This window comes from Chelon labrosus (assembly GCF_963514085.1).
Source record: "Chelon labrosus genome assembly, chromosome: 16".
In the NCBI taxonomy this organism is placed as follows: Eukaryota; Metazoa; Chordata; class Actinopteri; order Mugiliformes; family Mugilidae; genus Chelon; species Chelon labrosus.
The window spans coordinates 9,745,135-9,885,852 of record NC_140349.1 but is presented as its reverse complement, the minus strand read 5'-3'; the positions used below and the strand labels follow the sequence as shown (position 1 = coordinate 9,885,852).

Sequence of the window (140,718 nt, the reverse complement as noted above, 5' to 3'; positions counted from 1 at the left end):
TATATTGCCACAGTTTGTTGCTGTTGTCCAGCCTTGTGCAGTAAATAAGAGCACTTTGGAGGTTATGTGCATAAACGCGCGGTAACTCACCCGGTGATTTTTTATTTTATTTATTTATCTTCATTTATTTTTCCCCGTGTCCCCTCGCTAGATAAAAATCGCCGCCGCAAATGTGCTGAGAGAGACTTGGCTCATCTACAAGCACACTAAGCTGTCAAGAGAAAGAGATCACACCAGAGTCCGCATGCACCAGCGGAAGCTCCTCCTGGCCATCCACCAGTAAGACACTCCCCCCCAATAACAACAATCAATGCATTAAATTATTACTTTTATTTACATTTCATTAATCTTTACATATGCTTACCTGAGACAGAATTGATCTATTAAAAGTTGAATCCACTACATTTTTCACATCACTTCACTTTTGAAGAGATTGAAGTCCTCTGGGTTCAGAGATCTGTGCTTCTGAATGTTCAAGTAAGACTTATGGAATAAAAAAATTTAAAAATGAAATGCTGAACCCCTAATGTGGCTCAGCTCAGGCCTTTCTGGAGGTTTGCCGTTACTCTTCAGGTAGATGGACCTCTATAAGGGGCTATTATTTTATACTTGATGACCACTACAGCATTTACTATTATCCTGCAGGTTGGGTTTGCTTTAATTGCACCTCTTTCTTAGTTTTATTTGATCTGCTTTCACCCCATAAACTCTTGATGGCGTTGCATGTAAAGGTTTAACTGCCCTTTAAATATTTCTTCTGTTAAACTGTAATACTAATGAAACTGCTAAATCTCCAGGCTGCGGAGAGTGAAGATGGAAAAGAGGATTCTTGCAGATCAGGCGAGCACACTCGTTGACCTCTGCAAGGTGAGAGAGGCAAGTGAAGGCGCCGCTTTACATTACCCCCCTCTTGTCAAACACCCGAACAAAGTAGGGTCCGATTCCCTGACACCCTTTTCCCTTTCTCTTTGTGGACGTTAACCTTCGGACGCCAACGCAGATGCAGAGCCTGATGTACGACGTGCTGTCGGAGGTGCAGGGCTGCAGGGGGGAGCTGGACACGCACATCCACAGCCTGGAGAAGCACGTGGTGGAGCTGAGGGAGGGCTTCAGGAGCCTGATGCCGCTCCTCTCCAGCACCCTGTCCACGCAGAACTCCTCCATCCGCCACCTGCTCCGGGAGAGGGAGGGGAAGACGGAGGCCGCCGGCGTGAGCGGGGCAGACAGATAAAAGAGACTTAAGGGAGATGGTTTCTGCACGTAATGCTGTGGGACTCTTTTTCTTACACAAGGGGAAAGACGGGCCATTGTAGTGAGATGAAGATTGTACAGATCTGTGTAAAAATGTTTTCTAGTAGCAGAAATAATCATAAAACATGTAGAATTGAGTCATAACCAATTTACAAAGCTCCTGGAGTGACGGTGAAATAACAACCCATCAAGAATCATTTATGATTCATTAATCAATAGGTTGATATAAGTTCATGAATTGATTGAACATTAAACGAAATAAATGAGCCTGGAAAGTTCAAGGGAGGTTTTATAACAGCAGTCAGTGAGTAGTTTTATCTCTAATCACTACTAAAAACTGCCTACATCTAGTTTGGGATGGTACAAAAAAAAAAAAACATTAAATCTTAACCTGTAATACTTTGTAATAAAGCTGATAAGACAAACATCTATGCATTTAATGTGTCTTAACTGCAGGAGGTGCATGTGGTTATCGTGCTGCTGTTACTAAAGTCATCATTTTCCATCACTGTTGACTGATGGACCCACATCTCCTACACTGAGTGACTAGCAGCATCCAACCTGTGCTATACATTTGTTCTCAGCCTTCGAAAGGGGGGATCCAGTGGTCTAGATCAACCCTTCTGCAAACCGAGGTTGATCTGGCACTGGAATGAGATTGGAAGACCACGAAAGAGGAAGTCCAGTCACTTGGCAGTGCGGCCGACAACTTAAAAACAGACCTTGCTTTAAATGTGTCTTAAAAAAAAAAAAGTCCTTAAAGCAGTTAAGTAAACACACACAAACATTTCCTTTAGCCAAAACAAAATTTTATTTAGAGAGACAGGGTTGGAGGGTGGAGTTACAGCAACAACCGATCTGTCGACGTGAACAGAGGAATCCATCTGCTGTCCAGTCAAGTCTTCAGGTCTCGTTCCAGATCAGACCGCCATCTCCGGAGGCAGAAGACGCTGATATCAACCGGTCCATCCCCTCCTCTCCCCTTCAGCTCCGGGGAGAACAGCTAGTGCTGCTTCCTCCTGAATGAGCACCCTGCAAGAAGAGACAATGACAGTCAGTCCGCCGCTGACAAAAGAGAGGCCTTACGGTACGGAAACGCTGCAGGCGGTGCACGTGGCTATTGTGCTGCCGATGCAAGAGTCATCGCTTTCCATCGCTGTGACTGATGAGGTCAACATCACTAACGCTAAATGAGCGACCAGCAGCATCCGACCTGTGCCGTACGTTTGTTCTCAGCCTTCGAAAGGGGGGAGCCAGTGGTCTAGCTCAACCCTTCTGCAAACTGAGGTTGATCTGGCACTGGAATGAGATTGGAAGACCACGAAAGAGGAAGTCCAGTCACTTGGCAGTGCGTCCGGTGTATTGTTTTCCCAAAGATGGCATCTTAAGAGTCACTTCTACACAACCGGAGTCAATCCTCCTGATCATTTCACATTGACAAAGCTCTAGCATCTAGAAGCTGCTTTGTTAGTTATATTTGTCTGGTAGTGGTTGATATCAGTGCAAAATTGTTCTGTTTTTAAAATGCACGTAATAAAATCATCACAAATAGAGCAATAAAAAGAAAAGACAAAAATATTTAAGCTTTAGAGCGTCGGTGGGTACTAGTAAAACGAAAAAAGTCTAGATTAGGCAACCAAAAAAAGTGCTTCAACAGATGATTTGCAATTTCAGTTTAGCCGAGACATTCCTCACACTATTCCTGCCATAAATCTAGGATAATTATCTAATAAATACATCAAGTAGATTTGCTCATTCTCAGAAACACAGGCTTTGTGCCGCAGGATTGCAAAACTGAATTCAAGGACGATTTAGCTCCGAATGTTGTGGATGAACTGATGAATACTGACCCTCTGTGAGGCGGGCTTTGCCTCCAGTGGGCTGACAGAGGACTGTCGAACAGCCCACACACAGCACGACTGTCTGAGCGTGGCTGAACACCGTGGTGATCTTGTAGCATCCTGGAAAACAAAACACAAACGCGCCACATTTAAGACCCCTGGGCTGAGGTGAACAAACTTAAATCGACCGAGCCAAAAACGAGAGAACCGATCCGTACCTGGACACTTCACATCCATAAAGTAAGAGTTAGGACTCTGGACTAGACGCTTCTTCTTGTGCCTCCTCTTCTCCTCCTCAGGGGATGGGTGCAACAAGTCTTTTGCGAGCTGCAATGTGGAAGAAAAGGTGGGGGGAAAAAAGAAAAACGTTGAACTAATCAGGTATAAAGATCACTATTGACTCACCACACACAACACGGAATATATAAAATTACTAGATTACAGTCACTTAAATGTCATTATTTGGACTAAACTACATCAGGTCTTTTTTGTTCGGATACAGGGCTGCTCCGTTTCTTGAGGCTTCTCGGTTGGCCTACATTGCTAGGATTAGGTAACGCAGGGTGCGCATTTTCCCCCAACGCAGCTGATTCTTTAAATGTTGTGTTTTAGCGGTAAAGCAACGAGGCAGTTGAGCCAAAGACACAAACGCAGATTAAACTGCAACGGTTAACCTTTGGTTTTCGGGGTTATAGTTTCCTCCGTATAACTGGCTCCATGTTTGCGGCGTGCGCGCAGCCATCTTGTGTCACAATGAGCTCGCAACGCGCTCCAAAGTGAACAGTTATTGTGGAAAAACTGGGACCGAGCCCCGACGAAACCGTCTAAAACCGGAACCAGTCGAATCGCTAATGTCTTATGTACGTGTTAAGCCGCGCGGCGACTCTCCAACATTTGGTTTAATAGTCAAAATATCATTCTGCCACGGCCTGAGGATACTCACTGGCATGTTGGCGAGGAAATAGCCGCTGCCGAAAAGGAGGCTTTACCGGAAGCGAGGGGTTGATATTGGTGGCTCGTTTGAGCACGAGCCGGAAGTGACGAAGTTGGCGGCCATCTTGGTGAGGGCTTCGTTCTTCATCTTCTTTTCTTTTTAAGCAGCTTACAGGGGCATCACCGCCATCAACTGGACTGGAGTGTGGAAGATTAAATAAAACAGGAAAAAAAGAACTACAATATTTTATATAAATTTGACTATGATGATATAACTTCTTGCTCTGTCATTTGTCTTGTTTAAGATCCTACCCAGTGACTGAAATACTTGGTGCAATGAAGAATGACATGTTCAACGGTTCAACACTTTCCTGACCTCTATGACCAACTCTCAGGCGTGTGGTGACATTTACTTCTTTTCAATTCCAGTGTACTTTTCTCCAAACTCCAACTTGTTTTTGTATATTGGGTGTCTTCCTGTTTTATTATTATCCCAGTGCTCCTACCAGACTGAAACTGAATATGATGTGATTAGTGACTTAGCTTCATTTTTGCTTATAACAATCTGAAAGAAGCAAATATACATACCCTTTCTTTCCATGCAATTTTTATGTGAAATATTTCAGTTATCAGATCTGTTCTAACTTGCTGACCTTCCAGATTTAAAGCTTGCGAGTGCAGATAAACCATCAGATGCAGTAACAGTGTTTATTGTCTGATTTTCCTCAACCCACTGCAGTGCTAACATTATTGCTAAAAGTCCTGTGGCATAAACAGATACGTTTCTTTATGAATATTTCTTTATCTGATAAAGAAACTATTCTTAATGTTTCTGTAGTTAGTAGTATCACAACATAAATATCACAACATACATTTTTAGTTTCTGGAAAAAATAAACACTAAACAGTGTCACTTGTTTGGTAAATGTAAAAAACACAAAAGTACAAAAAAGTAAAAAGTACAGATTCAGATTCTTATATTTCCTGTTTACAGTATATGATCTTTAAAAGTGTAAATTTATACAATGAAACCTAAAATAGTTCATTTTTTTCCCTAAGAAGGCCTCCTGGTGGCACTTCAAGGTCCCAAGGAGCTGACACACTCAGTGTCACTTATTTAAAAAAAAAAAATTAAGAATAAAAAAATAACCCTTATTGCTATAAAACAGAGGACATCGGAAAATGAACTGTGCCTCCTCTCCCTTCACCTCTGCACGTTCAGAGCTGCTTTCTAAGTAGATCTCTGTGCTCCATCAGTTTCTGTATCGTCACGTAACTCTCACACTCCGGTGGGAAGCGGTTTCTCTGTGGCGGAGAGATCAGAAATCATGACACAAACCAGCGACTGTAAACACAGCTGAATTTATTTAAAGTTTGTTTATGGTAACTCACAAACAAAACAGAGTACAAGGTGGGACATAATAAACTTGAGATGAATAAAATGACAGTACCACACGAAAGCATTTTAACTGAAAAAGTTTAAAATGTACTTTGTACCAAGGTTAAAGTTAATTGTGTACACACATCCAAACACAGGGTCAGCTGAGTCCACTGTAAATAAAATCCTACCTGCAGATAGAGACGCGGCAGTAGTTTTTTCTCATGCTGCATCTCCAGTGATGTCAGGATCAGAGGTAATGACTTCTCTGTGATTCTGTTTCCTAGACAAACAAACATGTGACACAGCCATTCAATTCTTTAAAAACTTCTTTAGGGTTCTTTTAATGGTTAACCAGCTCCTGCAAAATAATGATTAATAATTTCATTAACCTAGTGTGACTTGTATACACATTAAATCAAATCAAATAATGAAAGTATGACTGTGTGAAGTAAGACCCAAAAACAACATCTATGCTGTAGGAAACCTTTCCACAATAATTGTAATGGATTTGTAAATATTTCTGCCGTCACATTTAATTGTAGATGTGATTTGATTTTCAGTCAGAGTTGAATAAACTGCTGTTGCTGACCTGCCAGACAGAGAGTGGTGAGAGTCGTGTTCCCAGGAAGACAGAGCAGTCCGTCCCTGTAATTCACCAACTCGTCCAGGAGGGGGTTCACTTTCTCCACCAACTCGGGCTGCTGATGGACGAGGAAACAAAATGTGTTCAAATCAGATTCATCAAGACCATTTTTATTGCATAAAACCGTGTTAACCTAATGGGTTTCAGGTCAGTACTTGATTTGTTTTGCAGAAAAAGTAAAGCTAATTAAGTAATATCCTGTTCTGTGTACATTTACATCCATAGTGAATGGAGTTGATTCAGAAAACATGTTTCCGGTACCTCCGGTTCAGACGGTTCTACCTCTTTCCCCCCAGGCTTCCCATCTTTACCCTGAGATGCCTTTTTATCGGAAGCTGGGAGAGATTTAAAAAGACAGCGATGAAAAGACAAAGCCCCTGCTGTCAGAGGATAAGAGAATAAATGTTTATCTGTGACACAAGCCATTACGGGTCTTGCTGATCTTCTGGTTTTCTTTGTCAGCAGCTGGTTTCTTGTCTTTTTTGGACGCTTCCTGTAATTTAACAGACACCTTTAAGCTTCGGCTCTTGCATATTCACTTTTTGCTGTCAATTTTACACTATTGGCATGTTACCTTTTTTTTGGAGTGGACTTCGTTCTCTCCTTTGCTGCCACTCAGTGAAGAGCTGCTGAGCACTGAAGCAACGTGTTCATCAGATGATTCTTCAGCCTTAAGAGCAGACTGAAGAACAGATCAGTCAATTTAAATGTGTACCAACATATCAAAGTGAGAGTAATGCTACTTAGCACTTTTTCTACAGTACACACTGGTGTTTAGGGTGAGGGGTAGTTTTAAGGTAGACTGGGTATTAACTTTAGAAAACAGTCCCACTTACAGACTGCGCTCTTTCCAGCAGGAGCTTCCTCCTCTCAACTACTTCTTCATGAGTTAGAGCAAACTCACAAAGTATCTGAAAATGGAAGCGGTGTGCATTGGACGCTTATTAAATTACACAATATAATTCAATAAGCAGAATATGATTTAAAGAAACTCAACCACTAATTTTAACAGCATTATCTGTCAGTTAAAATCTTTGGTGAAAACGGATACCCCTGCCAGATGAGCAGCTCCTGAGTCTCCAATGTGGTTGTTGGTCAGCGCGAGAAAACGCAAAGTACGATTGAACCGTAGGCCCTGAGAGGCAAAACAAGAAGAAGGAGTCATGTGGGGGACATCCACGGGGGAATATGGAGACAGTTCTGGGTTATACCTGTGCAATGTACTTAGCTCCTGCATCACCAATTGAGTTGAATGCCAGGTTGAGTGACGTAAGGTTCTTGTTAGCGGATCGGGTCGTTGAGAGAGCCAAACCAATGAGACGAGCGCCTTCATCTCCAATCCGATTATTTCGCAGGGACAACTGAGTGAGACTTGAGCAAAGAAACACCTCAGAAGAATGTACGTGCAGGAGTGTGTGAATGGAGATCAAGGTTTCTTTGAAGATGTTCTGTACAACACATGACACGTGCAGATGACGGTGACTCACACGCTGTCCTCAGAGAGAAGAAGGTGGTAGCTCTGCTCTGGGAGAGTGTTGCCCTCCAGTGCCACAATCCTGAGATAATACAAAGTATTGTTTAGACAAAGTTAGAGTAAATTTATCTGCAACGTTTAGAACTTACACATCAATTTTGCATTTAGATACGTGGTGATGCAGGGAGCTCCAAAACAAAGACTCCCAGTTTGAATGGCAGTAAAAAATCTACTCACCTGAGGCCGGAGCACAGAGATACCGTGTTCATGAGGGAGATCACCATCTGATCTGTCAGTCCCGCCTGCCAAAACCTGCAACGCAGACGACAAGATTACACAAACAAACAAGAACAAAGCAGTGACAGCTCGAACCATGTTCACCATGTAACAAGAGTGTCTCACGGTCTCTCTCCAGCAGCTCATTACTCACAGAATCCTCCGTAGATCTCTCATGGAGGGAATCATCTTCAACAGCACTCGGAAAAACTGCTCATTCAATTTCCATCCTGCGTTTCCATTACAAATTTGATTAGGTTCTTGCCAAACATTTCAAAGACACACTGCATTTTTTTTTCTGTCTCTGACATGAGACAGCATTTGTATTAAACCATGGCATGAATATAAAAACAGTGTTAGCTGCCGACTTAAACTACCAGTCAAATGGTTATGGTTATGGAAGATTTCCTTGTGTTGTCATGTTCTTACCAGAAACCTTCAATATGTTGGCGGTGAGGGGGTCTTCCTTATACAGCTCAACGTGTAGACATGGTTTATACCAAAAAGGTTCACATTTTTCCTCTGGATGGTTGTCTTTTGGAGGTGAAACTATGATAATTAAAACTTGACAAAGGCTGAGATAATAAAAAGAGCAATAACAATATATTTACTCTTTTTCAACATAGTGATCTGTACTGTGGCACTGTTCCCAGATCTTTAATATTCTTTGGTTCACAGTTTCAAACTGAAATAATTACCAGTGTGGCCTCCTTTAGGTCCAGTGGTGGACAAACTTGGGATCCTGGTCTTTACAGCTGGAATGTACTTTATGTCCAGGAGAGCACAAAGCCGAGGGAAGTCGATCTCCACGTTTCCGCAGCACTGATATTCATCTGTACAGCACATGGTGTTCAGGCACTGACCATGCAAACTGTTACCACATCCAAACTAGAGGACAAACAGCAAGATCGTTTTACTTACTGAAGGTCTGCGCAGACGTTGTTGGAGTCAGTCCTGGAGAACAACAGGAGGGCGGATGGTTGAAAAGCACAAAGAGGGCGTGAATTCCTGAACTAAATGTCACAAAGCCAGGTCTTTATATAATAATAATAATAATAATAAATAAATAAATAAAAACAGTGACTGGGTGTGGAAATCCAGCACCAGATTGAATGTATTAACCAGTTTCCCCTGCTGAGCATCCCTTTTCCAGTCTAATGCTAGGTTATGTCTCTAAAACTTCATCCAACGTAAACAATTTCAAATCACTTCATGATTAGGATACATGCACTGGCTTAAGCTTACTTTATTTTGCTGATATACCTGTCAAAATTTAATTATTTGTATTTAATGGTAATGTGGTATGCAGTATTTCCATATATGATAAATATTCCAGGGAGAAATGGATACTTACTTTTCACATAAACATACTGAACTATATCACGCTCACAAAACACCTAGTGCTGTGTCATAGAACTAAAAACTATATAAATTAACATTTAAACCGTTGTGCCACTGCATTGTTTCCACACCCATTATGTTCCCAGATAGGTAAATAACGGTAATAAACGGCCCAGAACGGCAGTTGGTGCTCGTTTGTTAACGTGAACCAACTCAAGCTAACCTTCATTTTTCGAGCCTTCATCCTGAGCGTTTGCTCTCTTCGTTTCTCTTCTCTCGTCAGACATTGTTGTGTCTTAGCTGAAAAGCAGTTAGACAGCTAAATCATTAAGTAGAGGATAGAATTCAGCACAAGTAAGGCAACACCGCTTTATCGTTCAGTTAACCGAGCCGCCTGATCGTTTGTGTTACCATGGTAACTGACTCTCAGCTCAGCCTGTGAGTTATCGCGAGACTTCCACTGCCACTGGTCTACCTTAAGATGATCAGTAATAAAGATTTGATTTTTTTATTTCTTTGGAAACATGTGAAATTTACGTATGGTCTACGTTATAATACTAACGAGAATGTCTACATTCATATGTGTACGTATTTCATTTACGATATCAACAGCTAAATGCAGTAGTATCGCGAGAGTTTGCACTGCGAACAAACTATTTCCTGTATATATTTTGCAGGAGAAATTGATGTGAACTTACACTGAATGAGAAACTGAGGTAACATTTATAAAGTGACTCTGAAACTATGATTTTCAAATTTTAATTTGATCTGATATTAAATGTATTAAATCTAATTTTCACTGTTAAATTGAATTTTTGCACTCGTGTGAAGTATATTAGGAGTTTTGAAAGCAGGACAACGTCAAGTATACTCACAATAATGTAGTGCTTTTTATTAAAAAAACAAACAAAAAAACAAAAAACAAAACAAAAACAAATATAAAACAAAAAGTAAAAACCAACAGCATTTTTTTTCCATGACTTAAGAATCATAATTACAAACTTTCAACGAGTGGAAGAAGTTTTTTTTTTTTGACAAACTGTACACATCACAAAATGTCCGCCAGTCTGCCATTTACAATGCTTGCATCTTATTTTGTGATTGTCTAAAAATAACTAAACGAATCACACAAAACACACAAATACAAGTACAAGCATCATACAATGACCGCTATCACAAAACGGAACCGCTTCCTATCTGAAAGAAAAACAAAAATAATAACATGATATTGGGCTGACAGATTTGACTTTTGTGTCTGTCACCGTTTAAAAATATCATTAACATTTTTATGTTGGTTTGTTTTTTTAGTGTTCAACACTTTGCAGCAAAAAACAAGGAGTACATTTCTCCTTAAAAAGTAATATTATTAACAATATTCAGCGACAAAGGTGTCGTTGCTGAGTCACTGTCATGTCCAAATGCCTTCTGTGTCCGTTTCTGACATTCTTCTCGCTCATGCAGTACATAGATGAATTTTATTTATAGGCAACGAAAACCCAGCTTAAGTTTTTATGTCATCAGGACAGTTACGGTGAGATATTCTGGACATTAAAAAAATCATTTTCCTCCAAGCTTAAGTGTCTTCATTATAGTAATACAAACGGAAGAAATTATAATATTATTATAATAATAATCATAATACATTTAGGGCTGTACAGTACAATAATAAACAAAATCCATTTTTCAAGATATTGCTTTTAGAGACACTCCTCAATGTAAAGTGTGTATATTTACATAACTTGGCACTGTTGGCCTTCAGCTGTTCCCTCTCTCTCTCTCTCTCTCTCTGTCAGTGTCTCATTCTCGTCACTTCTCTGTCAGTTTACCACACGGGGACATTGCAGGCCGTCCCTTTTTAGCAGAGGCATTTTGGGGGGGAAAAGAAATCTCATCAAATATCACAATTTCTTTCTTCTTTCTTTTTTTTTTTTTTTTAAAACATTCTCCATGGCAACCAGGAACATAGTCAGAAGACAAAAAGAGATCTTGAGTCCCTCCCATTCCCAATATACAGTTACACCGCCCCACCCATCACAGAATATAAGAAAATATGACCATCACGATACATTTCATGTTAAGTATTGTTTTCCATAGTTTTCTTAAAACTGTTAATTGCCATCGAGCCCTTAATGTTTTGTCAGTTTTGTTGTTTTTTTTAAAAAGGTACATTTTCATGAAATCTGGCAGAGTACAGACACACACTGCGTGTGTATGCACGCACACACTCGCACACAAGGCAGTCGGAGCACGGCTGTGTAAGGCGTTACAGTTGGAGCCGGTATCCCCCGTCCCTGCCTGATTTAGTTAAGCTGGTGAATCATGTTACTTCAAAAACCAGGGGCGAAGCTGACTGCCTCACGTGAAAATAAAAAAATAATAACAAAATCCTTTGACTGACAAAAGCGCACACTCAACCTTCCCTCCCTTTCCTTTCCTCTAAAAACACCACAGGCCTCTTCTGTTCCTAAATGAGTTACTACAGTATAACAGGAAAAAGATAATAGACTTTTAAACTCACTTTTTTTTTTGTCAAACTGCATCATCCAATACTGAGAGTGTTAGTGTGTTTTATTATAGATACATTACACAGAGCTTCACAATAGCCATGGTACCAAAAGTGCAGTTCACCACCCTAGTTCTCTCTTTCTCAAGAGCAGCATCTGAGCACACTGCTCATCTTAACTTTTCTCCTATGACATTTTCCCCCCACGGTCCTGGCGCAGATCTCCTCTCATCCATTTCTTTTTTTCTTTTTTCCATTGCAGCTAGGTCCCACTAGGGGGAACAATTCTCCAGCATTCACATCCCCACTGACTGAAACAAGCCATCCCTCCGCTCTATCCATCCCTATTCAGTACCACTTGTTTCATTTCTGATGCTAGCTAGTGGAATTCATCGACCCATGTTTGTAATGTTCAATGCATTTAAGTGCATGGGTTTTTCTCCTATGTTTTTTTTTTTTCTTTTAAACATGTTTTGCATGATACTACTTAAATAAGCCAGAAGTCTGCGTCAGCTTTCTTCGTGCTCCTTGAGAACTCCTGAAAAGCTGAAATTGCCATGGAGTCAGCGCTTCCAAACCCCCTCCACCCTCTCAGAGTTGAGGTGACAGTCTTGGAAGAGGTAAACTGGAAGAGGCCCCCAGGGATGCATTGTGGTCCTTAATGGCAGGATAACCAACAATGCTCGTTTCCCTTCTTGCTGTCTCTCCGTTTTCTGCCCGTTGCTCACTATAGTGAAAGGCAGTGTGCTTGACAGGCACGTAGAAACGTCATTTTCTGCCAACGAAATCACCAAATCCGAGTGTCCGCCGCCGTAGCCTCCTCCCTGCACCTTCCTCAAGGAGATAAGTGACATCGATGGCTACAGACACAGAGAGAGGAGGGGAATTAGGAGCTTGCACACATATAAGACGTATTGTATTGTATTAAAGAATCACCAAAGGTAATGTGTATTTTATCATACTGATGCACTTAAGACTTTTGACAGGCGTGTTAAGAAAGACTAGTCATTAAATTCTTTCCTAATACAGGTTCTTCCTTTAGCCTTGTTTTTACTGTTAATCCAGATTCTATTCTGATCTATTTTGTCATTGTTTATCATCAAACACTTCCTGAGATTGCTTTAAGCATGAAAACAGGTCATGGTGGTGCTTTAGGAAGGACTTACTGTGACACAGGTGAGGTATAAAACTGGGAAAACTCTATATTCATGTTACTGCCAACAAGCTCAATGAAAAAAAACAACGTATTAGTCTCTTCTGACTTTTGTGTGTGGCACTCCCCAGCCCATTTTATTCCTCATAAAGAAAAAAAGTGCTGTACTTTTCGCTGCTGTATGGTTTGAGATCAACTCCAAATAAGAGGTTTACTCTAGCGAAGCAACGCAAAGCTTTTTATAATGGTTTTTAGACAACCACAGAGCTTTACAGCACACAGGAATAAAAACTGAGATTATCCATTAAGAACTTTACTAGATTAATATAATATTAGGTAACAATACCTACATAAATTTCATTTTTACAACTCCCTCGGTCCAACAACCAGTCACTCTCAAATCTGATTTCTGAAAGAACACGCATAACTATGGGCAAACTTCAACTGCCAGTCCTAGCTAGCGCATGCTTTAAATGGCACATCATAGGTTAATTATTTATTAGACAGACTATTCTATCAGCAAATTTAATTTTCATTATTCCAAACCTTATTGATTCAGAAATCATAAGCAGTAACAATGTGCCTAATTTCACATGTTTGAATGATGTGTAACAAAAACCCTCATTCATCTGTTGACCTACCCCCCTGCTTTGTTCCCGGTCCCTCACCGTTCTTGCTGGGTGTTCTGTGCAGCAGATCCAGCAGAATCTTATTGAGTCGTTCCCTCTGAGCCTCCCTCCTGCCCAGCGCTGGGTGGTGCAGAGGCGATGAAGCGGAGGACGACGGCAGCTCAAGCATCTCTCCTATCCTCTCAGTGGACGCTTCCTCCAGCTCCTTGCGCTGCTCCTCAGCCTCCTGTCCTTCCTCCTCTTCCTCCTCTTCGTCTTCGTCCTCATCTCCCTCCCTTTCCCGCTCCGTTCTTCTGGACTTGGCTGAAAGAAGTTCTGAATCCTCTGGAGCCACGTCCATGTCGTCCTCCGCTCCCCGTCCGTCTTCCACCTCAGGGGGAAAGTCCTCGCCGCGGTCGCAGGAGGAGCCGTCATCCTCGCAGCCTCCAGATTCTTTGGGTCGTTCGCTTTTCCAGGCCGATCGGCCACCGTTCCTCTTGTAGTTGTCGGGAACATAATGAGGCTGCAAGAGACAGACCCGGATCAGATAGTATTAGTTTCATGTAGCTCACTAAGGTTTCAGATAAGTGAAGGTTTGCAAAGGTGCGGCAAAATCAGTTATGGATCATCTCACTGTCCATAAAGGGTAAAAACAGAGAACTTATCAAAGCGTTAAGCTAAAAACTAAGCACTTAGGAGGAATTTTTTATTCTTATTCGCTTTAAACTTAACAATCATCTCTGGGTTTTTTTTTTTAAATAGAAATCATCGCCTTAAAAATTTAATTGAATTGTTTTAATCTAATTAAAATTTAATGCAGTTAATTTGCAGTGGAGCAGTAACGCTGCGGAAAGCAAGCAGTCATGCTGCCTTAGTAAATAATTTAACCCTGAGGAGGACAGTAATATGCCCTGTAGAGTCAAAATTGCCAAAAAAGTACAAACGGATAAAGAAACTACAAGTACAGCTTCCTGTAATTCCTGTCCAAGTCCTGCCAGAAGGTTCAAGTTATCAGCATTTACTGGTGATGTGAGCGGAGTTATGAACTGAGCGGGGAGTTGAGATGTTCGTGAGATTAATACAAACTTTAAATATATCCCCTTCAGGAACATTTAAATCAGCTATATTAAAAAAGAAAAAAAAAAAGTACGAATAAATTCCGTTAACACGTGTTGTGTACTGTGGGAATCATGAATTTAGTCGCGATTAAATATTTTAATCTACTGCCCGAGAAATAAACTTGCTAACACAAATGACAAAATTACAAAGCAGGTACTTTGATGTGGTTTTCTGTGGGTAACATTACACCTCCACCTGAGATTAAGCTGCAGGCTGCCTATACACTGTGAGCGAGATGAGGTGGAGAGGCAAAATACGCCCTGGCCTGTAATATTAACTCCACTCTTAAAATATCTTTCAGTGTTTATAAATCAGTAACAGATCCCACCCCAGCAGCCCCGACCTGTCAGGACCCCCAAATCACTCTCACCGAGAAGTCTCTTTTGGGCGTGAGCCGCTTGGGGAAGTGGTTGAAGGCATATGGCTTGGTGCAGACTGGGTAGCGGTTCCGATGGATCTTGTAGAAAAGGTGGGCCGACTTGTCCAAGCGGTAATCGCAAATGTACACATCCTGCTCTTTCACACCCTTCGGCCGTCCTGTAGGAAGAATGTATTGAGTATTAGAAAGGAACTGCTGTAATTAAGTCACATTAAAAGAGCAAATGCTTGTTTATTTTATGCGGTGCGTGTCGGTCGAGTTTGGAAACAAGCCATAAGGCAATATTAACCTTTGTCTTTCAGAACTGTACTGCTTCATGTACACACATTCAGAACATTTGCCACAAGGATATCGATGAATTATTCTTTCACAAAGGTTAAATCAGCATACGTGGGTAAAATTGTGTATTTTTCTTCTCACCCTTGCAGTAAGTGTAGAGATCGAGGACACAGCAGGTTCCCACCACCGCCTCTAGGGGGATGATCTCATACAGCGGCATGCGGAACAACTCATTCTGGTAGAAACGGCGTGATGGCGAGTGGTGCGTCTCATGAGGACGGAAGTAGTGATGTCCAAAGGCAAACCGCTCACCCCTTTGGAGATTAAGCGGAAACATAAAGGCCGTCAAATCAAACAATGTAATTCATTATTCTCGCTGGCAGGTTAACTACGGAGCATCACGCCGCCCGTTCACAGGTGGTTTGTGTGATAAACTTACTTTTCGTTCTTCCATAGTTTCTCGATTCGGAAGATGTCAAGCTTGTCTCGGTTGATGTGAGACAAGAGACGGTAAGACTGCCTGACGGGCTGTCCTTCAGGTGTGCGTCTGCTGTCTCTCATCAGATACACACAATCACCTGCACAAAACACACACACACGCTTTCAGGTTATTTTTGTACAACAGTGAAGTCACCTGGAGGAGTGAAACATTAAGACAACATTGGTGGATGAACTTATTTACTATTAATGAGTAGTAAAAAGATATAATTTACAGAAATTTCTTTGACTTAACTGTTAAAAACTGCTTAAAGAATCAATGTTTCTGTTTCTGTTTCTGCCTGATTAACAGTGTCACGCCTGTTTCATTTCTATCCGCGCCCAATATCTCTGATAGGCGTACCTGGGTGTGGTCATAAGTGTGCCCTGTTCCACTTATAACCACAGCAACAGTCATGTCAAGTTGTCCCGGAGTGCTCTGCACATCACTGCAGCGACTAAAACTACTCAAGGTCAGCAAAAACAAAACACTCAAGGGCTATTAAATTGCTCTCAAGGTGCAGAGGGTAGAGCACAAGTGAGCACATGATTGCTGGTTTCTGTTGTCTTCGTACCTTGGTGCAGCAGCAGGTCATCTCTAAGGAGACAGATGTAGTAAATAGAGCCAGCCTGGGCGTAACTGGGCTGGGGTAACATGGGCACTTCCTGTCATGACAACAACACATACAAGGGAGATCAGAAGAGGGTGGTGACAAATTTGTGACTAGGAAGAGGCGATAATAACGTCTGCATTCATTCATTTATTTTTCTTTGCTGGTATAGACGTACCCTGTCCACTGGCCGAGGGTCACACTGCTCACACAGGTAGTGCTCCACCTCAGTCTCCAACCGCATACAGTCAAAGTGCTGCCACACCTGTTATGACAAAAACGATTGTTAGAGGACTTGGACAAAAACGAAATTACATTCTAGTTAGTATCGTTAGACGCTTAAAAGAGTCAACGCTCCACAGTATAAATCTATTCTGTGCTGATGAGTCACAACCTAACCTCCATAAATATTTGTTATCCTCCATCTAAAAATAACTGATAATAAAACACAAAGGACTGACGGCGTACTCTAATTGGAAAATCTCCTTGACAAAGTAGATAGGTGCAGTCTCAAGAGGAATGCACACACTTAAACAGGTGTAACCTATCATGGGTGAAAGGAAATTATGGAAAATGGATTTCTTTCTTTGCCAGTCCAAGTAAAACTCCGTTACAACAGCTTTTTTCAATTACTGTTATTCCATTACCATGCACTTTTCGCACTGGATCATCAGGCCTTCGTCCTTGTACATTCCACATATGCAACGGATGACGTCGTCGTCCTTGTCGTGGGAGCCCGGTCCTCCTCCTCCGTGATGGTGGTGGCCATGGTCGCGCTCCAGCGAATCGGAGCTGTCCGCTTCACTCGCAGTCTCGCCCACAATCTCATCAATCTGGACCGCAGCTTCATGGCGAGCGCTGTAGTAGGCTTTCCGCAGCCGACACACGTCCCTGCCTACCGATGACTTCCTGCCGTAATATTTCTAGAGGAAAGGAACAAGACACAGGCATTTTTTAGGAAATCGCTTAAGCGTCACTGATTTCTTCTGACACACAGCACAGGGACTACAAGACCTCCCAAATGGCAGAAAATAAGGCAGAAGAGTACACATTTGACCCCAGAACTTCACGCTCATCATTCAGTCACCTAGACTTTGAATAGATGTGCCTGCAGGGCAATTCCCTGCAGGACAAAGGTCATTGACACAGAAAGCTGCATTCAAAACTGCCATCATTTGGAAGACAAGGCTACACCCCACAGCTCAATAATCCACATTCCACTCATGCTTCTTTCAGTCCGCCAAAAAGGGCCTTGGGGGGGGAAAGGGTGATTCTAATTTATACATCCACTTCAAACTTCTCAGACTGGAAGAGTAAGCTACCCTGAGAGCTTTCAAGTGGCACTTGTTTAAACTGCTAAGCTATACAGATGTAAATCAAAAGGGCCTGCAACGTGTGTGCAGAGCATCAGCAGTCGTGAAGTTATATCCCATTTGGGAGGTGTTTGTGAGCGAGGCAGGAAGAGGGAAAAGCAATGACTGAGTGGGAGGAAGAATGTGTTGGAGTTGCGCAGTAACAGCTTAAATGAGCATTTTAATTACGCTTTCTGGTATTGATTGAGCTCTGGGATCATACTCGAGAGACTCACAAGTGTTATTCTTATCAGCGATGAAAACAGGATGTTGCAACAGCCTCGGTCTTCCTGCAATTTGAGTTTCTCGCGATTGTTGATAGAAATTAACTGACAGATGATTAAACGTTCAGTTTGCAATTAAATATTTTCAAATTTGACTAATGTAATGGAAGTTGGCACAAATTAGTTCAGGACCAGATTTAATTCTCTTGGCTGTGGGTTTATCATTTACTCCAGGTAACTGTTACCACTGCAGGAACTCTTGTTTTTTTAAGTTAAAATTTGAGTTTCTATACATTAACTGTAGCTGTAAATCTAGCTGTATTCTGGGCGAACACCCCTACAAGACTAGAAGCCTTTCTGAACTTCCCCCACCCACTACATTTTTGTGGGGGAAAGTTGGTCTGGAGTCGTTCCTTTGGGAACAGATTATGCCTCGGGAAAAATCTGCCGGCCAATCAAATCATATTGGCGGATGGACAGAAGAGCAACAGCGACATAGTCATACAAGTCATGCTGTGTTCTCTGTTCTGGTTGAAGCCTCATAATGAAATGCGTGTGACGTGTTACCAGACTTGTAATCTGATAAGGGCTGAGTCTATCTACGCCGGTCCCACATCCCTGCTGAAAGAGTAGTACTTTCTAAACATTCAGTCACTATTAAGGTGACGCTTGCGAGGCTTAATGTAATGCTGCAGCAACAATGTGAACCTCATTCACAGACCCAGGAAGAGAGGTGGACACATTGTTGTTTATCAGCATTAAAAGTAACTGAGGGAGAGAGTATAAGAACAAATTGAGTTATTTTAAGTAACAATTGAGATCCAACGAATAGACTGGAGTGATGCCATGACAGACACAAAGAACAACATTAGTCTATGTTGTTGTTTCTTTGTGTTTAAAGTTAGATTGAAATTGTTGCCACCATTTTTTTTAATCCTCACAGGACTGATTTGTCTCTGCGGTTCTACAGATATGGTCAAAATGCTCATGGGACAGCACAAAGAGATTTTCAGTTAGTTATTAATTCCTGAGTTTAGTTCCTCCAGTAGTATGGTTCCTTTTCTCGACTGAGAAGAGCGAAGATTGTAAATCTTTCCACCAGCAATCTGTGACGTTAAACTAAAAATGTGTGTCTGCAACATAAAATGAGAACATTTGTGTCTGTAAAGTATCATGAAGTGCCTACCTCAGCATTGCGAAACACTTTGAGCATGTCAGTGTCAAATGCTTCAACGGTTTTATAATGGCCGGTGAGGATTTGCTTCTCGATGGTGCTCAGATCCAGAGGGTCAGGCACCTTCTCATAGTACTGGCTGTTCCTGTTGGCACGCAAACACGGTAGGATTAGTTTCTCACAATCTGGCTTGTCAAAATTAAAAAAATAAATCTCAACTCATTACGTCTGATTATAGCTAAATCAATGTTAAAGCCATGAGTTTACATGGGCGCCAAATCTGTGATTTAGACAGCTTTAGTACCACATAGCTGAAGAAGAATAACGAGCTGTTATTGTTTTGACTGTGACTGATTACTATCAATACTGGACAAGAATCAACACACAGGCTGTCACGGCTCAAATGTGCAGTGAGATAAAACTGTTACACTATGTGGGTGCTGTACACTGACACTTCAGAGAACTGGAAAACAGTCAAACATTATGAAGTCGACATGCGGGTTTGCACTCTTACCTCTTCCTGGACGGGAGGTTCACAAGTGGAGCAGCAAGAGTCTGGCCAGCGGAGTCTAAGGAATGAATGAATGAATGAATGAATGAATAAATAAATAAATAAATGCTTTTTCATTTGTGAATGGCTGGATATTAACATGGAAGCTCTGATAGATGTGTTGTAGAGACCTGTTAGAGCTCAACTCAAACTATACGTCATAGTAATATCTAGTAGGATAGTGGATTACATGTTCTGCTGTTGCCTACATATGTGCATTTGTCTCAACGTGGACACGAACCTTTGTAGCTGGTGATCATGTCACAGATCTCCTTGAAGATGTGTGCGAGGCGAGCAGTGCGTGTGACCTCTGTGTTTTCCTCAGCAGCAGCGAGTCTCCGTGTGCGTACCGACCGCGACGTCTGCAGAGCTGAGAACTGCGTCAGGAACACGTCTGGAAACAGGTGGGGAGCATTACGCATCAAGTCACGTATTCAGAAAATAGTTTTCAGCTATTTGATTGTACCTGAGCTAACACATTTAAACTGAAGCTGCTAAAACTGCCTTTGACACCTTTATTCTTGTTTTCTGAAATTACTTTCTCTTCAAATGATTACGATCGCACACTCACCTGACTTGATGTTGCCGTCGTCACGGATGACTCCTCCCCAGCGCGTATAAATGGAGAGGCTGCTGGCGTCCCGCTCCCTCTCACCCTCTCTCTTCTGCATCTCCTGTTTCTCCCTCATCTTCTCCCAGTTCCTCAGGAGAAACACTCGGTGCTTCAGCACAAAGTTTCTGTTGATTGGGGGACAGACGACCGGGAGTGTGAAGAAAGTATGTCAGCGTGCTAAATATAAACTCACACCTTAATTCTGATGTGTCAAAAGCTCAGATGGAAGATGTAGTTTTAAATGAGGAAATATCTTTAAATTCGGTTGCTTCTGGGCACATCTGAGCAGGAAGATTCAGAGGATTCATTCGTACAAGGCTTAGAGGAATAAAGAGCATGCGTATAAAATATGATTTATCAACTGCTCTAGTGTATATATATCTGCTGTGGCTCTGATGTAAAGCTTGTTTGTCAATTTGTGTGTTTACCTCTCTCTGTTGGACATGGGCTTCATGAGATGAGGGTAAAACTTGTTGCTGTCACTTGACTCTTCCTCCTGAAGTTAAAGAAATTTGCATTAAAGCATGCTTTTGTTTTTAAATGAATGACACACTGAATTGTTATCTTAACAGGAGGATACACATGTTTGTTTTTTATCAAGTTTGAGATGTGAGTTTGAGAACTGATTTTAAAAATTCTAACTTTATGTAAAACGTAATATTATGGAAATTTTAGGTCACAGGACTAATTCAAATGTGTAGCCTTTGAGGTATTCTGAGTTATTTTTTTAGAAACCTTGTGGCCCACTAAGAGTACCTCTGAGACACGGAAACATTTGTGTCCTACATATTTCCTACACCTGATATTTAACAAGACAGTGCCAGACCTGGACACATCTTTCACCGACCGGGCAGCGAACAACAGGACAGAGCTTTCACTCATAAGAAATTTAAAACTAGGTAGGACAACATAAACAAGTTCCTGAAGTTTCCTGAACTTTGCTATGAAATATCGCTTTTCTCTAACAAAAGTATTATCCAGTTTAAACTACAAGTGAACCTACGCCAATGCAAACTCCTTGCGCTTCTATTTAAATTAATCACTCACTCGTTTCTTGAGCTGGTGTTTGGATTTCCTCTTCTCCTTGAGTCGACCCAGCCGCCGGGTGCCTCCCGTTTTCCCTGGCAAGCCGTTAATACGCTGGCTCTTCCCTCCAATGATGCCCCGGCAGCTCTCTGAGCCACACTTACACACTTGCTGTAGAGTTACGAGAGAAAAACAAGCCAAAATAATGAGTATGTGAAAGAAAAGGGGTTTTGCACAAATCCACAAAGACACCTAAGAAAAAGGTGCTGGTGCTTCACCTGCTCCTCTATATTGAAGGAATGGAAGTTGTAGTCGTAGGTGAGCTCAGTGCCGCTGGTGATGTCCTTGAGAGCAAAGAGACCAATTCGGTACACCCCATTCACAGACCTGCAAAACAGAAGGACAATAAAAACTTAATGTGACAAACAATGCTGCTGAATGTGGTCGTAGTTGTTTTGACAGGAACTGTTGCTAAGATGTAATTACCTAAAAGGTTGTGTCTATTATGTAACAGACATGCTATTTGAGCTGAAAATAAGATCTATAAGAAACTGTTATCTTCAATTTAGGTTTTCTGATCAACAGTCAAACCGTTTGACAATAATCAGCTTATGCTATGTTTTAGGTAGTCTACTGTTTTGCCATTCTGGGCTAGGGACTTAAAATTACTATCTACTGTACATCTAAAGGAGATTATGCGAAAGGGACTTAAAGTTTAAATGTTGATTCTAGAACGGAAGCAACGTTAAGCGCATTTCAAACACGGGACAAAAAGGGAACCGGTGTGGCAAACGCTCAACACGTTGTAAACCCCATTCTCTCTTCCCCAAATGAAACAGTGCTCCAGCTTCTGGCCATTCTTCTAAGAATAAAGCGCACTATTCCACTTGCCAGCTTCCTGATAATTTATTCCTTCTATAGGGGTAAAAAGCTGGTTCAGCGCATTGTCTTCAGGCACTACAGCTGTATCTAAGGCCCGGCTGCAAGCAATCTCTCTTCTGTGACAAGATGGATGACTCGTCAGGCATTGTGCTGAAAATCCTCCATCCTCGTGGAGTCTTTTATTTCAGTCCAGCCACTCTACATTACACACACACACATCCACAGACCAGTGCCCCAGATTATGAGCTGGTCTATGTTGGAGGGCAGAGGGTACGGTACAGATAACTCTCTGAGGTCATTAGCTGTCCACAACTGAATCTCCCCCGAGAGCTGAAATGTGGTGACGCGTCTCGTAGATTCACCATGACAACTAAAGATAAACCAAGCAGGTTTCACTGATGGAAGTCAGGCAGAGAGAGGCCTGCTCTGCCAGGTCTCCAATTGCTGTGGATTTAACCACGCTGTGAGAACAACCCCTCAGGAAACCAGTGAATTGTCTTGGCAGGGTGCGAGGGCTTTAAGCCATTTAGGCCTCTGAACACTGGCAGCGAAGGAGAAAGGTGATCTCATCAGATTACAACCACATGAATAAGGCTGGGGTTTCAAGGTAGAGCCTTCTCACTTACAGTGAAGTGCACCTGCTACACGTGTCCCTCTAAGAGCTATCATGCAAGTTACATAAACAAGGACAACAAATATTGCCTAACATAAACTGTGATTACACGTCCAAGACTTGGGCTAAACTAGTCTAAATGCGGAGCAATTAATCTCCAGAAAATCGTTACCATATAAGAAAATCAAACACAAGCATTAAAAGACACACTTTCACTAAAGGTGCGGGTACTTTAACTGTAACTTCTGACTCTGATAATAAGTGAAGAATCAAGAACACAACAGCTGTGGGTGGACTTTTTGTGGCTTGGTTAGCCATGTCTCTGTTTATTTGTCTAAATATATTTCTGTGCAAAGTATTTTCTGTCCCTTTCTGGTATTTTCAAAATAGTCTCCAGCTCGTCTCTTGCAGAGAGAATAAAGGAATTCCACAGCTCACTCGAATCATCAGGCACAAACAGACAGCCATTTAAACAAGTTAAACCATTTAGGTAATAGGCTGGTCTATTTTCCAGTTCGTTAACCTGAAGAGACAGAAGCATTTAGCAAACAAAACGCTGAGTTATCGAGCTGGAACGCTTTCTAATCAGCAGCTCTAATATTGCACTCACTTGTTTAACATCATGCCTTAATTTCCTCTGTGACCAAATGGCCATGAGAACATCTAACTGTCTTAATATGGTAAACTATACTGATGTGGACTATTACAGCTACAAAGTGAGAGGGAAAGCAGTACTCTGTATTTGTCATCGCGGGACTAACAAACAAAGTTTACGCCAGGTCTGGCTCGTTCACCCCATCCACAACAACTTGTGGCAACTGCTCATGCTCAGTCCTGAAAAGGCTTAGCCAAATCTGTTTTTTGGTAAGAACCCAAAAAGCACCACAAGGGCATTGATGGGGGAATGGTTTAAAGCTGCCACGACACCCACCACTTCTGCATCTCACAGTTGGGTTCACAGCTGTGGTTTATGAAGCGCGCCTCATTGCCCATTCGGTAGCTGTCGATCACCATGCCGCTATCCAGATTCAGACAGTAGTGTCCACTGTTGGAGAAGTACTGCTCCATCATACGGTTCCTAACAAATGGAAGGTATGAAGCAGAGGGAAATAAAAAGAGAAGTTTCCATTAATCTTTCATTAAAGGTAAACAGTGTCCTAAACTCAGGCGCAAAGAGGGAAGTAAAAACAGACAGAGAATATGATAAATGTATTGACATCTACGTGGCATTCACTAACAAGATTTTCTGCACAGTAGGTGATCTGTCTGCTGTCTCACCTGAACTCGTGTTCGCTGACTACTTCTCCCAGGTACTCGATGATAAACTGCCCAGAACGGAGAGGCTCCTTGGTGCGTATGCCCCAACCTTTGCCCTCAGCACGGAATCGCTCCAAACACTGGACCCAGTCATGTCTCTGGATGTGCTGGTTGTCACAATGATCACCGCATGGACAGGTGCTGGGAGAGCACTCCGCAAAGCTCATCCTATGGAGAAAAATTTTTTTAAACAAGGCTCATGCTGCCGTACTTTTTTCTTGACACCATGTTCGACTTCTGTTCACAATTCATTTAATTCCCAAGGAAACACGTGACTGTATCATGTGCTGCTAAAAGCCGCCATTATGTGTCTTTACCTATTCAGGCAGTCGTCCAGGCAGCCTTTTTCAGTTGAGGCCTCAGCAGGTCTACAGCTGCATGTAGTTGTTTCGTAACCGGAGAGAGGCTTCACATCCACATACACATCTATGACACACAAACAGCGGGATGACCATTTTACACTTGAAATCCTACTACGACATTCAAAAAAACAAGAAAGTGGTAGCACATACATTGAGGAGGTTAAAAATTACATTTTGGTTGGATTACTGGAACAAAGCCAGGTACTCACTTGATCTGATCTTTTTATAAAGGGGGACATCGGGCCTCTTGTAAAGCTGAAACGCAAAAACAGACACAGGTAAACACAGAGGCTAAACTGGGCTTCAAACTACTCTTTAGATTTTTACTGTAAGCAATGAAAAACACTTAAAAATACATTTGCTCAACAAGATTGATCACCTGATCGTGTTTCCACAACCATAAGATGTCATAAGGCAACTGGAAATCAATGCGCTTCTGCCTCAGGTACTTCCCTGAAAAGACAAAAGCAGGGGGAAATTTGAGAAGATAAAATACAAATTGACACAAAAGTGAAGAAGGAAGTTATTTCTGACCACACATATAATTCAGTTACATTAACATACCCTTGCACGTGAACCAAACGTTTGATGAAACTTGCAGAAGAAGTTTGTGTTTTATCTTATCACAGCTACAGGCTACAGATAACCGAAAAATGTTGACTGTGATAAAGTCGTAAACCTTTGGAATCTCAAACATGTCCTGAAAAAATGCTTTTTTTTGATTTTATTCAAGTTGTTCAGTTAAGAAAGTCAACATCACTTAATCACAGCTTTAATGATGTGCAAATATAAGAAATGACATCTAGGAAGAGTTTAAAACTCACCAACATGTATTGGAGCAGGAAACAATCCATGTTCATGTTCCCCAGGTATGTATTCTAGTTTCTCTTTCTTCAGCTGCAGAAGCTGACTACGAGGGCTACGGAAAAGAAAAATGGGAAGGCAGTTTACTAGCGGTGCAGAAAAACTGTTTATGGCGTGTTGCTCTCTGAAATAAACATTGGTATCATGAAAATCATTATGAAAAAATATGTTGGGTGAGATTTTTATTTGGGACTCACTCTTCAGTCTTGTACACATCAGAGTACAGCCCCGCTTTCTGGAACTTCTTCTTCGGAGGTCTGGCTGCTCTTTTCTCCCGTTGGCTGGTTATGGGCATGGGTGGAGCTTGTTCCCTGGAGACGGTGCCTGGGCGCTCCGGGGAGCAGTGGCCATCTGGCTTGCTTTCCACTGAGCTAAAAATAGAACAGTGACTTGGTTTGTAGTGACAACTGGACATAATAAATGTACCTATACGGTACATACCAGCACTAAATCCTTATATTAGCACTCAGCGGCTCAAAGCTGAGACTCGCAGATATAAAGGTTGATAAGCCACAGTGTATTGAAAATGTGCTTACCCATGAAAGTGCTGGAGCTCCTCTTGGGTGAGCCAGACTCTTCCTGTCCCAGGCCTGGACCTTGGCACCAGGCTTCCCAGGTTCTCCTCTCTTTCTGGCAAGGGCTCCTCAGTCTCTTCAACTTCCCCGTCCTCTACGGCCTCTTCCTCGTCTTCATCATCTCCCTCCCAGTGCTTCCTCTTCTGCCCTTTTCTACGCTGGCCCTGGACTACCGACTCAATAGCATCTGTCACAGTATCACCACCATCCCACCCTCTTCCCCCCGCTAGCCGTTCTCCTCCTCTGTCCCTGTGCCGGGTCTGATTCACCTCAACAACAGGGGGTGGGGACGGTGGCGGGGAGGGTAGCGGGTGTTTCCTGGGACGTCCCGGGCCCCTTTTCTTCACCACGTTGTTTCCCGTACGAGCTTGTCTCTGCAGCTTCTTGGCACGCAAGATTTTGTTGACGTGGTGCAGGCTGTGTTTGGATGGCTGTGCCCGATGAGAGTGGTGGGGCATGGAGGCATCCAGGCAGCAGTCCTGAGAGGGCGAGAGGGAGGAGGAGGCAGAGCCATGGGAGTGGAAGAGAGACGACTGGTGATGGTGCTGCTGCCGGTGGTGCAGAGGGCCTTCAGACCCTTCAGAGGTCGGGAGGGCAACACCTCTTGTCTGGATACCTGTTGATCCTGGAAGAAAAAAAATCACCAAATTAACGCTACATGCAAAACACACTTTTTATGGGTTATTACTTAAGATGAGCAATCATTTTCACATGTTTTCCATGAATCTTTATTCAAATCTCTCCTACTATTTCAACCCATATGTCACCATTGTCTTCTACTTTTCCGTCCCTGCTTTTCATCTATGTATGGACTTTAACCCATTAAGACCGGATCACGCATCTGTGCGTGTTTACCTTTAAGACCGGATCACGCATCTATGCGTAGTTACCATTAAGGCTGGCAAGCGCGTCTGTGTCATTTTGAGCGTTGTCGTCTTTTTCGAGGCACATGGCCAATTATATGCACTGTGATTGGCTGAAATATTCTTGGGGTGAGTGACAGAGATGCTTAGGGATTTTTTTTTTAAACTCATGTGACTAATAAAACGCTTTGTGATTGGTCGAAATAAGCCTACACGTGGAGTATGTTTTGGTCGAACATTTTAAACACCGTGCTAGCGATCCGTCACGGCTGACTCAAGTGAAGGAAGTGATATTGACGAAGTAATTGAAAAAATAGATCTTTACTGATTTTCCAAATTTTCAAAATTTTTGGAGTTTATTGATTTTTAAAAAAAAATGCATTTGAAGATTATCCTAGCAAGTCAGTTAAGTTGAAAGCCAAAGAAGTAAGCTGTCAAATGCTTTTTATCTCATGTTTTTATCTGCTACAGAGCCTGAGAAATTAAGGTTTAAGTGTTGACATATTCTGAAAAACCTCAGGTTTTGAGAGGGGGTTTACAGAAGAGTATTTAGGCCTGAATGGGTTAAGGGAGTGACGCATATAAAGGTGTACATCATCAGACAAACACCAGACACCGTCATGTTTTTCTACACTGGTCCGTTACAAATAAACTATCAAAAAAGACACTGCTTCTTCCTCCTTTCCAAACATATTCTCAACTTTTTTCTTCATAAATGTTAATGTTCAACATCCTCTTTCTACTATCTGCCCTTAACTGACTGACTGAAGTTGGTACAGAGATAAGAAGATAAGCAAAATGCCAACAATGATTAGACACATTGTGTATGTGTTGTGAATTAGATTGTATTCATTACATGTCAGACGTTAGTCCAGGCTCAGGGGCAACAAGCATTTCAAATGTCACTTGGTGAGAGAAGATAAAAGTAGGATGACCAATTAACTAGCTAATCAGAGTGAACCACAAGTTTTCCATCTGCTTTTACACGTAACACGTTTCCACATTTCCACACACAGTCCTACATCTCCAGACCCCTCTGTCAGTGTTCATTTATCTACTTCTGTCATTCACTACTTGTCTTGTGTGTGTCAGCTCAGTCTCCACCTTTGCCCTTTTCCTACCCTCACAAGTCTGTGACCGCTCACCGACCCCAAGTGCTGAGCTCTAATCCGGGATTACGCTGGCTTGGTTTAAACTGCACCATACTGCACTCAATGGGGACCTTTCAGCTTCCCATCCTATCCCAATCACGTAAACAATATTCAAATACAAACACCCGTCTTGGCACACTTCACGTCAACACACGGGCCACGATGATGAAGTCCCCCAACATTAGCTGAGCCCAGGTGCAGGGCGTACAGACAGACAGGACTGGGCCTCACATTGTGGGCTTCTGAAGGGAAAGTCGACTAAATATAGCACGTTAACAAAACACTCCACCCCTTCAGTAAGATGAGCTCTGGCTGAAATGCTGTACCAACTGGGGCCAAGTGTGGCCATCCACTCTCACAGAGGAGCCAGTTTAAGTAATTACGTATGCTTTTTTTTTGCCAAGCCTTTAACCACTAGTAAGAGCTACCAAATGTCAGTGTATGCTCAGGGGATGTCATTGGTTTTTCAAGGGGATTTCTTTTTTTTCCACTAAAATAAGTGGCCCATTCCACTCATTTTCTCAGATGGTCGCAGCTGAAAGAGCTACAGAGACAGAACTGACAATTTTCGAGGGTTGTTTGTTGTAGCCACAGCTGAGGTATGAATGGTTCCAGTGGCAACCACTACGCAATCTCAAAACACACAATGACAGATTCTCAACAGATACACACGCTTCGCTGTGTGTAGATAAAGCCACATTTAAAAAAGCCCACTTGCTGTGCCATATGGCAATGTTTGAGGGGGTTACTGTCCAAACGCACAATCCAGGAGTCAGTGCTGAATCTAACAGACTGTTTCACCGTAGCCGTGCCAAGTAATAAAGCTCATCAGACACAAGCCAATCATATTAAGACATAGGATTCATAACACATCTGCATCACATCTATTTTTCAGAATGAATCTTATGGATAATGGACTCCAGCAACCTTTAACAATATGAATTTTTCTTTTCATGAAGGATGGGGCATTCAATGCAAAGCTCTCTTGTGCTTTTCTTCCTACGCATCGTTTTCTATTAAATAAATTACATTTATTCTGGTGTCCTGCCAGTTTATCACTGCATGCCCTCCTATTATAAGAAGCCTTTTCATACCGATGTTTTTTTGTTTTAATCAACGAGATCAGGCCTACCTAATTCTCTCCTCTCTGCTGATGCCGAGCGATCCTTCCTCATCGACCGGTCCATGTGGGAGAAGCTGGAGCCCTCTGTAACTCCGTCAGACTTTCTGCTTCTGCCCACTTTCATCGAAGTGCGGGTGAGAGCAGACGCAAACAGATTTGTCAGGTTTGGAGAATCGCGGGCTTCTACGTCCTCCGTGGGAGTGAGAGGCTCCTCGTCTTCGCTGTCCGAGCAGCCTGCTGGGTCCTCTGCCCGGCCATCTGAGAAAGAACCCTGGCCAGGTGCTACTTGATTCCGTGAAAGCTTGGAGTAGTCCGTTTCAGAGCCGCCCATCCTGAACCAGGACTCGACTGGGTGGTGGCCTTTCGAGCTGCTACCCAGTGCAAGCCTGGACGGTCCTAGACAGGACATGGAGCTCTCTTTGCGCTTGTACCTTTCTGCAGATGAGGATGATGAAGAAGAAGGGGAGTTGGCAGAGGTGGTAGCAGTTTGCTTGCTGCCACTCGTGCTGGTGGTGGCGTCTCGACCGAAACGGCATCGTTGTAAAGACTCTGCCATTCCTAAAGTGCCAACTCGCTCTCCTTTACTTGATGGTCCACTTTCAGAAATCCCTGCACTAGCCCGGCTCCCTGATCCACCTCTTGCCGTTTCCTCTCTCTCCTCCTCAGCACAGCGTTCTCTATGTTTGTGTCTGTGTTTGTGTTTGTGGTGCCAGTTAAAGGAAAGCTCAGATGACATGGGTGGATACAGGACAGGGGACCTTCCTGCACCCAGGTACTCCTGCCTAAGCAGCTTGTGTTTTTTCTTGTGGAATTTGGAAGGGTTCAGCAGGAGATGTGAAGGGTGGTGGTGATGCATGTAAGATGTGGGGGGAGGAGGAGGGAAAGACGGCGAGTGGTGAGAGTGGTGGGATGGGCCTCCGTGCGGCGACTGGTGGTGCGGGTGAGGATACAGAGCGCTTGCTGGAGGAAAGCCTCTGTAATAGCCCAAACCCAGGGGCCCAGAGGAGTAAGGAACGCTGTAAGAGGGGTGGTAGAAGCCTCCACTTGAGAGTGGGAATCCAAGCCCAGGTACGAAGGGAACTTCTGACATTGATTCCCTCAGTTTGGGAGGACGTCCTCGTTTCTTCTTCATGTCTGGTTTACGAACATAGTGCAAGGGGTCGCAGGAATATGCAGGATGGGAGTAAAAGCTGCCAAAGTTAACCCTGAAGATTGTAGGCAGGAGGTCTCTGTGAACATAATGATGTGGAGGTGGGCCGCCTGCGCCACCTATGCCACCACTGGGCCTGCTTCCCACGCCTGGCACTCTACTTGATCCAGCCGTTATTCCAATTCCACTGCCGAGCCGGTGTCCTGTTGTGCGGTGAGCTATCCGTATTTCACTTAGTCTCACAACAATCTCATCCAGTTCAGCCAGAAAGTCTGGATCAAGCCGCCTGGACCGCATCTGTAAGTACTTCTTCTTTCGTTTCCTCTTCTGTCTCTTAAGCTTGTCATAGCCAGGGCAACCATGACTGCGACGTTTACATTTGTGCTTATGCTTCTCCTTGTGCCCCAGTAAGGAGGAGGCGGGAGCTGCTGGATGAGGTCTCCGGGGATCAGGAGATGACCTTGTCCCATGGGGTGATGGAGAGGGTGAGGGATGCTCCATAAGTACGGTAGCGTGTCGACGCCTGCCTCTGGAACTGAGCCCCATCCCTGGACCAATAGCTGAACCCATGACCCCTGGCATTAACAATCCACTGCCCATCCCAGGTGGCATCCCAATTCCACCCAAGCTGCCTGCACCACCAGCTTTCTCACCACGGTCAGAAGTGCTGTTGTTGTCCGTTCCTATACCACTGTCACTGGGTACCGTCTCCTCACTGTGTGACTCACTTACTGGTGATGGAGTCGCTTCTTTAAGCTCATTAAGGGGGGCAGGGGAAGTGGGATGGAGTGGCCTGGGAGGGGAAAGTTTATGATAATGGTAATGCTGCCTGTAATGGTGGTGGTGGTGGTGGTATCCACGACAAGATGACTTTTTCTGGGAAGCTGCTGTGGCCATAGATGAGGTTGTGCCCAGCACATGGTTGCGAGGATTCGGGGCTGAAAAGGTTGGAGGAGGGAAGGAGAAAGTGTTGTGGCCATGATGGGTGTTAGAATAGTGAGAATGACCTGCAAAATGCACCGAGCCAGGCTCCACAAAGCTGGCATCGCTGATGGGACTGTGGCCTCCACTTGACTGCGAGAGAGAGGGAGAGGGAAAGACCTCTGAAGAGGAGAGCTGGTGCTGTTGCTGGGATTGTGACTGATGGTGATGGAGAGGGGAAGTGGTGTTTGGAGATAGAAAGGTTTCTGGTGGTGGCGTTGTTGCTGAAACATTAGATGCTGCTTTTGGTTTACGGCCTCTCCTCTTTCCCATGTATATCGTCCCCTTTTTACTAACATTAATTTGTGGTCCTAGTTTTCCCCCAAAAGAAGCAGCCAGGGAGGACAATGACTGGGTTGTAGCTTCCACAGCACCAGCCACCCCACTGGTGGTGCATTTAGGGGTGTCTTCTGTTCTTGGGCCTAAGAGGAATTGACTGAGAATACGCTTTCGCTTCACACTTTTCATCTTATTAATCTTGCCAATAATAGTTTTCATGATAAGCTGCCCATTTCCTTTGTTGCGGAACCGCTTGTCGCCCATGTCTCCTGCTTCTGGAGCCAATGTGGGAGGCTGGCCCTCTTGGGGTAAGGTAGGCGGAAGGCGCTTGGGACGTCCACGTTTTCTAGGCATAGGTTTAGGGGGATTCAGGTCCACCTCTGGGTGAAGAACAGGTGGGTCCTGCTCTTCTTTGGATTTCAGCAGAGACGAAAAGACATTGGAAGGGGCCTGTTTGTTGGGGGTGTTCCCAGGGGCTGGTGCATCAAGCCTTGGCATTTTAGACTTTGGCCTTCCCCTTTTCTTAGGCTGGGGTGGGAACAGCTGTGACACTGGACTTTGAGGCACAGGATTTGGTCTGACCTTATTTGGGTTGGGCGGTCTGCCAACAGGTCTTTTAACCGGTGGCGATGGGGTTTCCAAGCTTGTAGATGAAGGCATGGTGGTTTTGTTCTCAGTGAAGGGACCGTCCTGGCCTGCTCTTTGACTATGCGCCTTGTTCATAACACGCGTCCAGCGGGGTTTCCTTCCCCTGCGTTTTTTGAGGGGTTTGCTGTCCTGCTCAGCAGGAGAGTCTATGGATGAATCGGGAGAATCATCTCTAAGAGGTGTCTGTGGGCTTTCATCATCATCATCCTCATCATCTTCATCATCCTCGTCCTCATCATCATCCTCATCATCATCTGGCTCTGGTGGAGACGGGGCCCTTTGTCTAACAGACTCAGGGGGACTACTAGTCCGACCAGGTCGACTACTCTCCCGGTTAGGACTACGCTTACTTGGACTCGAGCTCTTTCCCCTCTCAACCCGCAGTGACTGATTACTCTGCCCCTTGTCTTTCCCGTCTAGTTTACCTGCTCCATTTGAAGGAGAGTACTTGGTTAAGTCTCTGGGGCTGTCCCTGTCCTGCTCTCTCTCACCTGTACTGCTTTCCTCTGCCAGGGCAGGGGACTCTCGTGCATGGTGTCCTTGAGAGGGAACAGGGGAACCCAGGTGACTCACTGCAGTCACTGTCCTCTGCTCAGCTGAGGTGGAGGAAGAGGATGAAATAGGACAAGATGGAGAAGATGTTGTGTGGGGTTGGGAGTGAGCAGGACGAGAATGTGGCTTTGAAATGCTACTGTTGCTGTCGTCGTTGTTGCTGTCGTTTGACATGGCTGACAGACGATTATTGCCATAGTTGAATGTTGGGCTGTTGCTGCCACTTCTGCTACTACCTTTTTCAGATCCATCTGAATCTTCCTTCGCCAGTTTTGAGGGGCTACCCGGATTTTCTGAAACACAATCTTTGTTCCGTGAACCGTAGGGCCGACCAGGTGGTCTTGACACAGGAGGTGGCGGAGAAAGGTGAACCACTCTTGAATATGTGTTCCTGTTGGCCATAGCCCTGTCTCGTTGCTTGGCTGTGGGGGCCATGAAGCCTGAGCTTGGTAGAGGAGGAGTGGGATCAATCTTTGCAGGTTTGGCTGGCTTAGGAGTCTTTGATGGTGGGCAAGTTGCTATAAGCTGAGCTAATTTCTCAGTGACTGTTGGTGCTACCCAACCTTGAACTTTGTCCTTGTCTCTCTGACTTTCTGTGCTGAAGGTGTACTGAGGAGACTTAACACCTTCGAAGCTGGGTTCTTTTGATGCAGGTAGTGGTGGAGAAGGTGAAGATGTCCGGGCATTGGGTTGTGGAGTCTGCGTTTTCTTCCCAGAGGAATGCGTTTTGCTGTCTGGTGGAGGGCGGTGAAGGTTAAGGGGTCTCTCTGATGTGGTGGTGGATGTTTTTGTGTCTGACTTTGAATCAGACTTGCAATCCGTCTTTGGTGGGCCCTGGGAAGAAAAAATAAATAAATGAATGTAAATAAATACAGCACCCAATTTTGAGAATATATACTTATATGTCTGCATGTAGATCTGTGACTAAATAGATATAACCTGACATAAGTGACAAAACAGAACATGACAACACTGCTGAATCTAACACACCAAGAAAGAGATGGCCTCATCTACAAATACAAACTAACCGTATCCAGTATCAAACATAAATATAACAATCTGATTTTTACAAGCACGTAATACAAAGTTACACAAAAACATGGCATATGAGAAACAAAAAGCAATATTTTTTTAACCTTAAAATCAGTATTCACTGCCAAAATATTTTCAGTCCAATGAATGGCAGGCCCAGGGGGGAAGTTACACTCAATAACACTTATTAGGGTCAGATTGGGGACAGCGAGGGAGAGCTAGAGAGAGAGAGAGGGGTCATGCAAGGATGGGGGTGGAGAGGACATGGCCAGGCAGAGAGAGGATAGACGACACAGACGAAGGGAGAGTGGAAGAGGCGGTGCTGGGTGAATAGAGGCAGGCCAATGAAGAACACAAAGAAAACTAAAGAACAATTTATGATCTGCCCTTTATCTCTGCGGCGATTACTAGGGTTGCATTGTTGTGGATACTGCTTAACCAGTGACTGACTAATAATATTTTAGGAAGTAGGATGAATGTATGTCAACTTATGGCAATGAGGGTAGGGTATCCATTGCTGAATCAAAACACATAAACTGACTATGTTCTCCTTCCTTACCCTTTTTGCTGGAGCACTTCCATTTACTTGTGATGGTGACACGGTGGTAGTGCTGGCAGGAGCAGGAGGGGGTGGTGTGGGAGCTTTAGAAGAAGGAGCTGATGAAGATGATGTGGCTGGTGGTCTGTTTACACTGGGACTCTTTTCCCTCTCTTTTTCCCTGCCCTGTGAAGGACTCTGGCTCTGACTGCCCGGCCCATCGCCTGCAGCCGCTGCACGGTTACCACGAGCACTGCCTCCTCCGCGACCCGTATGCCTCAAAGTGGCCTTGAAGGCTGGTCGACACACATAATTCTCCAAGATCTTAGGGGGCTTCTTCATGCGTTTTGCCTGAAGGCCTATCTTAAGTTTGACATTGCCCTCAGACAGGCTGCTCTCTTTGATGGAGAAATGGGACTGGTCGCCACCTGCACCTCCCGGGCCACCTGCACCTCCTGCTCCAGCAGAAACAGCGGCGGCTCCCTCCTTCTCTCTGTCCCTCTTCTTTTCCTCCTCTTCCTCTTTCTTTCCACCCCCTCCCTCCTTCTCTCGCTCTCCTGAAGGAGCCCCGGAGAGAAGGGGCGGTGGAGTCGCGGTTCTCCCCTGAATCTTCTGATCCATCAGAACTTTAGGGGGGTGCGCAAGTTTATTAGGGAGTGGATGTTGTGGATACAAGGTAAAGTTTTTGCCTTGGGGTGGGAAAGGGTGAGGGAGGGGTAAGGGGGAGGGGGATAACGGCAAGGGTGAAGCTCTCCTTGTTTTGGGGTGGCTTCTATCCCTTCCTTGGCTGACCAGCCCTCTTTCTCCGTCCTTCAACTGCAGCGGCAAAAATAGGTATAGTGGAGGGGAAAGGAGAAAAATGGAGAAAGCAAAAAGAAATTCCACATTAATTACTGCAACACAGAACAACAAGCATTTTCAGTTTTAAATATAACAATAAAACTGAGTACAAGTCTGTCTTATAATGAATAATGGTCCCTGAAAGATTTTCATTTTATTTTACAACACAGCAGTAGAGCATTATTCACTCAAAAATAAAGTAAATTAAATATAAGCATATTAGCTCTCATCACAAAAACACACTGAAGCTGGATAGTTTTAGCAATGTAAATAACAAGCTAACAAACTTAAATAACTTTATAAAGAGTTGTGTATAACTTTACTTGAACATTCACACTTCATAACAAACACTAAATACCAATTCTGATTATAAAACAATACAACAGAAATCTCTTCTCAGGTATTTAAAGAACCGCCGATGACGATACAAGACGATGGGCTTGGATACGTGATCAGTCTGATCCGATCATTTTAAAAACGCTCTGATCGGGGCATCGCTAGCGGAAAGCAGACGGAGGACAATCATTTTTATCATCTATTTGGCCAGGGACTGTCCTTCATTTTGTCAGGGTGACTTTTTATGGTGCGCTCTTTCTTCACAGCCTATAACAATCTGTGACCTATTTACACAGCCAAACCTCTTCTACCTGAGCAGTGTAACCTTAGGCACAAGGACTCTGAATTGTCCACCTGCGATTTACAAAGCACACATAGTCCAGAGTCAATACTTAATCCCAGAGCACTGCCACATCCTTCCAAGTGATACAGGGCAAGATGCAGAATGAGCAATCCCTTAAGTACCCTCATTAGCTGCAGTGGAAAACGGTTTCTGTGATAGTGGCAAACTGCTCATATCCTACGTTAGCACAGCAGCAGAAGAGAGCAGCATGCTTCTTAATTGTGCTCCTTAGAGGACGGCCCAATTCAATGAAGTTGTCTACAGCTCCCTATGGCCACTGAGTGATTTAATGCGGATTCGCCCCCGAGCAGGTGCTTTCTCCGGGTGAAGTCATTTGGAGGCAATTCAGAACTGTGACCTCAGCACATTGGGTCCTCTGGGACTAGACAGAGGATCCAGCCGCCTTTCCCAGCCTTCGCCAGCAGCGACTGAGAGTGAGTGATAGAGCGTCAACGTGCCGGCGGTTTCTCTGCACCCTGCATTAGTGGAGAGCACTAAAAGAGCTACTTAATGGATCCTCAAGAAAGTCATACAAGTCGTCGCATCAGTAAATTGTAGCAAGAGGGGGGGGAAAGGGAAGAAATCTCCCCAACACATCATCGTACACGTGCGTGTTTTGGATTATGAGTGTGGAAAACAGTAGTAGAGATTTTTTTCTGCGTTGGTTGCACCACGCAGTAAACGCAGCACAATTTTTGGAGTCCCGCCTGTAGTTCCCCCACGCCCTCATCTCTGTGTTTACTTCAATTACTCACTCCTTTTTGCCTCAAAACCGACTCTCCCCCCTGACTACACATACCACTCAAATCACACCTCCCTCCTTTCTATAACACTCCATCAAGCTCTGTGCTCTTTAAGCTTTTCCGTCCTCTTCCTGCTCTATTTCGCAAACTTGGAAAGCAGTAGTAAACGGCGTACAAACTAAAGTCACTGTGTTCCTACTTTAATCGAAAACACATTTCACCCATCACCCACCCCACAGACTCGGTTCATCGTGTCCTTCTTACACACTGTGACAAATGTTCCCCTCGTTCTTTTACACCGAAACGCTCGCGATGATGCGAGCTGCTTCCGTTGCCGAAAATAAGCCGCCGCTCTACCTAACTCTGCGAAAGACGACTGACGCAGGTCGAGAGATTGGCGTCCAGGAAAGTCAAAACATTTTTCTCACTTCTAACATGCCAAGACAAGACACTTACTGATACTCTCTGGTTAATTATCTGATGCCAGTCCCTTTCTAATTTGTGACTGATAATCTTTGACACTAAAGCATTACATTTTCTCATGTCTGGCATCAAAGTACTTTTGTGTTTACCACGCAGTCATTTCGTTTTTATCTACAGTCATACTACAAAAAGACAAACACTATTGGTTTCGAAGACTGATATTACTCAAGTCTGTCGGGCGTTTGCCTTTTATGTCCGGAGCAATTACCAGGAGTCAAAGTAGAAAGAAGGGTATATAGGGAGTACAAAAAAAAGAGTAATATTATGAATACCAGCGAATCAATAATCAATATCAGGCCAGCAACCAAAGAAATGGCAGAGCAGGGAGGAACGTAGTAAACAACTTCCAGCGCCCCCTCCTATTTCTTTCCTCCCCTTACTCCCTCCCTCCTTTCACTCCCTCCTCACTTTTGCACACGTTGTTCATAACTGCTGATTTCCCTTTGGTCATAGCAATAGTATCCAACCCACCCACCCCCACATCATTCACATGAGGGCTGGCGTCTGCCCCAGTGAGAGCTCCCCTGTCATTTCCAAGGCTTTTTACTCCATCGGCATGAGTACAGAGCCGTGCTGGGAAAGGGGTGGGGTGGGGGGCAAATTCCTTTACTACTACTACCACCATTGCGTTAAAGCCATCTAAATGAAATATGTTTAAACACTGAACATATCTGAATGGCAGTGGAGACTTGAATGGGAACAGAATGACAGGTGTCGGTCAGACCAGCACCATGCAATCCTTAGAAGTTTCAAACAACGTTATCTGCTTCACGGTTTCCTGTACAGTCAACACTGCCACCTCAAAAGAATAACTGAAGAGCAATCGCCCTTAATTTTTCGCCGAGACAGCTCATAAAATTCACAGTTTCACTGTTTAGTCATAACAACTGCCTCAACCTAAAGGGAAACCAAGCCTCGGAGACATGCACTGGCAGTTTTCTCAAAGTACTCTGCAGGGCATGCTGTGCAGTAATAACCAAACAGAACCAGCAGCGAGCTTTCACTTTATTGTCAAAAGCGATCAGCAAACACTAGAGCGTATTATTATTTTATTTTTTTGCACTCACCTCTGAAATTGTCCAGAAACGGTGTTCACATTATTTGGCTCAATGTCCTGCCTTCATGTGTATCAACGTGGTGGCCACATATTTTTTTTTCTTATCATCCAACAGCTGAAACACCAAAAACCAAAATAAGATCAGGTCTTACACATCTAAAACTACAGAAGAAGAAGAAGTGCTAGACACTAAATAATAAAAAAATAAGTGTGTTGTCCCTTTTATTAAAGCTACAACTGCATGTGCTGTCTTCATACGTGCTAATACAGCATCACGAGGCGAAAAAAAAGAAATAATGATCTTAAAAGCAGCCGCAAATCTGAAACGGAAATCAATGCACGCAGCTTCTTACCACCTACAAAAATAGACAGGTAACCTTGCCAGCTCCAAAACACAAAGTTGCGATGGTGGAAGCTGAAGAGTGCCAACATGTGAAAGCATCCCCCCCTCCTTCAAAAAAAAAAAAAAAAAAAAAAAATGTATTTCATAATACTTGGGACAACAACAAAACAGAGCTGTAAAGGCACACGGTTGGCGCTTACTCGTGTACTATAAAAGGTTTGTGTTTATTTTGTAATAAGCTAGTAGCTATCATCCGTCCCATAATAAAACAGCACCCGTTGCTACATTTTGTATCAATGGCAGCTAACTAGCCATCTATCAGCAGCCTGTTTGAGGACGATTTCGGCTAATATCTCCCAGCACAGAATTAACCTGTGCTGTGTGCAAGCCAGGGGAACGAGAACTAGACGCCTACAGCTTTCGTACAGTTTTGTGTAAACCGAGGGTTTATGACACAACCCGGGACAAGTGATGCACATAATCTTGCATCTCCGTCACATTCTCGTAGGCACTCGTGTTACTACATCTACGGCTACGACGGCTAGCGATGCACTAGCCAGTGAGCTAAACCAGAAAAAAAAAAATCTTCCCACGCCGGTTAAAACACAAAAGCACAATTAAATCGACCGGGGAGTAGAAAAAAAAACCACACACGCAAAAATATGGCGAATTATATTCCAGCGGTGTAAAGTAACGTATGCAGCGCCGTGTAGGTTATTAAAAAAAAAAAAAAAAAAAAAAAAAAAAAAAACACTAACTGTCAACAAAATGGCGGCTGCGTTGAATCAACAGAGGACCCGAAATGGATCTCCTTGTATTTCTTCTTCCTCGCTGCTAAAAAAAATCCCGTTTTCCTTACAGCAAGCGGTGTCCGTAATATCTCCCGAGATGCTCCCGAGTTCCAGTCCGACACACCGTTAGCTGGGCCTGGATGTGTCAGCGCGGGCCTCTCTCGTTAATCGGGCCTCCATGTCTGCTCAGCCCGTATCGCTACTGTGTCAGTACAACACGGGCATTCTCAGTCCCACAGAGGAGGGAGGGAGGGAGGGAGGGAGGACGCGCCGAGGAGGGAGGGAGGGAGGGAGGTAGGAGGAGGAGAGGTGAGGAAAGGAGAGAAGAGGAGTGCAAATGTCGGCTTTGCGCGGTTCTTGCGGTCCCTGGTCATTGACAGAAAAAAGAAGAAGAAGAAGAAAAAAGAAAAATGAATGTGTTTCATTATTTCGCATTATCTCGGCTGGAAGGGTGGTGTTTTGCTGCGGGGGACGAGGGTGTGTTTGCTGGTATGCAACTGTCAAACTGGCGGTGCCTGGTTTCAGCGGCCGCGGAGGGTCAATAACGTTACAGTATATATAAACAGTACAGGGGCAGGGGCAGGCAGCTGGAGAGCTCTATAGCCTATAAATAAACCATTCTGCTCCACAAGGATGTTGTTCTCCTGTCCTGTTGTGGTGCTGTGTTGCTCGACTTGAGTGGAGAATATTAACCTGATCCGCACACCATTTGTGATAATTGATTAATAGGGGATTTATTAGTAATATTAGGCTGTTGGTGACGGGCAGTTGTGTTCACATTCTCGTCATTTGTACACTAAAATAAGCTAATTAAAAATGACAATAATTCGCTCAGAGCTCAGGGGCGATCCTAGGTTCTTGGGGGCCCCAGGCAAAGACCCACCCCCACCCCTCTCCCCATTCAGTGAAATCTGTCATAGACAAAAGGGAGGTCCTAGGGCAGGGGTGTCAAACTCATTTGAGTTCAGGGGCCACATACAGTCCAATTTGACTTGCAAAATAACCCAGAGGTTGCGCTAGACTTTCTCGTTGTCTGTCATTTTGACTGACAGGGTCATAAAAATCCCGTCATAATCTATTTTCCCCGTCACTTTAATTTTTTTAAATGATAATAACAGCTCTTAGATGGCACCGTAGGGTTGAAGTGCTTCGGTGGTATGCAAACTTTTTTGTTTTGCACAATTTGAACCAAAACTCACCAGTCCTAGCAACAGTGCTTTCATCCGATTCCTCCATTTTGGTAGCCATTGGCCACATAGACATATACATATATATCCATATATATATGGTTAAGCCGAGCTCTGGCGTGTGCGTCAGTATAATCGGTGTACCAGGAAATCGTGCCCTGATAAAAATTCCGCGATGTTTGGAATGCAAACTGCGATTAGAGACAAGAGCCAATTAATAACGTCACTCGCCACCAAGTGGTCAGGGGTGTGAATTGCAATCTGTCAAAATGACAAATGGCCTTTTTCCGTCACATTTAAAAAAAAAAAAAACGGTCAATGACGGAAAATATCGGTTAACGCGACCCCTGCAATAACCTATAAATAACGACAACTCCTGATTGCTTTTAGTGCGGGCCAAATTGGACCCTCTGGTGGGCAGGTTCTGGCCCGCGGGCTGTATGTTTGACACCCTTGTCCTTGGGGGTTTGTGTGTGGATTATCGTCGACGTCTTTGTGACCAGTGGGCTTTTGCATTGTGTTGAACAAATTATTCTCCGACACACTCTTGTAAGGTGATCTCGATTTATTCCGGCAACAACAACAAGACAAACCACCTTGTAATTCAACAGCCCTCTTAGTGGTTCTATGTGAACAAAACAAATAAAACGAGACGGGAAGAAAGTAAGCTCAATACAAAGCAAAAGTTACTCTAGCGTTAACAACACATAATCTTTGCACAGTGAAAGGTCCTTGTCATTAACATATCTTACATATTTGATACAGTATACTTATACTTTTATACTTACCTCTATATTTGTATATAACTCTTTCATCAGACATATTATCAACATGAATGCACAATATATCTCATATATTCTCGTATAGTTTATACATTTTATATTACCCCATATTTTCATATCTTTGTATTTTGCATAGAGATATACTCTCGTACATTTCATACATACTTTTGAAACATTTCTACTTCACTACACTTTTTGTTTTTACCATTTTATTGACAATGCTACTGGATACTGAACTTCTCACCTAACTATTAGCCTGGCGTTACCAGACTTGAGTCAGAATATAAGTTTGGTCACACCCCATTTGGATTTCATTATGTGACATGTTTCTACCCATACAGAGAGAAAACCACCTCTGCATGCAACTGGATGGTCCTACGACCATTCGGAGCTATTTAGTTTTCAACAAATTCAACTTCAGTGTGCTCAGACGTTAAGTACAGTATAGTATGTGTCCCTGATAGTCTTCTGTCCTACATGGCATAAATTACGAATGCAGACCAACTCTCCACTAAAATTTTGGGGGAAGTCAGACTGGCTACCAGGTTAGGTTGTCATTTCTATCGTTTTTTTTTTACTGCGGCCCACTACAATCATTTTTTTCATATGTCCTGACATTGCACCCCTGGCAGGTCTATAAGACAACTCTTAGCTATCATAGCCAAATTCAACTTGTTTTCTTCACAATTCCTGACATTTAATTTTAGTAAACATTAGGATCAATGCTTTATTTTAAGACTGTGCAGTTAGTATTTGGTAGCATTGTCTTTAAATTGTTTAACCTGGGTCAAACGCTTCAGGTAGCCTTTCTCTAGCTTCTTACAATCCAGGAACATTAGCCACTTTCCTCCTGGTAGAACTGGTCTATCTGAGTCAGGTTTGTAGGTCACGCTTTTCCAGTTCTGCTTACAGATTTTGTATGGGACTGAGGTCATGGCTTTGTGAAGGCTATTCCAATGCCTCAACTTTGTTGTCCCTAACCCATTTTGCATCAATATATCAACAATCATCTTCCTTCATCATGATAATCTATTTTCTAGTCAAAGTACCCCCTCATAACATGATGCTGCCACCCCCGTGCTTCACAGTTGGGATGGTGTTCTTCTGTACACCATCAAGGTCAAGTAAAGGTCTTATTCAAATATGCCATGTTATCTCATCTGACTATTAAACAGACTGGTTCGTATATGACTCTGAATCTCACATAATTATTAAAAAGAAGAAGAAGTTGCAAAAGGTGAGGGTCACAGGGTTAAGCTTTAATAACAAGCTTCACGTTGGTGAAACAAAATACTGCACTGAGAATAATGCAAAAGTGTTTCTCCATAACTCTGTGAAGTTCCCGTCATTTTGACAACCACTGGCAGCTCAGTGTTGATTAGTTCATGGCATCCGAGTCAGTCATTTCAGAACACCATTTAAGAGGGCAGCGTACCGAGAAGGACACATCACTTCCGCATCTTGTCTGCAAACTGCTGCATCCTTTTTGTGCGTGGTGTGGCATGAAAATGGCGCGCACACGTTGATGTAGAAAACATTTTGCAGAGATGCGTGAATCAAGTGAACGTCGAAGCTGCACATTATGATCGCGGTGCGTTATGTTTTAAAGCAGTGGGTGCAGAGGGAAAGGTCTGAGGTGAGAGGTGTGCCTCTTGGAGACAGTAAAGGAGGTAGAGTTGTCGACACGTGTCTCAGATCGCCTGCCTTTCCTGTTGCTCCGTCCTGATGGCGCGAGCCTCTGGGAGTTCTGATGTGGGCGGCAGGCTGTTGTCGACGCCTTCAAGGCTTTTCCGACACACTGGGCAAGTATCATGCTATGAGAGAGGAGGGAAAACTTGTAAATCAGCAGGCAAAATGTAGGCTTTTTACAAGTAGGCTACAACCTGCTGCATCGTTTGGTGGAGTAAAAAAAAATGTGCATCCTGCTGTGAGAAACCAATTCTTGACAAGTCTGACAGGCCATCAAACTCCTGAACCCCACTGACCACAGCCACTCCTCATCCTTACCAGCTCCAGCCAAGGCACTATGCATTCATTGTGGAAGTAATGGAGGCAGGGAAGCTTCCTGACGGATTCCCCTAATGTATACTCCTCCCTACAAACTGGACACTCCAATCTGCCATCTGGGAGCAACAAAACCGAAGAAAAATTGTATAAGTGAGTATGTGGGAGAAGAAGAAGAAAACTCACTCAATGATTTATTATTCCTCAAATGTGCAGAACAAGCCTAGAGGCTATTACAGCGTAACACAGTAATACATTTGTACTGTAAAACTGTTTTTTATGATTCACCAGTGCACCTCATAAACAATGCCTTCGTGGCTTAAGTGGTCTCTTCTAAACAATAAAGGGGAGATTAGAGGAGGGAAGGAAGACAGGAGATTGGAAAGACACATAATAGAAGGGAAAGACATGACGAGAGAAGTAAAGGTGGAAGGGAGGACGGAGGCATCTAGAGAAGTATGGTGTGAGGAAAAGACCAGAACAGAGAAGAAGAAAACGGTTAAGGAAGAATAAGAATAAGAGTAGGAAAGGAAAGAGGGAAGAGGAGAGCAAATTAGGAGACAGGAAGGAAAATTAAGAGGAAAAATGAAAGGAGGGGAGGAAAGACTGAAGGACAGAATGAGATAAGAGGACTGATAGAGGGAGGAAAGGCAAGACAGGATAAGGGAAAATTAAAGAAAAGCTAGGAGGAGGAAATTAACCGAGCAGGGAGGTAAAGACAGAGGAACCGCAAGATCAGAGGAAGGAAATAAAGCATGGGAGGAAAGATATGAAAAAGTGGAAATGAAATGGGCACATGGAAGTAAATATAGAAGAATGGGAAAATAAGAGGACGGAAGAGAAGATAACACAAGGAAATTAAAGTGGTGAGGAGATTAAGAGAGAGCGAGGAAAGAAACAGGAGGAGGGATCTGAAAATCTGAAGAGGAAAGAAAAGAGATGCGCGATGCACTGGACATTTAATTCCCACCTGTCTGCTCTTGAGAGATACAAACTGTTGGCAGGGACGAGATCATCTCCTTTTCCGCTGGAGGTGGACCGGTGCTCTCCAGCTGTCCTAATAACTAGGAGAATAAGAAGCAGGAGGTATTAACGTGTAGTTAGAAGGATTTTTAATGAATAGTGTGCAAAAATAGAGCAGCAAGTTGAATAGATTTGGTGACAAAGCATAAAGAGGGATGTGCGTTTCGAGACTGGGGCAGCCAATTTGAAAAAATACAAAAAAGTTGAGAAAGAAGCTAATAAAGCTGTCAAAGCTGACCTCTGTGATGACGCCGTCGAGGCCTCCCTGACCCCATGCATAATCTCCAGGGTTTGAGTACAACTGCAGCATGCTGGATCTGAGAGACGAACAGAAGGGAAAGGGAAAGACCAAGAGGGAGAGAGGGAGAGAGAGAGAGAAGCTGTCACACATGGTTAGATGAAACCAAAAGCAAATGATGTGAAATGAAAATTAAAAAGCGTTTACAGGGCAGCTGGTGCAGCACCGGGGTTTCCGTTGTTGGCAAACAGGCCGGCCAAGAACTGCTGCACGATCCTGAAAAGAGCCAAAGAGACAGACGGTAAAGCTGTCCGCTTTAGAGTGCTTTAAATAGACTTTACTGTATATTCAGATCATACCGTGCATTTACCCAGAATCCAGTAAGTCGGATACTGAGCCGAGTTCACTTTATTTGTGACTGCCCTTATTTGGTGCATCCTTACCAAATATACAGTTTGGACTTGGACTCATTTTTGTCTCTGAAACAGTTTACATGAGTAAATGCCACACCTGGAAAAAAAAATAAAAAACTCCAGAGCGTTTACCTGTTTAAAGGGGAATTACTGTTTTTTACAACCTGGACCTTATTTCTAGCATAAAATACGATTGTTTACTCACCCATATAACTTTGGTGTCATTTGGAGTCATTCGGAAGATATTTAGATCCAGCGGAGCGCCGCGTATATCCATATAGTGGGAGTGACTGGGGCACCGAAACGCAGCCTCTAAATAACGCATTATCTGCCGCGAAACTCGTTCATGTCACCAATATTTTGTTATCGTATGCTAGTGCTATTCCCTGTTGAGTCCGGAGTTACCTGTTGTCTATTTGCAGACGTGCAGCGGTTTGTTGTTCTTTGGCCAGCTGTTCCTCTCTCTGCCTCCGCATCCTCCTTTCAACGAACTCCTCATCCGTATACTCTGACTCAAAACGGTAAGGACGTCCATCAGAAACAAAGTCGTCGTCCACAACCTCAGAATCGGAAAAATATTCAGCCATGTTGCAAAAAACTAGCAGTAGCAAAATTACAGGTAAACACGCCGACTGTCGTGGGTGTTCGCGGCGCTCAGAAATGACATCATTCAGGTCAGAAGGTAGTAGGTCAATCTACAGACCCCGGATGATGATAACAGGTAACTCAGGACTCAACAGGGAATAGCACTAGCATATCATAACAAAATATTGGTGAAATGAACAAGTTTCGCGGCAGATAATGCGTAATTTAGAGGCTGCGTTTCGGTGCCCCATTCACTCCCACTATATGGATATACGTGGCGCTCCGCTGGATCTAAATATACTTACGACTCCGAATGACACCGAAGTTATATTGGTGAGTAAATGATCATATTCTATGCCAGAAATAAGGTCCAGGTTGTAAAAAACGGCAATTCCCCTTTAATTGATGAGAAAATCTGGACATAGGTGCCTATGTATAAAAATGGTTGTAAACCCCATACCTTTGCCTCAATGCAGATGTAAATACCCTTAAATTAAAGGTGAGAGTCTGCACTCGGAGTCCATATTCATTATATAATTGGAACTTCACTATGATTATAAAGACAGTTAAAAAACTTAAAAAAAACAGAGAAATGTCATATTTTATGAGGAGCTTACTGTTATGTAATAACTGTAAAACCATGTGTTAACATATTCCTTGACTATTAGTGGGAAAGAGACAAATTGTCCTCTTCCTTACAGATTATAATAAGTTTAAGATTTTTAAAATGTTTAAGATAATGTGAGAATTGCCCTCTTGTTGCTGTTATTTGCCAAACTTCTATCTACTGCAATACGTAGTGCTGTTTTCTATTTTCTATTAGTTTAATTTCTCATGTTCTTCTGTCTCATGTCCACACACCCTTCCACTGCAGGCCTCTGTTCAGACCTCGGCGACCTTTCTTGTTCGGGGTTGGAAGGAGGCTCCGGCTCCGTGGCCTCGGCAGCGACCGGTGACGGCGTCGAAGGACTGCTCTGACCCGCGGATACCTGCTCGCTGTCGTCAGGGTCGGACTCCGAGGAGGGCGGATGCGACAGCAGAGCAGAGCCCTCCATAAACAGCAGCTGCCATAACTTGGACAGAGACCAGAGAAGCTAAGTGTCAAACAAAGCCCGAGAGAAAGAGGAGTGTTCTTATTAAAATGCCACTTATGAGGACATACTTCTGAGAACAACGAGTTTGAATCGTCGCTGGGGACGGAGGCCGCGCTGTCCTGCAGGAGACTAGACAGCGAAGAAGAATCTGTCAGTGGTTTAAAATGAAAAACGCAGCTCTCAAGCGCCTCACGGTTCAAATGAAGTTTTGAAATGAAAATTCATTTCATAACCCAGCATAAGCGTACATTTAAACACCAAAGCTGTACCTGGAGTCTTCTGGCACCTCCTCAATGAAGCCAGAGTCACATCTAGGGCACACCAAATCCTGAAGGAGAAAAAACTGCTTCACAGATATGAACAAAAGTATGCACACACACACAAATGTCTCATGTCAGTCAACTTTTATGGGGATTAATATGCTGCCGTAACAGACTTTGTTCCCCATGAGTATGATTTTAGAGCCTGGCTGCAGCTGGGAATTTTTTACAGTTACCCACAGTTTTATTAGCAAGGTCGGGTGGAGATGTTTGGCCACAGCTGGCGTTTCAGTTCATCCTAAATATGCTGATAATGGCTAAGATCAAAAAGGCATCTCAAACCCTGAGGCTACCAGGCCACAGTGACTATCCCAGGTCACTGTTAACCTGCATGAATGAGTTGTTCCCAAAGTGTTACCGGAAAAACTGGAAACACACTATTGGCTAAGATTACATCGTATGCTGCTGCAGCATGCGAAACAAAAGGACACAGTCAAAGCCACAAAACCTCGTCCTCGGTTTGGCTCTAACTGTGTTGCGCAACAACATCCCCTTTGCCCTATCTCCAAGGTTTCTGCTATTTCCTACTCTCAACTTTCACTCTCCTGGAGGAGTCTTACATTCTACAATTTAAAAACGTACACAATGTACAACTTTTAAGCCAATAATTAATGGGGGATTCGATATTTTGGTGCATTTGGGTACATTTAGGGTGGCACTGTGGAGGAAGGAATGTCCTGGAACATGATTAATGGACCTGTTAACTTAATATTTAATATGAACATCCAAGCCATACATAGAAAAGTGTCTGGTCAATATTTTCCGACGTGCTAAAAGTTGCAAGGCCGTGTTTCCAAACTCCTGGCGCATTCGCTCTACAACAACGGTATCAGTGCGTAATTGTGCCATTAAGTGTCAGCTGCGCAGCAAATGCGCTCCAGCAGCCGCGGTTCCACAGTGCTCACACACAGGGTTATGTCTCCCGGAGAACACAGCCTCCAAATGATTCTGCTTTTCGTCTGTAGTGGGAGAGAAGTAGGACAACTCTTACTGAACCAGAGATTAACAAACAAGGCGAAAGGCACCGATCTGAGGCTCTGGCATGTGATAGTTTGCGAAGCCGTGGTGGCGCATGTGATGACACCCACGCAGTCCCTCTTACGTCTCTCACATGCAGTTGACAGTAGACAACTGGACACAACAGTGGCGCTTCTAAATATGGAAACGTGAATCGCCAGACCTGACTGCCTCACTCCTATCTTAGAGTTTTCTTTGCGCACACGAATAAAACCAACAAATCGCGGTCGCATGCCTACTCAAGCAATCCCAGCGATTATACTTTTAGAGGAAATAGTTACAAATCAACCGGTTTGTAGGAAAGCAAAAAAAAAAAAGAAAGCGATCTCCAAATCTTAATCCCACCCTTCGTGGGATCGTGCATGATATCCAGATCAGCACACGTGGAACAAAAGCACTCTCTCCAAAAAGCAGACTCACCGGGAGTTTGGGGGTCGTCTCACATTTACAGCAGTGACAGAAAAACCGGTGTTGTGGTGTATCCGGGGCCTCCGCCATCTTCACGGTGAAGAGCAGCGCCTGACGTCGGTGCAGCAGCCCATAAAAGTCCCACACTGGGGGTCAGAGCCCGTCCTGGAGGGTTTGACATGTCAGGAAACCAAACCAAAACCGTAACCGAGCACAGAGGGCACGGTCCGCTCTCTGTTTGTGTTTTATAAATAAAGCTTCAGAGATATTTTTGGAGTGGTTAAGAGTAAATGTTTATGACATATTTTGAGGAGATCGCACGTCTCCCCTGCAAAGATCAGGTTGCAGAAAAACACCATAGCTTAAAAATAAGCAAAGTTGTCATCATGGGCAAGGATGCAGTTTGCTCTGGGTGTGTTGGGGGTCGCCAGAGAATAAGATATATTTAAGGGGGATTCTTTTTTCTTCTTCTTTTTTCAGCTTCAAAATGTAGCAATTAATTGACTTAATAGGATAAATGTTCAGAGTAAACAGCCCAGGCTGTTTCCTAGAAACGTATATCCAGCTAATGGGTTTTACAAAACAGAGGTCCCCAAACACCGGGCCTTGGACCATTACTGGTCCCCAAAGCATTTGTTACCGGACTCTGAGGAAATGATGTCATTCAACAACAAAAAAAAAGAAAGAAAGATAAACGAATAACATTATAAGCTATTTGTGCGATAATTACACTAAGCTTGTCTGTCTGAGCTCCCCTCGCCAGAAAGGGGACATCACTGGAACAAAAGGTCAGTTACAGGCTATGTTCACATGGAGAATCACACTGATTAAAGAGTCCAACTTAACTGTTCACATGAACGTGGATAAGATATATGCACCTATGTGCCCCAATAATCGATCAAAATATACCCCGATTGGGCATAACATTATGACCACCTCCTAATATTGTGTAGGTCTTCCTTGTGCCTCCAAGTGACTCATCAAGAGAATGGACATGGGCCTTCTGAGGGTGTCCTGTGGTGTCTGGCAACAGGGTGTTGTCAGTTGGGGCCTTTGGGTCCTATGTGTTGAGGGGAGGGGCCTCTGTGGATCATCCCACAGTTACTTGATCAGTTTGGGATCTCGTGAATTTTGAGGCCAGGTCAACACCTTGTGCTGTTCTCTATGTCAAGGAGTGTCATTGCTATGGGGTGGGGGTGCCTGGTCTGGTCTAGGTGGGTGCTACATGGCTAAGTAACGTCCACACGAATGAAAGGGTCCAAAAATTTCCCAGTAGAACGTTGTTCACTTCTCCTCTCAGTGGTTTTAATGTCGTGGCTGATCTGTGTTTATTCCAAACTCTATAGTAATTCTGCTACCTACATGTTTGGGGCTGTTATCAGATTATTAATTAAATAATAGCGTCCATATAAACATAGCAAACAACCTTTAGATGATATATTAAGATGCTGGTGCTAAAAGTATCATGACTGAGTAAGTTAAAACTAAAATATAGCATTAAAATACATTTGCCAGGTAGCAAAAAGAGCAGAGACGGTGAAAGCATGACAATACATTTTTATTAAAAGCAAGACTGTGACGTGTATAATAACAGTAATAATAATAATAATCACAAGCAGCATTAACAGAACAGTGACAGATACAGGAACCAAAACAACACATGTTCATTATCTTTACAGTATGAGAAGTTTTGGCGGTACAGTAAATAGACATTCTCATTTGCAACAGTAACAGAACAACTTGTTAGTGTAGGCGACAAAAAAACAAAAAACAAAAAGAAAATTAATGATGGCTAAAGTTGAGCCACTGAGGCGTGGATCAAATGTTACTATGGCAACATTTCAATGTTCAGCCCCGCTCTCGCAATTACTTTCAAACATGGCGCTTTTTTTTTATTTATTTTTTTTAAACACAAAACATCCCACTTGGCACAAAGCTTGTTTTTCTTTATATAGAAAAAAAAAAAAAAACATTTCCCTGCGTTCTCAGAAATTTTGTACAACTGCACCAACTTCCTTATTTCAGCATCTCGTTTTTTTTGTTTTTTTAATATACTTCACGGCATCTTTCTGCCCCTTGAATCAACAATTTGTCGACTCGGTTTGGCAATGTAGCTAACTTGTCCTGTACACCTTTAGAAATTAGACCATCCCACTTCTATCTCATGCACGTGCCCTTAAGTTTAGTTGCCCAGGTGTAATTATATAGACTCGCCTCCCCCTCCTCGAATTCAAATCACCTGTGGGGAAATAAATACCAAACTAAACCTCGGTCGAGCTGGAAGGGTCCTCTCCTCTTCATCATCCCCCTTTCCAGCCCTGCTCGTCCCTCTCTATCGAGGTGCGGTGAAGGCCCCCTGCGCGGCGGTAGTGGCGGCGTTGGCAGCGGCCTGGCGTACGGCCTGATTGGACATGACTTCGGTGGTGAACTCGGCCTGGGCCTTCTGGAAGCTGGCATCGGTTTGCCTGTACAGGCTGTGGATCTGGAGCGGGGGGGAAGAGCGGAGCACGTTGACACCCGATACGAGCAGCAGTTCATCGTCACATTATTCCCCATTGTGAGGGTGGAAGAGATACCCACAACCCGATACCGTGGCTATTCTTTGAGCCGCTTGTTATCTACGGCAGGTGGACCACCTGGGCAAAGTGTTGAGAGTGTTCGCATAGACCAGGTAGAAAGTAAATACAGAGTGACAGGTTTGCTTTTTACGTTCTTCCTTTGACCTATTTAGGTGACCCACTGCACCGTGTCCCATTCATTTTAGCCTCAGTGAAAGCATTTACAAACACAATCCAGTTATTTAGGCAATTATTTAACTAGTCCTTCACTTGTTGATTGAATTTGAATGGCCACTTATAAAGTCTAAACTCCTCAAAATAAAGAAGCTAGAAATAAACAAGCCAATCGAATAAGTGGTACGACGTCTTCAGGAAAACAAGTTCAGTCGGCTTTGATATTTTTTTGTTTTTTTATAGATATTTCATGAACTGAGATACTACGCCGATCAGGCATAACATTATGACCACCTTCTAATATTGTGTAGGTCTCCCTTGTGGCTCCAAAACAGTTGTGACTCATCAGAGAATGGACATGGGCCTTCTGAGGGTGTCCTGTGGTGTCTGGACAACATAATGTTGTTAGTGGGGGCCTTTGGGTCCTATGGGTTCAGGGTAGGGGCCTCTGTGGATCATCCCACAGATAGTTGATCAGTTTGGGATCTAGTGAATTTGGAGACCAGGTCTTTTTTTTGAGTTGTTCCTAAACCGTTTTTGTGTGTTTGCCTGTGTCAGGCTACATCCTGCTGGGGATGGCTGCTACCATCAAGGAGTGTCATTGCTATGGGGTGGGGGTGCCTGGTCTGGTCTAGGTGGGTGCTACATGTCTAAGTAACATCCACATAAATGAATGCCAGGTCCAAAAGTTTCCCAGCAGAACATTGAATTGTCACAAGATGGTCAATGTTATTCACTTCTCCTGTCAGTGGTCATAATGTTATGCCTGACTGGTTCGGTCTGGCTAGGTCTTCATCTAAAGAATTCACACAGTTTTGATGTTCAGGCTCTTTCAAATACGGCCTTGTTTTTTTAACGCAATGGCCGTGAACAAACCAACGGATTTACCTAACTGATTTCACTGTTGTCATGTATGCAGGGATATGGTTAACTATGGTTAACTCTATGCAAATACCACAACCCATGTTAGATCAAACCCAGGATACTAATTTACATGTAAACACAGTGAATTACTCTATATAAGTCACCTGTGTTAATGCTCTAAGGACTGTTTTTTTTTTTTTTTTTAATGGTGCAGCTCCAAGTAGCCACTTAATTATTCCTTACAGGGATACTCACCCTCTTCAGCATGACAATCCCCATGGCGGTTTGGGCAGTAAAGAGGATGGAGTTTATCATCATGATCACACCAACGGGGACGCTGCTCTTCAGAGCGGCCAGGCTCACAATCCACCCACTGAGGGGAAAAAAGGAAACAAGACCGAAAAATAAAACAATAAAGCGAGAGCGGTGAGGTGTGTGTGGTGGGGGGGGGGGGGGGGGTCAATTAATATCTTTGTTTGCACCTGGAATTAAAAACAAATCTGCATCTGAATCGTTACCTACACAATGTATGAACACCTGGCATTGATTATGCGCCTATTATCTACAGTTTGTCAGCACTTAAAATAAAATAGGACACTGTGTAGCTTGCCATCAAATGAAAAAAGTTCCACCACCTTATAAAGAGTTAAAAGTAAAGGCTGTGACACACCAGGCTGACGCCCAGTGAGCGTTTGTTGCCCTATTCAACACGTGAACAGCGTCGGTGAGGAACCTCTCTCTGATTGGCCGATCAGCTTAGTGAACGGAGGTGGTAGCGCTCCTTTTACACCTCCATCTCAAATGAATATGCAGAGATACCAATATATCCACAACAACATTAATATCTAGAATTAATACAGTCTACGGCAGCTTGGTTTGTACCTTCTCCTCGCTCACTAGCCTCCCAGCTAACAGCTCCTCAGGTTTCCCCTTTTTGAATGGCAAATACAGACTACTGCCACCTGCTGGTAGGAAGAGTTATTTCCTTTCACGCAGACGTAGAGCGTATGTGCCGTGTGAATAAGTTAAAATGCAACTTTTTGGTCCAGACACAAGCAACATGAGGCAGCGCAGCAGCTGGTTTGGTGTGTCCAGGCCTTAAGCTGTCCTTTCTTATCCAGATTAGACACATTTTAATGCAGGTTTTAACATGCACCGAAAGAGACTTGCTCCTTTCTAACAAAGAGAAGGTTTGTGTGTATTAGTCATACCTGAACCCCCATCCAGGGATGCCGATGGTCATGATAACAAAGACGCCGACTTGGGCGAAGAAGACGAAGAAGAAGACGAAGAAGTTGAAGGAGCTGTCACTCCTAGAAGAGAGAAAATAAGCTGAAGCTAGAGCTAAACACAGCGACGGCCCCCCGCTCAGATCAGAGACTGTTTTCTGAACTCTGTTAAGGTTAAAAAAAATGTTATAGTACGGTCCAAGATGGTGGCACTCACCTGAAGGCTTTGTACACAGGTCGATACCAGCAGACGAAGGAGCAGGGGGTGAAGAGGAGGGCCCAGAGGATAGCGAGGCCCAGGCCGACTCCCATGGTCGTATCCACACAGAACACGGCCACAGAGGAGATGAGGTTGAAGAGCATCGTGCCAGTGCAGACTAGACGTTGTTCAAGACGGAGTTTAAAAACGAGAGACAGGGATTAATGAGGGGAAACAACCGCAGTACGAGTTCAAGGGTAAAAACCCGAGCCGCTCTTCCTCCCTTCAACGCCTATTTGTCAGGATTTTGGCTGATGCAACGTGGCGCCATTTGTTGCCACTTCTCTTTGTCCGCTGCTGGATTTACACCATGTTCCCGTTTAAAATCCGTTTTATTTCGTGTTATCATGTTATTTTTATTTGCTTTTAAAAGGAAGGTAGTTTCAAGCCATTTGAAGTATTAGTCACAAACAGTAATAAAAATCCAAACTATTCATTATTAACGTTGCACACATTATTAATTATATGCTTTTAATGAGTGGTAGTGGAAGGCAGTGAAGCATTTGGGGAAAATAAATCTGCAAAAATGCTAATTGACTAAACATTAATTATGTAACCTCATGAGCTATTACAGACTGCTTTAAAGTATTAATCAGATCATAAGTATGCGAGGCGACTAGTCACTGCAGCCTTTCATCATGCATGTTGAACTTTTGCTGTATATTTTAGTTTTTTAAAAACCTCCAATATGCTACTATACACCGATCAAGCATAACATTAAAACCACTGACAGGAGAAGTGAATAACATTGATCATCTTGTGACAATCCAATGTTCTGCTGGGAAACATTTCGACCTGGCATTCATTCATGTGGATGTTACTTAGACATGTAGCACCCACCTAGACCAGACCAGACACCCCCACCCCATAGCAATGACAATCCTTGATGGCAGCAGCAACCATCCCCAGCAGGATGCAGCCTGACACAGGCACACACACAAAAACGCTAAAAAACAAAAAAAGACATGAAGAACATCCAAATTCACTAGATCCCAAACTGATCAAGTATCTGTGGGATGATCCACAGAAGCCCCTCCCCTCAAAGGACCCCACTAACAACATTATGTTGACAGACACCACAGGACACCCTCAGAGGGCCCATGTCCGTTCTCTGATGAGTCAGAACTGTTTTGGACGCACAAGGGAGACCTACACAATATTAGGAAGGTGGTCATAATGTTATGCCTGATGATCGGTGTATCTTATAAATGTAATTTAATATTAAAAAAAAATACAAAATAAAATATTGAGTTGGTTCTGCTTTCTAAAAGTATAAATTTGTTTTCCTTTCTCTCTGTCCTTTTAAAAACCAGAGTCAAAGTTTAATCGAAATCACACTGGTAGAGGCTAAACGTAAATTTTTGAATATGCATTTGCACCTGAAAGGAGACACGCCTCTTCCCTTTTTCTGTGTGTGTGTGTGTGTGTGTGTGTGCGTGTCATTAACATCATCTTATTTGCTTTCCACAAACTGAATTGTTTCTCGTCTAACAGCCCCGAGTAAGTGGGTGCCTCCAGCCCTAAATCTAGCAGTGAAGTGTCAGAGTCTTTGTGCAAACATTCAGGCTCTCAAGACAAACAGGGCAGAAGACGTCAGCGTTTTACTGCCCTCCGTTGGTTAAGCGTCAAGAGTAAATTTCAGTCCTTCCGATCACATAAACCACAGACTCTTCACGTCACACCAGCCAAAGAGCTTCGTATAGTTATTATATAGAAGAAATTACAGGAACTCACACATCCAGAAGTAGTACATCATGGTGACGGTCTGCTGGAAGCGCTGGGTGATCTCCACACTGATGTCCTGGTAGAAGCAGGGGCCCACGGGGCAGAATGAAGGCAGCGGGGGCCAGTTATTCTGACGCGCTGAAGGAGAGAATAAAGTGGCATTGACAGCGGTTTCTTCTACTAAAAGTCAATAATAATGTGTAGCCATCGATTCAGTACAAATTTGTCATATTTACAAAACCCTGTGGTGTACTGTATATTATAAAAAATATGTAATACCACAATGATGCTCATATTATTCTTGTATTTCAAGACATTTCTTTCGGCTCTCAGATTTACACCAAACTCCCTCCCCATCCCGTCTCTTACAGGCTCCGGGTCCGAGGCCGTGCGCCTGAAGCTCCCGCTCTCTCCTCTCCAGCTCCTGGGCTTTCTTCTCCAGCTCCTCCTGCTTCTTCAGGAGCTCCGCTGTGGTGGCGTTCACCGCGGTCTGCACACAGCGAGACAACGGGTCAACGAGGCATCAAAAACTCCGTGTCAACGGCTCGAAGAGAAAAATGCTGCGTTTAGGTCATTAATAATAAAACAAAAGGGGGACGGGGGACGATCGTAAGGGATTCACAGAGGCGATGCTTTCAGAGTATGTCGGTCCATGAATCAGCGTTTATGAAAGCGATGTCTGAAGTGAAGTCTAAACGTAGGTGTAGTGGTTTGAGTGAGTTATTTAGAGTGGACTATTTAACAAACCAATCAAATGGAGACCTGTTTAGGTTGTAAACCTTCACCTAAAGTGTCTGCTACATTACAGCGTGCGTACCTGGGAGGTGTAGGAGCCATAGTTGCGAGGCTCAGTCGGTGTTGTCCTGCTGGGTGGGGTCTGTGCAGGCACAGATGGAGCAGAAGGAGACGTGGCTTGATACGGAGGCGGAGGCTGCAACATATTCAATAAAGATTTAACGTGAGTTGGGTCAGAGAGGGACTGACTTGGCAATAAGCGTTCAAAATGAATGAGCGGACAGATTGTTTAGCCTTTTATGCGTCTACGTTCGGCCTGCATGCTATATCCATTTTAGCAGCAATAATTCCTTTCCGTTTTATCCCATCTTACTATCTTAACCTGGGAATTAGGTCATAAGTTCCCCTGCTAATGTGTAATCAATTATTTGACTTGTGGCTTTCATACCGACAGAGATCTACTTGGGTTTCATTCCCGTCTCCGTCGTGTTTGCTAACACCAAGGACTGACAGGAAGTATACATGGATCCAGGCTGTTTCCTAGCAACAAAACTCCACCGACACGGCCCTTAACTTAGACTCAAGCCGTTTCCTGGCAACAAAAACTGTATATATGTGATATAGTCTTTTTGTTTTTTTTTCCTCAAAGCAGAAAACTGTGCAAGGGCTTCACACACTCACTGTGTGTCACCTACTTTGAGCTATTTTGATTTTTCTTTTTAAAAAAAAAATAAAACTGTGTCAGTCGGTTGCTGATGTGGAAGCGGTTTCATAACGTAAAGTTTTTCTTCTGCTTTCAGGCGTCCGAGTCACCGTACACATGTTTGATTTGTTCAGCGAATTCAAACTGAATAAATAAGTGAAGTGAAACAAAACTGACTGCCAAGCTGGCAAAGAGACTCTGCAGAGTTTGGAGAGCCTTCATTTAAATCAGTTTCAAATAATAATAATAATATTTATTTTTTTTTAAAAATCGCGGATGCATAATTTGTTTTAAATGTTTTGACACACGTTTGAGGTGTGCGCTGTTAGCTTGAGTTTATATAGAAGATAATGTCTGCAGCCTTGTCTTAAGCTAAGTGGGAACTCAGTCTAAAACTGTACAAAATGCACAGACAGTGGAAGATGGAGAAGGTTAACGGGAACAAAGGAAGAGCACCAATTGTGCACCTTGCTAAAAAAATAAACGTGATTGCAAACTGCAAAAAGTTAAAGAACAATAAAACAGTCAAATATAACATACCCCAGTGGTATTATCAAAGGGGTTGTAGAGGTCCAGTGTGGCGTAGCCTGTGTTGCTGCTGTGTTGAGTCACTGCAGGGTCCTGGCAGACAAAACACAGACAAACAGAGTTATTCTATTACCACAGCAATAACTATAATTTGCTCTGGTGCAGCATTAAAAGCCTCATTTAACCAAACTAACAGGCCCTTTATTCGTGTGTTCATTGTTTGGAGAGGAGCTACAAGTGGAGGAGGCCTAGAAAAACACACACACACACACACACACACACACTCGTCACATGAGCAGCAACACGCCAGCTATTACACAGAGCCAACATCTACCACTTTCATCCGTGTATATATATATGAAAGACACAACAACAGAGGCTAATATTAGCTTGATCCTTCACGTCGCTCACCTGGAAAGGGTTTTGGTCTTCCATCGGCTCTGGGAAGCTGGTGTATTTTGACATGTCGACGGCAGCTAACGTCAAGGAGCCACCACCTGCTGCTGCTAATGTTAACGACAGATAAAAAAGAAACGAAGCAGATTAAACGCTGCGTTTCCTCATGAAAACGAAAGGACGGACGATGGTGGAGCGGGTTTATTTTCTGTGAGCTAGCTACACGCCCCTCCGGTGCTCATCTCCCCCCCCTCCTCGGTTTAAATAACACGAATTCTAACTGTTTGGACCGTTAAATAACGGTTGTATTCACTGAACCGTTTCCCCCTGCTTTAACACCGGCTGTCAGGATCTGGTTTCCAGCAACGTGACGCCGCCTGACGGCTGAGTTGATGGGATATTTTCCTCCGCAGGAAAAACAACTGGTATACCGGAAGTAGCCGGACGAAAAGGCTTGGTCATGTGACAGCTGCTGCGGCAGAAGGTCACGTGGAGACGTTAGGGGGGCCTTAACCTTTTTTTTTTTTTTAAATATATAATAAAATAGTGTTAAAAAGTGCAATATTTCCCTCAAAAGTCTGGTAGAGTGCGAGTATAAAGTATAAAATATAATTTTACCTCAGCACATCACAGTAACTAAACACTGCCTCATTTAATTAAGCAAATAGGTACGAGCCTCCTATTGGATAATTACTGCATGGGTGATTATCTTTCAGCTGGCAACAAGTTATTTAAGCCCAACTGATGCAATGAGTAGCTTCTCATTTCTTAAACAACCATGTCTAAAGACACATCCTGTGGTCGTGGAAAAGATGTTAGTCTGTTTGAGAAGGGTCAAATCATTGGCAGTCCCCCCTCAACAACAGGTAAGTACCCAGTCGTTAATAGAAATTAGCTGCACCAGTTTCTGGTTATTAGCATAACAAGCAAGTTTTTTTCAGGAGGAGTTCCTATTTAAACCTCAGACTTCCCATCAGTCCCCTAGAACTGAAGAAGCGATTCGGATGAGTGGTGAAACGTCTTCTCAAAAAAACTCTACAAGTCCAGTTGCCTTTTTTAACCTTTGTTGGATATACTATGACCTGGATGACTGAGAACCTTCACAGACATGCATCAAGCAGAGAAAGCATCTAAGGAGATTGTAGAAACTACTAAAATTGGGTTAAGAACTGTTCAACGCATTATTAAAAACTGGAAGGATAGTGGGGAGCCAACGCATCAGGGTAAGAAGAGAGGCAGATGAAGTGATGCACCCATCATGCCTAGTGTCTACTGTACAAGCCTGTGGGGGCAGTGCTGTGATCTGGGGTTGCTGCAGTTGCTCAGGTCTAGGTTCAGCAACATTATGCGTCCAAAAAATTAGGTCAGCTGACTACCTGAACTGAATCACCAGGTTATTCCATCAATGGATTTATTCATATTCCAAGATGACAATACCAGGATTCATGGCTGCTCAGATTGTGAAAGAGTGGTTCAGGGAGCATGAGACATCATTTTCACACATGGATTGGCCACCACAGAGTCCAGACCTTAATCCCATTGAGAATCTCTGGGATGTACCGGAGAAGGCTTTGTGCAGTGGTCAGACTCTCCCATCATCAATACAAGATCTTGGTGAAAAATGAACGCAACACTGGATGGAAATAAATCTTGTGACATTGCAGAAGCTTTTCGAAACAATGCCACAGCGAATGCGTGCTGTAATCAAAGCTAAAGGCGTATTATTATGACAAATTGGCACTCTATTTTTAAAGTCACAATTTAAATCACTTGAATAAAAGCTAAGTTTTTCTAAATTAACAAGATTATTATATATAGTAACATGTATTTCAACCACAGTTAATTCTGAATAAATCCGTGAGTGGTGCTTCAAAAGCCAGTCACATAAATAGGCAACGGTTTCTTGGTGAATCCTACTTCAAGATGGCATTTGTCCAAAAATGTTTAAGAAAGGCAACTGGACTCGTAGAGTTTCTTGAAAACGTTTCGAAACTCATCCGAGTAGCTTCTTCAGTTTTAAGGGACTAGTGGGGAGTTGAGGTTTAAATGGGAACATCTGTGGGTGTAGCCCATGCTTTCTATGCTTAGCTCTTCCGTTTGTCATAAAGTCTTGATCAGCGGACCGTTTGACCTCTGACCTTCTAGCGAAAAGCTGCAGAGCATCCCAGATCATTTATTAACTCGTTAACACATACACGTGCAGACTTGATGGATTGCTGCAAAAAAAAATACATTTGTTAAATCCTGTAAACACCAAATGTGTCTTTAATAAGGTAACAAACATTTAAAAAAGGAGCGAGCAAGTTTTGCAGAGGATTACGTTTAACTGTCAGGCAGTCGCAGGTGTGTTTTTATCAGGCGGTTTACAGCCACCCAGTTGGGACGTCTGGGCCAGAGGGTTTAATAATTAACCCACATCATCATAATTTACCTCTTCTTGTGCTTTTTCTGCGTTTCAGTGTTTTTGCAGACTAGAAACGACAGCGGCTTTAAATAGCTAAATTAAAGATAACAGAATATGCTTTAGCAGTCTGTGCAGACACGCCAACGATAACAAATTAGAGCCAGTGGAAACATCATTTTGATGGGTGCTTTATTTCCTTAACATTATTTTAACTGAACTACTCTATATAAAAACCTCACACATAGCTTTGCTGCAGGCTAAATATGGAGTTACTGCTTGTTCTCAGTCTTCACCATGTCTGCTTTTATGTAACTGCTCATGTTAAGCTTAAAGTAACGTGGCAGTAGTTGCCTCCTCTACCAGTAGATGTCACTCTTGTACACTGCTGATCACAGAACGAGAACTAACAGAAGTGGGATTTGCACATTAGCTAATTGCTGCAACAAATATATATATTTTTAAATCATATTTCATTGCACTGGACACACACGCTTTAACATTTTCAAATGCAATCTTGTATTGGAAGCATACTTGTACTGAATACAACATGTTATATTCATTAGACCTGTTGCATCAGTTTCCTATTGTTTCAGTTTGTGCAGGATGCGTTTTGCAGGTTCCTCGCCGTCCTTCTCATTTATGACCCCTGCAGTCAGTCTGAGCAGCAGCAGCAGCAGCCGCAGGAAGGATTACACCCTCAGCTTCACCACTTTGTACACATTTCATGGCCTAATGCCCTTGTACAATCCAGCCTGGCCTCTTTTCACTCTCCTCTCCTCACATGGGGTCACATGGATGAGGGCAGTCATATGATTTTTATCACAAACATGAACATATATACTGTGCAGTAGATATACCCCGACCTGGTCACACACGTACTGTGCCTTATTCATGAGTAGTCGCAGTAGTTTAGGTACACTAGTGTAATTTAATACTAACTCTCAGCTTCATGAGGGTTATGGTATTAGTTTAAAATAACTGAGAGCTGCTGATTCATCTGTGTTTTCATTTCGGTGGCTGTGGCGCTCTGACTCATGTTTCTGTTATTTCGACAGCCTCCTTTTTTTTGTTTAGTTCAGTCCAGTTTAACGGCACCCGAAACTACATCCTCCAAAATAATCAAACAATTGAATTACACCCTCCCTCTCTTCCGCTGTTTCAACATAAACTGAACGCTTTAACAGTTTATATTAGAATCCATTTGTTCAGATGAATTCGCCCTATTTCATATCGTCCGGGAATATAAACGTATTATCTACGTCTTGATCAGCTGTTTATTAATTTTGGCAGCTAAGGCCTCACTCAGGTTTACACTTTCTAATTGGAAGGTGGGGGGATTTTGTATCGTTGGTCAGACTAATCAACAGATGAACGTTACAAGAAACCCTCAAGAATCAATATCACTGTAAAGATTAATTGTATTTTTATGGAGACCCATAAAGAAACAGAGCTACCATGAGGAGGCTTGAGTGGAAACGAAGCAAGTGAACAGATATTGTATTTAATCATTTAAAATGTGCAATGAAAGCTTCCTTATCAACATGTATCACAACCCGTGTGGTCCGCCATAACCTGCTTTGCTTCATTCGTCTTTGTGGCCTTGTCAGCTGACTCCCTGTGACTCATCATTTCCTCTAATGGGGCCTCGCCACGATTGGTCCAGATGGCTCCGAATCAAACGGCGGACTCGGGCTGGTCCTAAAACCACAGCATTCCTCGGCCAATCGAGCAATGCGAGTCTCCATGACATCACTGCCTGAGGAATGAACTGGCATAACAGTTGCGTGTGGAAAGTGACCCCGGCTAAGGAGGGACTGGTTTGGACTGCTCCTACGAGGCCTGCAACCATCAGTCAAAGGGGTCGTTTGGACCGAGTCGGGCTGGTGTGTGTGTGCGCGTGATGCCAATTCTCTTATTGAGCAAACGGCAGGGAACTTTCCAAACCCTCCAGAGCGCAGTTAATGCGCTGCGGTTTCGATGAGCACTTACACAACAACATGGTTTTTCACCGAGGCCATTGAAAACATACTTTCCGGCCGCGGGACATGAAAGCGCGATGGGTGAGGTTGTATAAGCCGCGCATTCTTGGTCACACATAATATGTTCACCCTCCTTCCATCACGTACACACTAAGTCTGATTTTAGTATTAAATTTAATTTTTACTGCACTATACGTTAACTATATAGCTGTCATTTGATGCACTAACCATTGTTAAGATTTAAAACAATAGCTGCCCTCACATTTAGAGATATATTCCCCTCTAAACTCTCAACTATCTATAAACAATTTAATTTAATGACAGTATGAGGCCCATAGAGATAGAATTGGGTTTTTGTTCTTCTTTCCTGCCTCATCAATCATCTGACGTGCCCCCAAATTTATCTTGTGATCCTATGAAGGCTCAGACTAAACTACCAGTACCTTTATATTTCATGTTGCAGATACCGCTGCTTTACGTGCAACGTTAAAAATGGTGCAAGACCTTTACTTGGGTAAAGGATCTGAGTATTTTTCTCCTCCACCGATGCGGTCGCAGACACACTTAACCGCAGAGTTCATTGAGAACATTCGTCCCGGTCCTCCCGCTGTTGGTTCACCGCTGTGTGTATAAACTGGGAAGCACTTCAGAAGGGGCGCTTGTCTGCACTCTGTTTGAAAACCTGGAAAAGCCATCGGTGCCTGCGAAAGGAGCCCTGCGCTCTCCTCAGGAAGTGCCTGAGAGACCCCGAAGATCCATTTTTCACAGTTTGTCTCAGACTGGTGCTGAGTTTTAGCTGAGTGCAGGACAGACGCCAGGGACTCTGGACGCTGGTAAATCTATCAAGTTGAGCCAACGGTGCCCCCCCCTTCTTCCCATCTGAAGCGTATTTGTGTGTTTTCTTTGCATCCAATATGTTGAAGAATGGTTTTTTTTGAGAGAGAACAGCGGAAAACCTGAGGGGATTTTTATTATTGAGCACATTCTAGGGAGCGTAGGAAGTTGAACCTCTCTCTCTGATGCTGTGAAGTAATTTTCTCATGGCCACGTTCTCAGATTCCCTCACTCTTTTTCCTTTCCACTCCCTGCCTCACGCCCCCTCTCTTTGCCAAATGTCTCTCAAAGTTTATAAAATATGAATTGTGTTTGAGAGTTTTCAAACTAATCAAGTTCATATTGTGCAGAGCACACGGAGGACAAGGTGCTGGATGTCAAACGGAAACATATAAAGGGGAAAGGGTGCGGAATAATCAGGAGAGTACGAATGGCAGACAGTCATGTAAAGTGATACGGAGACAAGACGACAAGGGAATGGGAGGTGCAGGGAGGAGGCGATGTAAAAAACAAAATCTTGAACAGCAGATTTATATAAAACAGTTTATTAACATCTTTAAAAAGGATTTAGACACTACAATAAAGTGTTTGTTTTTTTTAAAAAAAGGAATGTGTGACATATGATACATGAAGGTTTGCTGTTATAAAGGCAGCTAATGTACCGACTGAAGCCCCTTTCGGCACAGTGCACTCTTTGAGCGAGACACGGCCCGGGGAGGAGGACAAAGATGAAGAAAACAAGGCGAGTAAATGTAAACCAGACATGAAGTATTGTATGACAAATTTCCTCATTCCCTCTCATAAACTCTGGTGCAGACAACATCACCGGCAGTCATTGTCTGAAAGAAAACAGCAACAAAAGGACGGGTTTAACTTTTCCTGCGACTTCCTGACAAGACGACCGTCACAGAGGGCTGAAACTAATAATTAGCAAAACAAATACTGATAATTTAATTGATAAGAAATGGCCGAGAACATTGTTTGCCAGGTCGTGGAATTTCGGCATGTCGCTAGTTTTGCCTCTTGCTTTTAGCTGGAAAGAAAGAGGCCGATTCAAGAGAGTTGGATTTTGGTTCAGAGTCAGAAAGTCACTCTGAAGGAGAAGAGGAGATTTTTATCTCAAAAGGCATCGTTACACACTCAGCCAACCACTTTCCTCTTTCAGCTATTCAACTCCTGGAGCTCATTAAATGAATCCTGCTCACTTTTCCTAACTTTTCCACCAGAGTTACGAGGCTGTCACTTGTGTTTTTTATGTACTAATGCTCCATTCATGCAGCGACATCCCACTTAGTCAGACTCGGAGGTGATCCTGCATTACGGTGCATTCACAGGCACCTCGGATGGCCTCGTTTTCTGAAACCCTTTGTCCAACTTTGTTCGTTTGTTCGTGTGCTAGCCAGTCGAAACGTGGAAGCAACATGAACGCTTCAAACGACATGTGTTTATTTGAATGGTTTAAAAGTGTTTAAATAACTCATGGCTGGTTCTTTCCAGTATTTATGTGACACCAGATAGCAAAGGAAACGGATCGGGGCAGTCGTGACATACAATGATTGATTTCAAACATAAGGTCTGTATTTGCTCAGAAGTGCAGCCTTGTGAGGGATGGACATGCAGCGTTCAAGAGCCAAAACTGTAACAAATTTGGGTTTGGGGTAATTAAGTCCGCAGTGTTTCTGCATCTATGCATTTCTGCAAATTTAATTTTCTGAGTTGTTCTGACCAAGGAGAGGTGAAGCTTCCCAGTTGGGAACACCTTTTTCCAATTATTTGTTCCAGTAACATGATTGCACAATCGTTTCAAGACGATCAATTAGCCCAGTCTCCTACATTTGCTGTGTTAGATTTTCAAAACAAAGAAGAAAAACCCACATACAGACTTTTGATATATCGTTTTAAATTAGGTAAATCGAGTTAACATTTTATTTTATTTAGTTATGACGGTTAGTCATAGGAGGTCGATGTGTGTTTTCCATCTGTCTGTAACTATGATTTAAAAATGTGACTTGAATGTAGCATTAGCCTGGTGTTAGCCTGACTGTACCCGTGTTTAACAGGTACAAGAAGAGCATGCTAACAAGCTAAACTACAATGGTGAACATTGAACATTAAGTCTCCATCAGTGTGAGCACGTTAGCATGCTAATGTTAGCCTTTAGCTCACAGAGTCTCATAGTCTCATAAAACTGTCATAACGTAAATCAGCTTTATTAGCTGAGTATATATGTACACATACAAGGAATTTCTTCTCTGCATTTTACCCTCCACTTCGAAACACAGACTAGTGTTGGGGGGGGTTGGCTGCCTTGCCCAAGGGCACTTCAAGTAGACTGGAAATGTTACAACCTGGAAACTAAACATAAGCTTAAAAGTATTTTAAGGACTATAAATCATGTAAATTATTACTATAAAGCTGCCAGACTACATTCATCTTAATTCGCTGCGCTTTAAAGTTTTTTTAAACCCTCTATGAATTTGTGTTTTGGAGCCGTATGCAAGATAATTACCAGTATGAGTTCTCCGTCGTTGGTCAGCTCTCGGGTCCACGCTGTCTTCGGCCCGTCACCTTTCTGTAAAGTCTGCTCGCAGCTGATCTTTCTGTCGGTTTCCCACTTGGGAAAACTCTGCAGGGATTCATGCGAGTGTACAGTTAATGACCGACATCAAGTGTAAGTGCTTTGGACAGCGACGTTATTGGCAATGTTTGGCTTTGGTCATAACTGGATCTGAAATCGCTGCATGTCAGAACATTTTTACGAGCTGCCACGAAATACATCCTTCATCACTCACTCAGCATGAATAAATGAAGAACAGATCTCTGCATTATCACCGGCGCTGGAGTTTCTCTGAAATGATTCCCATATGTTGCTTTTGTGGCTATAGCTCTGCTGTCCTTGGCTAAATCCTGGTATCCTGGCAAATGTGCTGACATTATACAGGAATGTTTCACCGCGTACCGTGCAGGGTCGTCCGTCCACTGTGGCCTCGCTGAAGGACTGACCCACGGTGAAGGAGACGTTGGTGGTGCGGACGCTGGTGGACGTCTTGATGGACAGGCTCTCTCCCTGCTGGGAGATCTCCACCGCCGGGCTGGAGGCGGCCGCCACCGCAATCTTCCTCAGGAACACATTCACACCTGTACACACACACACACACACAAACTGGATTAATGTCAAAGTGGCAGCTAGCGGTGAGGTGGTCTGCAGTGAGTGGAATGAATGTAATCACAGCTGTGCATACCAGTGGTTTTGAATGTTATACCCCAAACAATAGGCTACATTTTAATCTGATCACTTACCTCGCATTACTAAACCTTGGATGAAAATCAACGTGAAGAGCTGCTATGTTTACTTTAGGCAGTTTATTTTAACATTATGTGCTAATACAGGCGTAAGTGGAGAATCTTTGGAAAATAAATATACTTCCTTGGTGTTCAATGAGCTAATCCTCAAAAGCAGCCATGTTAGCCCTATTGTCTTGTTTTTTTTCCCATCTATAACAAAGGTTATGAATGCAATGCTTTTATTGGCAGCCCGAACATTTCCACAACAGTCTGCCGTCTTGCAACACAATAGAATAACAAGCCAATGCATTGTGATGAATTTCTGAGATTCAAGTCTGTGCGTGCTGACTTTATGAGGACTAAAAAACTTACGGCGTACGCCTCAGGAATACGGCTGCCAGTAATGCAGAGCATATGCGGTCTTTCACTTAATGGGAAACGATGAACAAAACCGCTGGTATGTAGGGCCCTTTAAAACCGCTAATTACAGTGACATTTTTACAGGCGCAACGAAATTAATATTCAGTCATTACACACTGAAGCCAGCATGGAGCTCGTTAATGTGCATAGTTAGGGCCTTATTTCAAACGAGTGAGTTAATACCAGACGTCGTTTCACAGCTGCAAAGGCTTTCGTTTGATTTTGTGAGAAGATGATTGTGCGCTGATCGTGTGACATGTTGAAATGGCTTGTAGTTGCTTTTCATCGTTACTCCAGTGCTTTGAAACAACAGCGCTGGACCCATGTGCCAGTGCCTTGCAGGCCCACATTCACACTATATCCGTGGATTTGCAAAACAGCAAGAAAAAGTAGGTATAACCTTAAGAACATTTGGCCGACCCACTGCCGTGCAAAATATATAAAGTTTGAAGGACTGGCTTAAAGTCTGTTTGTAGAAATGTGATGGAGAATACATAGAAGCTCCCTGTGGACCCTTCAGGTTTTCGCCATTATTCATGCGAGCTGGACCGGCCTCAGAGAGATCAAGACAGATTCAGATCAGACCATATTTGCTCATGCAGTGGTACTAATAGAAGCAAGACACACACACACACACAGACACACACACACACAGAGAGCCCTAGATTGGGTCAGAGAGGCCCCAGGCAGTGAAGGAAAGTCAGTCTCAGAGCTGGCTGGCTGCTGGGGCCCATGTCAAGGCTTAGTTCCGTTTACACTGGCTCTAATTACAACCGCATGAGGAGGACCCCGCTTCAGATGAGTCTAATCTAACATTCCTCCACAGGCTATTTGTCTTCGGATTTTTAATGGATGCCACTGGATGCCCCACGCCTGACCTCTCGCTGCCGCCCTCTGCAATAGAGGACTTATGCACTGGATACTGCACAGCCAGCATGGAGCTTAAAACTGTGTCCAGGAGCATGTCAGCAGGAGAGGTGCAAGCCAGTTAAACTGAAGTGAGAGCCACTTCAGAGCACTTTGGCCCTCCAGTTGACTCCCGTGGATTTCCATCTGCCATTGACTAAATGACTGACAGGTCTTTGTAAGGGAGATGCATCCCTCTTCCTTCCTTTTTCACCCCCTTTTTGCATTTTAACAATCGACCTACAGGTTGATGAATAAACCAGAAAACAAAAAGTGGCATCAAAGACTGAGACATTCAGCAAGTATTTCTTTTATTTTAAGGTGGAAACTGGATGTATTTTGGCTTTTTCTTTTCTTTTCTTTTCTTTTTTTTAAAAGTAAGCAAATTAAATAAATAATGAAAAATGCATTCACTCACCCAGCGCTTTCAAAAGTTCCTCAAAGTTTTCCGAGGACTTCATTTTCCATTTTCCTGAGAAATCGGTCACTTTATTCTCCATTTCAGTGCGCGCAGTTGCAGAGATGACTCTTTATTTATAAATTTATTTATTTGCAGATTAAAAGCTGACCCTTCGCTGCAGACGCCTCCTCTCCGCTCGGTATCTGTGCCTCCCTCTCTCCCGTTAACCGGCCCGTGAAGTCGTCTCCTCCGCCCGCATCTGCGCCTCCGCCTCATTGGCTGACAGCTCGCCTGGGGATCCGATGCCGGTCCAGCCAATGCAGAGGCTGGTGGCAGGGAGGGGCTTTCCCTCTCCCACCTCTGTCAGCATGGTGAAAGATTTGAATACGAGCTGGAAAACGCACTTCCAGTAAGCGCTTTGATGGTGATGAGCAGCTCGGATATTAGGGCGAAGTGTTAATTGTTTTTCTGAGGACGGTGCAAGTTGGACGCAGCTATTTGACAAGAGGTTCAGAAGAGTAGGTAATGACACCGAGTGAAAGGTTTTGTTTGATTAAAACACAAAATCATTTAAGGACTTGCAGCCACGTGTTAAGTTCGAGGAATGTGTAATCAGATATCAGGGTTAATGTGTTTAGTTGGGGGTGGTGGGAAAGCTGGTAATGAAAGAGGAAAAGATAAGACATCCAGCTGGAGGCATCCATCCAGGAAAGTACCATCAGCACTGTCACTCACTTTATAGACAGGATACATACTGTCATTCTAAATAGTTGCTTTATCTGCATCTAAGTTTATTCTCATTAATATTTCAAATCAAACCCTTTATATATTCTTTGTACATTTGCATATTTTTTATCGTTTCTTATTTCTTCCCATGTTTTTTGCACCAGACGCCAAGACAAATTCTTTGTGTGTGTGAGCATACATGCCCATAAATCTGATTCTGTTCTCACTAATGCACAGTACTTTGAATCACCTTTTAATATTTACAATGCATCATTATCAAATTATTAACAAGAATGAGCTTTTACATCATTGCAGCACAAATAACGTTTACAAATTCAGGGCCGTGCAATCACTGCACATATAATTCTGTTTTTCTAATAGAAATTAGGATCCAGTTTGGCAGTTTGACTCAAAGTGGATTCTAATTTAATCAAAACAGATAATTGGCTAATACAAAACCCACAGTAAACATTACACGCTGAAAATCAAGTTTGACAGACTGGGCGGATAACTTAATTATGACAAAGTAGAGTCAACAATCAGTGCAACAGCAAAAAAACAGTGCTAAAGTCACAGAATACTGGGATTAGCAAAAGAAAACATTGGCATTTAAAAATAGAGAGGCAGTTATTGGCTTTTTGACTGCCATTCAGTGAGCGTCTATGATCTGATTTAATGCTGCCCACGGCAGGAATGTGCAGATAGCAGGCGCGGTGAAAGGAGAAAACTCACTGAGAAGTCAGAGGTCTGCAGCTCTTCATCTACTAGCTCACTGCGACCGCCCCTTTCTGTACCATGACTCTCTGAAATATTTCAAACTGATCCGCTGTCAAAAATGACAGATGGCTTGTTTCGTAGAACACGTTCTTCGCCAATTAGGAAACATGCAGTTTGAAATGAAGCGGTCTGTATTAATATCCAGATGTGTGTGTGAGATCACATTTGCAGTAACTTAATGCAGCAACAGTTCTCTCTGTGAATGTTGCAGCCACCCAGTACCTAATAGTGTAAACATAAAAATATTGCAGTACTTTCATCTGTGGGCCCATTGTTTCGCCTCATTCTGTGATAGATTGTTACCTATCAGACATTTGTTTGAATAAAAATCTTTGAGGCTGCCACTTTAAGCCAAGAGCTATGTGCATGTTTGAAATAAAAGACAGTTATCTCTGTGAAAATGTTAGCGTAAATTAAACTAAATGATGAGGTTAATACGAGTTAAATGAAAGGTAATCACTTGATTTACAAAAGTGAAAACACATGGTGCAGATCCCACTGAAATAAAAGCTGGAAGAGATTCACAACAGTAAATTAAAACAGTTTGAGACATCAAAACACAATTTGCACTCACAAAACTGCTATAAAATGGAGCAATCACAAATGATAGAACAACAAGGGTCTTATAAAAAGGCTTGCTTGGTCATATCTGACAAAACAGAGGATATACCAATGTCATTCCCAACTGAGGTTGTCATAGCAACAAGTAGAATGAGCTGTAGCTGTTGAGTTGAGGGGAATAAAACTTAATTTCTTTAAGCTGTTCTCTCTCTTTCACTTCTTTCTCTCTGTCTCTCTCTCTCTCACGTACACTCGCTGCCAAGAATATTTCATCAGGTCTGGATCAGAAGGGATGCCTCTGGAAACACGATGCACCGCATTCACCCAACAAAAGGAGTCATGATGTTATCTGTGTAGGTTGTCTAAGCATTCCTCCCTGTGGCACCACGCAGATCCAGTACCCTATAGGGTTACAGCAACACGGGGATTAACCTCATCGCCCATTTCAGGCAGAGAAAGGGCATATAAAAGCACTTTTGAATGCAAATTAGACCTACCTTCCACTCCAGCACTCACCGCTGGCTGACCTCAGGCTGAGGCACGCAGAGGACAACAGCAGCTCAGGGATGAGAAGGAAAAGAGGAGAACGGCCCTGATGAAAGATTAACACTGGACACTTCTGTCCCTGCTGCTATGACAACAGATGTAGCTTCATAAATCTGTGTTTCCCCTGAAAGCCATCTCCGTTTATGCAGACAATAATGACTGCAGTTTGGTTCCATGTGCTGAAGGGAGCCGGAGGTTTGTTAAGTCATTAGTTCACATGTAGTATATTTATTTGTTTTTGTCCAAGTGACAGAGCCTGCGAGGTTGCGGGCAACACAGAGGATTACGAACAACGAACACAAATAATAACAATATTCCTGGAAAAATAATAATAATAAAAGGTTAAGCTGGTCAGACATTTTCAGGTTTTAATCTTTCATCTAATGAATTTTAAAGAAAGGATTAGAGATTTAGATCTGCATCTGTGTAAAAATCACAATATATCTGTGAATAAAATTAAAGATTTAACATAAATGTCGTTATAAAAATATTTGGGGGGGAAAATCCTCAAAACAGAACAGTGATCATTTATAATAGTTGTGTAAAAGCGTCACCTAGCGTTGATTTATTCAGCTGTTTCTTGTATTTCTTGCGTCCGGAACCTTGAGTACTTCGGCGTTTTCAAGCCGGATGACAATAGACGAAGCACCGGTCTCATAATGGCGAGGCACCTTCGCTTCTTAGCGCGGACGGTGATGGTCCAAGAAGGCAACGTCGATGCGGCGTACAAGAATTTAAACAGGTCAAACTCATATAATTAAATTTAATATATATTTTATGACGTTTGTTGTTATTCACGCAGTGGCGAGCTAACGTTAGCCTAGCCGGCGTTAGCCTTCCGCTCAATGTCAAACAGTTGCGGCTGCGCAGTGGACGCATATGTTAGTTTTGGTTTTCTGGTGAGTTTAGGGATTATTTTTTAAATATACATATGTATATACAAATATAGATGAGCTAAATCAGACTTTACATTGAATTTGGTTAAATTCTGCCCTAATATAGTTATGTATAATCATATAGACTCATAGTCACGTTGCAGACAGTGTTGTAACCACTGACTGTATATACAGGTTGTAACGTTATGTCACAACAGTACCAGCAGTATTTCAGGTTTAAAAGGAGGCTCACATCAGTCACGTTTGTGTGGTTTTAACTCCATAGAGCTCAAAATAAATCAGACAATGTGTGTCTGTATAGGATATTTTAATCTGTCTGAAAGTAAGGTTGAAAATGAATAATTTGCACGCAGTTCAACAGTAACAGCATTTGTAGTACTGTAGTGCTGTTTTGTGGTTGAATATAATTATTTTAAGTTTAAGTCCTTTTTTCCCCCTCATGTATTAGGGTCAGGTGCAGAAGCAGGACCTCCCAATGTTGCCAGATACATTTAAGATCGTGTTAAAGGCTTTTCTGTTGTCTTATTTCAAAATGATATTTAATACACATACTATGTCCTATGGTTATGTATGAATGAGCCGTAATAGTGCTTCTACTACTAAAAGGCATTGTCAGATACACTTTGTATATATTTAGAAATATACACTTAAGGAGTCTAAAGCTTATTTTTAAGTGTACTGGTTGTGTGTATATGCCTTTAGGTTGTGAAGTTATTATGAGAACTTAAGTTGGCAATGTTTCCTGCTTTAATATTGTTACTTTTAAAAGTGTTTTTAAAATGCCTTGATGATCAAAGTATCCCCTGTATTTAATATAATTTGCAAGAAATTCCTCTGGTGGCTTCTTTCCACCATAACTGTTGTTAGCTGACAACCCCTTTTTTTTTATTTTTTTTTTATGTTAATAAATGCAGACAAATCTATTTTATGTTTAAATATGTATTAAACGTTTTTAGGATCACATACGTTTGGAACCGAGCTGTGTCACTTTCCCCACTCTTCCTGTTTATCTATAGAGCAGAATAGTGCCTTGAATGCAACCAGAGTCCCACCGGTTCACTTGTAGTTTTCTCTATATGCTCCAGGGTCCTTTCTCAGGAGGGGATTGTGGACACAGTGAGGCGCAAACGCTACTTCGAGAAGCCCTGCGTAGAGCGACAGCGGAAGAACTTTGAGAAATGCAAGCGCATATACAACATGGAAATGGCCAGAAGAATTGCCTTCACCTCCAGGACAGACAGACAGGATCCCTGGCTCGGCCGCTAAGGAGATGAAGTGTTTTGGAAAAGGATGTTTGGATTGGTTGAGACGGGCTCGGCTAAGTGGAAGAGGCTGGAGGGACACGGGGGGGGGGGGGGGAATACTCAGAAAAGTGATGTTCGCATTTTCACATTGTTTACCTGTAAAAAGGAAGAAAATGTTTGTAGATGTGCATCCATTAGTAAGATGACCATTTTTCCATGCAGGAAAAACTGGTTGTAACGATGAGGTTCATGTTTTGAATATTCCTAATAAATTCATGATAGTGCATTTGTTAAAAATGCACTCTATCATTTTAACAAAGACCATCTGGGATATACTGTAAACTCACTGTGTGCATGATGAACTGTAGGTGATATATTGTCCATATAAAAGGTTTCGGAATCGGCTCAATGCGACCTCCTTTGCTGGAGATGTTTTTGTGTGAATTGGGTCTCGGCTCAGCAGTGGTTTGCTGTAAATTAATTCAAGGTCACTTCTGCACAGTGTGACGTCCGCTGATGATGGCGGTTACCTCCTGCAAGCCGCCATAAGCGAGACACACCGGCAGGTGCACATCTGTCAGACTCCAAGCTTTCACTGCAGGGGACTCTAATGTGTGCATTTGCTTTTGCTTCAGTCACACTGGGAAAGTTAAACATTATCACCACGCTTACTTGTCTGAGAGGTTACCAGGTCATGTCGATATCCTGTCCAGCGGGCAGTGGGTGGCAGTACCATAGATGACCTATTTACACCGAAAAAGGTTGTCCACACTTAGAGGATCACATCATAAAAAATATCTCTTGTAGCTTGTGTCGTTTTGCATTTTATTTGCCCAAGATTCTCCCTAAAGTATAGCTAATGTTAACAGTTTTTTGTTTTTAGAAACTGGAGCGTGTCTTTCCAAAAAAAGCATTTTAGCAGTAATGAGATTTAACTGGAACTACTAAGTGATGAAGAAATAGTTCCTAATGAAAACCGTTGATGCTGTTCTGTAAATCCTTGTTAAAATGTAATTTTTCTGTGTCAGCTCCACTGTATTTTGGTGGGAGAGACACATCTATTAAAAACCAACCCTTCGGCATGGCTGCAAATCATGAATGAGTGTGGAAAACAAGACTTGGACAGCCCTTCATACATGAATTATTCAACGATATAAAGTAATAAGTGACTGGATAGTCCAAATTCTTTCATTATTTCTTTTTTTTTATTATTTTTAGTAGGGAAGGGGTCACATAAGGATTCATTCGTTTAAGTTGAGCTGCTTCTAATATAGGCTGTGCAGCTCTTGCGAAATGTACAAATGTTTTTCTTGGCCCCTGCCCAAAATACACATGCTGCCACTTTCCTTATGTCTGACGAATGTCATCTGCAGGAAAGGCAAGACTGCACACATGCCATTTCGGATCCATTTATGAGCACATATTTATGATTTTTGTTGCTGTTTGTTCCTTAAAGGGCTCCATACACCGTATGCTAAATAGCTTAGATCCCCTGTTTATTTTGTAAGACAGGTTTGTCCAACCAAAATACAAAAGCTTGCATGGGAACTTCATAGCCAAATTCCAACTGCAAAAGACGTCAACAGTAGATGTTACATGCACACGATGATCTTTATCTTCAAATCACGAAGTAGAGCCAGCCTTCAGCTGCATGCATATAGAGCTGTTGTTAATGACTGTTTGCATGGTTTCTTTATCAGTGCCTGTCTGCACTGTTTGCGTGGTCACAAGATCTGTTTCGCAATCCAACAAAAAAAACAAACAAATCTGGAACTAAATGTTCTGATATAGAACATTTAGTGAACTTGCTTTTATAAGACGACAATGTGGTCGATTGTGTGTCGTCGCCATTGTTTGAACTGTAATTAAGTTTAGTACCAGCCGTGACAGGTGCTTGAACGGAGACTGTCTCCTCCACGCCCAGATTCGCGGCTGCCTCTAGTTTGGCTTATGCCATGCATTCACTTACACTCCCTGTTCATGTTCATGCTGCCACACCTGCCATGCGTTCCCTAATATTAAACCGATGTTAATCATTATTATCATGATTATCTTTCTTGGTTTTAGAGGGGGTGTTTGTACTGAGCAGTCCCCGCATCCTCCTGAAGGTAGCAGGATTTTGCATGCAACATGAGAAGAAGCGACTCATTCCTCCAGCTTATAACTTATTATGTAATTATGTAAGGCTGCCTCCAAAGTCCCCCCGCCCTCCCTCTCTCCCTCTCTCTCTCCCTCTCTCTCTTTCTCTTCTTTCTCTCGGCTTTAATTAGCCTGTGATGCTGTATTTCATAATCTCGTCTGCCTTTCCCACGTTTACTTCAACAGTGATGAAAACTAGGGATTCTAGCATTTATCTAAAACTACTATACCCACACTTGCCGGCTTATTGCACCAGTGAGAGCAAATGCGTGGTTATGTAACAACATGACACTAAATCTTAGTTTTGTAAAAGTTATTATATTCAGAATTGGTTTAAAATAACTGAGAGAGCTGTTGATTTAACTGTGTTGTAGTTGTACTGAACTGTATTGCACATTGCACATCATGTTTCTATTATTATGACCACCCTATTTTAGTCAGTAAACAAACATCACAGTGTAACAACATCACAAATGACATCCTCCAAAATAATGTTGACTTATCACCTTTCTGATGCGGTTTCAACATAAACTGAACTTTATAATAGTCCTGAAGGGGGGTTGTAGTCCAGGACCGCTATATTAGGACGTGTTTGTTTTCACTAGTGTTCCTAATAAACTGGCATGTTATGAACTTCATATATCCTGTTGCATCATTAATACCTATTATTATATACTTATACTTCATATTATTTTGCATGTCACTTGATTTGTTGTGTTTACTTGCCATAAATCACGTTTAAAAATAAAATTAGATTTATTACAGTGGGACACATGCGACCCAATTTGAATAACAAAATTTTGGGCACACGCCTGCTGCCGCGTGCTGTTCCTCCAGTTCTCGACGCCACACCACCCACACGTGCAGTAGTCGGAGGTGCGGCGAGATGTACGCATGCACCGTCCAACCGTCGCCTCGAACGCCGCCGATTGGCCGAGCGAGCGGGCCAATGAGGCGAGAGCGAACGTCTCCTCGGCCAATCGCGGCTCTGTACCCGTTCAGCACGTGTAACGTCCGGTGCGCTCTCTGGGTACTCTGTGTACAGGTTGGAGATCTTGCCTGAGACAAAAGTAGAGCGGAGACGCAAGTGACCGAGAGGGACTGAGCGTCAACGGATAACAGGACTCGGAGCCGCGCTCTCACAAACAGAGCCGTTAGCTTTCCGGAAATTCTTCTTACAGTTTAAATAGCGTTGTTTATTTGTTTTTCTTTTCACTTGGGAATCTAATTCTACTCTAACCCTAAGGTAAAATCTGTCTTTATTTACAAAAACGTGGCTATTTTTCAAACGTATAATTTTATATGTTAAATAGAATAACGTCTGTTTTAACGTCTGTTATAGTTTCTGACTAGCTGACTTCAGAAACAACCCGTTAAATACAAATAAATTCAGTTATTATTTTTGTTTTTGCTGTGTTAGCTAGCTAACTGTGTATCTAGCAAGTTAGAGTATATATATACATAAAAACAAACAAAAACAAAATAATAACAGGGCGTTTTATATATATATATATATACTTTATATAAATATATAACACGTAGCAGTGCCTGTTGTAGAAAATTACAGCCAACCGCTGTCCTCTAATGACCCAGCTGATTTCAACTGGAGACCACCTGTGAGTTAATGTATTGCCAGCCCATGTGACCCTAACCTAAACGCTATACCAGACCTAACATTAAAAACCTCAACATTACCAAGATGAATCAAATCCACGGAGATCTGTGCACAGAAACCTAAACACAGCCACAGGAGGTGGACATTTTTTATAGGAACAGCTCTGATAGCTCCGTAGTGTGTGTGTGTGTTTGTGTTTGTGTGTGTGTACATGGCACTCATGGACTTGGCACCGCACCACCTTGTGCAAGTACTTTGTGTACTTTCATGCAGCGTGATAATCTATCAAAGTTGATCATTGGCTTTCTTCTCGCCTTGATTATATTGGACTTGTTCAGGCCTGCTGAAGACAACACGGGCATCTCTCTGCAACATGTACCCTGCTGTAAAACCATTATATATATATATATATATATGTATTGATACTATACAATAAGGTGTTTGATTACATGTTTGTAATATCTCTGTGATAAGAGAAAAGAGAAATATGTTTGTGGTGAAATAGATTGTATTTTTCTTGTCTTGCATCATACAGTTAAGTGGACAACTAAGTAATATAATAACAAGCGCCTCTGTTTTATGTGTCAATATGAGTGTGCCAAATAACTAAGAGAGAGCGCAATATTGGAATAAAAGTACCTTTTATTTAGCCCAAACCAGACTGTATTAAATGCTCTAAAGAAAAATTTAGGGATGGCAATTTCTTAAAGGTGATTCTTTGTGAAACTAACAAACATAACACATGTGCAACTGCCGCTGTTTCAGCTTCCTGCCCAGTTCAAAATAATGTTGACTGGATGTCTTTGTCTCCAACAGATGAATCCACTGGGCAGTTCTTCCAAATGGCCTTCTTACGATTCGCTGCCCTCCACCTCGAGCTTTCTCCTCAGCGAAAGCGAGCAAACCGAGGACGAGACGGACATCTTCTCAGAGGGAGAAGACAGCGGAATAAGGAAGTGTCGCTCGGTCGATGACAGACTTTCTGGCCTTGATTTTCCAACTCATCCGGATCACTCAAGGTCTAAGCGTGATCAGACTGAACGTTGCTCTGACATAGCGAAAAGTACCGACTCATCACCTTCTGCGGGAGCCACCACGTTACGAGCATCGTCAGCGACACCCGGGGACTTGGCCTTCGCTCAGAAGGTGAGCTCCCTTCGACCGACACCTAGCTTGTTTTTATCTGTCAAATAACAGATCTGGGGTGGTTGTAAAACTTGTCTTTATTTTTTTCAGTGTGCTGATATGCACAGATATATCCATCCGTTGCTTGAGCTTCTACATGGATTAAAGCGTGGGCGATTTGAGAGAGGTACGTGGACGAGCAATATCTATGATTATCACAGTTTATTGTCTCATATCCTGAATTAAAACCACTATGCATGTATGTATTAACATTTGGATGTTATATGTTTACAGGTTTGACCAGTTTCCAGCAGAGTGTTGCCATAGACAGACTGCAGAGAATCCTTGGAGTATTACAGAAGCCTGAAATGGGGTACGCCAAATTGGCATTTTATACAACACGAAGCACCCGTAATATTAATGTCAGTGAACAAGTGGGTGCTTTCATTGTCATTAATGTTTACTCCTTTTTTTTTTCTGCAGTGAGAGATATCTTCACAATCTCCTGCAGATAGAGATGCTGCTCAAAACATGGTTCCCTCATGTGACAGTGGACATGTCAAGACAGACCACCACTCCGAGATTCACACCACACTGGCGCCAGAGTCAGCTCCACATCCCGGTTAAGGTGAGCTTCTGTCTGGATGCTAACAATATGATAGTGGCTTTGCAAGTGTGCATTAATCAAAACGTGGCTTTCATAACCCAAAAGTGTAAAACAAAAGTACAACACAGTTTGTTTTTGATTTAAAAAAACGTAGAAAACAGCAAAGTGAAAAGAAAAGTGAGAAAGCAAAAGCAATATATATGTGTTTTAAAGATTTGTAGAGTGAGATAAAGATGAAACTGAGTCTGCATATTTGAACTCCTCTGACTTGTTCTGATTGGTCAACCGGTTTTGCTTCCTCATTGCAGAAGAGAAAACTGAGCTGGTTAGACTCTGATCACACGAGCAAGGTCCCGACCAAGCATAATAACCATCAGTGTGGAAAGAACGGCAGCAGCCATGCTGAGTCTTCACTCGACACTGTTTCCACGTGTCTGCCCGGATCGCCGAAAAAACGCAAAACTCAAGAGGAAGAAACAGTCAGACCAGCTGGGGACAGCTGTACAGTTGGACACGGGTTTACAGACAGGACATTCACTTTGCGCAGGCCGACATGTTTATGTGCCGAGAGGGAAAATGAGAATCAGGAACGACATGAGTATTCTCCGCCTTCATCTTGTGGCAGCGTATCTACTCAGGACAGCTCGGTGTCCTCAAGCAACACCAGTTCCAGAAGTGACTCACCTTAGCTGGCCTTAGCTGACCTTTGTTTTTTACATGGAGGTGCTTCAGCCAGAGTAAAGGCAGTGGGCCGACCTGATTACATAAGCATAAAGTTGGGTGTCGAGCCAGGCTGCGAGCACATTAAACCAGAAGTGGAGGAGGAGGAGGAGGAATGCAGAGACTCATTAACCCCTAAATATCCAGCATGGGTTTTTTTTTTACGACACTGTTGCACTATATTACCAGGAACTCTATGTCTGTTAAAGTATTGCTTTTGTATACACTAACTTAAAATGTGTTGGAAATTATTTTACACATGTAATGTGTTAAAGCTGCCCGTGCTCTGTTTTGTATTTATTCATATCATGGAACGTAGCCCTGACACTCGCATCATCTTGATTAAAAAAAACCACTATGTCTTTTATGAATGTGAGGAAATTGTTGGTTTAAAGTTTTAAGCTGAAACAATCTGTCAGTTGGATATAAAATACTTTTAAAGCGAAAATGTCCATCATTGTGGGCCTTTCCACCATTTTCCATACATTTCACAAACAAAACATTTAAACACTAAACTGAGAAAATAGTCGGCAGCTTAATTGGGACGTAATTTTTAGTTGCCGCTCTGGCGCAGTTCAAAAAGTGACGCCCGGATTATAAAGAACGTCTTTCCAGCTGACTCATTGTAACATATGATCTGACACAATGTGCCAAAACTGAACCATTTTACATTATCATACCATATGTAGCGTATTTATTTATTTTTCTAGTAACACACACACACACCATCATCGTTTCTATCTATACAATTTAACAATCGATGTAGTTGCACATAGAATATACTACAACCTGATTGACCAATATTTATTGAAGGAGGGTGTTGTTCTACTAGTTGCTCCTTTAAGTAGCCAGTGAGTGAACTCTTTTCAAGTTTGAAAGACTTAAAGATGTTTATACAAAAGTTAACAGGAAACATATATTTGAGCTGATCTGAATTTGAGCTGATACAACTGCACTTTGGATGACGATGGGGAAATGTTACACGTCAAAAGTGTCGTGATTTTATTTATGAAAGCCGTACTTGAAAACCTTTATTCCATCTGCAGACTTGTGATGCCAACTGCTGCGTGTTACACCTGAGAGGAGTGCTTTACAGCTAAATGTGTCATTTGTTTATCTGGAAGGTAGTAAATTCAACTTATTGCCTTTTCAGATGAAAAACTCCAAACACTGAACACTGAACGTGCTTCACTGTTGATTAAGAAGCATCATGGAGATGTGCTAAAGAAAACAATTTCCATTCCTGAACACATCGCTTCTTTTATTTTATTTTTTTTTATTTTTATAGCATTGGGGTATTGTGCCACCACTTTTTCTTTAAATAATGTGGCGTCCGTGTCAAATGATGTTTCATGTCTGGTGGTTCGTCATCAGTCAGCCTTACACACATGAAGATAACCATAGTCTTGCCTGCACAAAAAGTGTATTCTTAACTGGCGGTGATAAAATCATCATTTCACTACAAGTGTCGTTGCAAACCAAATGTGCTGCTGCAGTTTTCTCCAGCTGCGTCATTAGTGATTTACGAGTTCTAAACTATGTTATTAACCTTAACAAGGCAGAGAACAACAGTGTCGTGTACATTACACAATTTTCTGTGCCGGGTTGACACTTCATTTGTGAAATAGGAGTTAAAACTTATGTCACAGTTGTCTGTCCGTGTTGCTTTTAATTTAAATTGTGATAATGAAATTATCATTACTGGCAATTGCCTGACAAATACACTTATTTTTGTACATTAAAGGAATTACGTGGTTCATCAAAAAATCTAACACGTTTGTTGATTTTTGGAATGAAATACCCTACATTTCCTGCAAACTTGTTGCTGAATCTGAACATATCTTTTTTATATATATATATATATATATATATATATATATAATGCATGAACCGAGTTGCAGTTTAAATCAGTCACTTTATAATTGCACAAGTCTTTGCACGCCGTCTTGTCAGTGGAACACGGTGTGCTCCATATGACTGATAAGTACAGACCGGTACTACTGGAAAATCAGGATTTTATTTAGCGACCATTTTTCATTGTGCACAACATCTACAGTATATTCTAGCTGTAGTTAATATACTGTGTTATGTAACAGACCTTCACAGCAGAGGTCTGCAATTGTCACAGTACAGAAAGCAAAGCCGTGTTAACAATGGCCACATTCCACTTAGGGGAAGTTATGCTTCTGCGCATGCTGGTTCACTGTCATGACTCACTGGGACACTTAATGAAGTAAAGTCAGCGTTAATGCACTTGTGCAAACCCTATTATTACAAGTAAAAATGGTTTTACATGCAGATTAAACTACCACATTAGCATTTAGAAACCAATATTGGTAATTTTGCTCATACAAATGGTGCATTTTACCTTTGCATTGTTACTTTAACAGTAAAATAATTATTCTTCCACTATTGCACGTGCACTTAGTTTTATGTGTACAGTATATTATATAACTATACAGCAAATATACAGTAATATAAGTTACCGTTAGCAGGCAGCAGGGGGCGCTAATCATAATTAACTTCCGGGACACTGGGTGGCGCCATAATCGTGTCGTGTTTGCGGAAGTATTCTTCATCACCCCCGCTGCCAGCAACGAGTAAACAGACATACAGGATGTCGCCAGGCGCTAAGTTTTAGCCTTTAACGATATTAACTATTAGCTCCACGTGGGCAATTTCCAAACAAGCGAATCAACTGGTAGCGGCGCAGAAAAACATTCACGCCTCGTAACATCGCAGTGGGAGATGAGCGGCTGCTGAACGCGGCGGTGCCTGCGCTACATGAAGCTAGCATGCTAGGCTAAGTGCTAGCCTCGGCTAAGTTCATCCGCCACTGGAATGATAGAGCTGAGCGGCGCGGAGATCCACTGGACATGGCAGCGGGAGCAGGGGCCGGGGCGGCTTCTGGCGGCTCTCTGGAGTCCGCGTTGGAGAAGAAGTTTAAAGGCGTCACCAACACGATGGACTCCATTCAAGGACTCTCAACGTGGTGCATCGACAACAAGAAGTACCACAGTCTGATTGTGCGTCACTGGATGAAGTGTTTGAAGAAATGTGAGTAGCTTTCACCGCCTGCTCAACTGACAGTTGCTGCTCCAGCTTTAGCTTTTTTGGGGGGGTTTGCATACACCAACCGCAGCCTGTAAAGTGTCTAAAATAAATCATTTTTTTACTGCTTTTTACTTTTTTATCCTTGCCTGTAACGCCGGGAAACGGTGGAGTTTAAAACGTGCGCTCCTCTGAGCAGAACCAGCAGCCAGTGAAGTAAAGTCCTTGTATGCCGACATTTTGGTTCTAGTGGGACTGTTTCCCACGTTATGAAACACTTTTGTTTTTGCTATTGTAAACTAATTTTATCTCTTGTGCTGATCGGACAGTCTTACACACTGCTAGGTAAAAGTTGTAGCTAAAGGGGATGCTCGATTTTTGTTTCGTTAACTGCCGTGTTACACAAAAATAGTGTTTCCATTACGGTAAAGTGTCCCCCTGACACAAATTCAGTGTTCATCATCAGTTCCTTTTATTTTTTATTTTTTGACATTAATCACAAAGTTTGCAGTACATAATCTACCGAGTCCTGGATTATCATATAATCTTGTGTCTTCATTTATTCATTTTGTGATACTTATTATTTTAATTTACATACGTCTCTAAATGTGTTTCCTCCAAACTAAAGTCACGGTTCATGGCCCCTAAATTAATTTGTTTTCAGATGAGACTTGAGAATGGCTGTCGTTAAATTAAAACTAAGTAATCCCATCTTTTTGAACAGGTTTGATAAACTGCATTGCTGCCCGTTGATCACTAAGTTTGTATCTAAAACAATTATTTAATTTACTTTCGAGTGAGGTCTTAGCAGTTATTATTGCCTTAAAAATTGTCTGTTTTTGTTTGTGTTTGCTTCTGAGCGTGGGAAGCATTTAGCAGTGGATGATTGAGAGAACTGATCGCGGTGTTTGTTACTGGTCTATTGGGGAGTGTTTAAATTTATTAGCAACAATAACTTGTGCTTCTCAATCCACGGTTGCGGTAGAGCAGGGTGTTGTTTCCTCAAATTCATCAGTCATCTTTTGGCCTTGGTAACAAAGCTGACTGAACTTTACACGTTTTATTGACTAAATAAACTGATTAATATTGAAGTGTAAATTCAGATAATTAACTTTGAGTGATAATTTTGTTGAGATATTTTATGTTATCAGGCGATTTTAGATTAAATACATCCATCTATTCTCTACGTGTTTATAAAGTTCATTAATAATTGGCATGTTGATGGCCTTATGTTGGAGTAATCTGTGTCAATTAATGCTTTAAAAAACATGGTTGAAACACAGAGACGATAAATATAACAATACATATATTTATTAAATGAATTGAATGTCATGGACAGCTATTACAACAACTTGACTATTGCACTTTTTCAAGTAAATAAAACCTTAAATATGTAAGTGAATAAATAAGGACTGAAACAGGCCGTAAACGAGTCAGTTAGTCAGTATTTTAATTGATAAGTAAATGATTTTAGGTCAGTCCTGCCGTTTTCTGTTTTATCTCATTATAAATTAAATAGCTCTGGTTTGGTCCGACTAAACAAGCTATTTAAAGATATCATTTTGTCTCTGGGAAATGTTAATAACCTTTATCAGTTAGCATTTTAGATGAAACTATGGAAAAACAGTTGGAATATAACAGGAAATAGAAGCTGTTGCATATTGTTCTGAAACTTATTTCTTCTATGCTGCTTTTCCAATCCCTTCCAGGCATCTGCTCATGGTCTCAGTGCTGTAGTGGTCATTTTTATTTATTTTTGTATTCGTTCTATTAACAGTAGCAGTAAAACACGCAGTCACAAATTATTTTAACTACACACTTTCCTTTTTATTCTATAGCACTAGCATTTGTTAAATTTTGGTTGTCTTTTTTTGTCTTTCATACTTTATCTGTCATGGCTGCAGATAATGATGATGTTGTTGTTGGCTGAGATTATGTGAGCAACACCTTAAACTTCTAAACTACTCCTTCGGGGCCTTGCATGGCTGCTCACCGCTCCATGTTTTCTTGAACAAAGAGAACTAATTCCTTGTACGTTTACGGGCAATATATGATGCATACATATTAATTCTTTGCCAAGCGTTTATTTTTACTCCTGTGCTTTGTGAAGGTGTTGAAGTTTGTAAAAACTTTGAGTCGCTCTTGTCTGGGTTTCTTACAGCTTGGTGTTGGCATTGCGGTTTTATCAGTTTTTAAATAAGTCACTCTGTTAAATGTCAGTCTGACACTAAAAGGCAGTTGTCCACTTGCCATGCGTTGAATTGAAACTCAGACTTTTATTCACCCTGTAACTGTCACACAGGAAACGTGAATTTCATCTGTTAACTGGCGAGTTATAGGAAGTCAATGAAAACCTTGTTTGTGTTGTTTATTTGCGTCAGTTTGCTTTTGAGTGTAAATTTATTGGCTGCGAGTTGAGATTTGAAAAAAAAAAAATGCATACTTTGTATATTAGATCTTTCACAGCGGTGCAGAAATGACTTAAACTGTGTCTGTGTTGCTCGTTATTGTGTCTTTATTATTTGACGTATGTGTGTGTGCAGTGAGGTCCGAGGCAGAGAATGTTTGGTTAGATTTATTCACTTAGTTTGGATGAGATTGTGCACGATGTTTTAGTTTTGCCTGCTTTGGTGAATTAAAGAACGGGTTTTGTGGAAAAAATTTACTCACTCTGAAAGACTGACAGTATTGATTTGGTGTCTGTTCCAGTACTATGTTGTTGGCTCTGATATCAAATTGAATAAAATGATACCCTGTTTGTATGAAAACAACAAATAGGGTTTTTAGCTCTCTGTAAGCTTCCTGCTTAGATCTTATAAACAGTTTGGGGTTAGCTTTTTACATTTACAGCGTCAAAGTAATTTAGATTGGTTTCTCATTTATTATCAAACTACAAATTATGTTTATTCACTGAAAACATTAGGTTCTGTAGTAAAAAATAAAAGCTTTGTAATATGACAGTCCTCCACTAAATCCTCCTTCGTGACGGTTATATTGTTCAGTTTATGTTGAAACAGCACATGAGCATTTTGGAGGATGTAGTTTGGATTGAATTAAAGTGTTTCTGGCTAACATGGGGTTGTCGAAATAATAGAAACGTGTCGGTACAACACAGCGCAGTTCAATAGTGCTGCCAAACCACAGCCTCCGAAATGAAATGCACGGTTGAATCAACAGCTCTCTCAGTTGTTTTAAATAAATACTTAATACCATAACCTTCATAAGCATTCATATTGAGTAGTGTACCTAATGAAATGGCATGTTAGTGTATGTTTTTGGTTTGGCGACCTGCCAGAATAATTTAGTAGATTAGCTCGTCAGTTTGAGCTTTTATAGAGTAGGTGATTAATCATTTAACAGTAAAATTAATCTATACGTTTAAGCGCTGCGGATGCTGACAAATCTTTAAAAGATTGTCTGAAGAGATGAGACTCTCCTTACAGAACATCTGCCCTCTCGTTAACGTGACCGTCTCTCTTTGCTCTCACAGCCGATGCCTCACACAGACTCAACCTGTTGTACCTCGCCAACGATGTCATTCAGAACTGTAAAAGGAAAAATGCCATTGTTTATCGGACGGCCTTCGCCGAGGTCCTCCCAGAAGCCCTCTTGCTGGTCAAGTAAGTCACGTGTTTAAATATGGTTTTTGCAGAGTGGACAGTCCTCCTTTCTTTGTCCTTGCATTTGTCTTGTTCAGTCAGCGCCATGCCTCAAAGTCAAGCAAGCGCCATTATATCAAAGAGGATACATCTCTAGTGCCTCTCGTTCTTATTCTGCCATCCCCTCTCCTCTCTCCAGCTCTGAGAGTAACCCCAAGGTGATTACATCGGTGGAGAGGATACTGTCCATCTGGGAGGAAAGGGCAGTGTATTCAGGGACGCTCATTTCTGAGCTTAGAGGTGTGTTAGTCAAAGAGGAGTCCCCTCCCGAGACACCGGTGGAGCAGAAAAGTAAGCACACTAATGATTTCTTTCTCTTTCTATAATCTCAGCCCAAGACACGGTGCATTTTGTTAATTTGTATTCTTATATTTTAAAGCTCCAGTTGAGTCCAAAGCGGATCTACAGTCCAAGATCGTCGCCGAGTTTGTGGTAAGCATGATGATACCGTTTTTTTTTTTTTTTACAAGCTCAGTCTTCCTCCTTTTGTCCTTGACTCAAATGTACCATTTACCTGATGTTCTGAGTGGCTGCTCCCTCTGCTTTAGCCCCAGGCGCTAATTGACCAACTGTCCAAGTACAAGAAATCTCTGGAGGAGGTTGACCTCAGAGAAAAACAGCTGGCAGCTATGAGGGTTGACATCTGCAGTTCTGATGCCCTGAAGAGACTCAAAGGTGCCTGTTTAAATCATCTTTTACTGCTTAACCTCGTGCAACACACGCAAACACGCACGCACAGGTCTCGGCTTTAAGAGAAGCCAAGTTTTTACTGTCTCTGTCCTTTACAAACTCCTCCGTTTATGCTTGGCTTTCACAGATAAGGCCGGAGGGAAAAAATTCTCCAAGGACTTTGAGGAAGGAAGCGCGCAGCTGCAGGAGTTTGTGAAGTTCTTTGACAAACAAAGCAAAACGGGACCTCCGCTCATGGAGGCTCTCAGCCACGCAGATATCTTCTACGAGATGCAGTACAAGGAGGTCAAAATTGTTGCAAATGTAAGTGGCAGAGGGGTGTTTGTTTTGCATGAGGGCGACAGAAGACCAGTGAAGTTTAATAAAATTCAGGGAGTTGTAGTGTGATAGGTGAGAAACCAGTGGATTGACATGATGCAAACACACGTCCCTGAGCATCCAAAGGTGGTGGCATGGTTGATGATACTTTCATTTTACATAGAGAGCAGTAATGGAAAGAAGAGCTAGCTCTGTCTGTACACGAGCAATATTTCTATGTTCTCTTTGGTTACCTAGGCAACCCCTGGACCACTAGAGACCAGCTGTCGGCTACAAAGAGATTAACAAATAGCTTTACATGTGGACAGGGCTTTGCCTCAACATAGAGTTATGCAGAGAATGTGTGTCAATGAAAACCCAAATAAAAAAAACTAAAAATAATCCTATCTTCTCTCAAGGCCTACCAAACATTTGCCAACCGGGTGTCCCACCTGAAGCGTAAGCTGGACAGCCTGAAGGCCACCCTGCCAGACCTGGACGAGTCGCCCATCCCCTCACCCTCTGCAGACGCACCGTCTCCGACGGGCTCAGAGTCTCCTTTTCACAGTCTGGAGTTGTCGCACCCGGATCCGGACCTCGACGGCTCCGCTATGGACGACGAGGCCGAGCCGCCGGCCCCGAGTCCTCTGTCCTCGCCAGGAGGATCCCCCAGACGCCCGGAGGCTCTCGGGCAGGCCGACAACCGCATAGTGGAGGACATGGAGCTCTCGGAGGATGAAATGGACAGTGGTGGCATCATAGGTAAGGAGTAGGGTGGCGATTAATGCCCCTCATAATAAGAGCTTTTAAATGCAATATATGTAGTATTTGGTTTGTAGTTGTACTTTAAGGAGCAGCTACAGGGACAAAGCTAGTTGAATGTAACAGCAAGTCACCTCATATCGAGTTTACTGATCATTACTCTTCTTCTGTAAGTTTGTTCAGATTCCCTTTATCCATTTCGCATTGTGGTGGCGGTGTCGCTATCAGTGCGTGAAACACAACACCTGCTGTGCGAGCACTTGTTAACGTCTTGTGTCAACATAAATCCGCCTTTATAAGTCACAGGTGTTTTTAAGAGGACCTCTCTGGTGTCAGACTGTGTCAATATTTTCAGCAGCACAGTCCTCTCCGCTGATTCATCACTTAATGGGCTTCTCCTGCCCTAAAAATCACCAGTAACGAAATTACTGCGTGGCCTAAAAGCAAATCCAAAACTAACCGCATCAGCTCTGTGTCATTACGTTGACAGCTCGCTTGTCCGAACTCCCTCTCACCGCTTTTCACTGTCACATTTCTTTCCCCAGTCGAGGAGCAGATGGGATCTGTCCGTCACCCTGAGGTGTCCACTCCGCTGCCTGCAAAAAGCGAGCCATCAGTAGCGGCCGAAAAGCCCGTCGCGAAGGTCACGGCCCCCGTAGCCGCTCCTGCAGCTCCTGCTGTTGATGTGGGTAAAATTGGCTCCATCCTCAACAGTTTAAGCTCTGTCACCAAGAACACAGGTGAGTGCTGATGGTTGATACTGAAGACTGAACCTGACAACACTGCCTCTGCTTTTAAGATTCAAGTCGTGTTTATTGGCACTTTCACAATATGTTAATAAAAACATACAAAAAAAATACTCTTTTTCCTTGTCCCACTTTCACACCGATCAGGCATAACATTATGACCATGGACAGGAGAAGTAAATAACGTTGATCATCTTGTGACAATTCAGTGTTCTGCTGGGAAACTTTTGCACCTGGCATTCATTCATGTGGATGTTACTTAGACATGTAGCACCCACCTAGACCAGATCAGACACCCCCACCCCATAGCAATGAGACTGATTGATGGAAGCAGCCATCCCCAGCAGGATGCAGCCTGACACACACACAAAAATGGTTTAGGAACAACTAAAAAGAACATGAAAAACAGCACAAGGTGTTGACCTGGCCTCCAAATTCACTAGATCCCAAACTGATCAACTATCTGTAGGATGATCCACAGAGGCCCCTCCCCTCAACTCATAGGATCCAAAGGCCCCCCACTAACAACACTGTGTTGCCAGACACCACAGGACACCCTCAGAAGGCCCATGTCCATTCTCTGATGAGTCACAACTGTTTTGGAGACACAAGGAAGACCTACACAATATTAGGAAGGTGGTCATAATGCTATGCCTGATCGTTGTATGTGGTTTAAGTCCCAGCATCTTCTTGTAATAGTTTTGTCTCATACAGTATCAGTAAAGGTTTGATTAGTTAACCACTATGCTGTGATTTATACTACAAATGAGAAATACTCTTTGTCTTCCAGGACCGTTATTGGAGGATCCTCCTACAGCTGCTCCTGCTGCTCCCTCCTCTGTGAAGACCATACCTGCTGCACCTGTGGCTTCCCAGGATGCAAGCTCATTGGTCAAACTCCTCTCCAAGGTGGACGTGAGTCCTGCAGATCTCCTCAGCGCTCTGTCCAAAGTCCAGGGCCAAAGCAGCATTGAGGGTGAGAACAAGGAGTCAAACTGTTTGGTTATCATACATTAATAGCAGCACACTTGCTCAAAATAACGTTGTGTGTTCTTCTTTTCATCCCTTAGGCATCACCTCTCTTCTGAGCAGTTCATCTGCTAATGTCACCTCAGATTCCTCCAGTACAGACAAGATCCTTCCCTCTTCTTCACCCGCACCTGCGTCAGCGGCGCCCTCTCAGAGCCCGTCTCTCTCCTTGGTTCCACCCGTGCCTTTCTCATCCAGCTCCACTGTAAGGCAGAGCTCAGGTACCCAGGCACCCGCACAGACTTCCAACGCAGCCTCTGCTCTGGTCCAGGCTCTTCACAGAGACATGGATTTGACAACGGAGACTGAACCGTCTGTGTCTTCTAAGAGTTTAGAGTCTAAAATCCATAACTTCCTGCAGGGGAACACTGCGTTTAGTGCATTCGACCTGGGTTTCCCTAGAAACACGACTCTGGGAGGGGATAGTCTCAGCCCAGTCACTGGCGCAGACACCCAGGGTGGGACACCCGTGCGGGATGAAGGCGGTGGCACCCCGACTCAAGATGAGATCATGGACAAGCCAGCGGTGGTCCCGTTTGCTTCCAGCATGAATCAGTCATCTGTTGGTGAAACTGCAAAGACGGCACCTATCGCATACCAGAATAGCAGCCAGCACAACAATCTACATCTGCAAACGCACTTGCAGCCGGGTGTGTCTCAGAACGGGCAGCCATACCCTTATGGCAAACAGGACATGTCAGAGCACGGGATTACCGCACCAGCTGCACATTACCATCAGATTTCTGCACAAGCACAAGGGCCGGTGCCTGGAGAAAGAGCCCCAGGCAGCGCCAGTAGCGTGCAGACAGCTGAGGGCTTTCAGGGGTCGAGTGAAAGGAGTTGGTTTGGTGACACGTTCCCAGGGGGAGGCTCTCAGCAGCCCGGTGGCTACCATGTGCCTGGAGGGGCTAGAGAAAACCAGGCATCAGGGCATTATCCTTACCAATCAGAGCCAATTCAGAAGCCCCAAGGGATGGCCTCACTGCAGGGGGGCACCGGATCTTCTCCTTTCTATACAAGCTCCCTCCCCCCTGTCCCAAAGTTACCCCCTCCCCCTCCTCCTCATGGCTTTGACGCAATGATTCCTCCAGAGCAGCAGCCGTTTCCTGGCGCAGATACGGGGATAAGGGACGGTATTAGGGCAAGAGTGGACAGTGTCCTCAGTGGGTTAGTGATCCATGACCATCAGCACAAGTCCTCGTTTCATCCAGATGAGAGGATGTATGACGCTGACCAACATCGCCCGCGGCAGCACCCACCTGAGGATTCACGCCCTCACCCAGATGACCTCCATTACCAGGAGGAGCCCGAGCATTACCACAGTGACCCCCATCAACGTGACCCCGCTTACTTCGAGGAAGATCCTTACCACCACCCAGATGATTCATATTACGGCCCGGACAGTCCTCAACACCCCTACCCCAGAGGTCAAGGCCGCCTCATACCCCCTCACTCACCCTCAGAGGACCCTTACCACGGCCACGACTTCCAGCAGCACAACGCCCCTCCTCCGCACTACACTCCAAGGAGACCACCACCTTATCACGAAATGCGCCATCCCGGTCTGAGACCTCCACCTCGTCCTCCCCACCCAGCGCATCACCCACGCCCCAGAGGACCCCCACGTCCGCCGTTCCTCCGGTTCCACGGCCCCGATCCGAGGTTAAGGGGCAAGCGTCCGGGTCCAAGAGGAGGTGGTCCAATGTTCCCCCCTAAAAGACCCTTTCTACCCCCACGGTACTGACCGTTACCTGTTCACGAAAGAAGCTGCTGCAGACTGTTGCTTGTCCACACCTGAAACGTTGTGGACGGAAGTGCAGATATGGGTGGGCTTCAGAATACAAAGCTAGACTGTAGAAGAATTATCAGCAATCAAAAGCTGCCAGAAGACGACTGTAGACGGCGGAGGCTAAAGGATGTTTCCGAGGGTTGAGGAGGCAACACCGAGAGACATAAAGAAGTCAGTGAGAGGGCTGAAGAGTGAAGACGGAAGATTAAAGAAAATAAGAGGTGGATATATATAATTCACTATTTGTGTTATTTGCTCCGGTATGAATCATTAAATATGTAATTAAGCGTCAGTTAGAAATAGGTCAGCGTGTGTGCATGGTATGCGTGTGTGCATGCAGTCAAGTGTTAAGCCAACTAGTCAAATTTTTTTTTCCCAAGTTGAACCCGAAGATAGTTATTTTTGCTAAGAAGGAAACAAAAGAATGTAGTTGTTTAGTTTTTCAGGGAGCACTTTTGACTTCTTCTCTTCCACATCGGCAGTGTAACGTTTTCGGAAAAGCATCAATTTAAAGTCCACTTTGAGTAAGACAAACCAAACCAAGAGCGTGTCTCAGAGGTTCTGTTTCTAGTCTATACGGAGGGGAAATTATTTTTCTCCTTGTTCCATCTCCGCTATGTTTTACTTGTGAAGCGATTCGCTCGATCCATTCGCCGTTTAGTTTTAACGTCTCGTTAAGTTCCTTGAATGAAAGCGGCACAAGTCCAGTCAAAGAGAGAGAGAAAGAGAGAGAGAGAGAGAGAGGTGTGAGTTATTTTTTTTTCCCAGCCTTTTCCGACGCCGACGCAGAAGATGTGCATTTCTGGCCGGAAGGAAGATGATCGCCTTCAGTTTTGTTTCTTTGTACTGACTAATAAAAATCTGAGTTTGAAAAATGTGTTGTTTTATTTCTTCACTGTCGCAGCTGTGACAAAACTAGGACTTAACTTATACACTCAATACAGAATTTAGTGCATTTTGTTCTTCTTCACTGTTTTAATTCTCTCAAATACAACTTTTAAGATGCTTTCCACCAAATATCTGTTTCCTCTTAGGTCTAAAATAGCTGTGACCACAGTATTAGAGATAAAAGCAAAGATTAAAACTCTAACTTAGGTGCATTTACTACGTGTATATAGTAGCTTTTAGGTATTTGCTCTTCTTCCTATAGGCGGCTGCAGTTTATAGTTTGAGAATGAAAGATAACCTCTGCTCTACATAAATTAGGTCCACTTGTGCGTCCCTCTCGTCATATTAATATATTTATTGGTCAGCTTCTGCAGTCAATTAATCCTACAAATCTGTATGTTTTACTTAGCGTAGTCTCGTATTTGACCTTGTTTTGGTTTGTTAGTATGTTTTAAATTTGTGAATCTCCGTCTACCTGAGGCCGGTATTTTCCAGTCCATTCCTCTTAACTTATTCTTCGCTAATCTAGTCAAGTTTGAAAAAGATTTACTTTAGCTTACCATCTTAAAAGTAGAAAACATTCCCCTTGAGCGTTTCTAATCTGTCAGGTTTGTTCATATGAGGCTGCCTCGCCTCAGCAAACGCTTTGAGGACCAACTCATCTCTGGTGATGTGACGAGCATGTTTCCTTTCCAGTCACTGGCGTCCCCTTGAGAATGTCTCGCGTCACAGTAGAAGCCATCTACTTTTGTAAATGTTCTTTTTATTTAAAGAGGGCGATGTGAGGGCCGAGCTGATCAGGGGCCAAACAAAGTTGACTTCACATAGGCAGGGCTTCAAGATTAAAAGATGATTAGCAAGACTGTTAAACATAAAGTAAGGCTTCTACTTTAATGATTAATTTGCAAACACGTTTTTTTGTTACAACGTTAATTGAACCATTACATTAATCCAATTAGGTGATATACCTCAGTGTGTAATCTGTAACTTATTTATTTATTAATTTGCAGAAGTGTGACAGATCTTGGTGTCGATGCACTTGACTTCCTGGATCCTCTCGCTTAAAACTAGTTCTAATTAAGATCTAGTCTCGTTTAGGGAACAGAGTGTCGATTTACAATGAGAACTACGCGTTTAGATTAAAAGAAAAGCAAGAAATCTGACAAAGGCGATTAAGTTAAAAAAAAAAAAAAAAAAAAAAAAAGCAGTTCTGCTGTCGGACCTGTTCGCGCGTAATTACGCACGATCGAAGCGCAGCGCAGTTTAATGTCGACGTATGGGTGCGCGCACAGATAATGAGTGGTTACTGTTTAAAATAGCTCAGGTGAGCCAGCTGTCGCCAGATGTCAGCAGATGTTTCGTTGGGATTTCAGTTTATTTGGCAGCTGCTTTGTTAAAGGAGGAGCAGCAGCCGTGGCATTAAAAATTAAATAAATAAATTATGTAACGCCAGTTTCATATGCTGTGTTTATTTTGGCGCACTGTAGGATTTTTGCACAGAAATCCTAAAGTGCGCCAAAATAAATATGCTATTTATTTATTTATTTGTTTGTTTATGAAATGGGAAAGTGACTAATAATGTTTACTGAGTGCACAGAGCTTCTTTCCCTTGAATTTTAACCTATTTCCTGTTCTCCCCCCCCTCCCTCCTGTTTTTCATCTTCAGGGATCCAGAGCCACACTTTGATGTGTCTGATGTGATGGAAACCTTTCCCACATGTTAACTGATGGAAATGGAGGTGTGTGTGTGTGTGTGTGTGTTTTGATGCTGTGGTGGTTCTCCTCTTTGAATCCTGCACGGCTCCCAGTGATGGCTCTTCACGGTCTCTCATGAAGGCTATGCACCGCAGCAGCTGAGTAAGCTTCCAGTTTAATATTATCAGAAACTAAGTGCCACCAGCAGGAAATCAAATCAGTCAATACGAGCTGCTGGGAGAAAATAAAATGCTCAAATTCTCTCTCTTTCTCTCTCTCTCCTCTTTGTGTGTTTGTGTTTAGCCGATTGTTTGAGGTGAAACAGATGGTTGGACACACTTGAGTAAGTACAACCAGGATTATTCACTCACTAAATCCATGTTTTTTTATTAAATAAAGTATTATTATTCATGGCAAAATAAAACTCAGTGTTGTTGTTTATTTATTTGCAGCATCCTGCACCTACCCATGTGCTTTATGTCCTGTAAAAACCATTTACTGTCTCCACAAGGTCAGTTTCTCATGCAGCTTCAAAAACCTCTAGAATATTTATATTTGTCCAATGATCTCCCTGGATAGTTCAGCTACAGTTTAGCCTAAGATGTTGGAGAATTCAACAACCACAAGAGGGAACAGTTGTTTGAAAACGGTGAACCAAATTTGGAGATTCGCATCAAATATCCCTGCGAAAACACAACGCGAAGACCTTTCGTGAACTTCGGCCGCCGATTATTGTTAGGAACGGCTATGGATCGGTTTGTGGAGTATTTCAAGTTCCAGGAAACGTCTCTGTAATTAGATTACATCCGGTGTTGGAAAATAACTAAGTGCATTTACTCAAGTACTGTACACAAGAACAATCTGTGTGTCTCCACTTCTGGGTGGATTTATTTGGGATTTTTACATAAAACTACTTTAATTTTGATCCATTTGGTTGAGATTCTCCATTTCTCCTTTAATTTCAGGCTTCTAACATTAAAAAATGGATAAAAAACACTTTAAAGAGCAGTATTTTGACTGTATTCCAGCAGTGTGCATCAAACTTTCTTGTTTTAAGTGATGCACTGTGTTGCTTTTACGTGACCAACATATTTCTTTTAGGTTATTTTATGAAAAAGCGTTCAAGGATCCCACTAGAGACAGAAATATCTTTACGTGACTTGGGCTTTTACACTGCATCTGCATCTCTGGACGTAGCAACAGTAAATCTAGGCCTCATAATGCAGTAATAATAAACCAGTAATTTAATCTTAGGTGGAACATCAAAGGGGAAGTTCTGCACTTAACTCTCTAAGTGTTTTAAAGCAGGACTTTTACTTGTAACTTAAATTATCTGTGTACTATTCAAAGCGTAAAAACACGTTTAAATCCCCCAGATACAAGTAAATGTCATAAGCACTCCAACTGGCATCGTGTGTGTGTTTGCAGCTTGTCACCAGATGTCGTTGTTGGTTAGATTGTGAAACAAATAAATGGGAAAAAAAAAAAAAAAAAAAAAAAAGCCATCCATTGTGAAAATGACACACATCACGTTCCCCTTATATCGCCCATGTATACTTGATCAGCGCCAGATGAACCCAGTCCCTGCCACGCCTCCACCATAGGCTTATACTGTGAGGCTGAAGGGCGGACGGCAGACAGGATTTAGCGGCTGATGGCAGATGGCAGTCTTAACATTTAGAGACGAGCCGGGGAGATGCTCTGCAGTCGGAAATAAAGGCATTACTGCCGAGGCCGCGGAGAGGTCTGCGCGCAGAGGTTCGCTTTAAATAAACACCACAGTGCCATCGCCGGAGCCACGCAGGTCCAGATCGTGACTCCTTTGAAGTGTGGCCGTGTGCGCATGTGTCGGGTGTGTGCAGCCTGCTGTCATGTGGGCTCATTGTTTACATGCTGCCCAGATTCCAGGGAGGGCGTGTGTATGTGTGTGTGTGTGTCCTTTCAAATAGGTCGCTGAATTAAAAACACAAAATCAGATTTATTTATATATTTATTTTTTTACTTTACTATAGCGTGTCCCTGATAATGTGACAGGAGTTGATACGTTTCAGCACCACGGCCAGCTCCACTGCGAGAACAAAAGGCGGATTTGCAGCTCTTGATGTCAGGGGCTGTCTGCGTTTTATCAGTCCACACGAAAAACGAAAAGAGTAAACACCTGCTGCCTGATTTACTTCCTAGTGTTTTCTGATTGTATTTCATGAGGAAAATGTCTCTCCAGACACTAAATTACACCATAATGATTTTTTCAACAGGATTTTAATGTCTCTCATCAATTATAATCTGATAATCATGCTTTATTTATACCTCTGTGTTGAATCCACAGAAAGCTTATGTTGCAGCCCACCAATGTGACTTACACCATGAGCATTTGTACTTGTAGGCTGGTGTGTTGCTGTGTTGCTTTACAATTACTAACCATTTTGTTTTATGTGTGCGCTCCATATATCCGAGAGCGGCGACTGGAATTGACTCCAAGGTTCAAGGTTCAAGGTTCTTTATTTGGCCATTTGTGCATAAACCAACAGTCCAGGCACATTGGGAATCTTGTGCAGGGCTCTCAGAGTCAACAGTTTAGGTAGTTAAGAAAGAAAAAGAAGTATAAAATATAGAAATCACTATACAACGTTAAGAAAGGCAAAAATATAAATACAAAATATAGAAACATTATACAACAGTAAGAGCACAATATAAGAAGTATGAAGGCATCGCGTTGGCGCTGAACAACATTTTATTTTGCAAAGAAAGGAGATTCGTTCATGAAGCTGTAGAAGGAGGAGGGATTGCTTTTTTTTTTTTCCCAGTCCTTGTCTGGCCACCGAGAGATGTGAACAAGGAAATTCGTTTAAAATATTTTTGAATCTTGGCAGGAAGAATAGACCATCTGGTTTATTATCTATTATTAGGTCCAAAATCGACATGATCCTCTCAGTTTAACAGTGGAAAAGTGGGTGAGAGGAAACGCAGACCAGTCACAGTTGTTGCGATCCACATTGTCATGATGTGTAGTTGCATTTCTGGTGAATGCTAGGCTGCACTTATGCGGCAGAGTATAGACTTAGTGCAAATGTGTAGCATGAGATACCATCTAGAAACTATAATGGACCACTAAAGCCTTTCCAGAGACATTGCTTATATATGAGAGCTGCTGACTCTATTGCATGTTCCATCAAATATGATCTTACATGTGTGGCTCCCTATAGAGCATACACGGTATGTGGATAGACATATGTGCACCTCTGGGCTGATGTGAGCTGGGATGGACTCTGGCCTCTTAGGATATAAATAAAAGATTTATACAAGAGCATTTATAGCTCTCAAGCAAACAGGAAAATGATAATTTATGTAGGCTCTGTTTATAAGATTTAAATGCTACAAATGGGGGCCCGGTAGGGGAGGAGAGCAAATTTGTTGTCCGTGCAAGAATGCTTGAATATAAAACTGCAACACCGTTCCTATATAGAGACCAGGATCAAAAATGGAGGCTGTGACTAGTCATTCAGGATATGTGGGGCATTTAAAAAATCTTCATGAAGGTTGTGATATTCAGCATTTGTTTAAAATAACTGAGAGAGCTGATGATTTACCTGTGCTTCAATTTTAAAGACTGAGGCTTGTAGTACTGTTGAATTGTGTTGTGTTGTATTGACACGTTCTATTATTTTGACAACCTTATTTTAGGATAAATAACAGAAACAAATTGATCATACAGATGAATTAAAACCTTCTTATGCTATTTCAACATAAACTAAACACTAAAACAGTCACGAAGGGGGGATTTAGTGCAGTTTTCTTATATTAAAAAAGCAGTTTTCACTAGTGTGGGCCTACCTACACACAGACTTCATAGTTTGCGATTTTTAAATATATATATTTTTTTACCTTCCATGTTTCTGCGGCCATCACGAGGTTAGACATTTAGCGACGGTCCCCGGCGGCAGACATCACGGCTCATACAGCCCAGGGGAGGGATGGAAGCTGAGATGGACAGGGAGGGAGACACCGGCTTACGACGTCAAAGGAGTACAGACACACACACACAGGGAGAGGGAGAGGACAGCCAGCCAGCCAGACCGCCAATTCCCCACGGTCTACTGAAGGAAGCCTAAATATTCATCTATCATCAACACTCTCCGCTTAGCCAAGCCAGTAAGAGATTTGTTTATTTTTATATTAGGGAAGAGAGGAGGAGAAAAAATAAATAAATTAAAAAAAATACGGAGCATCTGTCAGGAGGAGGAGGAGGTAGGGGGGGAAACAACAAGCAGATCTAGAAAAGCACGCTCATGCCGAATAAAGGACCGTCGCTGGATGTTAGTAGTGTTGTTTTAGGAGGGGGGAGCAGGCCTAACTTGTTACAGGATTCAAAGACGCTCCGAGACAAATGAACTAACTGAGGTTTAATAACTAAATAACAGCGGAGGGAAGAAGAAGAAGAAGAAGAAGAAGAAGGCATCTACTGATCGCTCCGATTCTTTGCCACAAAAAGCACCACAGGTATTTTTATTTAATTTTTTATAAAACTCTTTGTCTAGTGTTTTTTTGATCAAATGTGTAAAATCGTGTTCGGGGGGTCATTGTTGTTGTCACCGCTGTCTTGACAAAGAGAGCGCAGGTCTCCAGCTGTGTTGACAGACACACTGTCATGTTTCTCTACCAATATATATATATTTATTTATATATATTTATACTAGACAGCAATTCAAAACGAGGAGAGGTCGTGTTTACCGCACAATTTCTCCAACATCACATGAATTTAGTGTTATTTCCATCTTACTCAAAGGGTAAATGTTACCTTTAGCACCGTGGATCGTTTTTTATTGATACGTAATTTCCATTTGACGACAACATTGTGAAAGTTTTCAGCTCCTAACCTCATCTTTGGTCATTCTAATGAACGAATTGGTGTTTTTCCATGCAAATAAAACGCGAAATGACAGCTTCACTTGTTAAAATTACATAATAGATGTGTGTAATTGCACACAGTGCTTTTTAAAGTGTCCAATTTACAGCCTTGTTCAGATGTCACACTGTATATGTGATGGCCGGTGAGTTCAGAGTGGCCTTTCGTGTCAGTGTATTTCATTTTCAGTGCAATAATCTATATGACAGCATAACTATTATGTGTTTTATGGTGACACACTGACTGCTGAGATCTAGCACGGTGTCTCCACTACAATGTCTCTACGGGTGTTCGATTAGTATTATTTCAGTCCCAGCTCCCATCTGCACCTCCGTTCCCGGCCTCCTGTTTGCACCTCCTGTGCAGTGTGAATCTAAGCCTGCAGGCTCCTGTCTGCTCCTCCTGACCGCCTCCTCTCTCTCTCTCTCTATCTCTCTCTCTCTCTGTTTGTGTGTGTGTGTGTGTGTGTGTTATCATTCCTCCCCAGCCTTCTCAATGAAGGAGCCCGACGCAATCAAGCTCTTCATCGGGCAGATACCCCGAAACCTGGAGGAGAAGGACCTGAAGCCCATCTTCGAGCAGTTTGGCAAGATCTACGAGTTGACGGTGATAAAGGACAAATACACGGGGATGCACAAAGGTAAGGGAGCAATTAGGATGTGCAGACAGAATATCTTTTGGCAGTGAAACAGTGAATTTCTAGAAAATATATGAGCGAGGTCAAACTTGTGTCACTGAACTGCTCCATGCTTTTGACACATCCAATGTGGCACTGATCTAAGGAGTTGGTGGGCGGCTTAGATCCTTACGCCGATTCTGTTTAGACATAGATACGACATGTTTTACATAGATGCAATTAAAATAATCTCGAAAAAGGATCTTTTGGGGTCAGAGAAAACCCCTTTAGCAAAACTGGTTAAGCTATTATATTAATTGAAATGATTTTTATGAAGATTTTATAAAGAAACAGAAGATTATTATGTTGTGTTTTCACCTTACCATGCTTTTAGAGATATTTCTGTTCATGAAGAGTAATTTCAGTTTAGTTTACCGACTGAGGACAAGAGGAAGAGACACAAACTCTTGGATTAAAGGACATTAGTTTTGTCTATTGAATTCAGATTTACTAAGGGAATAGCAATCTGTTCAACAACACTGCAAATTTAGAAACAGCTCTGAATATCATTCAACAAAGCAAAAGCAAAAGTAATGGTCATGAGTGTGTGGCCCCCAGTGCATGCTGGGAGGCATTTATTTACAGCTACCTGATACAAATTTAAAGAAACACAATCCAAATCTAAATAATAACACTATTAAACATTAAAATTAAACAATAATAACGTAAAACGCCGCACAGTCTTATTCCTAGCAGTTGTCTAAGATCAGTCTTCTGCTCCGGCCCCTAACTACTGTTACTCATCACATGGCGAGCGGCCTCCTCGCATGTGCCTGCAAGTAAAGTCCACTCGCTCAAAATCCCGTTTGACAGATGGACTTAAGCTGGGAAAGTGATCTAAGCGAAACAATGATCCTTACTGTCGTTTCTAATGCAAATCTGAGCACGGAAAACAAAGGCTTTTATACGTCCACACGGGCTGTCAGTCATTGGGGAGACGTATAGGCCAGGTGGTATCAGTCCTCTAACACCTATAACACCTATTCTGCATACATTTGCATATTCATGGTTTTGTGGGAGGCCTAAAGGTTAATGAAGGCCTCTCTCTATTATGCAGGGCTGCATACATTTTGCTCGGAACAGCGTGATATTAAATACTCATTTAGGCTGCTTGTGTCTGGATAGTCTCCAGATATTATGATTTAATAATGAGAATCCCATAGTTCTGCGTTGCCACAGGGAGAAATACTTTTGAAAATTAGAATTGTTTTTTTGTGTTTTGGCTCTGATTAAAGATTAAATTTAATGCTGACCCAGAACTGTTGTCAATATTAAATCATATTAATAAAACTAAAGCACATTTGTAACAGGATGTTGACGCCTTCGGGGCTAAATTATACATTATGTCCCCTGACTGTGGCATTAAAATGATCCTCCGCCTCTTGTGCGTCTCCAGGATGTGCCTTCCTGACATACTGTGCACGCGAGTCTGCCCTCAAAGCCCAGAATGCACTGCACGAGCAGAAGACGCTACCAGGGGTGAGTGTCTTACCGTTGTCTTATTGAGTCACACAAAAGGGAACGGAGAAACTGGCGTGCTATGCTAGGCTATTCGAACGCTACACACACACACACACACACAGGGACACACATGGACACGTGGCAGCACAGGAAAATTAACCAAGTTTGACATGTGGGGTTGACTTCCCCCTTTAGCTGAAATGCACCAATAAAGGTCAGAGGCTGCTCTCCCTCTTATGTTTCATATGTGATGCATCCAGACATATCCATCCAGTTAAGGCATGAGTCATCTTGCAACATGTCACGGGTCGAAAGAGACAGCTATGAGGCTTGCTGCTGGAGTGACTTTGCCAGCTCTTATTCTCTTTGATGTTTCTCTTCTTTTTCGGTGTGTCTCTATCTTTCCCTCTCTCCTACTCCTCTTCCTCCTCCTCCTCCTCCTCTTCCTCCTCCTCCTCTCCTTCCATCCATCTCTCCCTCCGAATTCTAATCAAAGTTAAACCTAGCTTTATTAGCATAGCCAGGCAGCAGGTGTGCTGCCAAATGACATTTCCAGAGCTAAATATGACATGACAGCCGCGTCTCTATAATAACCGGCTATATGGGAGACAAGGCGACAAGGCAAGGAATTACTGAGACAGAGTGTGCTCCCAGACTTGCCGCTGCTTCCTCTTTTACTAACAAGGCTTTACCCCTGTTTCCTTTCGGTTATTTTTGTTGAAATCTACATCATTCACTTCTTTTTTTCTTCTTCTTTTTCTCCTCCCCCACTCCCTCCCTCCCCCCTCCCACTTCTGAACGACAGCTCATGACTGTAGTTTTTGAGGTGGAGGGAGAAGAAACAATGCAGGGCTTCAACCGAGGATTATTTTCCGTGCTGATTGATTTGTTTAGTCGGGAATTAGCGCTACACGCCTGTAAATTCGCAGAATCCGTGATAATATAGTCAAATTGTTTTGTCTTTGTACTACTAAGAGTCCAAAACCGCCCAAAATGTTCAATTAAATTTAATAGAACGCATCTAAGAAACTGGAACCATTGATTTCTGACATTTTGTGAGTATATAATCTGGTAATAGATTGACAGAAAATCAATTGATTGAGATTTTGCTGCTTTTCTTTGTTTTATGTGAAATACTGAATATAACTTGAGTTGTATGGTTTGGTAGGACAAGACCTGCCTTTTCTTTATTTTCTTTATACTTTATTGACACAGTAATTTAATCGTTATGTAAAATAATCACAAATTGAAGCCCTAAAGCAGGAACAAGGGCCCAAACGGCACATAATTAGAAGATCAAACCCACACACATTCGTTTATTTCCCCGATAAACACGCAACAACTTGACGATTAAAATCCTCGACATTTCATTCTCTGTCAATCACCTCGTCGCTCCAGCACTGGGACATTGTTGTAATGGCAGGCGGGGCGTTAAGTGACGGACGCAGAAGGAGCAGGCTGGTATTAGGGTGGCGACAAAAGAAATCCCATTGTTAGTGTGACAGTAGCGCGACCTTCCTGACCTCTCGTCGGGGATCAGCAGGGCCCGGTGCCCCGTGTTAAAACCTCCTCTCCCCCATTGAGTTTCCACTCTAGCGGCTCCCCTCCTCACAACCACTTACCTCTGAGCCATGTGGAACAAGCTAAAACCTCCTGTGTTCCCGCAGTCCTTCCCCGCCCTCCCCCCCTTCTTCCCCGCCCTCCCCCCCTTCTTCCCCTTGCCAAAAGAAGAAGAGGAAGAAAAAAAATAATAAAAGAACCATCTTATTAGCTCCACACACGCCCACACGGACAAGATCTGCTTCCCACCCCTGCCACCAGCTGTGGTGTAATTGTCATCTAATTGCACCTGCACTGCCAAAGAATAATTAACTTTGGCATCTCATGGCCAGGGTGATACAAAAGGAATAACATGATAGTAATTATAGGACTGAGAATGGAGAGTTTGAATAAAAGCACACCTTGAATGTGGAGAAAACTGAACGATGTCATTAACAGTTTTTTTTCCCCCTTTCTGGGAAGAAGGAGCGCCGTCTTACTGATTTGCGTTTTTTTGTCTCTGCTAACAATGGGAAAGAAGAAAGAAAGGAAGGGAAAGAAGTCAGGCAGGGGCGAACAGATGGTTGTATCAGAGTGGCACCTGGCCTTGTGTTTAATTTCAGGTGAGAGAGTCCGTCTCTAAGTGAGAGGGGGAAGAAGAAGAGTGTCAAAAAGCACATTCGACTGAAAGTGAGAGAAAAAAAATAAAAAGAAAGGCAGCAGCAATAAAACGGATTCGCTCAGAGTGTGGAAATGGAGGTTCAGAAGAGATTCTCTTCCTGAGCGCTGCCACGTGGACATCTTGTACTCGTGTCCCCTCTGTTCTTATCGCTTTATCGCCGCTCTGTCTCAGGCCATTTGTCTGGCCTGCTCGGCTGCCGTGAGGCTCGGACGGAGACAATAACATCCACATTATGCCGCGCTAAATGAAGCCATTTTACAAAGCAGCCCCGCAAAACTGAACCCATATTTCAGCAACTTTAAATAGCGTTAAATAAGGTCGTCAGAGCTGAAACGATTGGACATAATCGACGCAATCAAAAACGAATCAGCACTGTTTTCACAATCCATTAACCTTTCGAGTCGTTTGTCGAGGAAAAAATGGCAAAAATTCACTTCCTGCGTTTTTTTTTTTTCACGTGTGCATATTTTCTAGTTTTCTTCCAGGATACTAAACTGAATTTATTTGACATTTAAAGATGCAGATTAAAGGGAAAGTGACATTTTCAGTTGCGTGCCTAATTGCTTTTTTTTTTTCGATCCGGAGTTACATGGAAAGATCAATATCACTTTACTTCTGTTTGCCAGCTGCAGGCTAACTTAGCTTAGCACAAGCGCTAGGTGGAAGCAGGGGGAAACGGTTAGATTAACATGTTACATATAGCCATGATGGCCCCTATTTTCAGTCCTTATGCTAAGCTAAGCTAAGCTAAGCTAAGCTAAGCTAACCAGCTCCCCGATGTAGTCCCTATAAACAGTACAGACACGAGAGCAGTATTGCTTTTCCCATCAGCTCTCGACAAGAAAGCTAATTAGCGCATCTTCTAAAATGTCAAACTTTTCCTCTAATCAATGAGGACAAGACTTTGTCATTTGCGCTCTTCAACGCTCGCACGTGCCTCCGTAACCACGACATATATATCGCCGCTCATCAGCGCTCGCTTGCCTGAATTAACAATGCCTCGCTGTGCGTTTCAAATCTAATATCTAAAATTAATAATATCTAAATTTAATAGTGAGACTGTGCCCGAGCCGGGAAGCGTGTGTTGGTGTATATTTGCATGTGCAGCGGGGGAAGGGAGGACAGGTGTTCACACTAACACGGTTTAATGAGGGATGTGCTTTGGTGTGTGTGTGTGTGTGCGCGTGAGTGTAACTGTCTGTTTGCTTTCGTGTGCATGCGTTTCCATGGAGAGTACACATCCAAAAGATATGGATGGATGGATGGACGGATTGGACGGATGGGTGGAAGTTGCAGGGTTTATTGTGGAGAGCTTCTCGGGTTTCTTCATTCACTATCTGCGCCGGCGGAGTAAAGAAACTGTGCTGTGTGCGAGGCCTTCTTGCGTCTAAGCTGCCCATACGAGGGGAAGGAGCCCTCTTTGAGTGGAACATCTGACTAAGCCTGACATTTACTCAGACGTAAGGACTCAGACGGAGCCGACGGAGGGGTTTTATCAATAGTCTGAAAAAAAAAAAATTGCGTATGCTAAATATAGCCCGGGCTTTTTACGCAGGATATGAGATAGGAAGTAGTGCATAATGCTGCAATTTGTGCGCTTAATGACTGAGCAAACGTCATGCTGTAGGCACACATGGGTTATTAGGGGTAGTTGCAGGGTGTTGCTGACAATCTCTTATATGCGTGTTAGCTTTATAGACTTATTAAAGCTCATTTTAGCCCGAGTTTTATGGTAAAAGGAGATAAATTGGTAGAAACTGACCAAAAACACAAAGTATACGCAGAGATTTGTTCCACCGAGGTCTAAGACATGCAGTTAGGATGTGAACATGAGCGCGACCTGCAACTTTTTTCATCTGACAACAAGCAGGCAGAGCACTGCCTCCATATATGTAACCTACAGCTTGATGCCAGCGAGTCGCAGGGACGACGGCGGCGGCGATGATGATAGCAATTAGTGCGCCTCAGAGCGACTGTGCTCACTTGATGAATCTATCTGGAGTTTAAGTATGCATTCATGCGTCGATTCATTTACATATGCATGCATATGAACGTTAGTGACAACAGTGAGAAGAAGAAGAAGAAGAAGGGCTCGTCCTCTCCGTACGTCACTCCGAGGCAACTGTAATGACGAATGCAGATTGGATTTATGGAGGTGGTAAATGGGTGTGAATTGGGAGAGAAATTGGACAAATGAAGGCGGGAGAGTCGGGGGGGAGGGGAGGAAGAAATGAATGAAAGTTTGACATAATGAACAGTGGGTGGCAGAGAGGGTGGAGGGGGGTGGAGGTGCATTGAGGCAGTGTGTTTATCAGCTTAAATGCAGACATCTGTTACTGAGAAATAGTGTGTTTTTTGGGGTGGGGGGTGGTTGGTAGGGAGTGTGTGTGTGTGTGTGTGTGTGGTGGATGAACACAAAAGTAGAGAAGGGCTCATTAGACTCTTTGGAAGTTTAGAAGGTGCAGGACTGGTTATCCTGTGATCGAGATGCATTTACTGTAGTGGAGTTAGAGTGTAAATTAAAAAAAAAAGGTAAAAAGGAAGTGGGACAAGTGCCCTATCTGCACACACACACACAACCACACACACACACACATCGAAATCTGTGCATGATTCAGTTCTTTCCCCCCTCTGCTCCACTGAATCGAGTCAAACAACACTTGACATGAATATTTAACAGCCGGAAGAGACGAAACAATTGAGAGTCAACTGGGGTGTTGTTAGAAATTTTACTCTTTGATATTCCGTTCCCCCCACTTTGAAGGGTTTTCGTTGGCTGTCTGACAAAACGGCTGAATGTCAGCTTCAGGAACTGTCAGTTTCGCCTTAGCGCTGGACAGACCGGTGAACCCTGTAAGAGCAGGGGACGACACCGGGAAGCTTTGACACTGAAGACCGGGGGCATTGATTAAATATTATTGAACTGTACCAGCGTCGTGCTTGTCAGTCTCTTTGTGTTTGATTGATTTAGCGGCTGAATTCTGGGGGAAGGTTGAGTTTCTCTCTGCTTTTTTTGTGCCTGACCGCCCCCTGTGTGTGTGTGTGTGTGCATCCACGTGTGTTAACATAAAGAGTGTGTCTCTGTTTTTTTGTTTTTGTGTCCCAGCCTCTGTTGCTTTGTTCCAATTCTTTGTGAGCGCACAATCGTCTGCTTCTATTAATCTCATTTTCTTTTTTCTTTCCCTCCTTTTTTTTTTTTTTTTTTTCCTTCCTTGTGTGTGTGGCTGTGAATATACCAATTTCCACCTGTGTTTCTTCTTCTCCCCCGGGTGAATTCACAAGTGCGTCTCGGCGTAAGTGCATTTGCGACGAGGAGGTGGATGGAGAAGAGCGAGGGAGAGATGCTAGAGGAACGGAGCACACATAGAGAGAGAGAGAGGGAGAGAGAGAGAGAGGAGGAGGAGGGGGAGGCGGGAGGTGGTAGGTTGATTACGGTCGCAGGTCTCGTTGCCTGGAGACGGCGGGGACGAGGGATGCCAGGTTGCTAGGCGACCGGCACGATGCAATGACCAGCGCTGTGTGATGGAGCGGAGGGGAGGCGAAGACGGAAAATTGTCTTTGTGCCCCCCCCCCCCCCTCCCACTCTCCCCCGCCCCACCCAGCTACACCTCCCTCCCTCCCTCCCTCCCCACCCCACCCCACCCCCCTCCCCCCTCCAGCTCTGCCTCCCCGCTGTAAATGTTCTTGAAAGAGCAGGGGTGATGGTCTCCGCTGATATATTTACCATTCAGAGCGGGCTGCTTTTTAGGGCGGACAAGCAGAATGGATTGAAATTGGAGAGAAAACAGGCGGCAGAAATGTGTCACTTTCACGCGGCGGCGGACTACAGTATAGACGTAACAACACTGGCTGCACTGAGAGTACAGAGATTACCATCTGCTTTGTGGGTCATAATAGAAAGGGCGAGAAAAAATGTCATTATCAGTATGCTTTGCTCAGCTCAGACTGCAAACAGTCCCCTATCTAAACCGCGTTTGTTCATACATCAGGGAAAGTGCCACCTCCTCTGAGTGTATTGATGACACGGGGAGGGGTGGGGGGGTCACGCATTATGGTGAAGGGGTTGAGCTGTAATTTGATTGGATAATCTATGGATTTAATATCTCATAATCCGAGTGAAATCCCCCCGCGGCATCGCAGAAAGAAAAGATTAAGTATGTGTAGATGCGTGCTCATGTCGCCGTGACCGATGGGAGCAGACAGAGTGGTGTGTGTTTAGTCGGAGGATGATTGTATATAATGTGTGCGCCGTGTGTTTGTAGATGGCGCGCAGGGGGAGGAAGAGAAATCAAATAGCTAAAAAAAAAAAAAAGAGAGAAAGCAAAAAGCACATTAAAATGGGGCTGTTGATCAGGCAGGTTTTTGCTCGTGTGTTGTCTGTGCTCAGTATGGGACTGTTTTTGTAAACAAGCCTAAGAGAGAAAGGGGAGGGGAGGGGAGCAACAGGAGGAGGAGGGGAGAGAGCAAATTACTGTAAAGTGTCTGTTAGTGGTTGAGGCTTAGAGGGAGATATTTTTCTCCCTGCTTCTGCATCTGCTCTCGAGGCAGCGCCAACATTCAACAGGCACAAACGCTCCCTCCATCTTTCTTTCACTCTTACATATGTTTCTGTGTCTTTCATTTTTCCTTCCCCTGCTTTGTCTCCCCCGTCTCCCATCCTCCCATCCTCCCTCACTCACCTAATCCCTCCTATCTCTTGACCTAGAAGCACCCTTTGTCCTCCTCGTTTGTTTCTCATCCGCCTCTTCCGCGCGTCGTTCGGGGCAACCTTGTTTACCTGATGTGGGGTCCTCATCATCGCCGGGGTTGTCATGGCGATGGCCACGCGAGCACTGGTCTTCGTCAGAGCAGCGGGGCCTGTTGCCGTGCCGATCTGAAGTGGCACAGCCTTGATGGCCTCCACTTCTCGCTGTTTTCCCTCTTGTATATTCTAATTCCAATCTCCTGAGCCATCTGCTGAGCTTCGCCCCGTCACCACCAGCTCGGCCTTCGCTGTTTGTCTTCACGCTGTCAAATATGAGCCGTGGGATTTGTTTATTTAATTTAAAAGCGTCATTCAAACCTGCTGTCAGTCAAAGATGACACATTAACTAAAGTCAGGAGTTTGTAGCACCGGCTAACTCGAGTCTTAGATGTATTATCTTTTTGAAAAGTAACCTCATTTGTTTCTGATCAGTGTTTTATCATAGATCTGAAGAGTCTCTTTGTGTGTCTGAAGAGTTATTTAAACATTAACTTGTATTTTTTGAACATAGGCCTGTATGCTTTTGATGTTTAGATTTGAATTTGACAATTTTGTCTCTCTAAATGTCACATTTGTTCAATTGCATGCTCACTCGGCTTGTTTTAATCGTTCAATAGTTATGTTAAAAATGTTTTACACTCCTTAATAGAGGTTTGGAAGCTCAGTGTTGTGGATTTGGTTAGCGCCATCTTGGCATTATCCTAACTCCACCTACCTCTGGGCTAATTTAAAAATGATCAAAGAGGTGAATCGTTAGCGGAGCTGAGGTTCGTAGGTTGGACGCCTAAGTTGACAGCTAGTGACCTGAGAGGGCACACGCCTGTCACTCAAATTAACTATGACCTTCAACGTCATATCAATAAAAGGAAAAAAAGACACATATATAACCATTAGCATAAATTGTATTGGTTTAAAGCTGCCTGATTTGATTCTATTTACCCACCATTTCTAACCTGTTATAGTTAAAGGGGAACTACTGTTTTTTACAACCTGGACCTTATTTCTGGCATAAAATACGATCATTTACTCACCCATTTAACTTTTGTGTAATTTCCAGTCGTTCGGGAGATATTTAGATCTTTGTATATCCATATAGTGGGAGTGACTGGGGCACCGAAACGCAGCCTCTAAATAACGCATTATCTGCCACGAAACTCGTTCATTTCACCAGTATGTTGTTATCATACGCTAATGCTATTCCCCGTTGAATCTGGAGTTACCTGTTATCATCATCCGGAGTCTGTAGATTGACCTACAGATCCCGGATGATGTCTTCTGACCTGGATGATGTCATCTCTGAGCGCCGCAGGCACCCGCGATGGTCTGCTTGTTTACCTGTAATTTGTTACTGCTATTTTTTTGCAACATGGCTGAATATTTTTCCAATTCTGAGGTTGTGGATGAACCATAATGCGTTATTTAGAGGCTGTGTTGCGGTGCCCCAGTCACTCCCACTATATGGATATACGCAGATCTAAATATCCCCCAAATGACTACGAATTACATAAAAGTTATATGGGTGAGTAAACGATCGTATTTTATACCAGAAATAAGGTCCAGGTTGTAAAAAAACAGTAGTTCCCCTTTAAAATTGATAAATAAATTCAAGCAGCAGCCTTCAGGACTACATAATGGAGTGCAGTTCCTCAAATGACCACTCGAGGCTAGCCCCAAAAGCAAGTCAACCCCCATAGACCTTAATTTTAAAACATCTGGGAGCGAATTTTTATGTACGGCTTAAATTATACCGAGGATCAAAGTTATGCATAGTTAATGGTCGGTCTGAGTGACAGGTGGGTGACCGCACAGGTTGCTAGCTGTGTAGGCGTCACACCTACCGACCTCAGCTCCACTAATTCTTCACCTCTTTGACCGTTTTTGAATTAGCCGGGAGTTAAGTGGAGTCGGGTGATGCCAAGATGGCGCAAACCGGAGCCACCACACTGAGCTTCACAACCGTAATTTAGGAAACCTATGGGTAACTTCTCTCAGGGTTTCTCCATCATTATATACCTTTTTTACATAACTTTACAGCACACTGTTGAATTAATCAAATAAAATAAGCCGGGCGAGCATCGTGAATTGAATAAATGTGACATAAAGAGAGGCAGAACTGTCTGATTAATCTAAACATGGCTACTGCACAACATGTAGAGAATGAGACAAGAGAACAAAATGTCATGTGTGGCAGGAGTGAATGTAGAAAATGCAGATGAGTAAGGTTGTACTTGTTCTGCACAGGTTCTCGTCGCGCGCTGTACCGCAGATGTGCAAATTGAATAAGATTTGACTGTTGCAAGACAATCTAATAACATAAGTGGCATTTGTCGAGAGATTTACATGATTTTATTTTTGCAAGCAGCCTCAGTCATGATGAGATTATCTCCACTGCAGCAAATCTTATGTGAAACCATAACTTTGGCTGTGATTTTAAATAAAATTACTATTCACTGACTGCAGGAGCAGGCCTCCATTTGCTTGAGTGATTGGAAGATGGTTTTAGAGCCCCTCCATCTACACTATCATCCTATTAATTGGTGCAATCAATTGGACGGTCCCGGTGAGGAGGCACGGGAGGCCTCTGCAGCAGGTGCCGGTGGTATTTCAGCCGGCTGGTTCAGCAAGGTGGCGGCGATGATGTTTGCTCATGCGAGGCCGCCCCGGCTGGCGGAGCGCGACCGCGGCACCGATCGATAGTGTCTCCCGGTGACCGATCACGGCGGATCAATCAGTGACACGGGTTCAGTGACTGGCTGAAATGTCACCAGCTCCATAATTAAGACCTTCATTAAGCCAGAGTTAACAGAGTGTCACTCCGCCGCTTGCGCCTCGACTCATCACCCCCCCTCCTCCCCTCCTCCTTCACCCACACACACACACACACACATCCCTCACCTCCCTCCTCACCTCCATATGCTCCTTCCCCTCAATCCCTCTCAATCCAGCTCCTCTTGTTAATTCTTTTTTTCCTCATTCAATACCTCTTTTCACCATTTTCCTGCTCTATACATTTGAAAGACCAGCTGCCAGCCGAGGCACTCATGTGTGCACTTTTCATATAGGGGGTTTGGTTAAATAGTGAGAGGACAATGGAGAGGTAAAGATTTCATCAGCTAGTCTTTTGATGAATTATGAAAAGGTTAATCCTTCTCATATAGCGTGTTCTCTCCTTTTTATTCTTTGTTTTTTATTTTTTTTATTTTGCCTTCCTATGTCTCGGCCTCTCTGTCAGGCTCAGAGTCTCCCACTACCCTGACGCTGTGTGCTCCTCTAATCCAGATTAGCTGGCGAGTGTTCTTAATCTTATCACTTCCCCAATCCCGCGTGGGTGTGTGCTTTTCCTGGTTTTGTGTGATAGGGGGAGAGGGAACGATAGACGGCGGGATTAGAGCAGATTCTGAGAGAGAGACTCAGGAAGAGGGACAGAGAGAGAGAGAGAGAGAGAGAGGGGAGGTGGGGGAGAGGGAAAGAGAGACAGTATGACACTGCAAATGTAATATCACACATATCAGTGTCAGCCTTGGTCTAGAGTTGGCCAAAAAAATAAAAAATAAAAAATAAAAGGGGATTCATACATGCACAAATATGTCATATAATCCACACAAGTTTTGATTAAAATCCAAAATATCAGTCTTGTTAATTTCCTCTTTCGTGTGCTGAGCAGCCACCCTTGACCTGTGCTTTAAACTCACCTGTGGCTCTGTGGCTTCTTTCCAGATGAACCGCCCGATCCAGGTGAAGCCGGCCGACAGCGAGAGCAGAGGGGGTAAGCGACACCTGTCCCCACCCAGAGACACGCGACACCTGTTCAAACAACGCCACCTTTTCACCAGCGTGCACCGACGAGTCTTAAAGTGACATTTAAGCACTTGTGTGCGAAGCTTTTGTGCACGCTTCTCAAGAACGTGACGTGGACAAACGCCACCAGAATCAAGATAATATCAGCTGATGATTGATTTGTGGGGGAAATATGAAAGATTGCATCCTCCCTAATGCAGATTTTTGCTCAGACTGAGCTAGTCTCTGGAAAGATAGATAGATACTTGGATTCTGTCAAACTGTGCGCAGCCATACGTTTAAAGCTGTGTGCTTAAGTGGCCATGGAGTATCAGTGAAGATCCATCTGCTCTAATATCTGATCATTCAGTCACTTAATCAGTTAAGTTTCACCCACTTTTCAACATTTGGGAGCACGCCTTTATAAACAGGAGCTCATTTCCAAATACCTATAAATCATACAGCGTGTAAAGCATGCCATACTTTTAATCGTAGCTGTTTAGAGGCATGCTAGCTTTTTGTTTTCCGCCCAAATGGAGTTGAAAGATGCCAGACTTTTGCGCCACTGCGTTGTGAGAAGCTGTGATATCAGAGACACAATCCAAAATGATCTCCTTCTCACGTCCATCCTCCGTTTTTCTAATATAGGCTCTTATCGTCACCGCACTTTTGGCGCAGATAATAAAATTAACGATGGCTGCATTCCACCTCGCTGCCACAGTTTCAGGAGTCCCGGTGTCGGTGCGGGGCGGGGCCCGCCGTCGCACCGTGGCAAATCAAAATGTCTGCCTCAAAAAAAGCCCGTTGAAGATCAGTCAGCCAGTTCAGCTTTTCAACATTTTGAAAGAAAAAGCATCAATTTGTGTGTCTTACGTGATTAAAATTCACATATAAGATACTGTGAGGGGTGGAATATTTAAGGAATCCGTTGCTAATGTTTAATTTAGGCTTTGTGGGTCAATTCATTTGCAGACTCAGAGATATCGATTTCATTTTCTGACCACATTTGGCTGAAAGATGCCAACACTCGGACTTATTAACAGTACGGACTGTTACTGTGGTCGCGAGAAGCTCCCATATCCAAAATCCACTGTCAAGCCACACCTTTTTTTCTTTTCCATGACAATTTATACCAAATGTTCCTATTCCACATGGTACACGTCCTTTATGTCTACACCACAGTGGGTGAATTCAGTTCTTTCCATCAGCACACAGTGTGGTGCACAGGCAGGTGTTTCTAATCAAACCACATTTTTATCTCTGACATTTAAGCTGTGTGTAAGAGAACAATAAACACACCGGCAGGTTCCGCTGTGACCGACGTGCCTCTGATTTTCCTGCCTCGGTAAAATGAACTGGAAAGAAAAGGCCAAAAAGCCTGAACCGCTGGTAGAAATAAAAACGATAAAGCCACAAATCTGTGATGTTCCCGTGGCGGACGGCGTGCAGGAATGTGAGCCGTACGTGATTTGTAGTGAATGGCCTCAAACATGCAGAAGCACTGGTCTGATCCCTCACAGACGGGGACAGACGGAGCAGCTTCTCTGACAACACAGAGGGTGACAAACATTTGAGTCACCGCCAGATGCTGTTTGTTGTGCCGCTCATGTTACTGCACTCTGGTGGCGCTCAGAAGTACGGCAGGCTAATGCCCACCCTACTTTGCACCTGCTTGACACGCTGTCTATTATTCATGCATGTACAGTGACATGGCACTTCTCCCCTTTCCCTCTCCTCTTTATCACTGCCTGCCATAAAACTTCTTTTTTCCCCCTCTTTAATCTCGCTCACATTACCCACACATTATTCTGTTTTCTCCCTCCCACCTCCTCGGCAATCTCTTTCCCCTTAGAAGACAGGAAGCTGTTTGTGGGCATGCTGGGAAAACAGCAGACGGACACCGATGTGAGGAAAATGTTTGAGCCGTTTGGGAGCATAGAGGAGTGCACGGTGCTCCGCGGGCCTGATGGGACCAGCAAAGGTAACATCACCTGCAGACACATGAAAGTTGGTTCAGTCCAACGTGGAACTAAATAAGCAAACTATAAATACTAACAGAGAGCTTAAAACTGAGGCGTGACACAGGATAAACGCCCTAAAAGTTAAAATAACCTGCCCCAAATAGAGAACTACACATTCTCCGTCACATTACAGTCTTATAACCTGCAAAAGGTCTCATGTGCAGGTGTAATATTCAACATTTAATCTTCTTTCCAATGTATTTGAGTAAAAGTTTTGTTTAGAACTGCTTCAGAAATACCTTCAAGGTTTCAACCCCTCACATTTAAAAGATCTAAATATTATACTCTTGCTCATCCCCGATAATCACTTGTAAATATTGTTATGTCATTTACTCATTTATATACTAATTGCTGACACTGTATCCATGCAAGTGTAACCATTATAGTTATTTAAAATGTCCTGTATTTAAATAGATGCATTGGGAGGCACAGTGCATTATCCTAGAAATATATACGGAGGACCCAACATGTCAAAATCAAAAAAATTAATGACTTAATGAAGACATTAATGAATGCAGCATGAATGAAATTAAAAATAAATATATGTAGGCATTAATTAATACATTTATTTAATGCTACATAAATTGATATTTCTGACTTAATTTGCAACAATTTTCACATTTAATTTTTATTTTATTTATGTAATCTGTACATTTTTAGATTTATTTATTGACGTATTTAACACAGCATTTATTAATGTAGTATTTTACTTTTTTTTTCATAATTTATTTCCCTAAACGCATTCATAGCTCTGTTTTTTTTTTTTTTTTTCATTTCTGCCTCATTATGCAAATTAGAGAGCTGTCATTAAGTGTGCACGGTCATTTTTTGCCCATTATCTGTGGTGCATTTATTTATTTATTTATTTGGCGTCTTTGGTCCTCCGTAGATTTTCCAGCTACTTAAAATCCCATCCATTAATTCATATTTGTCCCAGTGAATAAAAATATCCGGGCTAAAACAGTTTCGTTTGTCACAATTTCCCACCCAGCCTTAAGTCAAGTGTCCTTGAAAGTACTGTAGTAAGAAAATGATAGCTACTGGACTCACAGTCAGGACTGTAAAAGTGGTAATGACGTTGTTTGATTGTTTGTACTTGTGTCCCACCCTGAGAATAAAGCCGGCAGCACACTGCCGTCACGTGATATAAATTATTATTGTCACAAACAACAAAGCTAATGATATTTGCCATGTAAATCAAAGTCCGGCGACAGTCGAAACACAGACGCTAGATTTTTCTGCGTTTGTTGCATGAGGCATGACTGATAGTCGCAATAGGTTTTATGGGTCATGGCTAATGATGCGTTTGGTGGTTTACGGGCAGTGATTGATGAAGCAATGAATGTTCTGTGGACCGTGTTTAATGATGCCACGGTAACTGATGAAGAACTAGATGTAAGACGGCTTCTAATGTATTTTTAAAGGGAAGTAGTTTTGTTACACTGTGTGTGTGAGGTCGTGTTTAATGGTGTGTCATTTCACGTAGGTTGTGCATTTGTAAAGTACCAGAGCAACGCAGAGGCCCAGGCCGCTATCAACGCACTGCATGGTAGTCGCACTTTACCGGTAAGTTCCCCCCCCTCAACCCCCTCCCTACACACACTCGCGTAGATGCACACACACACACACACGCGCGATTACACGTAAATCCAAATAAATCAAACAGACGCACTCAGATGCTCCGAATGCAGTAATTTGGACGCCCAACATGGTGACTCAGCTAATAGTCACCACTTCTCATTTCTGTCCCCCTCCTCCACACACACTCACACACACAATAGAGGACTTTTTTTTTTAGAGGACCTTTTTTTTCCCCCCTACTGAAGGTCTTACTCTAGTGTGATTGACGACTGAGTTTTTGTCAAAAATTTATATTTAACCAAGGCAAGAAATATGTAATTTGTGATTTGTCCTGTCTTAATTAAACCCAACTAATAATATTCTGGTGGAAAAAGTGAGGGAATCATCCGATTTTATAAGCAGTCGACGTTCTTTGGTGGCACTAACCTCAAACTTGTGTTTCTGGGAGGTATGAATCAGCCCTTCCTGACAGAACTGAGTCAGCTCAGCAGTATACCCTCAAGGAGGTCATTACGCAGCACTTCTATTGGGTTAAGGTCTAGGCTCTGACTGTGCTACTCTAAAAGGTGGATTCTCTTAAGTATCATTGTTATGCTGCGTTACTCAGCTCCTGCTGAGCTTCAGCTGGCGGACAGCCACCGTGATATTATCCTGCAAGATACCTGGATGAACCTGTGAATTCGTATCTTTTCGGTCTCGATGGCGGCCAAGCTGCTCAGGCGCAGAAGAAGAAGCAGGGCAGCTGAAAGTATGAATCTTTTTTTTTTTTTTTTTTACCTTATTGAGCCGTTGGAGACATCTCAGCAGGGCGCCGCAGCACCACAGCATCGGTTTGTCTAATTGTGGAGTGATGACTGTGATCCTGAGCTGACGTGAAAATCTCCTGACAGATGGAGTTACGATTTTCTGGGTTTCCTCCGCAGGGCGCCTCGTCCAGCCTGGTGGTGAAGTTTGCCGATTCGGAGAAGGAGCGAGGACTCAGGCGGATGCAGCAGGTGGCCTCTCAGCTGGGAGTCATCAGTCCCATGACCCTGCACCTCGGGGCCTACAACGCCTACACACAGGCCGTGAGCAGCACACACTCACAGACACACGTCTCTAGAAACACACTTTGCACTAAGCAAATATTTGCAAGTACACACAGAGAAGATAAAGTCAGGCTTCTGTTTATGCTTGTTTCCGCAAACTCTTTCTCTGCTAACTAAATCTGCATCGAGCCTTAATTACATGCTGGGAGGACATATAGATAAGGATCTTGCAGCCTGCATGATGTGTGAACATGCATGCAAGCCTGCAAACAGACTAATGGGGGACATCCTGTGTAACTTTATCCCTCCGAGTGCATGCTGATTGTCTGTTAAGAGCATTTACATGACAACCGGCAACTCGTCCGGTGAGCGGAAGAGAAAGCGTCGGAACTAACCAGTGTTTTCCTCGAGTTGCAATAAAATCACCGAAGCGAAAGGCCGACGACGAAACCTATTTCAATTTGAAAAATCACCACGAATTAGACGAAAACGAATTAAAGCGAGATCGCAGTCCTCGTGTTTGCTAATTGACCATTCGCTGGAGATGGTTTTAGATTTGCCTCATTTATATTTGTTCAATCTGAGACGCTTAAAGAGGCCTGACAGCGTTTTTTTACTCAAGATGGATGTGTTGATTTATAGTGATGATATACAATTTAGTGAAAAAATGAATCTAAAGATTCAAGATAGGAATTTTAATTAAGCAAGTAGACTCAAGATGACGCAAAAGCAGCTGCGTAATTTAATTTCATGCTTAAAATCCAGACTTTTTAGACCTTAATTGGCCGTAATGGCTGATCAGGAAGATAACAAAGCTTCTGCACTGCTTTAAAAAAATAAAAGGAGGAGGTCACCGAGGACATATTGGCTCCTCATCGAGTCTGGTCTCGACTGCATTAAACACGTTAAATGTTTTCTGGCTGGATCACGTGATTTGAGCTAGCTAATACTGGAAATCACACATCCTCACACATTCCTCATTAAACGTCTGATGCAGAGAGGAAGCAGACACAATGACATTACGTTAAAAAACACTCCCTTCCTGACTCCTTCTCTTCTCTCCCTCCAGCTGATGCAGCAGCAGGCCTTGGTGGCGCAGTCGGCCTACCTCTCTCCCGTTGCCACGGTGGCGGCGGTCCAGATGCAGCAGCTCGCCGCTCTCAACCCCAGCAGCATCATTGCCACGCCGATTGCATCCATCACCCCGTCCTCAGGTAATGAGAGGCAGAGATGTCTGGCCCCGGCCGGCCTTGATTAGATTTCTGCTCTGAAATATGAGGACAGATACGCAAGGAGAGGTGGACCTGGGAGGACAAAATTACAAACATCTATTCTGTAGTTTTTTTCCTTTGTCATTCCATAGCCGTCTTAGTATTTACCTTTAACGTATAAAATCCAGTAAGAGAGTTAGAGTAGATTGCACCCGTTTACTTTGATACTTTATATTATAGATAAGGCCTAATCTGGCTTTACATATGAGATTTTTAAAAAAACAATATGAATGTTCAATCTCTTGGAAAAAAGATCCCGTAAATGTGATTTTTTACTCAGAAACTGAAGCAAAACATTTGATTGAAATCAGCCAAACTACACTCAAGGGATGCTCTAATCTAATATTTTGTGTCCGTCCGATACTGGACAACCTTTTCACTTGAGTAAGAGACAATCAGCATTTGTCACGTGGACGAATGTATGAAAAAACAAAGGAGCATTGAGGCATCCCCACTGTGCACCAAATGTCATTACAGTTTCTTCAAATGCTCTTATTGGTGCATGGAAGTATCACCTTCTTCACCACACAGAGCCCACGTTGCAGACTTAATAGAGATAAATACACAAATCTCTGTGTAACTTTGTCAGAGAATTGTGTTCGTGTGAAACCCCATCACTAACAGATTTCTTGCACTTGAGAAAACAAGTTTCAGGGGCCTTTATATATGAACAAACTCATGCCTTTCCATCAAAATGTCTGCAGGTACCAGCACTCCGCCCTCCATCGCAGCCACACCTGTCCCTGCTCTGCCTCCGCCCATCGCAGTGAACAGCTACCCCTCCGTGCAAGCCCCACCCAACGGCCAGTCGGGCACAGAAACCCTGTACACTAACGGGGTCCATGCCTATCAAGGTACGTATCATGATATCCTTCCACAGATTCACAGGCTTCCTGCTTGTTATGTGCAACAGCGTGGGCCTAATTAAGAAGAAACGAAATGAAAGCGCTGAATGTTATTTGGAGCGTACCGATGCGCCCAAAATAGCATACAGGATACTTTTTTTTTCTGGCCTAAAGCAGTCGCTAACCACGTGTGTTTGCTGTGTCACAGCTCAGAGTCCTGTCCTGGACCCCCTGCAGCAGGCTTATACAGGCATGCAGCACTACACAGGTGAGCATTACAGGCCATGTTATTTGCAGAAATGCTTTGCCCTTGTGTTACTACTCCTACTGATGAATAATACCATGATCTTATTAAGCAGTGCGGCTGATTCATGATATCACGAATAAGCTTTGCGGGTAGAAGTGTCAGTGTTTGTAGGAGAAAAAGAAAATGTACAGATGTGCTTATAAACTCATGTTTTCATAATGTGATCTGACCACAGGACTTTGCATTTGTTAGTTCCTAGAAATAACCTTTCAGGCTGTGAAATGGGAATACAGAACATTTTATATAACATAATGAAAAGCAGCTACGTTAGACTCAGCGCTGCATGTGTAAAGTAGATGTGTTCCTCCGAAGACATAACATGCACATGTCTCGCAAAATGTAAATAACTTGCAGCACGATCGCATGAGTCACACGCCGCAAACTGTATGCAAAGCGTCTCCCAGATTTAGCAGATCTGTAGGTGGAGGACGCGGCTCTGTCGGATGTTGTTTTGAGTCAAATGAAAGGATTAGTTGGCTCTTGCCTGCCTCACGGTTGATCTCCGCTCACCTGTTCCTCCTCCCCGTCAGCCACCTACCCCGCTGCCTACAGCCTGGTGGGACAGCCTTTCCCCCACCAGCACACGCTGGTGGCTCAGCAGCCGCAGCAGCCGCAGCAGCTGCAGCAAAGAGAAGGTAAAGTCAAAGAGCCGTGAACGACTCTGGAATAATCATATCTTAAAGAAACATTCCAGTGGTTTCGAGTGTTTAGATCATTTGCCACGTATCACGCTTTACTCGGTGTCACAGATAACCGCCAAACAGTGCTTTTGTTGTAAAAAGTGGCCGCAACTTTATCTGTTTGAACAGTTTTGGTTTATTTCTAGTGAATACACAAATGACTTGTAGAACTCATTGGAATCGCATAGCTTATCAGTGAAGATAAAAACTGTGATCACGTGTCGGTGTAATCATAAATAATGCAAGCTTTCCAGATCATGTTGCATTACACAGCAGCGATATTAATACTTCCCGATAACTGTCTGATAAAATGATCAGCAGTCAATATATTAAAAGGATATTCCATCCAATAATCCGACCCTGTGTGACATGAGTTTGAAAAGGGGCGGTAAAAATAAAAAACATACATAAATAAAAAGTCATGGATATGAACCTTTAATGCCAGTGTTCATAAAGTAACAGTTAAATTGGCTTATTTCTTGTTTTCTTGGTGAAAGTGAAGCAGATGAGACGATTAGCTAAGACTAGCATTGGGAATCAATGTCAAACTTGAGCTAGCAGTCGGTTAGCTTAGCTTAGCGCAGACATAGGAAACCAGGGAAAGCAGCTAGCTTGCCTTAGAAAGAAGAAAATTAACTATTCATAACTATAAGACACAACTATTACTTTAAACTGATCTTAATTACTGATTTTATCTTCTGTTATGGCGTTTTTCATATTCATACACCTAGCTTGTCATGTATCATCATCCTCCCACTAACTGTTTGTATACTGGTTGCCTATGCTGTCATGTCTTGGCATGTTACATCTGTGTCTCTCTGCTGTCTTTGCGTACAGGCCCCGAGGGCTGTAACATCTTCATCTACCACCTGCCGCAGGAGTTCACCGACTCTGAGATACTGCAGATGTTCCTCCCCTTTGGAAATGTCATCTCCGCCAAGGTCTTTGTTGACCGCGCCACCAACCAGAGCAAATGCTTCGGTGGGGGACATTACTTGGCTTTTATCTGTTGAGGATTTGGTTTGTTACAAGAGAGACTGTGTATTTAATCTTTTCCTTCTCAGGTTTTGTGAGTTTCGACAACCCATCCAGCGCCCAGACTGCCATCCAGGCCATGAACGGCTTCCAAATCGGCATGAAGAGACTGAAGGTGCAGCTGAAGAGGCCCAAGGACGCAAACAGGCCTTACTGAAGGAGGTGAGTTGCTGCACGTCGACACGTTTCGGGGAGATGTGAAGGGCTCGGGGTGGGATTGATAGACGGCTGGAAATGTGTGTGCAAGTTAAGGAGACGGAGAGTAATTGGGGCCTCGGTACTTAAAGGGCTGTCTTTCATGTGGAACTGAAGGAGTCAATAACCCTACAGTAGATTAACTTTAATGGGGTGGCAGCACTAAAAATACCATCAATTTGAAATACATTTCAGGGATCAGAAGATACCTTTGTTGTGTAAAAGTGGTTCTTTCTTTTTCTTTTTTCTTTTTTTTTTTGCTCAGTACGTAGGGACACTTTGATTGAGATCTTTACTCGCTCCTGATGTTCTGTCTAACCAGTGTTCTGTCGCAGGGTTGAATGCCAACTGCTGTCCGTCATTAATTTTTTGTTTTATTTTCATTTATTGTTTTTGTGCTGTGCCATATGCCATTTTTCCTGAAAAAAACATCACACCACTCTCAAGACTGTCCCGTCCATACATATATCGTGGAGACGTGCGTCGCTATGGCTACGGTTGCCTAGCAACCGCTAAAACCTTCCCCCTTCCTTCTCACTGCGTTGTAAGTTAATTGGCCTGTGTTGGTTGCTGTGGCGATATTGCCTGTGATGGTTGCCATTAGCAATATATATTTTTATTTTTATTTTTTTATTTTGGGCCGTTGCCTTGATTCACCATGCTCAACTGCATGGCGGGTTACTGTGGCGACCATGAACTGTGTTTGGTGCGTTGTGAGTTTCCTCTTATTATTTTGTCCTGGTTTTTTAATCCTTGCAAACACTGATCAATAATTGTCACTTTACCTCAGCATCTGTAAGTAATTGATTATCATGACATGCCGTTTTCTTTTTTTTTCTTTTTTTTTTTTTAATATTTCCTCTAAAAGCTTCAGCGCTAAAAGCTAAATCAGATCGTTGTCCATCAAATATGGATGCAGTAGAATCTTTTTCTTTCAGACTTTATTTTTTGGTTTCGCTGAGTTTCCTTTCTGTTGTCTGTCATGATTATCATTCTTACACATCCCCTCTGTTTAGTTGGTTGGTGTGGTAGTTTTCGGTGAGTGCGGGGTTTTTGGTTTTTTTTGTTTGTTTGGTTGTTACTCAATTCCAAGTGACTTTGTGCCTGAACTTTGTTTGGTTTTTGTGCGACTGAAAATGCACCGAACGTGCCCCTGTATATGGTTGACGATATTGTATTTGTGTACGGACGGCTGTGTTTGCGTGTCTGGGACGAAGGCGAGGTGTGTGCGCTCGTATCTGTGCGTGAGGGTTTCGTGTTGAGTAGATGTGGAATAATGTCCGTGCGTATGTGGACACGTGTGTGTGTGAGTGTTGTACCAACTGAGACACTAACCTTACTCTAAAAGGTTTTGGGTAAAGCTGTTTGGTTCCTGTGACACGTGCTGCTGACTGAGGAACTGCATTCCTCTGTAGGAATTCTGGGACTCCAAAAGCATAAGAAATTATAATAAATACTGTTAATATTCAAGTAATAAAACCCTAAAATGTATGCATTATATTCGAAGCACCTAGAAATTCACGATGCGGCTCATGCACAGAGTATCTGCAGGTCATTAATAAGTCTGAAAAGGTACGAACTCAGTCGCCGCCCCTTAAAAAAGTCTGCTTATTTAAGAAAGATTAATCTATTCTTTGTAAAATAAATCAAATAAACCACATTTGAGAAGGTTTCTCGGCCAGGAAAACACACCAGGTACAATTTAGTAAACTCACCTTGCAGCTCAAGAAACAAACCTCTTTAATAAATACTCATTATAACTGTTCCAGCACCCCTTAACGTGCAGTTTTCTCCCATTTTGCACCTCATATATCTTTGAAGCTTGTTTCAGATCTTGATAATGAATGTTTGCATTGAGAAAAATATTTATAATATATTATATGAAATGTAAAGTGTCCCAAAATAACTGGAATATGTTAAATTAGAGCAGGATTTCTATGAGATAAAGCGTTTCTAACTGCATGTTAAGGGGCTTTTAAAGTATCTGATATTTATTTATAAGGACAGACAATTTGGATTTACTGCACGCGTGATAAAATTTAGACAAAACCAGCATGAAAAATACTTCTCAAAAGGTCACACATAGATTTTCTGGTACCTGCAGATGCTCTGTTTGCAGCGATCTGCATCACAAATAAACTACCCGGTGCGTGATTTGAAATGCAAAAATCATATCCCAGGGAAACGGTACAGTTTAGCGAACGACACGAATATTATTCAAAACACAATGCAAAGTTATCTGCTTTCTAAAATTTGGACGGTGTACCCCCCCCTACCAGAATTCCTATTGTGCATGTTCTGAATTAATTTGCCTGCCAAAAGAAATGACAGACTATTCTCTTAGAACGTGCATTCACTTGCAGCAGTATGTCACTATTACAGTTGCATGGACACTAGTTGATTACTGAGACTCCCCCCCTCCCCCTGAGGCATCAGTGCAAGCAGTGTGTATTGCAGACACCACTCCACTTCCAAAGTCTTAAATGGATGTGTTTCATTTCTGTGATTTGGTTTAAAATGCTCTGTGCTTTCTCTTTTTTTCCCCCTCTCTCTCTCTCTCTCCTCTTCTTCTTCTTCTTCTTTACCTCCAGGAAAACCTAAGAGTTCAATCAAGAAAACCACTTGGGGATGTCCCAGCCTTTTTTGGTTGTTTGACCAACCGTATAGCACAGGAGCGACACTTCACAAAAAGCAGTATCACGTGACATGCGCTTACAGAATAAAAAAAAACAAAACAAAAAACAGCAGTAATATCAGCAAGATATACATTCACAGAATCAGCATTTGCAATATCAGAAGTGCTCCAGAGTTCCTATCATTCCACAGCTGGATTCATATATATTATGTACATACTCTATTGTCGGCAACAAGATATACATGTTAAGAAAAAGCATATCACTGATGTTATTCTACTGAACAGGGTTCTACTGTATAGTGTGATTTGTGGTCCAAGGCCAGTCTACACAGTTGAAGGCAAAAAGAAAATACTATTCTGTATGATTACCATTGGTAATATTGTTATGTAGAGTTAGTTTTATTATTTATACGTAAATTAAAGAGAAAAAAAAAAACCTGGGGTAATTAAACTGGAAGAGAAATGGATCTCCTCTCGCTGTACATACCTTGGTTTAAAAACGGAGGACTTAAAAAAAAGCTTCACCCGTTAAGTTTCTCTACTGCCACTACTTTTAAAAATTAACCAAGCGGAAGGAAGGGCTGGGAATTTTTCTATCTTGATTTTTTACGTTTAATTTATTTGGTAATCGATCTGACGGCGAGGGAGGGGGGGGCGGGGGAGATGTGACAATTTCTTTTTTAATTTAAGGAGAGAAAAAAAGAAAACAACAAAAACCAGAGGATTCCTGTGGTCTTCAAGATGAGAAACACACACTTATTATAGAGTTTTTAATTGCATAAATGTACCTATGGAAGTAAAAAAAAAACAACAAAAAAAAAACAACAACATGTTTCTTTATTTATTCTCTACAATCGCTGTTTTAAAACATATGTCTTTAAAAGAAAATAAAGTACAGTTTAGAAAAAAAATGGCGACGTGTGAGTTGTTTTTCTTTTTTTCAGTGCAAAATCAAGCAAATCAAAAATTCAGATTCTTTTGTTTTGTCTTTTTGGTTCAACAGAAAATGTAGACAAAGGTTGAGTGTGGCGCTATTAGCTATTCTGGGGTATTTGCTGCTCTCTATAGGCCTGAACAAGTATTGAGGAAAGTGGAAAACATCTGGCTCAAGTTGTGGTTGAATTTAAAACCAAACCGACCAAATGTTTCAAAAAAGAAATCATGGAAACATTTTCATTTTTAATACAGGCTGCTTTGAGTGAACTGTCATTGCTAAGTGGAGCACAACTATATGTGTAATCTGCATTAGAAACAGACATAGTTTTATTAAGCCATTCCCTCAAGGTCCCATGATGATATCTGATGACTGTGCACGCATGAATATTGAGCTCAGATACGAAAAAGACAGAAGAGGCTGACGAGTGTGTAACCACAGCTGCACTGAGTCGGTCTGCCACAGCATTTTGGGTTTGGTCTGATGTGTCCAAGCACGCCCTGGTCTGCTTTGGTATGTCTGGAGATATGAGGGGCGATTAGTGCCACAAACACAAAAAACCAAGTCAGTGTGTTCCGCTAACGCTGGAATTTGACAAGAAAAAACACGCACAGATGACTGTAGACCGAGAAACTACATTGTTAATGTTGGGTGGTGGTGGTGGGGGGGTACATGCATTACATGCAATGATAAGATAAGGAAAGCATACAATATGTTTGTAGTTTGGAATCACAAAAATGTGAAGTGTAATCCTATGGAGTGTAGCTTGGAAAAAGAAGCGGACACTGCCTTCAACTCTTATAGGTGGTTTAGACCAGGGGTTCCCAAACTTTTCCATGCCAAGGCCCCCCAAACAGCATTAGCTTCTGGCCGAGGACCCCCTTTGCAAACCCACAGACAATGCCACAAAATATGTAAAGAAACATCAACTTTTAGAATGTTTTTTCTTATTGTATTCACTATATAATAATATAATAATGATTGAAAATAATTAGATTATATTATTTTATTTTTGCAGTTTTTTTTCTTATCTTCCCTCCAATTGTCTGAGGCCCCCCTAGCGGCCCCCACTTTGAAAACCACTGGTTTAGACTACTGAGTTAAATTGTCGCAGAAGCTATAGCGATTTAACGCAGAGCATATGCAGACCCTAGCGCTAACCCTAGAAATGTAACTATGTGTCGCGGCGACGTGGACCACAAGAGCTGTGATTGGTCCGCTTGGTAGTAGCGTGTTTCTGCTTTAGTATTTCCGGCTGCTTCTCCATCTCTCTGCAATTTTCGAATTGATTGTTTTGGATCAACAAAGATGGAACACATCGAGGAGAGGTTAACTGAGGAGGTTCGAAGATACAAACATTCGTATGACTTGTCTTCGGCGAAAGTTTCAGTCGACATTGTTGAAAGTGAAGCAGGAAGTGGAAACAAAAATGAACCCAACTGGAAAAAAATACACAGCGGCGACTAGCGTTTGAGAGGTGTTTGAGCCAGACTAACGAGCACACAAGTATAAATGGCTCACACCGGCGCTATCTATGTGCGTAAGTTACGGCATCTAGTCCCGCAGTACTTTAAATGAGCTGAGGCAAATTCAGAACTGCATTACCACTAATGGCCACTAGGTGCTGGCTCCAAAGAAACCTCCAACTTCAATGAAAAACAAATATGAAGTTATTAGTTAAATTTACTTCTGATCAGTGTGCTGGTGGTCACTTTAATTTGCAGACATGTCTGGTCAGGAGTGTTTGACAAGAAATCCTCAAGCTCTGAGTCAGATCCACCCTCCACTCCTCCCTGACATCTGAATCCCGGCACTGACTGTAATTCCTTCCGTCTCTGAGTAATCATGATACATGGATATCAAATTTCACATGGGATAAATAAAGTCTCTTTCTGTCTATTAAAATAGTAAAGTAGCAATACTAAACACCAGTCTCAATGTGTTAACGCCGCCACAATGCACACTGATCAGCCACAAAATTATGACCACTTATCCTGTGACAATTCAGTGTTCTGCTGGGAAACTTTTAGACCTGGCATTCATTCATGTGGATGTTACTTAGACATGTAGCACCCACCTAGACCAGACCAGGCACCCCCACCCTATAGCAATGGCAGTCCTTTATGACAGCAAGATGCAGCCTAACACAGGCACAAAAACAAAAACAGTTTAGCAAAAATATGAAAAACACCTGACCTTTTAATTCTCTAGATCCCAAGCTGATCAAGTATCTATGGGATGCACTGAAACAAACGTGATCCACAGAGGCCCCTCCCCTCAACCCATGGGACCCAAAGGTCCCCACTCACAACATCCTGTTGCCAGACAACACAGGACACCGCCGGAAGACCCATGTCCATTCTCTGATGAGTCACAACTGTTTTGGACTCACCAGGGAGACCTACATATTAACAGAAAGGTGGTCATAATGTTATGCCTGATCGGCGAATGACATGAAAGCCGAAAGCACGTGTCCTAGTTTGCCCTGTGGAGAACGAGCCTCTTCTCGTTTTAGCGGCACTAACCACACGTCATACGCTGCAGAAGCTCGCGTCACTTCAAACAGCCTGCCCCCTTTCTCATCCTCTTTTTCAACATACTATATGAAATCCACTTTATCCGACCAATTGAAGCACCCGGCTGAGTGGCAACGGGGAGACAACTTCGATGAGAAGAGGGGGGCAAAAAAAAAAAAGTGAAGTGTTTCCGCTTTGTGTCAGTTCATAGTCACGACCACACTGGGGGAGAGTTTTGGAGGAGAAAGTGCGACATAGTTTTTTTTTTTTTTTTTTCTCCTCCTGTTCTGAGAATGTGGCGAACCTGAGGTAAGAAAGGGAAGAAGGAGGCGGATTGTTGCTGCTCACTGATCAAACACCCAAGTTGGAGCGTCTTTAATGGCGAGAACTACATGAAAACCGCTCGGCGGCGACAGGAACAGAAGAAGAAGAAGAAGAAGAAGGAGCAGCATCGGAGCCGGTTTATATTTTCAGACTACAATATACCTGGCTGCACACGGTGAACAGAGGTAAGAGGACTGCACCGTTACACGATGGGCGATGCTTTCAAGTTAGGATTGTTAAAGAAAACCTCGACAAAAAAAAAATCAAAAAAAAAAATCGTGCGCTTCATTCTCGGACGCACACGCGGCTCGGTTGCTATTTTTAGACAGAAACTGGAGATGATTCAAGTTTTAACGCACCAACAAACTTCGCTCCATCTAAATCCCCTCTTGAGAGACATCAAAGTTTAGCTGGCTAACTTAAAACAGGCCTGCCACCTCCTTTATTATTATTTTTTCCCCTTTTTTGTTCCTAGTCCTGATGTTTGTGGTGTTTGTTTAGGAACACCGAGATAAAAAAGTAAGGTCGTTGAAAGGCTTCCGAGCTTAACCGACAAAACCACCAACGGTCCGCTGTGGGGGGAAGTACTGGACTTGTTTGCAAAAGATAAAACGGCCATTTATATCGCCTGGGGTGCAATTTACGCTCAGAAGTTTTCTAACGTAAAGCGGAGATGTCGCCAAGCGAAGTTGGGGGCAACTTTCGCTTTTTGGCGCGCTGTGTCCGGACGACGTTAATCGTGTAAACGCTCTTTTGAAGTAGTAATTCAACAAGAGTAAATGTGAGTATTGTGAAACTTGTTCAGAGCTCCATCTCACTGAGTCAGACTGGCTGTTCCGCTATGTCCGGGAGACTCCCCGCTTGCGCCACGCGTGCGTACTGGTGCCACTCCCTGCAAGAGTTTACGCAAGTAGCGTAGGCAGAGTCAGGCTGGTGAACTTAAAATGAAAGGAGAAATTATACTACGTCCTGCAGCTCTATTGAAAATGCACACGCTTGCCACTTTAATAGGTACACCAGTGGAAAAAAACAAATGCACTCCAATATAAGACCCCTGCACGAAATCTCAGCTCAATCACTGTTATAATGTTCAGTTTATTGTAAGAGAGGTGATGATTCAACTGTAACATGTGTTCCCTGTGATGTAGCCCAGCCCGCTGACTAAAATAGGGTTGTCAAAATAATGGAAACGCGCGTAAGTTCAACACAAAACCAACAAACTGCAGCCACCGAAATGAAAACACAGTTGAATCAACAGCTCTCTCCAGTTATTTTAAACTAATGCTGAATACCACAACCTTAAAGGAGCTGAGATTTAGTGCATTCATTTTCACTAGTGTACCTAAGTGATTGTCAAGCGAGTGCATCTGATTGAATTAAGCATTTTATTGTCTTATTCTTAAGGCTCAAAATCCCACATTTGCCTCCAAGGACTTGACAGTCTCTGCAACACGTGATAGTCTCCGTCCTAGGAGTTTCCGGTTGAAAGCAAACTCTACTAAAATCCCTTTAAACGATAATTTTATAGATTTGACACATAAAAGAACAGTTTATGAGTCATGATTTTCATTACTTGGCCAGTAAAAACTATATTATGCCTCTTTAAAAGTGTGGAAAAATGACAGTTCAGATTCAGCCAGGGTTTCAGATGTGTCGGCGTTGCTTCTGAACGACCACAACCCCGCTCTGACACACAAACCGCTCGGAAAATGTGGACCAACTCCCTCCATTGTGAATCAGACTTTTGGCGTCATTGTTGTGCTAATGTGTTTAACAAGGACCACAAGGTCAAAAAAGTCTGCAAACACGTCTCTCGTGTGCTCAGGAAATGAGCGTGCTGTGCATACATAGTCATAGTAGTACATGGTATGGCAGATATGTCAGAGTGTGTGCAGAGTATGTAATTTATGTGCTCGTTATGACACATAGCCCCAGCCACTGACTCATGAGAGGCCAGACGTCACCAGCTTATATATTCATTCATTCATTCATTCATTCATTCATTCATGTTCTGTAACCGCTTGTCCTGTGAAGGGCTGCGGGGGCGCTGGAGCCTATCCCAGCTGTCATCGGGCAAGAGACAGGGTACACCCTGGACAGGTCGGCAGTCTTATCGCGGGGCTGCTTATATGTATATGTATTTTTAAATTCAAGATCATATTGGGCTGCAGAAATGTAAAGGTGCTAAGGGGAGTTATTTGGATTTTATCTGAAGTCAGTGTTGCTCCCTAAAACATATTTTGCTGTATGTTTTCTCGAGGCCTAACAAAAGGGTCAAACGTCGCCTACACCAGTGTGAGCAGTTTATACTTGTGCGCTCGCCTTATAAAAACGCCACCCAAACTTGAGTCGGCGCTGTGTCCTTTTTTGCCAGTCGGGTTCGTTTTTGTTTCTACTTCCTGCTACACTTTCAACAATGTCGACTGAAACTTTTGCCGAAATTTTGCCGAACACGAGTCATACAAACGTTTGTATCTCCAAACCTCCTCAGTTAACCTTTCCTCAACGTGTTCCAGCTTTATTGATCCAAATCAATCAGTTTGAAAATTGCGGAGGCGGAGAAGCAGCCGGAAATACTAAAGCGGAAACACGCTACTACTACTACCACTACCAAGCGGACCAGTCGCAGCTCGTGCGGTCGCGTAGTTACATTTCTGGGGAGTTGGACGTCAGACTACGACGTAAGGGTTTGCGTAGGGTCTGCGCTGTCGCCGTAGCTACGACGCCAAATGGATGCAGAAGCCTAAACCGCCAATTATATTAGTACCAACTGTAGACTGGTTAAAAAATGTGTCTCACAGCAGGTAAGTTTTCCTTACAAAGTGGCGATATGGAGACTATGAGGAGCTGAAATTGCTCAGACAAAGGTTCTAGTGAAAGATGATAATGAGCTGTGTTTTGGAAACTAGTGTAGTTTCTTGGATTCAATACAACTAAAGGCTAAAAGTCTTGGGTTTGGCCTCTGCAGCACGGAACGTGGCTCTTTGTTTTTAATCTGGGTCAGATTATATGAAAGTGCAATACGTGAATTTGTGTAAGCATAGAGAGGGCATAGACATGTTCTAATCCATGCTTGCATTTGTTATGAGCATCAATCAGACCGTAGATGCAGCGGTCCAAAAAGATCTCCGCTGGACCTCCACTTTGGTCTTTCCAGGAACAGAAGATTATCCAACAAACCGGTTCTTGCGCACATAGTTGGTCTTCGTGATAGGGGATCGGTTAAGAAGGCTCGTCTAAAGCGTACTTTAGCTCGTGGAGGTTGCACCCACTGAGCTGCTGGGTGCTCGCTGTTGATCTCTGTCAGTCAAAAAACACTTCAGGAAATCATATGCCACTAGAAGCTCACTGCTCCAAAAAATAAAAAAAGAGCGGCTGCAGCTGTCACTCAGCTGTCACACATGAACCCCAATGGGACATAAGATTTTCTATTCCATCTCGTCTGTGCGTACTTTCATTTCTCCTGCTTGTAAAATTGGCAGTTTGGGATTAAGTTTCAGTTCCTGCTCTGTGTAGTGTAAGTTGTTTAGTTTAGATTAACTACACACTAGATGTGTACTTAACATTTAAGAAGCAAGATGCACAGCTGGGAGCTTTTGAAGCCCCGAGGTCGGTTTCCAGTTCCCCCTGTTTGACAGAAAATTCTCTTGCACGTTGACACAAATCCTATAATTTGCTCCGGGACTGAATATAAACCTGCACTCATTAACGTGTTTAACCAAAACTCACAGAGAGCCCATTCTCTGTTTCTCTGTCCGGAGAGAACTGATTCAATTTAAAAGACTTAACCTGATCTGCCGTCAGCTAGGCAGCACGGTGGACACTTTACGAGAAACAGGATGAGTTTATTTCAGATCTGACATGAGAGGTGACAAAACCGGAGGAAGCCGGTTTACTAAAATCCGAACACTCATTAGCTTCAGAAGTTGATGTTTGAGCGTTAGTGCTTCAAGATGAGTTGACGTAACTTGGGCATCCATTCGGTTGAAGACAAACCAAGGCAGGCGAAGGCAGTTTGCAGAAGTTACAAGGCATTCACACCAGAGTAACAATAGGTTAAAGTCCAGACTCGCAATTGAATTTCCTTCTTAAATGATTTGCATCGAAAATGCGCTCGCACACTAAACGGTAAACACAAAGGTCAAGTGCGACAATCGGACTCGGAATCTGCTGATGTGATCTTGTAGTGAAATCCACAAGTGACTAATAGTGTTCTCGCCCGAGTTTATTTGACATGAGATCTGTTGCTTGTCTCTGCACTCTGTTGACAAAAGAGTTAGTGTGTTAGTAGTGCTGCTCCTTCTACAGCACCGGCTCTCTGTAGTCTTAAGGCAGGAACAAACCAAACGGATATCAAAGAATTGCTGGCAACAAAGGTCGACTGATGTCACCTCATGTTGTCTATGTTTAGACCAAGAAGCTGCACTTGATCGCCCAACAGTGACTACAGCTAAAGGAACATAGGAAACGGTTCTTTGAAGCAGCAGGTGACAGTAGTCTGTGTTTATTACCGTTCACAAAGTGGAACTGGAGGAGCTGTGATTAGCAGGGAAGCTATCAGAATCTGCAAACTGCTGTACGGAGCTGGCCTCTCATGAATCACACTGATCAGGCTGCAATTTATTCTTTCAAAATATTTGCTCAAATACTGATTGCACGTGCTGATTCAGCTGAAAAGCTGGCGACAGTGTTGGACACACTGGGAAATACTAGGGTCAACCCTTAGAAATACAGGAAGTCTTAACCCCATTCTGCATATAAAGCAAATCACTTGTCTCTTGCTTTGTAGCTGCTAGTAGGTCCCAAGTGGAGGTTCAAGGCTCTAGTTTCCTGGTATGGTTGTAACCCTCTTGTGTATTTCGTGGGCTATCGACCTTTGGGGAGCTCCGTGTTTGTGTCATATTTATAAATCATGTTTACAAATCTCAACGTTGGCGTCAGTTCAGCTCGGTAGCCACCCACTCGGCATCACCTGCGACTTTTTTCATCAGTGGTTGTCACGTTACTTCCCGTCTCTTCCTCTCTGTAGCCCCTCTTTAGAAAAACATCTTTGCTTTTCTTGTTTGTTGGCTCCACTAATGTAGCAGTGTCCTCACAGGTCTCTGTAAAACTTAAGGACACGTGCTCGTCATTTAAAGTAGAAATCCTTTTAGTAGCCGCCCCAAAACAGATTCAGGAGTTCCTATTCAGTGGAGCACTATGATTTGCGCAGAACTTTTACTTCGAGCTTTAAAATATTTCTGTTTGATGTCATCCTTTTTATTGGATTCAATTTGAGAATGCACTGATCAGCCACGACATTAAAACCACTGACAGGCAAAGTGAATAACACTGACCAAATTGTGACAATTCAGTGTTCTGCTGGGAAACCTTTTGGAGCTGGCATTCATTCGTGTGGATGTTACTTAGACATGTAGCACCCACCTAGACCAGACCAGGCACCCCCACCCCATAGCAATGACACTCCTTGATGGCAGCAGCCATCCCCAGCAGGATGCAGCCAGACACAGACACACACAAAAATGGTTGTTGACCTGGCCTCCAAATTCACTAGATCCCAAACTGATCAAGTACCTGTGGGATGATCCACAGAGGCCCCTCCACTAACAACATCCTGTTGCCAGACACCACAGGACACCCTCAGAAGACCCATGTCCATTCTCTGATGAGTCACAAGGGAGACCTACACAATATTAGCAAGGTGGTCATAATGTTATGCCTGATCGGTGTAGTTCTCCATACTATGCAGCGGTGATTTGTTATTATTGCATCACCTTTGCGTATTTTTATTTATTTATTATCCCTCCGTATCAGTGATTACATTTTAGTGGGCAAAGGTCACTGTGTCCTCGCATACCACCTTCAAGGCCATAACTCAGGAATTCATGTGCTGACTGTGACACAATTTCTGTGAAATCCCTTTGAATAACGTGGCTGTTGTCTGTTTTAAATAAACTGGAGTTAATGTGAAGATTGAAGCATAAAATACTGAAAGTGTGCGATGTAACACAGCACAATAGTTTAGTTGTAGTTGTGTAGTTCTGTTTCCTCTAGAGGTTATAGTGGAAATAAAATAACTGTCAGTCCAGAAAATATCACGAGCCATCTTGCTCAAGAGATTGTGTAAATTACGCAATTTCCTTAATCCAATTCAGATGCACAGTGTGTCATAAATCAGCGAGAATTTATTATGATAAATCTGTCAAGTGTAACTCAAATGTTGCAGAGGAAGCTCGTCTTTCTGACCTTTCTGTCGGCCTTTTTGGAGATGCTCAACGTGTCAACTGTTGGGAATGTGGCGCATCTTTAAACCGCGTGTTTGAGTAAATGTCTCGTCCGGGTGCAGAAATGGCTGATGTATTTTCAGGAGCTGGGAAGACTGAAGCTAACCTTAGTGCCCCGCGTGAATCCTTTTTATTTTATTGCCTTCTGTGATGCATTACAAAAAACCTTGCTTTATTATCTCCCTTCATCTTCTGCAGGAAGTGCCCAGAAGCCTGTTGCAGATGCTCGGCGTGATTAATAACCTCCAATCAATACTCATTCCTCTCTGTTTCCTCTCTGTCCTCTCAGGATATCGCCACGGCTGACTTAGTTGCTGTATTTACCTCATTTATTATTATTTTTTTTATTACCCGTCTTAATTTCCTTCTGCCTGATACAAAACTCTCCAATCTCTCTTATGTCTGTAGGATGTTGTCACGGCTGAGCGAGCAGATATGGGCCGACTGGATTTGGTTTCCTGAAGGCCACGGTTGGAGTGACTTGACGGATCACGATGGCAAAGTCTACCCTAAAGTGCAGGACCTCTGGGCTACGGTTCCCATTGCTTTCTGCTTCCTTGTCATCAGACAGATATTCGAGCGGTGAGTCATCTCCCGGCGGTGACTTGTCACAGTATTTGCTTGTCTCCCTCCTCTACCTGCCTGATTTGCATGCATCATTCTGACAAATGTGAGGTGATATATAAGCCCGGTGCGCTTCTCCTCTTTCCAGGACAGTAGCGATTCCTCTGGCCTCTCTGTTGGGAGTGAGTGACAAGCAGCGCCTTTGTGCTCCTCCAAATCCCATCCTGGAGTCCTATTTCTGCAGCACATCAAAGCATCCCACACAGGTACTCGTCCTGCACAGATGAGGTGTTGAATCCATATCGCATGACCTTTGACAGTAGCGCACCTCGAGCCATCTAATAATTACAGGATCCAGATGGCTTAGACACGAATGACAACATGTCTTCACACCTGAGTTTGCTAACCTCATTTCGTGACACCGAATACAGGGCTGACCCTTCTTTTCTTTGCCGTGCTTTTGTTGTCAGAGCTCCATAGAGAGTCTAAGTAAACAGACGGGCTGTTCAGTGCGACAGGTCCAGAGGTGGTTCAGGCGGCGGAGGAACCAGGAACGACCCAACAAGCTCAAAAAATTTCAGGAAGCCAGGTGGGTCAACGTCAGATATCGTCATTATTTGCCTTGACTGGAAATTATATTTGACCAATAACAAAGTCCTGATGCGTTGTCACGGAATCTTTACTACACCTGCAAAACAAATTTCAATGATGATATTACGGGCACAGAAATGCGTGTCTCGGGCGCCTTCATAATTTAACCTCCACCTGCTTGTAAAAAACATTTAAATAGGTTTATAACCGTATAACCAGCGACAGGCCATGAATGAACCTTGCCTTATTTTAAGAGGTTACAAGCTGAAAGTGTTAGAAAGCTGTGCTTAAAGTCTCCATGAATTTTAAATTGAGTGTTTAAATATTTATATATGACACGTCTTACGCTATATGCTTTCTATATGCCAGTTTGGTACCATTTATTGCAAAAAAAAAAGGCTTTTAGTTGTGGTTATTTGTGGTATTTTAGAGTTTATGATTTACCAGAAACCATCTAGAAATATCGATGACCCCATGCTGCACTTGGAGGCTTGTACTCATTTTGCAGCCAATTAAATGTATTCACACGTTTTGATGCCCCTCCCCCTCCATCAGCAGCTCTTGAGAGCAGGGCTGCTTCCCTGTTTTCTAAAGGAACGTGTAAATATCCCGATTTGAACGCCCGCTCTGCTGGCCTGCCTTTATCGCGGAGGCTTTCAATCTCAACGACCTAGAAACCTACAACATGTTGCACCTCCACAATCTCCCTCGGCAGCAGTTTAATCGGTGAAACAGTAACAGCGTTTTATTGCTCGTGCTCTTGTAAAAGCTTTTTCACGAGCATCATCTACGGGACGTGTGCGTTCTAATTATGCTGTATTTAACTGTTCCTTTGTGCACCCATGGCTGTTTCATCACGGGCTGTCAAAGCGGTCCCACCCACAGAATAGGAGCAGGCATTTCTCGAAAGGCTGTTGTAAAACAACCCCAGTGATAAGATATTTATTTTTGTCTTTTTTGTATTTATATCTATTAATTATAATTTTCTCCAGACGTTTTAAACGCAGCACGTCTTGCACTTGTCCCTTAAACATAAACGTTTTGTGCTAACGTTTGCATATAGTTGGTGTAAGATGGGATATTTTTCCTGCTTTGTGTTGTGTAAAATTATTCTTTACCGCATGGTTGTGCGTTCTCTTACAGTTGGAGATTTACCTTTTACCTTGTTGCTTTCTTTGCTGGCCTGGCAGTCCTAATCGATGTGAGTACTCGGTTAAAATCTGCATGCTTTAAATAAAATTCATTCGACTAGTTTCAAAACACATAAAATACTTTTATATAACACCTGTAGTGATGACGTAGTTGGAAAAATGTCCATCCTTGTTTCTTTTTTAAACAATAAAATGTGTTGACTATCGTATTAGATTATTATAAACAGGATTTATTTTTTATTTTGTTCTCGCTTTGCATGACAGTGCCTGTGGTGTTGTGTTGGCCGCCATCTTTAATACTCTAATAATCTGTCTCCCCTCAGAAACCATGGTTCTATGATATAAAGCAGATATGGGAGGACTTCCCAAAGATGGTAACTAATTTCACTTCATTTGCATATTCCCCTATTTGCTTTAAGGTGCAAGTAAACATGCGTCACACATAGCAGAAACCGGTTTCTCTTCCACTTTTAAGTTAATTAATTGTTTGCTAAAGCACCGAGCAGCTGGAATGAATTAAATTTTTGCTCTTTTCCAGCCGCTGTTGCCTTCACAGTACTGGTACTACATGATCGAACTGGGCTTCTACCTCGCGCTGGTTTTCAGCGTAGCATCTGACATCAAACGTAAGGTGAGTGTTAGCTCTCTATACTATAAATCCACTCAGAAATCTCCCATCGCAAGCGGACGCTCACTGTTCAGCTTATTTTGAGGCGTGGATGTTGATTTCCCGCTTAAGTCCTGACTTTCTGCACAGTCAAGCTGTCACCGTTTATTAAAAAAGTCCGGTTCTACTCCTTTTCCACGCTTTTTTTTGTGTGAATTCATGGCGACTGCGCGGCTGCCCAACATAGCCAGTGGGTGATGTCTCTCCTCGGATGTTTTCTTGGTTAATGAGTGACCGGATCTTTGTCGATCTTGTGCTCCGTGGAGGTACAGGTTGACCATTGCATCCCGCAGGTCGAAATGTAGTTGTGAAAACCGGTCGACCTTCAAGCCCGCCTTTGTGACAGGGCTCGTTTTATAACCGCGGTCCACAAATGCAAGGAGCTAATCCTTTAAACGCCTTAAACGGCGGCGTTTCTGGAGTTTTCTGGAACGTGTTGAAATTCACCCCGTCCAGTTTGAGGATTTGTTTTGTAACTTTGTTTTGTGGCTTTGTAACTTTGAGTTTTTACCCTTCTGTATGTGTGTGTTTACTTCCAGTTTATAGCTTTAAAACTGTGTAATCTGCTGCGTGCAGAGAGTTAATCATTTGTAAAAAAGAAAACAAATCAAAAGAAAAAAACACTGCATCAAGCAGACGAGCGCTGTCGATTAGTGACCCATCTTTACAGCTTCATCAATAAGTGACCAAACACTGGCAGGTTTGGGAGTTTACATCATCTCTTTCTGTGTCACCAGGATTTCAAAGAGCAGATAATTCATCATGTGGCCACCATCACCCTCATCAGCTTCTCCTGGCTGGTGAACTACATCCGGGCAGGGACTTTGATCATGTTGGTGCATGATGCCTCCGACTATTTAATGGAGGTATGACGACATATTAACCGGGTAGACCATAAAGGGCTTGAATGTGTTATTAATTAATACAGTAGTTAAAACAGTAGTTAATATTTTTATAGTAAAGAAAAAATATATATTAAAGCTCCCCTGCTGAGTAGCGTGATAGTTAAGAGCACTGGGCTCCTCTCATCGTTCACTCTCTGCCCTCTAGAGGAGAATAAAGGCAACTCTAACACCGTGATCTCTCTCTCTCTCTCTCTCTTTTTCTTTTAATCTTTCAATTCCAGTCGGCCAAAATGTTCAACTACGCGGGCTGGAGAAGAACCTGCAACTTTATCTTCACCGCGTTCGCTGCAGTATTCATCGTCACCCGCCTCGTAATCCTCCCCTTCTGGTAAAAAAACAAAACAAAATTCATATAGATATATGAACATATATGTATGTAGCAGTAGGCTTCCTGTTACATTTGAGTTATGAATAAGAAAGCCGGCCAGATGTTTAACCGTCTCTGATTCATATTTGGCTGCTAGTGTTTTCTTGCAGCCGATGTTTTCGGGGGCCACCGTGATATGTGAGCGTTTTCAGCGAAAAAGCAAAAATGTGAGATGTTTAAAAGTGGCAGAAAATGCTTTTAAAAAGATGAGATGAAACACCTTAATGCATTGTCTATGCTAGCAGAGTCTCCTATAGCTTACATAGGCTTCTATAGCGTTCCATAGAGATGCATAGTTGTGATAAACATGCAAATCTGTGGTTGAAAGAGCTCACGGGCTATTGAAATAAAAAAATACTCTCTCTCTCTAAAAATATATATTTGTGACATCTTCATTAGGAACAAATTGAAAAGCAGGCCAAAAAATTTGTGTATTTTCATGCTATTCGTCGGCATTTAAAAAAAAAAGTTGTAACGTGCGATATGTCAGCGCTGCCACTCACTGCAACACTCCACTCCGGCTTGACAAATAATGGAAAACAAATGAGGCTAACGTCCCTCCTCCTTTGCATATCACAATAGCAGTACTGTACACATTCATTAGGAAGACACAAATGCCATCATAGGTGGGAAGCAGCCGTGAAACGATACGCCGTGAGCTGCTGGCGCCTCATTTCGCTGTATTCAGTTTATTAGCGCGCAGGTTTAACTGAAGCAGGCACAGACTTTTACGTTTTGTTTTGCGGAAACTTCACAAATTTGCTAAAAGAAGCACAAAAAAACAAAACAAAACAACAACAACAGAGCCTCTGTCTCCATTCCTGGCCTCTGTCAATGGGCTTTTGAGGGTGACTGTAGGTGGCTCTGACTGGCCTCTCTGTTCTGCCTTTGTCCTCTTGTCCAGGATCATACACACGACGGCTGTGTATCCGCTGAGTCTCTACCGCCCCTTCTTCGGCTTCTACTTCTTCAATGGGCTGATGTTCGTGCTGCAGATCCTGCACATCTTCTGGGCGGCGCTGATCGTGCGCATGGTCATCAAATTCCTGCCGGGCAACGTAAGAAACTCTCTCTCTCTCTTTTTTTTATTTTTCGCACCTGTGCAGGTTGGTAACGATGTTTATGCAGGTTGGTAACGATGTTTGCCTCTGCCTCCCTCTGTAGGACATCGTCGAGGACGAGCGGAGCGACAAGGAGGAGACGGAGACGGAGGACGAAGATAACGGCCGCGAGCGGAAGTCTAAAAACGGCCACGTGCAGAACGGCCACGCCCACCTCAACAACAACCACAGGAAGGTGGAGTGATTGGACAGTGAGAGATGGAGGCTGCGTGAGGAGGGACGACGGGCCCTCACCTGAAAGCCAAAGAACGTGAGCGTGGCATTTTGGAAGAGGCAGCACACACACACACAGATATATACACACACACACACACACACACATGCATATATACATATATATGCACAAACTCATGATAAGAGCCTTCCTGAAACCCCAGTAGACCAATGTGGACAATTACACCTTTCTGGATTACACTAAATTAAACAAGAGAGGAAGACCACAGCGTGGGACCACGATGATCTGCTTTCAAGCAGCAGAGTGGTTTTCTTGTTTCTCTTCCTCTTTTCCTCGTCCCTCCATCGTCCTCTTCTATTTGGCAAGATTTTGTGCTGTTGACCAAGTTGCCGCACGTGCCTGCTTGCAGCTTCGTTTTATTACTGGAAGTGTTTTCAGATGATCAGGACGGGTGTTCCCTTCCTGCCGTCGTCTAGCACTCTTCTAAGTATTACTGCCCTTAAACTTGACTGATATTTTGCTGTAAATAACCACACCGCAGTCTGAACATTGCGATGATCACTAGCACGAACGTGGCAGTGACTTTCTGTGGACCATAACCCAGGTTTAAGTCGATATACTAAGATCCAGACTTTTTCACTTAACAATAAATCTCTACCAAGGGTTTGCGGTTTGGTTCCCTGCTAACGGTTTTGAGCCATCGTTGCTAAAATATACGCGTTCCCGTCACAGTTCAAAGTAAATATTCGGTGATAAATAATAATAATTTTTAACTGTTCAAGAGAAGGTGCTACATTCGCCACGTGTACTGAAATGTGCCTTAGTCTTAAAATGCTTTAGGGAAGCAGAACGCACAGAGATCATTTTTAAGTGTTGGTTTATGTTTGATGTCTTTTTAGTTGCGTCATTTTTATTTTTTGTTTTTTTTTTCCGGTCCAGACTGCGGTCTAAAATTTGGGAGCAATATGTCTGAGCGTAACCCAAATCAATCAGTAATAGACTGAAAGAGTCAATGGCGTTTCCATTCAGTGTTGTTTTTCACATCCATCCAAAGATGCACTTTATGGCGTTGACTACAAATCTAAAATAAATAAATAAAAAGTTAGTTTAGTTATAATTGATTCACACAGAAATGTGATTTTCCTTATATTAGTTTAAAGAGTATGATTTAAATTTTGTTTTATTATCTACCCTATTTGTGTGTTTTGTTGAAAACAAAAGAACAGTCAAATGAAATCCTGAGTAAAGAGGTAAAAAATGAAACACCAAAGCATGGTTTACATTTTTCTATTTCCTTGTCATTTTCAAGTGCCTTCATCATTTCTAGTCTTAAATGTAAAAAGAAAAAAAAAAGAGAGAGAGAGAGAGAGAAGGAGCAAGAGTGATGAAAAGTGATTTCTGTTCTTTTATCTGTACTTCCGCCGTCTTCGTTCCCACAACACATCCAGCACGTCGCACTGGGCGTTCCCAAAAGCATCTCGACCAATCGCCTGCAGGTCCCCCCCCCCCGAAGAGCTTTGCTTCTACTGAAGTGCTTTTATTCTGCGTCATGTGTTGCTCAGATGTAAAATCCTAAGGATGGCGATGATAAAGATAACTGTGGACAACTATTCCGTGTTTTTTTTGTTTTCTTTTTAGTGTTTTCTTTTCATTTTCATTTGATATTTGACTTTAATCTGAAGGTTCAACTTCCCGTCTTTAAATATTTAGTGTTTTATGATTTTTAAATAGCAAAAGTAAAGCTCCCACCAAACTAATAATGGCAAAGTAAATAGAAAATTAAACATTCAATAGACTTTTTCATTTAGGATCATAGAGAAACATTGACTAGTCTCAGATTTTAGTTATTTCTGTGGAAACTGGGATTCTTTGGACTAATATAGACTAATATACGATATATATATTCTCTTAAAAAGGAAATTATTGTCAGAATTCCTCTTTCAGATTAAAAATAAATAAATAAAATTGATTAAAAACAGACTTTTTGACCACGCTGTTAATTTTACTGATAGTTGCAGCTATAAATAATAAATAAATAAATAAAGCCATTCAAGATAACTTAAGCAGCTTCCATGTACATATAAAGCTGTCTGGTGTCATCTATCAAACTACAATTTAAGTTTGACAATCTGCACAAAGTTCACTTTCTAAAAAAAAAAAAAAAAATCCTTCTTTCCTGTGCCCAGATTTTGTGGCCACCATCAGGGCTGATAAGCAATAAAAGCTAAAAGCAGTCCAACAGTTTCACTCAGGTATTACTTAAATTCGTCTTATTACATAAAAACAAAGTCCAAGTCTTTATATTTGATTATCCTAATTCCCTTTCCTTGGACAGACCTGAGTGATGCGGTCGTTGCCCTGTGGAGGTGGAGCGAATCCAGTCTGGTCCAAGTGTCGTGTCATTGCTCCCATTGGTGTAGAGTAGACCCGACGGCACCATGCTGCTATTACAATATCAAATGGCACAGTATAGTGGTGACACGCTGGCTGGCGCACTTTTTGGAAATAAGCTTTGTTGCCAAAAATATCTCAAAGTAATTGACCTTTTGAGTTTTAGGTTCAAAAGCAGAGCTGTGGGTTTCAGCCGCTCTGACAACAAACCAGTTCTTGTTTCTTTCTTCCTCCGTCCTCTCA

The 140,718-nt window shown here is 42.9% G+C and overlaps 11 protein-coding genes across 17 annotated transcripts in view; 5 read left to right on the top strand and 6 right to left on the bottom strand.

Moving 5' to 3' along the window:
- Window positions 1-1,442, top strand: part of LOC311500977 (small conductance calcium-activated potassium channel protein 3-like) — a gene marked incomplete at its 5' end in the record, with an annotated part of 4,189 nt that extends 2,747 nt beyond the window's left edge. Inside the window, 3 exons of the mRNA XM_084562616.1 lie at window positions 152-279; window positions 798-867; window positions 1,001-1,442. Coding sequence (XP_084418742.1) covers window positions 152-279; window positions 798-867; window positions 1,001-1,231 — 429 coding nt within the window. The 3' untranslated portion in view covers window positions 1,232-1,442. The remainder of the gene's footprint in view (window positions 1-151; window positions 280-797; window positions 868-1,000) is intronic.
- A 596-nt stretch (window positions 1,443-2,038) lies between these two features.
- On the bottom strand, window positions 2,039-4,071 carry rps27.1 (ribosomal protein S27 isoform 1). Its single transcript, XM_084562795.1, has 4 exons — window positions 4,036-4,071; window positions 3,311-3,419; window positions 3,102-3,212; window positions 2,039-2,283 (listed from the first exon to the last, which is right to left on the bottom strand). Exons 1-4 carry the CDS (start codon window positions 4,039-4,041, stop codon window positions 2,255-2,257), a joined length of 255 nt encoding a protein of 84 aa, XP_084418921.1. The 5' UTR covers window positions 4,042-4,071; the 3' UTR covers window positions 2,039-2,254.
- Window positions 4,072-5,103: 1,032 nt separating this feature from the next.
- Window positions 5,104-9,426, bottom strand: lrrc71 (leucine rich repeat containing 71; the record flags this gene model as incomplete). Its single annotated transcript, XM_084562686.1, has 16 exons — window positions 5,104-5,329; window positions 5,594-5,685; window positions 5,995-6,103; window positions 6,310-6,383; window positions 6,478-6,541; window positions 6,623-6,730; window positions 6,885-6,959; window positions 7,100-7,183; window positions 7,260-7,419; window positions 7,536-7,604; window positions 7,760-7,834; window positions 7,953-8,028; window positions 8,228-8,332; window positions 8,497-8,631; window positions 8,720-8,752; window positions 9,363-9,426. 16 exons carry the CDS (start codon window positions 9,424-9,426, stop codon window positions 5,243-5,245), a joined length of 1,410 nt encoding a protein of 469 aa, XP_084418812.1. The 3' UTR covers window positions 5,104-5,242.
- Window positions 9,427-10,005: 579 nt separating this feature from the next.
- ash1l (ash1 (absent, small, or homeotic)-like) lies at window positions 10,006-39,282 on the bottom strand. Of its 3 annotated transcripts, none has more exons than XM_084563142.1 (27): window positions 39,142-39,282; window positions 37,950-38,054; window positions 34,159-34,953; window positions 28,967-33,401; window positions 25,782-26,445; window positions 25,443-25,616; window positions 25,206-25,300; window positions 24,761-24,834; window positions 24,591-24,636; window positions 24,337-24,445; window positions 23,981-24,187; window positions 23,634-23,780; window positions 21,486-21,594; window positions 21,229-21,378; window positions 20,610-20,677; window positions 20,140-20,306; window positions 19,810-19,962; window positions 19,533-19,587; window positions 19,031-19,163; window positions 16,916-17,191; window positions 16,447-16,533; window positions 16,233-16,323; window positions 15,620-15,758; window positions 15,322-15,494; window positions 14,893-15,059; window positions 13,437-13,926; window positions 10,006-12,502 (listed from the first exon to the last, which is right to left on the bottom strand). In XM_084563142.1, exons 3-27 carry the CDS (start codon window positions 34,756-34,758, stop codon window positions 12,411-12,413), a joined length of 8,901 nt encoding a protein of 2,966 aa, XP_084419268.1. In that variant the 5' UTR covers window positions 34,759-34,953; window positions 37,950-38,054; window positions 39,142-39,282; the 3' UTR covers window positions 10,006-12,410. The 3 variants fall into 3 exon arrangements, with proteins under 3 accessions (XP_084419268.1, XP_084419270.1, XP_084419269.1); XM_084563144.1 differs by having other exon boundaries at window positions 13,464-13,926; XM_084563143.1 differs by having other exon boundaries at window positions 39,041-39,199.
- A 2,618-nt stretch (window positions 39,283-41,900) lies between these two features.
- Window positions 41,901-48,249, bottom strand: rnf115b (ring finger protein 115b). Its single transcript, XM_084562953.1, has 9 exons — window positions 48,157-48,249; window positions 46,669-46,727; window positions 46,468-46,528; window positions 46,167-46,378; window positions 44,515-44,583; window positions 44,308-44,386; window positions 44,017-44,110; window positions 43,050-43,165; window positions 41,901-42,856 (listed from the first exon to the last, which is right to left on the bottom strand). The coding sequence occupies exons 1-9, from the start codon at window positions 48,232-48,234 to the stop codon at window positions 42,734-42,736; spliced, it is 891 nt and encodes a 296-aa protein (XP_084419079.1). The 5' UTR covers window positions 48,235-48,249; the 3' UTR covers window positions 41,901-42,733.
- A 1,441-nt stretch (window positions 48,250-49,690) lies between these two features.
- Window positions 49,691-57,752, bottom strand: scamp3 (secretory carrier membrane protein 3). The gene is made up of 9 exons (XM_084563566.1): window positions 57,331-57,752; window positions 56,932-57,012; window positions 55,771-55,884; window positions 55,323-55,443; window positions 54,963-55,091; window positions 53,187-53,346; window positions 52,952-53,053; window positions 51,996-52,113; window positions 49,691-50,626 (listed from the first exon to the last, which is right to left on the bottom strand). Exons 1-9 carry the CDS (start codon window positions 57,382-57,384, stop codon window positions 50,477-50,479), a joined length of 1,029 nt encoding a protein of 342 aa, XP_084419692.1. The 5' UTR covers window positions 57,385-57,752; the 3' UTR covers window positions 49,691-50,476.
- Window positions 57,753-63,067: 5,315 nt separating this feature from the next.
- Window positions 63,068-67,900, bottom strand: crabp2b (cellular retinoic acid binding protein 2, b). Its single transcript, XM_084563801.1, has 4 exons — window positions 67,562-67,900; window positions 65,492-65,670; window positions 65,042-65,158; window positions 63,068-63,371 (listed from the first exon to the last, which is right to left on the bottom strand). The coding sequence occupies exons 1-4, from the start codon at window positions 67,641-67,643 to the stop codon at window positions 63,321-63,323; spliced, it is 429 nt and encodes a 142-aa protein (XP_084419927.1). The 5' UTR covers window positions 67,644-67,900; the 3' UTR covers window positions 63,068-63,320.
- Window positions 67,901-70,790: 2,890 nt separating this feature from the next.
- On the top strand, window positions 70,791-72,615 carry mrps21 (mitochondrial ribosomal protein S21). Its single transcript, XM_084563802.1, has 2 exons — window positions 70,791-70,895; window positions 72,135-72,615. Exons 1-2 carry the CDS (start codon window positions 70,813-70,815, stop codon window positions 72,313-72,315), a joined length of 264 nt encoding a protein of 87 aa, XP_084419928.1. The 5' UTR covers window positions 70,791-70,812; the 3' UTR covers window positions 72,316-72,615.
- Window positions 72,616-75,481: 2,866 nt separating this feature from the next.
- Window positions 75,482-78,866, top strand: ciarta (circadian associated repressor of transcription a). The gene is made up of 6 exons (XM_084563612.1): window positions 75,482-75,678; window positions 76,864-77,193; window positions 77,284-77,359; window positions 77,467-77,545; window positions 77,656-77,800; window positions 78,088-78,866. Exons 2-6 carry the CDS (start codon window positions 76,864-76,866, stop codon window positions 78,466-78,468), a joined length of 1,011 nt encoding a protein of 336 aa, XP_084419738.1. The 5' UTR covers window positions 75,482-75,678; the 3' UTR covers window positions 78,469-78,866.
- Window positions 78,867-80,966: 2,100 nt separating this feature from the next.
- LOC311501592 (CUGBP Elav-like family member 3) lies at window positions 80,967-123,120 on the top strand. 5 transcript variants are annotated; one of them, XM_084563506.1, is made up of 17 exons: window positions 90,493-90,743; window positions 93,077-93,149; window positions 93,409-93,448; window positions 93,558-93,616; window positions 98,496-98,648; window positions 100,081-100,163; window positions 110,828-110,876; window positions 112,740-112,868; window positions 114,395-114,474; window positions 115,413-115,556; window positions 116,587-116,731; window positions 117,493-117,642; window positions 117,842-117,901; window positions 118,471-118,575; window positions 119,458-119,601; window positions 119,685-119,817; window positions 122,442-123,120. In XM_084563506.1, exons 4-16 carry the CDS (start codon window positions 93,574-93,576, stop codon window positions 119,810-119,812), a joined length of 1,413 nt encoding a protein of 470 aa, XP_084419632.1. In that variant the 5' UTR covers window positions 90,493-90,743; window positions 93,077-93,149; window positions 93,409-93,448; window positions 93,558-93,573; the 3' UTR covers window positions 119,813-119,817; window positions 122,442-123,120. The 5 variants fall into 5 exon arrangements, with proteins under 5 accessions (XP_084419630.1, XP_084419629.1, XP_084419632.1 ...); XM_084563505.1 differs by having other exon boundaries at window positions 93,077-93,267; XM_084563507.1 differs by lacking the exon at window positions 93,558-93,616 and having other exon boundaries at window positions 93,077-93,267.
- Window positions 123,121-126,034: 2,914 nt separating this feature from the next.
- cers2a (ceramide synthase 2a) lies at window positions 126,035-139,694 on the top strand. The gene is made up of 11 exons (XM_084563508.1): window positions 126,035-126,444; window positions 132,952-133,125; window positions 133,256-133,373; window positions 133,578-133,696; window positions 134,842-134,899; window positions 135,173-135,223; window positions 135,388-135,480; window positions 136,254-136,382; window positions 136,643-136,749; window positions 137,693-137,846; window positions 137,953-139,694. Exons 2-11 carry the CDS (start codon window positions 132,953-132,955, stop codon window positions 138,091-138,093), a joined length of 1,143 nt encoding a protein of 380 aa, XP_084419634.1. The 5' UTR covers window positions 126,035-126,444; window position 132,952; the 3' UTR covers window positions 138,094-139,694.
- Window positions 139,695-140,718: the final 1,024 nt, after the last annotated feature.

Coding starts and splice junctions, on each gene's coding strand:
- LOC311501592 (XM_084563504.1), top strand. CDS start 81,376: ATGGCAGCGGGAGCAGGGGCCGGGGCGGCTTCTGGCGGCTCTCTGGAG. Junction 85,171..85,348: donor GAAGCCCTCTTGCTGGTCAA/GTAAGTCACGTG, acceptor TCCTCTCTCCAG/CTCTGAGAGTAACCCCAAGG. Junction 85,885..86,026: donor TGCCCTGAAGAGACTCAAAG/GTGCCTGTTTAA, acceptor TGGCTTTCACAG/ATAAGGCCGGAGGGAAAAAA.
- crabp2b (XM_084563801.1), bottom strand. CDS start 67,643: ATGGAGAATAAAGTGACCGATTTCTCAGGAAAATGGAAAATGAAGTCC. Junction 65,671..67,561: donor GGAACTTTTGAAAGCGCTGG/GTGAGTGAATGC, acceptor GTGTGTGTACAG/GTGTGAATGTGTTCCTGAGG. Junction 65,159..65,491: donor TGGACGGACGACCCTGCACG/GTACGCGGTGAA, acceptor GAATCCCTGCAG/AGTTTTCCCAAGTGGGAAAC.
- mrps21 (XM_084563802.1), top strand. CDS start 70,813: ATGGCGAGGCACCTTCGCTTCTTAGCGCGGACGGTGATGGTCCAAGAA. Junction 70,896..72,134: donor GCGTACAAGAATTTAAACAG/GTCAAACTCATA, acceptor TATATGCTCCAG/GGTCCTTTCTCAGGAGGGGA.
- ash1l (XM_084563142.1), bottom strand. CDS start 34,758: ATGGATCAGAAGATTCAGGGGAGAACCGCGACTCCACCGCCCCTTCTC. Junction 20,307..20,609: donor CCCATGTCCAACAGAGAGAG/GTAAACACACAA, acceptor CCCAATCAACAG/AAACTTTGTGCTGAAGCACC. Junction 19,588..19,809: donor CATGATCACCAGCTACAAAG/GTTCGTGTCCAC, acceptor TTCATTCCTTAG/ACTCCGCTGGCCAGACTCTT.
- cers2a (XM_084563508.1), top strand. CDS start 132,953: ATGTTGTCACGGCTGAGCGAGCAGATATGGGCCGACTGGATTTGGTTT. Junction 135,224..135,387: donor GGGAGGACTTCCCAAAGATG/GTAACTAATTTC, acceptor GCTCTTTTCCAG/CCGCTGTTGCCTTCACAGTA. Junction 136,750..137,692: donor CTCGTAATCCTCCCCTTCTG/GTAAAAAAACAA, acceptor CCTCTTGTCCAG/GATCATACACACGACGGCTG.
- ciarta (XM_084563612.1), top strand. CDS start 76,864: ATGAATCCACTGGGCAGTTCTTCCAAATGGCCTTCTTACGATTCGCTG. Junction 77,360..77,466: donor GCGTGGGCGATTTGAGAGAG/GTACGTGGACGA, acceptor ATATGTTTACAG/GTTTGACCAGTTTCCAGCAG. Junction 77,801..78,087: donor AGCTCCACATCCCGGTTAAG/GTGAGCTTCTGT, acceptor TCCTCATTGCAG/AAGAGAAAACTGAGCTGGTT.
- rnf115b (XM_084562953.1), bottom strand. CDS start 48,234: ATGGCGGAGGCCCCGGATACACCACAACACCGGTTTTTCTGTCACTGC. Junction 46,379..46,467: donor CAAACTCGTTGTTCTCAGAA/GTATGTCCTCAT, acceptor TCTCTGTCCAAG/TTATGGCAGCTGCTGTTTAT. Junction 43,166..44,016: donor TATCTCTCAAGAGCAGACAG/GTGGGAATTAAA, acceptor TGTTGCTCCCAG/ATGGCAGATTGGAGTGTCCA.
- scamp3 (XM_084563566.1), bottom strand. CDS start 57,384: ATGTCAAAATACACCAGCTTCCCAGAGCCGATGGAAGACCAAAACCCT. Junction 57,013..57,330: donor AAGACCAAAACCCTTTCCAG/GTGAGCGACGTG, acceptor TTTGTCTGCCAG/GACCCTGCAGTGACTCAACA. Junction 55,092..55,322: donor CGGCCTCGGACCCGGAGCCT/GTAAGAGACGGG, acceptor TCTCTCCTTCAG/CGCGTCAGAATAACTGGCCC.
- rps27.1 (XM_084562795.1), bottom strand. Junction 3,213..3,310: donor TATGGATGTGAAGTGTCCAG/GTACGGATCGGT, acceptor TTTGTTTTCCAG/GATGCTACAAGATCACCACG. Junction 2,284..3,101: donor CAAAGCCCGCCTCACAGAGG/GTCAGTATTCAT, acceptor CTCTTCTTGCAG/GGTGCTCATTCAGGAGGAAG.